Raw genomic sequence first — 144,179 nt, 5'->3', positions numbered from 1 at the left:
GCATGCCTATCCCATTTCCTTATGTTAAACTCCCTTCTTGACCACTGCAATCTGGATTTCGTCCCCATCACTCCACAGAGACAGCTATTGTTAAGGTTACCAATGACCTACTTACAGCAAAATCAAAAGGTCACTTCTCTCTGCTTATCCTCCTTGATCTGTCCGCAGCCTTAGACACTGTTTACCACTCTCTTTTGCTCCAAACCCTCCAATCCTTCGGCATCTGTGACACAGCCCTTTCATGGCTCTCTTCCTACCTGTCAAACCATACCTTTAGTGAAGTCTTCTCTGGGGCCTCCTCTGCCCCATCACCACTTTCTGTCGGAGTACTGCAAGGCTCTGTCATCAGTCCCCTTCTCTTCTCAATCTACACGTCATCACTAGGTTCCCTAATAAAGTCCCACGGTTTCCAATATCATTTGTATGCCGACGACACCCAAATCTACTTCTCTGCACCAGACCTATCTCCTTCCTTGCTAACCCGTGTCACTAACTGTTTTTCTCACATCTCTTCCTGATGTCCTCTCACTACCTCAAGCTAAATCTCTCCAAAACCGAGCGCCTCATTTTCCCCCTTCTTCAAAAATCTCCACCCCCAATCTCTCTATAACTGTCGACAACTCCATCATTACCCCTACCCAGCATGCCCAATGTCTCAGGGTCACATTTGACTCAGATCCTTCTTTCACTCCTCACATTCAGTCCTTGGCTAAAGCCTGCCGCTTCCACTTTAAAAATATCTCTAAAATTAGACACTTCCTTAAACAAGACACAACTAAGATTTTAATCCACTCTCTCATTCTTTCCCACCTCGATTCCTGCAACTCTGTCCTCTCTGGTCTCCCCACTTGCCGCCTAGCTCCTTTACAATCCATAATGAATTACTCTGCCAGACTCATCTTCCTTACACGTCGCTCTTCATCTGCTGCTCCTCTCTGCCAATCCCTTCACTGGCTTCCTCTTGCCTCTAGGATCAAACACAAAATTCTCACTCTGTTTCCGGATACTCTCCCTCCCGTCCCCTTCGCTCTGCTCATGACCTCCTACTCTCCTCCTCTCTGGTTACCTCATCGCACTCCCGTTTACAGGACTTCTCCAGACTGGCTCCCATCTTGTGGAACTCTCTGCCTTGCCCCACAAGACTCTCCCCTAGTTTTGAAAGCTTCAAGCTCTCCCTAAAGACTCTACTGTTCAGGGATGCATACAACCTATGCTAACCTTTCTCTATACCAATTCCACTCCTCCATTGCTATCCCCTGAACCCCCTTAGCATGTATGCCTAAGAGTCCAGCTGTTTGTAGATCACCTTCTTAAGAGTTGACTACAACAGTGCAACTCTTGGCAGGGCCCTCTACCCATTTGATCCACAACCTCTGCCATTGCAAAACTCCTATGCTGCTCTTGCCGAATACACTTGTGATGAGGAGATTGCTGTTTCTGAGCCCTCTGAAGCTGTAACAGGTAATTTAAATCTATTGGCACCTGATTCTCCAGGTAACATAACACAGGAAAGAACTGCAGATGTGTTTTTGAGAAAAAGACTGTTAGTGGGTGACTCTATTTTGAGGAATGTGTATTTAGGTGAAAGTAAAGGAGAAACAAGGGAGGTTAGATGTCTTCCAGGAGCTACTGCTCACAGGGATAAGAATCGTATTTTGAGAATTGTTAAGGCAGCAGGAAAGGGAAGTGAGTTAGATTTGATTGTACATTTAGGAACAAATGATCTGGCTAGTAATCATGTTGCTGCTGTTCAGAAAGAGTTTTGTGACCTAGGTAATCATTTAGAGACTGTGGCATCAACTCTATCATTTTCTGCTATTTTACCTGTGTATGACCAGGAAGCAGGAAAGATGGAGCGGATAACAACATTTAATTCTTGGTTAGATAAGTGGTGCAGGGAACGAGGATTTGGTTTTATTGGCCATTATAGCTCTGTTTGGAAAGATACTAGGTTATTTAGGAGAGATGGCTTGCATTTGGATGCTAAAGGAACAGAGTATCTGGGAGAGGAGTTCAAATACTTTATTAGAAATCATTTAAACTAATAAAGGGGGGTAGCATTAATATATCCACCTGCCCCCCACAGCATGCCAAAACTGTTAGTCCAAGTAACAATTCTAGAAATTCTAGTAGAAAAATTCTTCGTGCCATGAGCACAAATGCTCGCAGCTTAGGAAATAAATTACCTGAACTCATTTCAATAATGACTAGGGACAACTTGGATTTAGTAGCTATAACAGAAACATGGTACAATGATTTGCATGACTGGGACATAGTCATACCTGGATACAGGTTATTTAAAAAGAACAGAGTAGGAAAGAAAGGTGGAGGAGTTGCTTTGTATGTAAATGAAAATATAAAGGTTACTGAAATTGTAGGAACAAATGATGAGGTGGAAAGTATTTGGGTGACTTTGGAAATTGGAGATAAAAATGTTTTTAGAATAGGGGTTGCATATAGGCCTCCATTGCAGGATGAAAAACTGGACAATCTGTTATTAGATGAAATAACCAAAATGACCATGAAGGGTAAGGTTATAGTACTGGGGGACTTTAATTTGCCAGATATAGACTGGAAGATTCCTTCTGCTAGATCGGCTAGAAGCAGGTATATTCTTGAATCTCTGCTAGGGGAATCACTTGAACAATTAGTCAAGGAACCAACTCGTAAGGAAGCTATATTAGATCTAATACTTACAAACAGTGATACAGTTTCAGATGTGTCTGTAGGTGAGAACTTAGGATCCAGTGATCATCAATCTGTTTGGTTTAGTATTCATGTTCAGGAACTGTCCACCCAGACTAAAACGAAAGTTTTAGAATTTAGGACGGCAGATTTTTCATTAATGGGAGAATACCTAAAAAACTATTTAAAGGGTAAAACTCTTATTACAGGAGTTCAAGAACAGTGGGAATTTGTGAAAGGTGCCATTTTAGATGCAACCGCACACTGTATTAGACATGTCTGTAAAAGTAAAAGAAAGCGGAAACCAATTTGGTTTTCCAAAGAAGTAGCACATGCTGTAAAGACAAAAAAGATAGCTTATAAAAATTACAGACACACACAAGCAGATGATGATATGAAAATATGGAGACTCCAACAAAAAAAGACTAAGCAGTTAATTAGGAAGGTTAAAGCTCATGCAGAAGAGAAGATAGCACAGTCAGTAAAACATGGGGACAAAACATTCTTTAGATATATCAGTGAAAGAAGAAAAAATAAGGTAGGAATAGTAAAATTGAAATCAGTTGATGGTAGAATAATAGAAGGAGATAAGCAGATTGCAGACTGTCTCAATGATTACTTCTGTTCTGTTTTCACTAAAGATTGTGAAGATACAATGTCTACATTAAGGGATGCTACGCAAAATAGAAACAAGCTTAACAGTAATCTTTTTACAGAGGATGAGGTTTTGTTAGCATTATCAAAAATAAATGTTACAAAGGCAGTGGGTCCTGATAATATTCATCCAAGGGTTTTAAAAGAACTTCGATCAGTGCTAACTGTCCCATTAACTGATCTGTTTAATCAGTCACTATTAACAGGAGCTGTCCCAGATGATTGGAGAATAGCAAATGTAATACCCCTTCATAAAAAGGGCAGTAGAGAAGAATCTGGCAACTACAGGCCAGTTAGTTTAACTTCAGTAGTAGGGAAATTAATGGAAAGCCTCTTAAAAGAAAGAATTATGACTTACATAAAGACAAACAATTTAGAGGACCAAAATCAGCATGGTTTTACTTCAGGGAGATCATGTCAGACTAATCTAATTGACTTCTTTGATTATGTAACAAAAGTATTAGACAAGGGAGGAGCAGTTGATGTAGCATATCTAGATTTCAGCAAAGCATTTGACACCGTCCCACACAATAAACTTATTCACAAACTATATCTCCTTGGTCTAGATTCAAAAATTGTGAACTGGGTGGAATGCTGGCTTAAGGACAGAAAACAAAGTGTCTTAGTAAATGGAGTTCATTCAGCAGAGGGGGCTGTTACTAGTGGTGTTCCTCAGGGGTCAGTTCTGGGGCCTGTTTTGTTTAACATATTTATCTGCAATATCAGCAAAGGGCTACAGGGGAAAGTATGTCTCTTTGCAGATGATACAAAAATTTGCAACAGAGTGGATGTTCCAGGGGGGGTAGACAAAATGAGAAGTGATATACAAAAATTGGAGGATTGGACAAACGACTGGGATCTAAAGTTTAACACAGCAAAGTGTAAAATAATGCATTTAGGGAAGAAAAATCCAAATGTTAATTACAGACTCAATGACACTTACTGACTGTTACAGACGAGGAACAGGACTTGGGAATTATTATTTCAGATGATTTAAAACTTAGTAAACAATGTAGTAATGCAGCGAGTAAGGCTAGCAGAATGCTTGGATGTATTGGTAGAGGTATTTGCAGCAGAAATAGTAAGGTTCTTATGCCACTTTATAGATCATTAGTTAGGCCTCATCTTGAGTATTGTGTGCAGTTCTGGAGACCATATCTTCAGAAGGATATTAACAAACTTGAATCTGTGCAAAGGAGGGCTACCAAAATGGTACATGGTCTAAAAAATAAAACTTACCAGGATAGGCTCAATGACCTAAATATGTATAGCTTAGAGGAGAGAAGGGAAAGAGGTGATATGATAGCAACTTTCAAGTACATTAAAGGGTTTAGTAAAACTGAGGCTGTGGGTATTTTACATAAAATGGAAAATTCAAGAACAAGGGGTCATGAGCTCAAGCTAAAGGGTAGTAGATTCAGGAGTAATTTGAGGAAGCACTTCTTTACAGAAAGAGTGATTGATTTATGGAATAAACTTCCTCAAGAGGTAGTAGCAACAAACACTGTGGGGGACTTTAAAAATGCATGGGACAAGCATAGGGCTATCCTACGAACTAGATAAGTTTATACTGTTAGGTAAGGTCGGGCAGACTTGCTGGGCCCATGGCTCTTATCTGCCGTCAATATCTATGTTTCTATGTTTCTATGATCCCTATAATTGTTTTGTTGTACTCCCCCTTTGTTTATAGCGCTGCGGAATCTGTTGGCGCTCTACAAATAACCGATAATAATAATAAAAATAATAATACTAGTCATATCTGAAACCTAGTTTGTATATCAGATGCCTGGAAAACAAAAGAATGTTATTTATTTTGAAATAAATTGGACATTTTAAATTGACCATATAGCTACTTACTCATTTCAGAAGATACTTATCTACTATGTTACTGTTAGGCATTTCTCTCAGATCCAAAAATATACATTTATAAAATACTGAGGTACACCATAACTAAAAACGTCTGGGCTTTGTGTATTTGGAACTCAGCATGTGCCAATTTGCACTAAGATAATAGATATTTAAATTGTTGGTCATCCTGAAAAGGTATCTCAAATTGTAGACCTCTCGGCTGCTTATCCACAGGGATTCCTGTGATCTAAGTAATGAATTTCTTAGGCTAAATTAATTTAGAGATTTCAATCTGGAAAGACTATTCAACAATAATTCTTTAGAAATTACCTCTTTTGACACCGTGATTAAAGGCTCTTAATATGTGACATTATCTCTTATAGTTTGGGACAAATGTTTGTTCTTTAGAAGTCCTGTCTAGTGAAACTCTGAACAGCAGGAGGTTTGAGTAAACATACTTTCTTTCATGTGTATTGGGGACATGCCTGGCTTGTACTTTGTCACTGACACAGAAAGGGGGGGTCGACATCGCCCAATTCAGTGTTGTCAACAATGTTGTATAATGCAGCAATAAAATTGATATCAATAGCTTCCTATATGAATGAAATAATTAATATGATATCTGTGCACAATTTCGGATTCACCCTATTTTGCACGTGATAAATCGGTAGTATGTTTCGTGCAGTACAGTGATTATTGTATTGTAAAATGATTTTGAAATGTGAATGGGTAATGCCTTTTTGTAGACATGTGCGGCAGTAAAGTATATGATACGTGTTTCCATCCGACAGGGCTGAAACTAATGCTTATTTAATTAAGACATTGTCAAACTTGGAAAGAGAAGGCATCCACAGACCATAGCACTTTATTTGGAAGAGGAATATCAATTCTAGTGCTTCGGTTCCTATCATGAAAAAACAACTCTAGGAGAGGAGTTATTTTCCTTTCTTAGAAATTGCAAGGAGTAAACTTCTAGCAATAAAGGAATATTGCCATTTGCGGAACGTTTTAGGCGATTACACTTTATTTTCTAAAGTCTTGCTCTGAGGGGAAAAAAATTAAGCTACTTAGAAAGGAGTATTATATCTACTAAAAACCAAGCCACTGACGAAAACCAGGATAGAACCAGGGACCTTGAGATCTTCGGTCTAACGCTCTTCCAACTGAGCTATTTTGGCTCTGTATCAGCAATGGCTGTGCTTTTCGGTTTGCATTCAGCTGTGTATTTGTTGTTGTTTTTTTCCTGACAAGTTACTTTCGTTTGATTTGCTAATGCATTTTGTTTGCTAAAGTCTTACTGCTGATGTCTCACTTTGTCATCAAAATGCTTCTATAGTGAATGCAGTCTTTTTCCTATAAAAACGGGAGCCACTGCCAATACCCGGGATCAAACCAGGGACTTTTAGGTCTTCAGTCTCACGCTCTTCCAACTGATTTATTTTGGCCATCTCATTTGTGCACATGTGCTGATGTAATTTCTTAAAATTGAAGAATGCTTAGCCGGAAGGGCACATACGCAACAAAGGTAATACTTGGTGTTGGCCGGAAATAATAGGCACTCTGCGTTTTCCCTTTTATATATTTTAACTGCGTTCAAATCCACAGCTGTTATCTATCATCCCATCTAAATTCACCCCTTTTGTGCTGAAACCCGGTATTGAACCAGAGACCTTTAGATCTTCAGTCTAATGCTCTCCTACCTCCTGGACAGCATCCATTTTAGATTCATTCGGAAGCTGCATTGTTAGTGAGAGGAGGGACAATGTAGCTGCTGCTGATTTAGTAGGGAAATCTATAGCTAGGCTAGTGTATTCAGTGTCCACTACAGTCCTGAAGGACTCATCTGACCTCTGCTGTAAGGACAGCACCCCAAAAAGCCCTTTTTAGGGCTGCTTTTTTTTTCCCTGTGTAATCTAATTGCAGTTGCCTGCCTGCCAGCGTGTGTGTCAGGCTCACAGCATATACTATGCCCACTTGCCCAGTGCCACCACTCATATCTGGTGTAACAGTAGTGTAAATTTAAAAAAAAAAAAAAATTTTGAGTGTGAAACATCAGTCTGCTTGTGTAATCTAATTGCAGTTGCCTGCCTGCCAGCGTGTGTGTCAGGCTCACAGCATATACTGTGCCCACTTGCCCAGTGCCACCACTCATATCTGGTGTAACAGTAGTGTAAATTTTTAAAAAAAATACTTTTTTGACTGTGAAACATCAGTCTGCTTGTGTAATCTAATTGCAGTTGCCTGCCTGCCAGCGTGTGTGTCAGGCTCACAGCGTATACTGTGCCCACTTGCCCAGTGCCACCACTCATATGTTGTTTAATAGTAGTGTACATTTAAAAAAAAAAAACTTTTTTGACTGTGAAACATCAGTCTGCTTTTTTATGTCAGGCTCACAGCGTATACTGTGCCCACTTGCCCAGTGCCACCACTCATATCTTGTTTAATAGTAGTGTAAGTGTACATTTAAAAAAAAAAAACTATTTTGACTGTGAAACATCAGTCTGCTTTTTTGTGTCAGGCTCACAGGGTATACTGTGCCCACTTGCCCAGTGCCACCACTCATATCTTGTTTAATAGTAGTGTAAGTGTACATTTAAAAAAATAAAAACTTTTTTGACTGTGAAACATCAGTCTGCTTTTTTGTGTCAGGCTCACAGCGTATACTGTGCCCACTTGCCCAGTGCCACCACTCATATCTTGTTTAATAGTAGTGTAAGTGTACATTTAAAAAAATAAAAACTTTTTTGACTGTGAAACATCAGTCTGCTTTTTTGTGTCAGGCTCACAGCGTATACTGTGCCCACTTACCCAGTGCCAGTGGCACCACTCATATCTTGTTTAATAGTAGTGTAAGTGTACATTTAAAAAAAAAAACTTTTTTGACTGTGAAACATCAGTCTGCTTTTTTGTGTCAGGCTCACAGCATATACTGTGCACACTTGCCCAGTGCCACCACTCATACCTTGTTTAATAGTAGTGTAAGTGTACATTTAAAAAAAAAAAACTATTTTGACTGTGAAACATCAGTCTGCTTTTTTGTGTCAGGCTCACAGTGTATACTGTGCCCACTTGCCCAGTGCCACCACTCATATCTTGTTTAATAGTAGTGTAAGTGTACATTTAAAAAAAACTAAAAACTTTTTTGACTGTGAAACATCAGTCTGCTTTTTTGTGTCAGGCTCACAGCGTATACTGTGCCCACTTGCCCAGTGGCACCACTCATATCTTGTTTAATAGTAGTGTAAGTGTACATTTAAAAAAAAGAAAAAACTTTTTTGACTGTGAAACATCAGTCTGCTTTTTTGTGTCAGGCTCACAGCGTATACTGTGCCCACTTGCCCAGTGGCACCACTCATATCTTGTTTAATAGTAGTGTAAGTGTACATTTAAAAAAAAAAAACTTTTTTGACTGTGAAACATCAGTCTGCTTTTTTGTGTCAGGCTGACAGCGTATACTGTGCCCACTTGCCCAGTGCCACCACTCATATCTTGTTTAATAGTAGTGTAAGTGTACATTTAAAAAAAACAAAAAACTTTTTTGACTGTGAAACATCAGTCTGCTTTTTTATGTCAGGCTCACAGCGTATACTGTGCCCACTTGCCCAGTGCCACCACTCATATCTTGTTCAATAGTAGTGTAAGTGTACATTTAAAAAAAAAAAAACTTTTTGACTGTGAAACATCAGTCTGCTTTTTTGTGTCAGGCTCACAGCGTATACTGTGCCCACTTGCCCAGTGGCACCACTCATATCTTGTTTAATAGTAGTGTAAGTGTACATTTAAAAAAAAAAAACTTTTTTGACTGTGAAACATCAGTCTGCTTTTTTGTGTCAGGCTCAATGCGTATACTGTGCCCACTTGCTCAGTGCCACCACTCATATCTTGTTTAATAGTAGTGTAAGTGTACATTTAAAAAAAAATGACAGGCAGAGGCAGGCCACCCCGCAGGTGCCGTCGTGGTCGTGGTGCTGTGATTCCCTTTGGCCCTAGAATAATGCCCAGTGTTCAGAGGCCACGTACCATGAACTCGAAAAGTTCTGAGGACATAGTTGACAGGCTAACACAGGACACCCAATCTTCTACAGCTTCCGCTCAGAACCTTGACGAACCATCTTCCTCCAGCTTAGCTTCGGGCACCTCTCAAGTTACCACTCACCCGCCTGCCGCCACCACCAACACTAGCACCACAGCCGCTTCACTTGATCTGTCAGAGGAGTTATTTACACATCAGTTTGAAGAAATGAGTGATGCGCAACCATCATTGACAGAGGATGTAGATAACAGTGATATGTCTCAGTCAGGCAGCATTACAGACATGGACGTACGGTGTGATGATGATGATGTTGTACCTGCTGCTGCTTCCTTTGTTGAGTTGTCAGATACAAGTGAAGCGGTTGATGATGACAATGCGTCCGTGGACTCCGTGGATGTCACGTGGGTGAACAGGGGGAAAGTTCAGATGGGGAGACAGAGAGGAGGAGACGAGTTGGAAGCAGGGGGAGGTCGTCGCAAGGAGCTAGTGGCACAGTCAGACAGCACGCCAATCAACGCATGCTGTTGCCACCACCAGAATGCCGTCATCCCAGAGCTCAGCAGTGTGGCATTTTTTGTGTGTGTCTGCCTCTGACAACAGCGATGCCATTTGCAACCTGTGCCAAAAGAAACTGAGTAGTGGGAAGTCCAACACCCACCTAGGTACAACTGCTTTGCAAAGGCACATGATCGCACATCACAAACGCCTATGGGATCAACACATGAGTACAAGCAGCACACAAACTCAAAGCCGCCATCCTCCTCCTGGTCCATCATCTTCAGCCACATCAACCACTGCTGTCCTCCTTGCCCCCCCTCAACCATCCGCCACTCCGTCTCTCACCTTGAGCAGTTCCTGCTCATCAGCCCACAGTCAGGTGTCTGTCAAGGACATGTTTGAGCGTAAGAAGCCAATGTCACAAAGTCACCCCCTTGCCCAGCATCTGAAAGCTGGCTTGTCTGAACTCTTAGCCCGCCAGCTTTTACCATACAAGCTGGTGGAGTCTGAGGCGTTCAAAAAATTTGTAGCTATTGGGACACCGCAGTGGAAGGTACCCGGCCGAAATTTCTTTGCACAAAAGGCAATCCCCAACCTGTACTCGATTGTGCAAAAGGAAGTAATGGCATGTCTGGCACACAGTGTTGGGGCAAGGGTCCATCTGACCACTGATACCTGGTCTGCAAAGCATGGTCAGGGCAGGTATATCACTGTAATAAATCACCTACACTGCGCATTGGGTAAACCTGCTGACGGCTGCCAAGCATGGAATGTGTGGCTCTGCAGAGGAGTTGGTGACACCGCCACGACTTGCAGGCAGGCCTGCTGCCACCTCCTCTACTCCTCCTACTCCATCCTCTTCCATAACCTCCTCGGGTGAGTCCTCTTCTGCTGCTGTGTCTTGCTCCACATCAATGGCACCCCCCCAGCTCCCCAGGTACTATTCCACATACCGGATACGGCAGTGTCACGCTGTCTTGGGGTTGACTTGCCTGAAAGCAGAGAGTCACACCGGACCAGCACTCCTGTCCACCCTGAACGCACAGGTGGATCAGTGGCTGACTCCGCACCAACTGGAGATTGGCAAAGTGGTTTCTGACAACGGAAGAAATTTGGTGGCGACATTGAATTTGGGCAAGTTGACACATGTGCCGTGCATGGCACATGTGTGTAATCTGATCGTACAACGCTTTGTGCATAAGTACCCAGGCTTACAGGACATCCTGAAGCAGGCCAGGAAGGTGTGTGGCCATTTCAGGCGTTCCTACACGGCCATGGCACACTTTTCAGATATACAGCGGTGAAAAAACATGCCAGTGAGGCGCTTGATTTGTGACAGCCCGACACGTTGGAATTCAACACTCCTAATGTTCGACCGCCTGCTCCAACAAGAAAAAGCCGTTAACGACTATTTGTATGACCAGGGTGCTAGGACAGCCTCTGCGGAGCTGGGAATTTTTTTGCCACGTTACTGGACGCTCATGCGCAATGCCTGTAGGCTCATGTGTCCTTTTGAGGAGGTGACAAACCTAGTCAGTCGCACCGAAGGCACCATCAGCGACATCATACCATTTGTTTTCTTCCTGGAGTGTGCCCTGTGAAGAGTGCTGGATCAGGCCGTAGATGAGCGTGAAGAGGAAGAGGAAGTGTTGTGGTCACCATCACCACCAGAAACAGCCTTATCAGCATCGCTTGCTCAGGAATATTAAAAGGAATATTGCCATTTGCGGAACGTTTTAGGCAATTACACTTTATTTTCTAAAGTCTTGCTCTGAGGGGAAAAAAATTAAGCTACTTAGAAAGGAGTATTATATCTACTAAAAACCAAGCCACTGACGAAAACCAGGATAGAACCAGGGACCTTGAGATCTTCGGTCTAACGCTCTTCCAACTGAGCTATTTTGGCTCTGTATCAGCAATGGCTGTGCTTTTCGGTTTGCATTCAGCTGTGTATTTGTTGTTGTTTTTTTCCTGACAAGTTACTTTCGTTTGATTTGCTAATGCATTTTGTTTGCTAAAGTCTTACTGCTGATGTCTCACTTTGTCATCAAAATAGTGAATGCAGTCTTTTTCCTATAAAAACGGGAGCCACTGCCAATACCCGGGATCAAACCAGGGACTTTTAGGTCTTCAGTCTCACGCTCTTCCAACTGATTTATTTTGGCCATCTCATTTGTGCACATGTGCTGATGTAATTTCTTAAAATTGAAGAATGCTTAGCCGGAAGGGCACATACGCAACAAAGGTAATACTTGGTGTTGGCCGGAAATAATAGGCACTCTGCGTTTTCCCTTTTATATATTTTAACTGCGTTCAAATCCACAGCTGTTATCTATCATCCCATCTAAATTCACCCCTTTTGTGCTGAAACCTGGTATTGAACCAGAGACCTTTAGATCTTCAGTCTAATGCTCTCCTACCTCCTGGACAGCAACCATTTTAGATTCATTCGGAAGCTGCATTGTTAGTGAGAGGAGGGACAATGTAGCTGCTGCTGATTTAGTAGGGAAATCTATAGCTAGGCTAGTGTATTCAGTGTCCACTACAGTCCTGAAGGACTCATCTGACCTCTGCTGTAAGGACAGCACCCCAAAAAGCCCTTTTTAGGGCTGCTTTTTTTTCCCTGTGTAATCTAATTGCAGTTGCCTGCCTGCCAGCGTGTGTGTCAGGCTCACAGCGTATACTATGCCCACTTGCCCAGTGCCACCACTCATATCTGGTGTAACAGTAGTGTAAATTTAAAAAAAAAATACTTTTTTGACTGTGAAACATCAGTCTGCTTGTGTAATCTAATTGCAGTTGCCTGCCTGCCAGCGTGCGTGTCAGGCTCACAGCGTATACTGTGCCCACTTGCCCAGTGCCACCACTCATATGTTGTTTAATAGTAGTGTACATTTAAAAAAAAAAAAAACTTTTTTGACTGTGAAACATCAGTCTGCTTTTTTATGTCAGGCTCACAGCGTATACTGTGCCCACTTGCTCAGTGCCACCACTCATATCTTGTTTAATAGTAGTGTAAGTGTACATTTAAAAAAAAACAAACTATTTTGACTGTGAAACATCAGTCTGCTTTTTTGTGTCAGGCTCACAGGGTATACTGTGCCCACTTGCCCAGTGCCACCACTCATATCTTGTTTAATAGTAGTGTAAGTGTACATTTAAAAAAAAAAAAACTTTTTTGACTGTGAAACATCAGTCTGCTTTTTTGTGTCAGGCTCACAGCGTATACTGTGCCCACTTGCCCAGTGCCACCACTCATATCTTGTTTGATAGTAGTGTAAGTGTACATTTAAAAAAAACAAAACTTTTTTGACTGTGAAACATCAGTCTGCTTTTTTGTGTCAGGCTCACAGCATATACTGTGCCCACTTGCCCAGTGCCACCACTCATATCTTGTTTAATAGTAGTGTAAGTGTACATTTAAAAAAAAAAAAACTATTTTGACTGTGAAACATCAGTCTGCTTTTTTGTGTCAGGCTCACAGTGTATACTGTGCCCACTTGCCCAGTGCCACCACTCATATCTTGTTTAATAGTAGTGTAAGTGTACATTTAAAAAAAACTAAAAACTTTTTTGACTGTGAAACATCAGTCTGCTTTTTTGTGTCAGACTCACAGCGTATACTGTGCCCACTTGCCCAGTGGCACCACTCATATCTTGTTTAATTGTAGTGTAAGTGTACATTTAAAAAAAAAAAAAACTTTTTTGACTGTGAAACATCAGTCTGCTTTTTTGTGTCAGGCTCACAGCGTATACTGTGCCCACTTGCCCAGTGCCACCACTCATATCTTGTTTAATAGTAGTGTAAGTGTACATTTAAAAAAAACAAAAACTTTTTTGACTGTGAAACATCAGTTTACTTTTTTGTGTCAGGCTCACAACGTATACTGTGCCCACTTGCCCAGTGGCACCACTCATATCTTGTTTAATAGTAGTGTAAGTGTACATTTAAAAAAAAATAACTTTTTGGATTGTGAAACATCAGTCTGCTTTTTTTTGTGTCAGGCTCACAGCGTATACTGTGCCCACTTGCCCAGTGCCACCACTCATATCTTGTTTAATAGTAGTGTAAGTGTACATTTAAAAAAAAAAAAAAACTTTTTTGACTGTGAAACATCAGTCTGCTTTTTTGTGTCAGGCTCACAGCGTATACTGTGCCCACTTGCCCAGTGCCACCACTCATATCTTGTTTAATAGTAGTGTAAGTGTACATTTAAAAAAACAAAACTTTTTTGACTGTGAAACATCAGTCTGCTTTTTTGTGTCAGGCTGACAGCGTATACTGTGCCCACTTGCCCAGTGCCACCACTCATATCTTGTTTAATAGTAGTGTAAGTGTACATTTAAAAAAAAAAGAAAAACTTTTTTGACTGTGAAACATCAGTCTGCTTTTTTGTGTCAGGCTCACAGCGTATACTGTGCCCACTTGCCCAGTGCCACCACTCATATCTTGTTCAATAGTAGTGTAAGTGTACATTTAAAAAAAAAAAAAACTTTTTGACTGTGAAACATCAGTCTGCTTTTTTGTGTCACGTGGGTGAACAGGGGGAAAGTTCAGATGGGGAGACAGAGAGGAGGAGGAGGAGACGAGTTGGAAGCAGGGGGAGGTCATCGCAAGGAGCTAGTGGCACAGTCAGACAGCATGCATCGGCACCCGGGGTCAGCCAGACAGCACGCCAATCAACGCATGCTGTTGCCACCACCAGAATGCCGTCATCGCAGAGCTCAGCAGTGTGGCATTTTTTGTGTGTGTCTGCCTCTGACAACAGCGATGCCATTTGCAACCTGTGCCAAAAGAAACTGAGTAGTGGGAAGTCCAACACCCACCTAGGTACAACTGCTTTGCAAAGGCACATGATCGCACATCACAAACGCCTATGGGATCAACACATGAGTACAAGCAGCACACAAACTCAAAGCCGCCATCCTCCTCCTGGTCCAGCATCTTCAGCCACATCAACCACTGCTGTCCTCCTTGCCCCCCCTCAACCATCCGCCACTCCGTCTCTCACCTTGAGCAGTTCCTGCTCATCAGCCCACAGTCAGGTGTCTGTCAAGGACATGTTTGAGCGTAAGAAGCCAATGTCACAAAGTCACCCCCTTGCCCAGCATCTGACAGCTGGCTTGTCTGAACTCTTAGCCCGCCAGCTTTTACCATACAAGCTGGTGGAGTCTGAGGCGTTCAAAAAATTTGTAGCTATTGGGACACCGCAGTGGAAGGTACCCGGCCGAAATTTCTTTGCACAAAAGGCAATCCCCAACCTGTACTCGATTGTGCAAAAGGAAGTAATGGCATGTCTGGCACACAGTGTTGGGGCAAGGGTCCATCTGACCACTGATACCTGGTCTGCAAAGCATGGTCAGGGCAGGTATATCACCTACACTGCGCATTGGGTAAACCTGCTGACGGCTGCCAAGCATGGAATGTGTGGCTCTGCAGAGGAGTTGGTGACACCGCCACGACTTGCAGGCAGGCCTGCTGCCACCTCCTCTACTCCTCCTACTCCATCCTCTTCCATAACCTCCTCGGGTGAGTCCTCTTCTGCTGCTGCGTCTTGCTCCACATCAACGGCACCCCCCCAGCTCCCCAGGTACTATTCCACATACCGGATACGGCAGTGTCACGCTGTCTTGGGGTTGACTTGCCTGAAAGCAGAGAGTCACACCGGACCAGCACTCCTGTCCGCCCTGAACGCACAGGTGGATCAGTGGCTGACTCCGCACCAACTGGAGATTGGCAAAGTGGTTTCTGACAACGGAAGAAATTTGGTGACGACATTGAATTTGGGCAAGTTGACACATGTGCCGTGCATGGCACATGTGTGTAATCTGATCGTACAACGCTTTGTGCATAAGTACCCAGGCTTACAGGACGTCCTGAAGCAGGCCAGGAAGGTGTGTGGCCATTTCAGGCGTTCCTACACGGCCATGGCACACTTTTCAGATATACAGCGGTGAAAAAACATGCCAGTGAGGCGCTTGATTTGTGACAGCCCGACACGTTGGAATTCAACACTCCTAATGTTCGACCGCCTGCTCCAACAAGAAAAAGCCGTTAACGACTATTTGTATGACCAGGGTGCTAGGACAGCCTCTGCGGAGCTGGGAATTTTTTTGCCACGTTACTGGACGCTCATGCGCAATGCCTGTAGGCTCATGTGTCCTTTTGAGGAGGTGACAAACCTAGTCAGTCGCACCGAAGGCACCATCAGCGACATCATACCATTTGTTTTCTTCCTGGAGTGTGCCCTGTGAAGAGTGCTGGATCAGGCCGTAGATGAGCGTGAAGAGGAAGAGGAAGTGTTGTGGTCACCATCACCACCAGAAACAGCCTTATCAGCATCGCTTGCTGGACCAGCGGCAACACTGGAAGAGGATTGTGAGGAAGAGGAGTCAGAGGAGGAATGTGGCTTTGAGGAGGAGGAGGAGGAGGAGGAGGAGGAAGACCAACCACAACAGGCATCCCAGGGTGCTCGTTGTCACCTATCTGGTACCCGTGGTGTTTTACGTGGCTGGGGGGAAGAAGATACCTTCAGTGAGATCACTGAGGACGAGGAACGGGACATGAGTAGCTCAGCATCCAACCTTGTGCAAATGGGGTCTTTCATGCTGTCGTGCCTTTTGAGGGACCCTCGTATAAAAAAGCTGAAGGAGAATGACCTGTACTGGGTGTCCACGCTACTAGACCCCCGGTATAAGCATAAAGTGCCTGAAATGTTACCGAATTAGCGCAAGTCGGAAAGGATGCAGCAGTTCCAAAAGAAATTAACAAGTATGCTTTACACAGCGTATAAGGGTGATGTCACAGCACAACGGGAATCTAACAGGGGAAGAGGTGAAAGTAATCCTCCTCCTCCCACGACCAGGCCGGCAAGGACAGGACACTTTACAGACGTGTTGTTGATGGAGAATATGCAGAGCTTTTTAAGTCCTATGCATCGCCACAGCCCTTCGGGGTCCACCCTCAGAGAACAACTCGACCGACAGGTAGCAGACTACCTCGCCTTAACTGCAGATCTCGACACTCTGAGGAGCGATGAACCCCTTGACTACAGGGTGTGCAGGCTTGACCTGTGGCCTGAGCTATCCCAATTTGTGATAGAACTTCTGGCCTGCCCCGCTTCAAGTGTCCTGTCAGAAAGGACCTTCAGTGCAGCAGGAGGTATTGTCACTGAGAAGAGAAGTCGCCTAGGTCAAAAAAGTCTAGATTACCTCACTTTTATTAAGATGAATGAGGGATGGATCCCGAAGGGACTGACATTGGGCGATACATTCGACTAAAAAAGGCCTAATGAGATGAGCTGCCTTGGGCTAAATATGGTCCACACGCTGTTGTATTTTATCTCTGAATTCCGGATGACTTGCGTGACTTATCCGCCACCAACTAGGGTTCAAGCCGTAATGTTTTAGGGCACTTTCTGCCTGGGAAACAAACATCAATTTTTCTGGCCGCTGCTACAGCAGCAGCTGCAACAATACCTAATTATTTTTTTCTGGCCTCTGGTGCAGCACTGTGGCTTCCAAAACCAAACCAATAAAAAAAGGCACATAACAGGGATTAAACTGATAGGAATAGTACTACTTAACACACCACTCCTATCTGGTGGCACATTAGATTGCACGCGCAGTGAACCAAATTTGAAATAGGAGGACCAACCGAGCATCTTTTTCCATCTCCCGGTTCCGAAAATCCATGCCATATACACGTCCCCTGATAGGGGACGTAACAGGGATTAAACTGATAAGAATAGTACTAATTAACACACCACTCATATCTGGTGGCACAGTAGATTGCACGCGCAGTGCCCCAAATTTGAAGTAGGAGGACCAACCGAGCATCTTTTTCCATCTCCCGGTTCCGAAAATCCATGCCATATACACGTCCCCTGATAGGGGACGTAACAGGGATTAAACTGATAAGAATAGTACTAATTAACACACCACTCATATCTGGTGGCACAGTAGATTGCACGCGCAGTGCCCCAAATTTGAAGTAGGAGGACCGACCGAGCATCTTTTTCCATCTCCCGGTTCTAAAAATCCATGCCATATACACGTCCCCTGATAGAAGACGTAACAGGGATTAAACTGATAAGAATAGTACTAATTAACACACCACTCATATCTGGTGGCACAGTAGATTGCATGTGCAGTGCCCCAAATTTGAAGTAGGAGGACCGACCCAGCATCTTTTTTCACCTCCCGGTTCCGAAAATCCATGCCATATACACGTCCCCTGATAGGGGACATAACAGGGATTAAACTGATAAGAATAGTACTAATTAACACACCACCCATATCTGGTGGCACAGTAGATTGCACGCGCAGTGCCCCAAATTTGAAGTAGGAGGACCAGCCGAGCATCTTTTTCCATCTCTCGGTTCCTAAAATCCATGCCATATACACGTCCCCTGATAGGGGACGTAACAGGGATTAAACTGATAAGAATAGTACTAATTAACACACCACTCATATCTGGTGGTACAGTAGATTGCACGCGCAGTGCCCCAAATTTGAAGTAGGAGGACCGACTGAGCATCTTTTTCCATCTCCCGGTTCCGAAAATCCATGCCATATACACGTCCCCTGATAGGGGACATAACAGGGATTAAACTGATAAGAATAGTACTAATTAACACACCACTCATATGTGGTTTCACAGTAGATTGCACGCGCAGTGCCCCAAATTTGAAGTAGGAGGACCGACCAAGCATCTTTTTCCATCTCCCGGTTCCGAAAATCCATGCCATATACACGTCCCCTGATAGGGGACGTAACAGGGATTAAACTGATAAGAATAGTACTAATTAACACACCACTCATATCTGGTGGCACAGTAGATTGCACTCGCAGTGCCCCAAATTTGAAGTAGGAGGACCGACCGAGCATCTTTTTCCATCTCCCGGTTCCGAAAATCCATGCCATATACACGTCCCCTGATAGGGGACGTAACAGGGATTAAACTGATAAGAATAGTACTAATTAACACACCACTCATATCTGGTGGCACAGTAGATTGCATGCGCAGTGCCCCAAATATGAAGTAGGAGGACGGACCGAGCATCTTTTTCCATCTCCCGGTTCCGAAAATCCATGCCATATACACGTCCCCTGATAGGGGACGTAACAGGGATTAAACTGATAAGAATAGTACTAATTAACACACCACTCATATCTGGTGCCGATGTAGGCCGCAGCAGCGGACTTTCCTGCAGAGCGCTCTGGTACTCCCAGTCGGCCTAAACTCTCACCGCAAAATATCCCACAAGAAAAGTAAGGGGCAACTCCTGGCGACCCCGCAAATTGTCTGAGGTGGTTTGTGAGCAGTTTCGTTGCTCTTAGTTGATGTAAAAGACCTAAATACACTTTTTTAGGAGCAGAGCTCTGTCTCTGCACGTCTTGTCAGTTCGGCTGCTGGCTCCGCCCCCCTGCAAGATTTTTTTATTCCAAAGTTGGACTCATCTAGTCTCCGCTCCAGGCTCTACTAAGCGGGTCTTGTTTTTCAAAAGTGCTTCGCGGGCACACTTTCTAGTCAACCAGACCAGAGCGGGAGCGAGCTACATTCAGTTCAATGGCGGGATCGGGCGCGCTGTGACTAGATAGCTTTTGAAAAACAAGACCCGCTTAGTAGAGCCTGGAGGGGAGACCAGGTAAATCCAACTTTGGTATAAAAAATCTTGCAATGCTTTTGATTTATAAAGCTGCCACTAAGATAATGTTATATAATTCTGAACTATGTGCAGAATTGTATAACATTGTTTTTTTAAGTTTACTGTCCCTTTAAGCTCTAGAGTATGTGAGTATCACATTGCTATTATTAAAGACACAAATTAGCTGTGCAGTATGATGCTATGAATTGTATCACTTTTCTTTTGAGGACAACAATTTGAAGATTGCTTTGGAACTCTTGCTTTTAAAATCCTTTTTGAATTGGTTTCCTTTTTTGGAGATTGCTTCCTATGATATAAATATTTTAAATTAACAAATGTAAATGTGTTTGTTCACTTTTTTATTTTCACATCAGATAATAAAATTAGTTCTTCTAAAAAAATATATAATATAACCCATAACGGCCAAACACAGGGAAAGCATGTGTAAAGTATTAGTAGGCACAAAAGAACCCATCAGCTGCGTCAAACACAGGTACTATAATTGCGAAGGTGTACGCAAGAAAAAAAATAGCCATGATCCATAAACACTCCCCAAAATATGGAGGGGGTCTGCCTTTCAAAATTGAGTTCAATGAATGGGAGGAGATGCTGTGAAAATCACATACCAGAGAGACACAGGAATAAGACATGGTATAGATACTGATTATCCATCCACCCTCAGAAGAAATGGTGAGTAAAAAAAAAGTTAAAGGGACAGTTTACTCCAAAATTGTTATTGTTTAAAAAAGATAGATAACATATTTACTACCTATTCCCCAGCTTTGCACAACCAACATTTTTATATTCATCTAATTTATAAGATTTTTATTCTTAAAATGTCTGCCTGTTTCTAAGCCACTACATACCTCCTCTTAACTCAACATTTTTGTATCCTTTCACAGCAAGACACTGGTAGTTCAAGTATGCCATATAGATAATACTGTGCACACTTCCATTTTAGTTGTAGAGGAACCAGCGCTAATTGACTAAAATAAAATGCAAATTGTAAATAGCACTGAGATAGGGGACCGTCTGCAAGGCGTTATATACAAGGTAATCACAGAGCTAAAAAGTATATTAATATAACCGTGTTTGATGTGCAAAACTGGGGAATGGGTAATAAAGAGATTATCTAGCTTTTTAAACAATAACAATTTTGGTTGGAGTAAATTGTCCCTTTAAATATATATACCACATATAACATTTTAGACATATAAATACATTACATCAGCCATGCACACAAAACAATACACAAACATAAAAGTATCCCACACACACACACACAATACATGTTAACATTAACATCTATCAAAAACAGTTAAGATGAATGAAAGCCATATGATGTTAACAATAGTATGCAAATGCACAGTACACTAACATCTGTATGCAGGTTCAAGTTTAACAGCCACAATCTACAGTGACAATCTTAGAACCAAAATTGTGTTAGACTAATAGATTACACAACATTAGGCATACATAAGATATCTTACACTTAAAGCTAAAGAAATACAAGGTGTACAGAACACGCAATAAGCAAAATTTCACAATTTACAAAATTCAACTCCATTTCCCCATAAACAAGCGTCATTAAGGAATAGTCTTGTCAAAATTAAACTTTTATGATTCAGATTTTATGCAACTTTGTAATTTACTCCTATTATTACTTTTTCTTCGTTCTCTGGATATCTTTATTTGAAAAAGCAAGAATGTAAGCATAGGAGCCAGCCCATTTTTGGTTCAGAACCTGGGTAGAACTTTCTGATTGGTGTCTAAATGTAGTCACCAATCAGCAAGCGCTACCCAGTTTCTGAACCAAAAAGGGGCTGGCTCCTAAGCTTATACTCATTTAAAGATAGCAAGAGAACTAATATGAATTGATAATAGGAGTAAATTACAAAGTTGCTTAAAATTGCCTGCTCTATCTGAATCATGAAAGTTTAATTTTGACTAGACTTTTCCTTTATTTCCTACTCCCTCTAAATCATCTTCTAAGCAACCTCTCTTCCCACCTCCAATGCCATGACATGAGGCATACAGTATATGTGCAGTCACCAATGAGCAGCTCCAGTTGCTTGACCCAGCTGTATGACTAGTGCAGAAGTTATCTTGGGTTCCAGAATGGTACTTTTCTTATGTGTTAACCACAAAGATTTGCAGGGTCAATATTATTAAAAAATCATTTTGTAACAAATGAGACCATTTCATTTTTTTCTCACCCCCCCCCCCCTCCCACACACTTTTTAGTAATACAGTTCTATTAATTTTATTTGTAATTATAGAGCATCACAAGAAAGTCATGGTATATTATATGTATTATGGATAATTATGGTGAAAAAATAAAATGCAAAAATATCTTTATTGCTTAAATTACAGAAGAAAACTGGGGAAAAAACTCAGTCGTTAAGGCATTACTCAGGATATTGTCCGACTGTGAAATAGAAGGTATCCACAGATAATCAGCTACTTTGAAATATATATATATATATATATATATATATATATATATTTGTTTGTGAATTGCAGTTCCTCCATATGCATTTTGTTTGCTAAAGTCTTAATGCTGATGTCTCACTTTGATAAAATATGCTTCTAGAATGAAAGCAGTCGTTTTCCGACTGTAGTCTAATGCTTGCCCAGCAGAGCTATTTCAGTTGCTACAGTTAGCCAGCATACAGATGTCATCTCTAGAAAAATGAATAATGGTTATCTGTAATCATGCATATGCGAAACAGGCAATATTTAATGTTGAAAAAAAAATTGAAAGGCAATCCACAGTGATACTTTCCTACCTTAAAAACCAAATCAGATAGCTTTCACTTCTGTCTAATTCTCAATTTTATCACAAAGCACAGGAAAAAGTCAATGACCTGTATGATCTTCAATTTAACCCCTTAAGGACCAATGATGTACAGGGTACGTCATACAAAAAAATGGTACTTAAAAACCAACGGCGTACCCTGTATGTCGTCAGTGGATTCAAGCGGTGGAAGCGATCCTGATCGCTTACAACCACTTTCATGTTATTGTAGTGATGCCTCGATATTGAGGCATCCTGCAATAACATTTTTTAGGCATCCTATGCAGAAAGAGCCACTCTGTGGCCCTCTCTGCATCAGCCAACAATGGTGCCGATCGTTGGTGGGTGGGAGCAGCAGCAGGGAGGCAGATGGGCGGCCATCGCTGGCAGGTATCTAGCAGAGGGGGGTGAGATCACGTGCACGGGGCTGCAAGCAGGCATGCGCATGGAGGCAGGAGTGGGTGGGAAGTCACTGGGAACCCTACACTATGGAACGAAGGAGGGAGAGAGGAGGGGGGAAATTGTATATAAGCGATCTGGGAGGAGGTGGGGGTAAGTCATTGAGGGGGGGCAGCTACACTACAGAAAAAAATAATTTTCTTGCTAAAATATATATAAAAAACGAATTATATGGCAAAATGGGTACTGGCAGACAGCTGCCAATACCCAAAATGGCGGACAATAAGGTAGAGGGGGGAGGGTTAGAGAGCTGGTTGGGGCTAAGGGGGATCCTACACAGCAGAATATATCTTTTTTTTTTTTTTTTTTTTTTTTTAAAGCCTTTAATTTTAGTAGTGGCAGACTTTCTGCCAGTACTTAAGATAGTGGGGACAATTGTGGGGTGGGGGAGGGAAGAGAGCTGTTTGGGAGGGATCAGGGGGTGGGATGTGTCAGGTGGGAGGCTGATCTCTACACTAAAGCTAAAATTAACCCTACAAGCTACCTAATTAACCCCTTCACTGCTGGGCATAATACAAGTGTGGTGCACAGCTGCATTTAGCAGCCTTCTAATTACCAAAAAGCAACGCCAAAGCCATATATGTCTGCTATTTCTGAACAAAGAGTATCCCAGAGAAACATTTACAACCATTTGTGCCATAATTGCACAAGCTGTTTATAACTAATTTCAGTGTGAAACCTAAAGTTTGTGAAAAAGTGAACATTTTTTTTTATTTCATAGCATTTGGCAGTCAAATGGTGGCATGAAATATACCAAAATGGGCCTAGATCAATACTTTAGGTTGTCTATTAAAAAAATATACATACATGTGAAAGGTTATTCAGGGATTCCTGACAGATATCACTGTTCCAATGTAAAAAAAAATGTTTGGAGATAGTGCTACTTGTATTTATTGCCCAATAACTTGCAAAATAAGCAAAGAACATGTAAACATTGGGTATTTCTAAACTCAGGACAAAATTTTGAAACTATTTAGCATGGTTGTTTCTTGGTGGTTGTAGATGTGCAACAGATTGTGGGGGTCAAAGTTAGAAAAAGTGTTTTTTTTTTCATTTTTTCATCATATTTTATAATTTTTTTAATAGTAAATTATAAGATATGATGAAAATAATGGTATCTTTAGAAAGTCCATTTAATGGCGAGAAAACTGTATATAATATGTGTGGGTACAGTAAATGAGTAAGAGGAAAAAGACAGCTAAACACAAACACCGCAGAAATGTAAAAATAGCCTTGGTCCCGGTCAGAAAATGGAAAAGTGCTGTGGTCCTTAAGGGGTTAACACACTTAAAACTGAGTTATTTCAGCACCTTAGTGGTGGCTGTGACGGTTGCTGTTCCATTCACATTCATATATTTTGTTTCTTTTCTATAATACTTGAAGACATAGTGTATGTTTCACCCTGTTCCCCCCGTAAGCATTTTGTTTGCTAAAGTTTTAAAGATGATGACTCACTTTGACAAATTATGCTTCTAGCATAAATGCAATCTTTTTCACATCAAAATATAATACGCCTGCCAAAATGCAATATGAAACCAGGGACCTTTGCTTTTTTCTTCATTGAGAAATTATATTTCTTCAAAAAAGAAATATCTAATATACCGATCGGTAGTATGTATCGTGCAAGGTACAGTGATTATTGTATTGTAAAATGATTCTGAAATGTGAAAATCGGTCGCTGCAAACAAGCTGGCCGTTTATGTAATAGAAGGTAATAACTGTAGCAGGAAACTGAAATTAAGGAAACAAAGGTGAGGGAGTATCAAGGAATGTCATTTTTAAAGTTTGAGAACATGAAAGGAGTTAACATATAATTAAAAAATGAGATGCATGCAGCACTTTTTCCAGTCCGAGACTTGTAGTCTCTTCTAATCTGTAATTTAAGAGGGACCAAGAACCCATGTTAATGTCAGATGAATTGTAGCTTAAAATTCTGGATACCGCTAAATTGGTAAAGCCTTTTGCAGATATGTGCGGCAGTAAAGCACAATACATGTTTCCATCCGACAGGGCTGAAACCAATGCTTATTTAATTAAGACATTGTCCAACTTGGAAAGAGAAGGTATCCACAGAACATAGCACTTTATTTGGAAGAGGAATATCAATTCTAGTGTTTAGTTTCCTATCATGAAATGACAACTCTTGGAGAGGAGTTATTTCCCTTTCTTAGAAATGGCAAGGAGTATACTACTAGCAATAAGGGACTATTGCCATTTGCAGAACGTATAACGCGATTACACTTTATTTTCTAAAGTCTTGCTCTGACGGAAAAAGTATGAAGCTACTTTGAAAGGAATATTATGGGCTCCATGTACTAAGCCGTCAATTCATCTGTCATTGTAGACGCGGATAAACTCGCCGTTACTCGCCGCGGGCGAAATGGTGTCCGCTGTCGCTATGTACTAATATTCCCCCAATAAATAGACAAGTCTAGCCCGCCGCGAGCAGTTGCGGATTGTTGATAAATTTGACACCTCGCTCGCCGCGACTAAGCTGATGTACTTAACTTTCAGTTGAATTGTCTGGCCAATTATTAACACGTGACATGCAAGGTGTCATGAACATCATAGTAGTCACGGGAATAGAATTTTGCTCCTATAAAAGTTCAACTTATCTAAACAACTTTATTATTGTTCAAAAATTTTTGAAGAGTGATAACAGAGCGTTATTTTTGTAATATTTATTTACAATTTGGATATGGCTTCATCTGGATCTGATAATATATAAATATTAATATAAAAATAATTATAAAGATTGACAACTATACAATACAAATTTAAAATATAGATTACTCTTTAATTACAGTCGACAAATTGGGCGCAATTTATGTACATGGAAATGAGAGACAAATTAGACGCCAGTTATGCTGTAAGTACAATGCTGATATTACTGCCTTTTATATATGTCTAGACTGGCGTCTAGATTGACTTTCCTATTGTTTTGTACCTTGCCCGCCACCTAAAAGGTGGCGAGGCAAAAATAACGAGGTGGGAGCGGAAATTGTAGCAAGCGGACAAATAGATTTTTTAGTACATTCGTTTTTGGTGAGTTGGTGGTCAAATGTGTCTAATTACAGTGAAAAATGGAGCGGTAGCGAGGTTTGGCGGATAAGTACGCTCGCAATTTTAAAGATGCGAGTTTTAACATAATTGACGGCTTTGTACATATCAGTTTGCGAATTTTGACGCGAGATTTGTTGCGGGTAGCTCGCTGACTGCTTAGTACATGGAGCCCTATATCTACAAAAAATCAAGCCACTGCTGAAAAAAGGGGAATGAACCAGGGACCTTTAGATCTTCAATCTAACCCTCTACCAACTTAGTTATTTTGGCTCTGTAGTGGCTGTTGCATTTCGGTTCACATTCGGTTGCGTCGTCGTTATTGTTTTTTTCATGACAAGTGACTTTTGATTGATTTTCTAATGCATTTTGTTTGCTAAATCTTACTGTGGATGTCTCACTTTGCCAAAGAACCAAAGACCTTTAGTCTAACGCTCTCCCAACTGAGCTATTTCGGCCATACCATTTAAGGCGCATGTGCTTATATCATTTCTTGAAAAAGGAAGAATGCTTAGCTGGAAGGGCAGATACGCAACCAAGGTAATACTTTGTGTTGGCCAGAAATAAAAGGTGCTCTGCGATTTCACTTTCCTATATTTTAACTGCATTCAAATCCCCAGCTGTTAGCAACACGCTACCATCCCATCTATAATTACCCCTTTTGTGCCAAAATCTGGGATCGAACCAAAGACCTTTAGATTTTCAAACTAACGCTCTCCCAACTGAGATATTTCAGCTATGTGTCCTACGTGTTTTAGTCTCCATTAAGAAAGGATATTATTACAAAAAAGGAAATTCTGTATTTACCATCTTTTAAACATGTTATAAATCGGTAGTATGTTTCGTGCAAGGTACAGTGATTATTGTATTGTAAAATAAGTTTGAAATGTGAATGGGTAAAGCCTTTTGTAGACATGTGCAGCAGTAAAGTCCATGATACGTGTTTCCATCAGACAGGGCTAAAAACAAATTCTTATTTAATTAAGACATTGTCCAACTTGGAAAGAAGGTCTTTGGAAACATCCAATGACCAAGCCACTGCCGAAACCTGGGATGGAACCAGGGACCTTTAGCTCTTTAGTCTAACGCTCTCCCAAATGAAAATACAAAACAGGAAATTCTGGATTTGCCCTATTTTGCACATGTGATAAATCGGTAGTATGTTTCGTGCAAAGTACAGTGATTATTGTATTGTAAAATGATTTTGAAATGTGAATGGGTAAAGCCTTTTGTAGACATGACAAGTGTTTCCATCCGACAGGGCTGAAACCAATGCTTATTTAATTAAGACATTGTCCAACTTGGAAAGAGAAAGCATCCACAGACCATAGCACTATATTTGGAAGAGGAATATCAATTCTAGTGCTTCGGTTCCTATCATGAAAAGACAACTCTAGGAGAGGAGTTATTTTCCTTTCTTAGAAATTGAAAGGAGTAAACTACTAGCAGTAATGGAAAATTGCCATTTGCGGAATATATTCGGCGATTACACTTTATTTTCTAAAGTCTTGCTCTGAGGGGAAAAAAATGAAGCTACTTTGAAATGAGTATTAAATCTATTAAATAGCAAGCCACTGCCAAAAACCAGGATCGAACTAGGGACTTTTAGTCTAACGCTCTCCCAACTGAGCTATTTCGGCCATATCTTTTGACAGAGTGTGCCAAGGAATACTTAGCCGGAAGGCAACACTCGCAACCAAGGTAATACTTTGTGTTGGCCGGAAATAAAAGGCACGCTGCTATTTCCCTTTCCTATATTTTAACTGCATTCAAATCCACAGCTGTTAGCAATACGCTATCCTCCCCTCTAAAATCACCCCTTTTGTGCTGAAACCCAGGATCAAACAAGAGACCTTTAGCCTAATGCTCTCCCAACTGAGCTATTTCGGCTACGTGCCCCGTTCGTTTTAGTCTCCATTGAGAGACAATATTTTTACAAAACAGGAAATTCCGGATTCACCCTATTTTGCTGCCATGTAGTTCTCCTGCTAATGTGCAGGGCTAAAAACAAATGCTTATTTAATTAAGACATTGTCCAACTTGGAAAGAGAAGGCATCCACAGACCATAGCACTTTATTTGGAAGAGGAATATCAATTCTAGTGCTTTGGTTCCTATCATGAAAAAACAACTCTAGGAGAGGAGTTATTTTCATTTCTTAGAAATTGCAAGGAGTAAACTACTAGCAGTAATGGAAAATTGCCATTTGCGGAATGTATTCGGCGATTACACTTTATTTTCTAAAGTCTTGCTCTGAGGGGAAAAAAATGAAGCTACTTTGAAAGGAGTATTATATCTACTTGAAACCAAGCCACTGTCGAAACCCAGGGTCAAACCAGGGACCTTTAGATCTTTAGTCTAACGCTCTCCCAACTGAGCTACTTTGGCTATGTGCCCAGTGTATTTTAGTCTCTATTGAGAGGCAATATATTTAAAAAACAGGAAATTCTGGATTCGCCCTATTTTGCACATGTGATAAATCGGCAGTATGTTTGGTGCAAGGTACAGTGATTATTTTATTGTAAAATGATTTTGAAATGTGAATGGGTAAAGCCTTTTGTAGACATGTGCGGCATTAAAGTACATGACAAGTGTTTCCATCCGACAGGGCTGAAACTAATGCTTATTTAATTAAGACATTGTCCAACTTGGAAAGAGAAGGCATTCACAAACCATAGCACTTTATTTGGAAGAGGAATATCAATTCTAGTGCTTCAGTTCCTATCATGAAAAGACAACTCTAGGAGAGGAGTTATTTTCCATTCTTAGAAATTGCAAGGAGAAAAGTACTAGCAGTAATGGAAAATTGCCATTTGCGGAATGTATTCAGCGATTACACTTTATTTTCTAAAGTCTTGCTCTGAGGGGAAAAAATGAAGCGACTTTGAAAGGAGTATTATATCTACTAAAAACCAAACCACTGCCGAAACCCGGGTTCGTACTAGGGACCTTTAGAGCTTCAGACAAACGCTCTCCGAGCTGAGATATTTCGGCCGTATCTTTTGACAGCTTGTACCGATGTAATTTCTTAAAAAATGAGGAATACTTAGCCAGAAGGACACACTCACAACCAAGGTAATACTTTGTGTTGGCCAGAAATAAAAGGAGCTCTGCGATTTCCCTTTCCTATATTTTAACTGCATTCAAATCCACAGCTGTTAGCAATAGGCTACCCTCCAATCTAAAATCACCCCTTTCTTTCATGTAATTGGCAAGAGTCCATGAGCTAGTGACGTATGGGATATACTTCCCCAACAGGAGGTGGCAAAGTCTCCCAAACCTCAAAATGCCTACAAATACACCTCCCACCACACCCACAATTCAGTTTTACAAACTCTGCCTCCTATGGAGGTGGTGAAGTAAGTTTGTGCTTGATTTTTCTTCTATGATATGCGCTTCTCATTATATTAAAGACCAATTAATCTCAGAGTACAGTGTTTGTCAGAGGGATGTGAAGAGAGTATCGCCTTTTGATTTTATGGTTTCTCTTATGGGAAATCTTTTCAAGGGTTCTCTGTTATCGGTCATAGGGATTCATCTCCTACCTCCCTTTTCAGATCGACGATATACTCTTATATACCATTACCTCTGCTGATAGTTTTCAATACTGGTTTGGCTATCTGGTATATGTGGATGGGTGTCTTTCGGTAAGTATGGATCATTGTGTAAGACACTCTCAGCTATGGTTTGGTGCTTCATGTATTAATATAAAGTTTTAAATATATGTATTTTACTTATATTTGCCATGAGTCAGGTCTATGTATATTTTCCTTTGCAGTCTAAACAGTTTCAGTATAGAAATCATGTTTGGGAAGTTTATTTAAACTTTTTTTCTTACCTGGGGTTCAGTCTTTTTCTAATTTGACTTTTTTTAAATTTTTTAATGGGCAAATCTAGGCTCGCGAGGATGCAAAATGCTGTTTTTTATTGCATCATTCTTGGTGCAACATTTTTTTGGCGTGAAGTTGTGCCTTTGATGGCGCAAATTTCTTAATTTCCTGCATCTTTGTTGACGCTAGTTGTTTTAGCACAAAATCGCGTTTGTTATGACGTGAGTTGTGTCATTTCCTGGTGTTGGTTTTGTTGCAAAACATTTTTTAACTTCCTTTTGCGTAATGCGTCATTGTTGGCGCCAACATTTTGTTATTTTACCCCTCTCCCTCTATTGCTCGCTGTTTTCATGAATTTTCAAAGTTATTATGCCTGCTTTTTTATTTTATTTTTTGTTTTAAAAAATGCTATCTTTATTTTTCTATCTACTGAAACTGTTACATTGTGGAAATTGAATGTTTTGCCTAATGTTATTTTTCTTTTTCTGTTACATTTTGCGAGATATCTCATTCTGATCCTGATGTTACTGTAGAAACTATGATGCCCTGAAAGACAATTTTACAAAGCTAAGTGTGTTCTTTTCATTAAAAAGCTGTTGTTATTTTCTTCAGCTCCATTATGTGGCATTTATTTATCATATTTTATGCTAATGTTTCCATATGTACAATGACATTTACTGTTTTTACTTACTCAGTTCATGTACTTGTTTAATCTGCAAACAACACGTTATTGCTTTTATCATAAAAGGTTATGACTGCTATTATGCCTTTAAGTAAACTGACGATGGTCTTTTTAATATTGTTAAAGGACCAATCAACACTGTAGATTTGCATAATCAACAAATGCAATATAACAAGACAATGCAATAGCACTTAGTTTGAACTTCAAATGAGTAGTACATTTTTTTCTGACAATTTTAAAAGTTATGTCTTTTTCCACTCTCCCTGTACCATGTGACAGCCATCAGCCATTCACAAATGCATACACATACCATGTGACAGCAATCAGCCATTCAGAAATGCATACACACGTATTCTTGCACATGCTCAGTAGGAGCTGTTGACTCAAAAAGTTTAAATATAAAAAGACTGTGCATATTTTGTTAATGGAAGTAAATTAGAAAGTTGTTTAAAATTGCATGCTCTATCTGAATAATGGAAGTTTAATTTTGATTGAGTGTCCCTTTAAGATTTAATTAATTTTGTTCTAACTGACAGCATACTTAAGTTTATTCTACTGATGAAGGTTTTCTTTGGCTCAAAGGATCCTGTATCAGAGACAGTTTTGATAAAAATTCTCCTTATTTTTCATTTGAACATTCTTTTTTCTTCGTTAAGGAAACTTTGTTATTTTTAGCTTTTAGGAGCCTAGTCCTCCTATTAACTATCGCCTAGATTTAGAGTTCTGCGGTAGCCGTCAAAACCAGCGTTAGAGGCTCCTAACGCTGGTTTTTACCGCCCGTATTTAGAGTCAGTCATTAAAGGGTCTAACGCTCACTTTAGCCAATCAGATTGAGCTCGCATTCTATTGGTTGTTCCGATCAGCCAATAGAATGTGAGCTCAATCTGATTGGCTGATTCCATCAGCCAATCAGAATTTTCCTACCTTAATTCCGATTGGCTGATAGAATCCTATCAGCCAATCGGAATTCGAGGGACGCCATCTTGGATGACGTCCCTTAAAGGAACCTTCATTTGTCGTCTAGTCGTTGGAAGAAGAGGATGGATCCGCACCGGAGGTCTGGAAGATGGAGCCGCTCGTCATCGGATGGAAGAACATAGAAGATGCCGCCTGGATGAAGATGTTTGCCGGTCCGGATGTCCTCTTCTGCCCGGATAGGATGAAGACTTCTGCCCGAAGATGGACTTCTTCAGCCGCCGCTTGGATCAAGACTTCAGCTGGAGGATGGATGTCTTCAGCCCCCCGCTTGGGCTTGGATCAAGACATCGGAGCCTGGACCGATCGGTGATACCCGGTGTGGTGAAGATAAGGTAGGAAGATCTTCAGGGGCTTAGTGTTAGGTTTATTTAAGGGGGTTTGGGTTAGATTAGGGATATGTGGGTGGTGGGTTGTAATGTTGGGGGGGTATTGTATGTTTTTTTTTCCAGGCAAAAGAGCAGAATTCTTTGGGGCATGCCCCGCAAAAGGCCCTTTTAAGGGCTGGTAAGGTAAAAGAGCTTTTCTATTTTAATTTTAGAATAGGGTAGGGCATTTTTTTATTTTGGGGGGATTTGTTATTTTATTAGGGGGCTTAGAGTAGGTGTAATTAGTTTAAAATTGTTGTAATATTTTTCTAATGTTTGTAAATATTTTTTTATTTTTTGTAACTTAGTTCTTTTTTATTTTTTGTACTTTAGTTAGTTTATTTAATTGTATTTATTTGTAGGTATTGTATTTAATTAATTTATTGATAGTGTAGTGTTAGGTTTAATTGTAGATAATTGTAGGTATTTTATTTAAGTAATTTATTGATAGTGTAGTGTTAGGTTTAATTGTAACTTAGGTTAGGATTTATTTTACAGGTAATTTTGTAATTATTTTAACTAGGTAGCTATTAAATAGTTATTAACTATTTAATAGCTATTGTACCTGGTTAAAATAAATACAAAGTTGCCTGTAAAATAAATATTAATCCTAAAATAGCTACAATATAATTATTCGTTATATTGTAGCTATATTCGGGTTTATTTTACAGGTAAGTATTTAGCTTTAAATAGGAATAATTTATTTAATAAGAATTATTTTATTTCGTTAGAATAAAATTATATTTAACTTAGGGGGGTGTTAGTGTTAGGGTTAGACTTAGCTTTAGGGGTTAATACATTTATTATAGTAGCGGTGAGGTCCGGTCGGCAGATTAGGGGTTAATAATTGAAGTTAGGTGTCGGCGATGTTAGGGAGGGCAGATTAGGGGTTAATACTATTTCTTATAGGGTTATTGAGGCGGGAGTGATGCGGATTAGGGGTTAATAACTTTATTATAGTAGCGGTGAGGTCCGGTCGGCAGATTAGGGGTTAATTATTGTAGGTAGCTGGCAACGACATTGTGGGGGGCAGATTAGGGGTTAATAAATATAATATAGGGGTCGGCAGTGTTAGGGGCAGCAGATTAGGGGTACATAGGTATAATGTAGGTTGCGGCGGTGTACGGAGCGGCAGATTAGGGGTTAAAGAAAATATGCAGGTGTCAGCGATAGCGGGGGCGGCAGATTAGGGGTTAATAAGTGTAAGGTTAGGGGTGTTTAGACTCGGGGTTCATGTTAGGGTGTTAGGTGCAGACTTAGGAAGTGTTTCCCCATAGGAAACAATGGGGCCGCGTTAGGAGCTGAACGCTGCTTTTTTGCAGGTGTTAGGTTTTTTTTCAGCTCAAACGGCCCCATTGTTTCCTATGGGGGAATCGTGCACAAGCACGTTTTGTAAGCTGGCCGCGTCCGTAAGCACCGCTGGTATTTAGAGTTGCAGTGTCGGTAAATTATGCTCTACACTCCTTTTTTGGAGCCTAACGCAGCCATTCTGTGAACTCTAAATACCAGCGGTATTTAAAAGGTGCGGCCAAAAAAAAGCACGCGTAGCTAACGCATCCCTTCTAACGCAAAACTCCAAATCTAGGCCTATGTTATTTTAAAGTCTGGATTTTAAGATTTTAATTTGCTCCTGAGGTGTTTTCCTATTTCAAGATACTATCTGTATTATGCTCTAAAGAATCTTTTATCCTGATTCCCTTTTGGGACTGTACTACTATTTCTATGGAAATTGGTACTTATTTTTAGCATTCTTTAGAGTTTGAATATAACCTTAGTAGAGCATATTCACGTACTGTTTATATTTTTAGCTCAGCATTATCTGTGGCTGACATTACTGTTCTTTCAACCTTTTTGTTGTTGAACAGTTAGCAAAAGTAGTTTTATTTTCTCAGGTATATAACTCTGTTTATTTACTTCTGATGTATTCATTTTATCATGTTTACTATATCTATTATTATCATTTCAAATATTTTTTGTTATCTCTAGCTTGTTAGGATAATAATTTGTTTGATTTCTATTATCTCCACTATTTCTGGAGGTTTAGAGTTTTTTCTGCCCTACTTTTAGTCGGTGAGATAGCTCAGTGTGTGAATGTCCAAACTACAAATGCTTGTTCTAGATCCAAGGGTCATAGATGCATATTCCTGCAGGGTTAATACAGCCCTTCAGCCTTTTGAGGTCAATTTTTTGTGTACCATTTATTTAGGTAATAATAGCAACTGTTTTTATCAGCTGCTAATTTGGTTAACTCCAAGGGGGGTAGTTATCATCGTGTCAACTTTCCTGCCTTCGCCGGCCCAATATGCCCGCCTAAGCTTGCCTACCTTCGCCGCCGCGGACCTGAAAAATAAGTTATCAATAAATCTGTCAAAAAGCCGCGCACCAAGTATCGGGCGATGAGCAGCGGACTGTGATAGTTATCACTCATCCGATCTCGCTGCTCTTCGGCTTTTTGACAGCTTTATTGCTAGCCTGTCACTAAGCACTCACAGTAAACTACACTGTTTTACCCCCTATACCGGCGCCCCCGGAGCCCCCCGCAACTAAATAAAGTTACTAACCCCTAAACCGCCGCTCCTAGACCCCGCCGCAACTATTATAAATGTATTAACCCCTAAACTGCCGCTTCTAGACCCCGCCGCAACTATTATAAATGTATTAACCCCTAAACCGCCGCTCCTAGACCCCGCCGCAAAACACTTATAAATTTATTAACCCCTAAACCGCCGCTCCCGGACACCGCCGCAACCTACATTATACCTAGTAACCCCTATCCTGCCCCCCTATACCGTCGCCCTCTATAATAAAGTTATTAACCCCTATCCTGCTGATCCCGCACCTTGCCGCAACTAAATAAATAGTTTAACCCCTAAATCGCCACTCCCGGACCCTGCCCCAACCTATATTAAATTTATTAACCCCTAATCTGCCCCCCCTACACCGTCGCCACCTATAATACATTTATTAACCCCTATCCTGCCCCCCACTACACCGCCGCCACTGTAATAAATTTATTAACCCCTAAACCTAAGTCTAACACTAACCCTAACACCCCCCTAACTTAAATATTAATTAAATAAATCTAAATAATATTTCTATTATTAACTAAATGAATCCTATTTAAAACTAAATACTTACCTATAAAATAAACCCTAATATAGCTACAATATAAATAATAATTATATTGTAGCTATCTTAGGATTTATTTTTATTTTATAGGTGACTTTCAATTTATTTTAACTAGGTACAATAGCTATTAAATAGTTATTAACTATTTAATAGCTTACCTAGATAAAATATAGAGAAATTTTAACTGTAAAATAAAAACTAACCTAAGTTACAATTACACCTAACACTACACTATACTTTAATACATTTTTCCTATTTAAAACTAAATACTTACCTGTAAAATAAACCCTAAGATAGCTACAATGTAATTAATAATTACATTGTAGCTATTTTAAGATTTATATTTATTTTACAGGTAACTTTGTATTTATTTTAGCTAGTTAGAATAGTTATTAAATAGTTATTAACTATTTAATAACTACCTAGCTAAAAGAAATACAAAATTACCTGTAAAATAAATCCTAACCTAAGTTACAATTAAACCTAACACTACACTATCATTAAATTAATTCAATAAATTAACTACAAATAACTACAATTAAATACAATTACATAAACTAACTAAAGTACAAAAAATAAAAAAAGCTAAGTTACAAAAAATAAAAAACATAAGTTACAAACATTTAAAAAATATTACAACAATTTTAAGCTAATTACACCTAATCTAAGCCCCCTAATAAAATAACAAAGCCCCCCAAAATAGAATAGTTATTAAATAGTTATTAACTATTTAATAACTACCTAGCTAAAAGAAATACAAAATTACCTGTAAAATAAATCCTAACCTAAGTTACAATTAAACCTAACACTACACTATCATTAAATTAATTCAATAAATTAACTACAAATAACTACAATTAAATACAATTACATAAACTAACTATGGTACAAAAAATAAAAAAAGCTAAGTTACAAAAAATAAAAAACATAAGTTACAAACATTTAAAAAATATTACAACAATTTTAAGCTAATTACACCTAATCTAAGCCCCCTAATAAAATAACAAAGCCCCCCAAAATAAAAAAATTCCCTACCCTATTCTACATTAAAAAAGTTCAAAGCTCTTTTACCTTACCAGCCCTTAAAAGGGCCTTTTGTGGGGCATGCCCCAAAGAAAACTGCTCTTTTGCCTGTAAAAGAAAAATACAACCCCCCCCAACATTAAAACCCACCACCCACATACCCCTAATCTAACCCAAACCCCCCTTAAAATAACCTAACACTAATCCCCTGAAGATCATCCTACCTTGAGTCGTCTTCACTCAGCCGAGCCACCGATGGAACTGAAGAGGAGATCCGGAGCGCCAGAAGTGATCCTCCAAGGGGCGCTGAAGAAGTCTTCCATCTGATGAAGTGATCCTCCAAGCGGCGCTGAAGAAGTCTTCCATCCGGGCGATGTCATCTTCCAAGCGGCGCTGAAGATCATCTTCCATCCGGGCGATGTCATCTTCCAAGCGGGGTCTTCAATCTTCTTGCTTCAGGATCCATCTTCATCCCGCCGACGCGGAACATCCTTCTTCCCCGACGGACTAACGATGAATGAAGGCTCCTTTAAGGGACGTCATCCAAGATGGCGTCCCTTCAATTCCGATTGGCTGTTAGGATTCTATCAGCCAATCGGAATTAAGGTAGAAAAATCTGATTGGCTGATTGAATCAGCCAATCAGATTGAGATCGCATTCTATTGGCTGTTCCGATCAGCCAATAGAATGCGATCTCAATCTGATTGGCTGATTCAATCAGCCAATCAGATTTTTCCTACCTTAATTCCGATTGGCTGATAGAATCCTATCAGCCAATCGGAATTGAAGGGACGCCATCTTGGATGACGTCCCTTAAAGGAGCCTTCATTCGTCGTTAGTCCGTCGGGGAAGAAGGATGTTCCGCGTCGGCCGGATGAAGATGGATCCTGAAGCAAGAAGATTGAAGACCCCGCTTGGAAGATGACATCGCCCGGATGGAAGATGATCTTCAGCGCCGCTTGGAAGATGACATCGCCCGGATGGAAGACTTCTTCAGCGCCGCTTGGAGGATCACTTCATCGGATGGAAGACTTCTTCAGCGCCCCTTGGAGGATCACTTCTGGCGCTCCGGATCTCCTCTTCAGTTCCATCGGTGGCTCGGCTGAGTGAAGACGACTCAAGGTAGGATGATCTTCAGGGGATTAGTGTTAGGTTATTTTAAGGGGGGTTTGGGTTAGATTAGGGGTATTTGGGTGGTGGGTTTTAATGTTGGGGGGGTTGTATTTTTCTTTTACAGGCAAAAGAGCAGTTTTCTTTGGGGCATGCCCCACAAAAGGCCTTTTTAAGGGCTGGTAAGGTAAAAGAGCTTTGAACTTTTTTAATGTAGAATAGGGTAGCGATTTTTTTTATTTTGGGGGGTTTTGTTATTTTATTTGGGGGCTTAGATTAGGTGTAATTAGCTTAAAATTGTTGTAATATTTTTTAAATGTTTGTAATTTATGTTTTTTATTTTTTGTAACTTAGCTTTTTTTATTTTTTGTACTTTAGTTAGTTTATGTAATTGTATTTAATTGTAGTTATTTGTAGTTAATTTATTGAATTAATTTAATGATAGTGTAGTGTTAGGTTTAATTGTAACTTAGGTTAGGATTTATTTTACAGGTAATTTTGTATTTCTTTTAGCTAGGTAGTTATTAAATAGTTAATAACTATTTAATAACTATTCTAACTAGCTAAAATAAATACAAAGTTACCTGTAAAATAAATATAAATCCTAAAATAGCTACAATGTAATTATTATTTATATTGTAGCTATATTAGGGTTTATTGTATAGGTAAGTATTTAGTTTTAAATAGGATTAATTTAGTTAATAATAGAAATATTATTTATATTTATTTAATTAATATTTAAGTTAGGGGGGTGTTAGGGTTAGTGTTACACTTAGGTTTAGGGGTTAATAATTTTATTACAGTGGCGGCGGTGTAGGGGGGGCAGGATAGGGGTTAATAAATGTATTATAGGTGGCGACGGTGTAGGGGGGGCAGATTAGGGGTTAATAACTTTATTATAGAGGGCGGCGGTATAGGGGGGGCAGGATAGGGGTTACTAGGTATAATGTAGGTTGCGGCGGTGTCCGGGAGCGGCGGTTTAGGGGTTAATATGTATAGAGTAGCTTGCGGTGGGCTCCGGGAGCGGCGGTTTAGGGGTTAATATGTATAAAGCTTGCGGTGAGCTCCGGGAGCGGCGGTTTAGGGGTTAACATATTTATTATAGTGGCGGTGGGCTCCGGGAGCGGTGGTTTAGGGGGTAATATATTTATTTAGTTGCGGCGGTGTAGGGGGGGCAGATTAGGGGTGTTTAGACTCGGGGAACATGTTAGTGTGTTAGGTGCAGACATTTCCCATAGGAATCAATGGGATGTCTGGCAGCAGCGAACTTGTACTTTCGCTATGGTCAGACTCCCATTGATTCCTATGGGATCCGCCGCCTCCAGGGCGGCAGATTGAAAACCAGGTACGCTGGGCCGGAAAAGTGCCGAGCGTACCTGCTAGTTTTTTGATAACTAGCAAAAGTAGTCAGAGCTTTACCAATTTGTTGCTTTTCCATTTGGTCTAGCGACAGCTTTATAAATCTTTTCAAACGTTCTGGGAGCCCTTCTTTCTGTAATAGGGTATTGTGGTGTTTCCTTATTTGGATGGTATCTTGGTATTAGGTTAATCTTTTCTTTTATTAGAATCTCTCATGAATCAACTAGTTTTGTTTCTTCAAGACATGATTAGAGGATTTAATTTACGTAAGAGTTTTGTGATTCCTCAGACAAGGGTCACCTCTTTTTGGGTTTCTAGATGGATTCTGTGTTCATGACTTTGTCTTTATCAGACAAAAGTCAATTGTAATTGGCGTTAGCCTGTCTAACTTACAGTTTACATCATTCCTTTCAGTAGCTATTTGCATGGAAGTTTTAGGTCTCATAACTGCAGCATCCGACATGGTTCCCTTTGCTCATTTTTCATCTGAGACCTCTTTTGCTTTGCCTACTGAATGAATGGTGCAGGGATTGTTTTCAGATATCACAGTTGATATTCTTAAATCCCAACACTCAACTCTCTCTGATTTGGTGATTAGACTATCATCGTTTTATTCAGGGGGCCTCCTTTTGTTCGTCCTTGACTGTATTCTTAATGGATGTAAGTCCTACAGGTTGGGGAGCTGTCTGAGGGTCTCAGACAGCACAAGGGGTTTAGAAACTTCAAGAGGCGAGGTTTCCAATCGATATTTTAGAACTCCGTGCTATTTTCAGAGCTCTTTCAGGCTTGGCCTTTTTTAGGAGAGAACTTTTCATTTTGCTTTTAGACAGACAATATCACCAATCATATGCCAATCATCAAATAGGGACTCACAGTTCCTTAGCAATTAAGAAGTATCTTGAATACGTTCTTAGGTGGAATTAATCTCCTTTCCATTTTCTACGATTTATATCTCAGGTTTAGACATTTGGAAGGTGGATTATCTCAGCCGTCAGTCTTTACATCTGGGAGAGTGGTATCTCTATACAGATGTGTTTTCTCAATTTCCCAGGTACCTTTTCAGGTCCAGGGATCCTCAAGCAGAAATGGTGGATGCATTAGCAGTATCTTGGTTTTGTAACCTGGCTACATCTTTCTGCCTCTGGTTTTTTCTATCAAGGGTGATCTCTAAAATCGGATTATAACAGTCTCATGTGGTTCATGTGTTTTCCTACCTCCCCATCAAACTACCGCCCTATTTCCCTCCTCCCTCTTGCCTCAAAGCTTCTCGAAAAACTAGCATATGCATGCCTATCCCATTTCCTTATGTTAAACTCCCTTCTTGACCACTGCAATCTGGATTTCGTCCCCATCACTCCACAGAGACAGCTATTGTTAAGGTTACCAATGACCTACTTACAGCAAAATCAAAAGGTCACTTCTCTCTGCTTATCCTCCTTGATCTGTCCGCAGCCTTAGACACTGTTTACCACTCTCTTTTGCTCCAAACCCTCCAATCCTTCGGCATCTGTGACACAGCCCTTTCATGGCTCTCTTCCTACCTGTCAAACCATACCTTTAGTGAAGTCTTCTCTGGGGCCTCCTCTGCCCCATCACCACTTTCTGTCGGAGTACTGCAAGGCTCTGTCATCGGTCCCCTTCTCTTCTCAATCTACACGTCATCACTAGGTTCCCTAATAAAGTCCCACGGTTTCCAATATCATTTGTATGCCGACGACACCCAAATCTACTTCTCTGCACCAGACCTATCTCCTTCCTTGCTAACCCGTGTCACTAACTGTTTTTCTCACATCTCTTCCTGATGTCCTCTCACTACCTCAAGCTAAATCTCTCCAAAACTGAGCGCCTCATTTTCCCCCTTCTTCAAAAATCTCCACCCCCAATCTCTCTATAACTGTCGACAACTCCATCATTACCCCTACCCAGCATGCCCAATGTCTCAGGGTCACATTTGACTCAGATCCTTCTTTCACTCCTCACATTCAGTCCTTGGCTAAAGCCTGCCGCTTCCACTTTAAAAATATCTCTAAAATTAGACACTTCCTTAAACAAGACACAACTAAGATTTTAATCCACTCTCTCATTCTTTCCCACCTCGATTCCTGCAACTCTGTCCTCTCTGGTCTCCCCACTTGCCGCCTAGCTCCTTTACAATCCATAATGAATTACTCTGCCAGACTCATCTTCCTTACACGTCGCTCTTCATCTGCTGCTCCTCTCTGCCAATCCCTTCACTGGCTTCCTCTTGCCTCTAGGATCAAACACAAAATTCTCACTCTGTTTCCGGATACTCTCCCTCCCGTCCCCTTCGCTCTGCTCATGACCTCCTACTCTCCTCCTCTCTGGTTACCTCATCGCACTCCCGTTTACAGGACTTCTTCAGAGTGGCTCCCATCTTGTGGAACTCTCTGCCTTGCCCCACAAGACTCTCCCCTAGTTTTGAAAGCTTCAAGCTCTCCCTAAAGACTCTACTGTTCAGGGATGCATACAACCTATGCTAACCTTTCTTTATACCAATTCCACTCCTCCATTGCTATCCCCTGAACCCCCTTAGCATGTATGCCTAAGAGTCCAGCTGTTTGTAGATCACCTTCTTAAGAGTTGACTACAACAGTGCAACTCTTGGCAGGGCCCTCTACCCATTTGATCCACAACCTCTGCCATTGCAAAACTCCTATGCTGCTCTTGCCGAATACACTTGTGATGAGGAGATTGCTGTTTCTGAGCCCTCTGAAGCTGTAACAGGTAATTTAAATCTATTGGCACCTGATTCTCCAGGTAACATAACACAGGAAAGAACTGCAGATGTGTTTTTGAGAAAAAGACTGTTAGTGGGTGACTCTATTTTGAGGAATGTGTATTTAGGTGAAAGTAAAGGAGAAACAATGGAGGTTAGATGTCTTCCAGGAGCTACTGCTCACAGGGATAAGAATCGTATTTTGAGAATTGTTAAGGCAGCAGGAAAGGGAAGTGAGTTAGATTTGATTGTACATTTAGGAACAAATGATCTGGCTAGTAATCATGTTGCTGCTGTTCAGAAAGAGTTTTGTGACCTAGGTAATCATTTAGAGACTGTGGCATCAACTCTATCATTTTCTGCTATTTTACCTGTGTATGACCAGGAAGCAGGAAAGATGGAGCGGATAACAACATTTAATTCTTGGTTAGATAAGTGGTGCAGGGAACGAGGATTTGGTTTTATTGGCCATTATAGCTCTGTTTGGAAAGATACTAGGTTATTTAGGAGAGATGGCTTGCATTTGGATGCTAAAGGAACAGAGTATCTGGGAGAGGAGTTCAAATACTTTATTAGAAATCATTTAAACTAATAAAGGGGGGTAGCATTAATATATCCACCTGCCCCCCACAGCATGCCAAAACTGTTAGTCCAAGTAACAATTCTAGAAATTCTAGTAGAAAAATTCTTCGTGCCATGAGCACAAATGCTCGCAGCTTAGGAAATAAATTACCTGAACTCATTTCAATAATGACTAGGGACAACTTGGATTTAGTAGCTATAACAGAAACATGGTACAATGATTTGCATGACTGGGACATAGTCATACCTGGATACAGGTTATTTAAAAAGAACAGAGTAGGAAAGAAAGGTGGAGGAGTTGCTTTGTATGTAAATGAAAATATAAAGGTTACTGAAATTGTAGGAACAAATGATGAGGTGGAAAGTATTTGGGTGACTTTGGAAATTGGAGATAAAAATGTTTTTAGAATAGGGGTTGCATATAGGCCTCCATTGCAGGATGAAAAACTGGACAATCTGTTATTAGATGAAATAACCAAAATGACCATGAAGGGTAAGGTTATAGTACTGGGGGACTTTAATTTGCCAGATATAGACTGGAAGATTCCTTCTGCTAGATCGGCTAGAAGCAGGTATATTCTTGAATCTCTGCTAGGGGAATCACTTGAACAATTAGTCAAGGAACCAACTCGTAAGGAAGCTATATTAGATCTAATACTTACAAACAGTGATACAGTTTCAGATGTGTCTGTAGGTGAGAACTTAGGATCCAGTGATCATCAATCTGTTTGGTTTAGTATTCATGTTCAGGAACTGTCCACCCAGACTAAAACGAAAGTTTTAGAATTTAGGACGGCAGATTTTTCATTAATGGGAGAATACCTAAAAAACTATTTAAAGGGTAAAACTCTTATTACAGGAGTTCAAGAACAGTGGGAATTTGTGAAAGGTGCCATTTTAGATGCAACCGCACACTGTATTAGACATGTCTGTAAAAGTAAAAGAAAGCGGAAACCAATTTGGTTTTCCAAAGAAGTAGCACATGCTGTAAAGACAAAAAAGATAGCTTATAAAAATTACAGACACACACAAGCAGATGATGATATGAAAATATGGAGACTCCAACAAAAAAAGACTAAGCAGTTAATTAGGAAGGTTAAAGCTCATGCAGAAGAGAAGATAGCACAGTCAGTAAAACATGGGGACAAAACATTCTTTAGATATATCAGTGAAAGAAGAAAAAATAAGGTAGGAATAGTAAAATTGAAATCAGTTGATGGTAGAATAATAGAAGGAGATAAGCAGATTGCAGACTGTCTCAATGATTACTTCTGTTCTGTTTTCACTAAAGATTGTGAAGATACAATGTCTACATTAAGGGATGCTACGCAAAATAGAAACAAGCTTAACAGTAATCTTTTTACAGAGGATGAGGTTTTGTTAGCATTATCAAAAATAAATGTTACAAAGGCAGTGGGTCCTGATAATATTCATCCAAGGGTTTTAAAAGAACTTCGATCAGTGCTAACTGTCCCATTAACTGATCTGTTTAATCAGTCACTATTAACAGGAGCTGTCCCAGATGATTGGAGAATAGCAAATGTAATACCCCTTCATAAAAAGGGCAGTAGAGAAGAATCTGGCAACTACAGGCCAGTTAGTTTAACTTCAGTAGTAGGGAAATTAATGGAAAGCCTCTTAAAAGAAAGAATTATGACTTACATAAAGACAAACAATTTAGAGGACCAAAATCAGCATGGTTTTACTTCAGGGAGATCATGTCAGACTAATCTAATTGACTTCTTTGATTATGTAACAAAAGTATTAGACAAGGGAGGAGCAGTTGATGTAGCATATCTAGATTTCAGCAAAGCATTTGACACCGTCCCACACAATAAACTTATTCACAAACTATATCTCCTTGGTCTAGATTCAAAAATTGTGAACTGGGTGGAATGCTGGCTTAAGGACAGAAAACAAAGTGTCTTAGTAAATGGAGTTCATTCAGCAGAGGGGGCTGTTACTAGTGGTGTTCCTCAGGGGTCAGTTCTGGGGCCTGTTTTGTTTAACATATTTATCTGCAATATCAGCAAAGGGCTACAGGGGAAAGTATGTCTCTTTGCAGATGATACAAAAATTTGCAACAGAGTGGATGTTCCAGGGGGGGTAGACAAAATGAGAAGTGATATACAAAAATTGGAGGATTGGACAAACGACTGGGATCTAAAGTTTAACACAGCAAAGTGTAAAATAATGCATTTAGGGAAGAAAAATCCAAATGTTAATTACAGACTCAATGACACTTACTGACTGTTACAGACGAGGAACAGGACTTGGGAATTATTATTTCAGATGATTTAAAACTTAGTAAACAATGTAGTAATGCAGCGAGTAAGGCTAGCAGAATGCTTGGATGTATTGGTAGAGGTATTTGCAGCAGAAATAGTAAGGTTCTTATGCCACTTTATAGATCATTAGTTAGGCCTCATCTTGAGTATTGTGTGCAGTTCTGGAGACCATATCTTCAGAAGGATATTAACAAACTTGAATCTGTGCAAAGGAGGGCTACCAAAATGGTACATGGTCTAAAAAATAAAACTTACCAGGATAGGCTCAATGACCTAAATATGTATAGCTTAGAGGAGAGAAGGGAAAGAGGTGATATGATAGCAACTTTCAAGTACATTAAAGGGTTTAGTAAAACTGAGGCTGTGGGTATTTTACATAAAATGGAAAATTCAAGAACAAGGGGTCATGAGCTCAAGCTAAAGGGTAGTAGATTCAGGAGTAATTTGAGGAAGCACTTCTTTACAGAAAGAGTGATTGATTTATGGAATAAACTTCCTCAAGAGGTAGTAGCAACAAACACTGTGGGGGACTTTAAAAATGCATGGGACAAGCATAGGGCTATCCTACGAACTAGATAAGTTTATACTGTTAGGTAAGGTCGGGCAGACTTGCTGGGCCCATGGCTCTTATCTGCCGTCAATATCTATGTTTCTATGTTTCTATGATCCCTATAATTGTTTTGTTGTACTCCCCCTTTGTTTATAGCGCTGCGGAATCTGTTGGCGCTCTACAAATAACCGATAATAATAATAAAAATAATAATACTAGTCATATCTGAAACCTAGTTTGTATATCAGATGCCTGGAAAACAAAAGAATGTTATTTATTTTGAAATAAATTGGACATTTTAAATTGACCATATAGCTACTTACTCATTTCAGAAGATACTTATCTACTATGTTACTGTTAGGCATTTCTCTCAGATCCAAAAATATACATTTATAAAATACTGAGGTACACCATAACTAAAAACGTCTGGGCTTTGTGTATTTGGAACTCAGCATGTGCCAATTTGCACTAAGATAATAGATATTTAAATTGCTGGTCATCCTGAAAAGGTATCTCAAATTGTAGACCTCTCGGCTGCTTATCCACAGGGATTCCTGTGATCTAAGTAATGAATTTCTTAGGCTAAATTAATTTAGAGATTTCAATCTGGAAAGACTATTCAACAATAATTCTTTAGAAATTACCTCTTTTGACACCGTGATTAAAGGCTCTTAATATGTGACATTATCTCTTATAGTTTGGGACAAATGTTTGTTCTTTAGAAGTCCTGTCTAGTGAAACTCTGAACAGCAGGAGGTTTGAGTAAACATACTTTCTTTCATGTGTATTGGGGACATGCCTGGCTTGTACTTTGTCACTGACACAGAAAGGGGGGGTCGACATCGCCCAATTCAGTGTTGTCAACAATGTTGTATAATGCAGCAATAAAATTGATATCAATAGCTTCCTATATGAATGAAATAATTAATATGATATCTGTGCACAATTTCGGATTCACCCTATTTTGCACGTGATAAATCGGTAGTATGTTTCGTGCAGTACAGTGATTATTGTATTGTAAAATGATTTTGAAATGTGAATGGGTAATGCCTTTTTGTAGACATGTGCGGCAGTAAAGTATATGATACGTGTTTCCATCCGACAGGGCTGAAACTAATGCTTATTTAATTAAGACATTGTCAAACTTGGAAAGAGAAGGCATCCACAGACCATAGCACTTTATTTGGAAGAGGAATATCAATTCTAGTGCTTCGGTTCCTATCATGAAAAAACAACTCTAGGAGAGGAGTTATTTTCCTTTCTTAGAAATTGCAAGGAGTAAACTACTAGCAATAAAGGAATATTGCCATTTGCGGAACGTTTTAGGCGATTACACTTTATTTTCTAAAGTCTTGCTCTGAGGGGAAAAAAATTAAGCTACTTAGAAAGGAGTATTATATCTACTAAAAACCAAGCCACTGACGAAAACCAGGATAGAACCAGGGACCTTGAGATCTTCGGTCTAACGCTCTTCCAACTGAGCTATTTTGGCTCTGTATCAGCAATGGCTGTGCTTTTCGGTTTGCATTCAGCTGTGTATTTGTTGTTGTTTTTTTCCTGACAAGTTACTTTCGTTTGATTTGCTAATGCATTTTGTTTGCTAAAGTCTTACTGCTGATGTCTCACTTTGTCATCAAAATGCTTCTATAGTGAATGCAGTCTTTTTCCTATAAAAACGGGAGCCACTGCCAATACCCGGGATCAAACCAGGGACTTTTAGGTCTTCAGTCTCACGCTCTTCCAACTGATTTATTTTGGCCATCTCATTTGTGCACATGTGCTGATGTAATTTCTTAAAATTGAAGAATGCTTAGCCGGAAGGGCACATACGCAACAAAGGTAATACTTGGTGTTGGCCGGAAATAATAGGCACTCTGCGTTTTCCCTTTTATATATTTTAACTGCGTTCAAATCCACAGCTGTTATCTATCATCCCATCTAAATTCACCCCTTTTGTGCTGAAACCCGGTATTGAACCAGAGACCTTTAGATCTTCAGTCTAATGCTCTCCTACCTCCTGGACAGCATCCATTTTAGATTCATTCGGAAGCTGCATTGTTAGTGAGAGGAGGGACAATGTAGCTGCTGCTGATTTAGTAGGGAAATCTATAGCTAGGCTAGTGTATTCAGTGTCCACTACAGTCCTGAAGGACTCATCTGACCTCTGCTGTAAGGACAGCACCCCAAAAAGCCCTTTTTAGGGCTGCTTTTTTTTTCCCTGTGTAATCTAATTGCAGTTGCCTGCCTGCCAGCGTGTGTGTCAGGCTCACAGCGTATACTATGCCCACTTGCCCAGTGCCACCACTCATATCTGGTGTAACAGTAGTGTAAATTTAAAAAAAAAAAAAAATTTTGAGTGTGAAACATCAGTCTGCTTGTGTAATCTAATTGCAGTTGCCTGCCTGCCAGCGTGTGTGTCAGGCTCACAGCATATACTGTGCCCACTTGCCCAGTGCCACCACTCATATCTGGTGTAACAGTAGTGTAAATTTTTAAAAAAAATACTTTTTTGACTGTGAAACATCAGTCTGCTTGTGTAATCTAATTGCAGTTGCCTGCCTGCCAGCGTGTGTGTCAGGCTCACAGCGTATACTGTGCCCACTTGCCCAGTGCCACCACTCATATGTTGTTTAATAGTAGTGTACATTTAAAAAAAAAAAACTTTTTTGACTGTGAAACATCAGTCTGCTTTTTTATGTCAGGCTCACAGCGTATACTGTGCCCACTTGCCCAGTGCCACCACTCATATCTTGTTTAATAGTAGTGTAAGTGTACATTTAAAAAAAAAAAACTATTTTGACTGTGAAACATCAGTCTGCTTTTTTGTGTCAGGCTCACAGGGTATACTGTGCCCACTTGCCCAGTGCCACCACTCATATCTTGTTTAATAGTAGTGTAAGTGTACATTTAAAAAAATAAAAACTTTTTTGACTGTGAAACATCAGTCTGCTTTTTTGTGTCAGGCTCACAGCGTATACTGTGCCCACTTGCCCAGTGCCACCACTCATATCTTGTTTGATAGTAGTGTAAGTGTACATTTAAAAAAAAAAAAACTTTTTTGACTGTGAAACATCAGTCTGCTTTTTTGTGTCAGGCTCACAGCGTATACTGTGCCCACTTACCCAGTGCCAGTGGCACCACTCATATCTTGTTTAATAGTAGTGTAAGTGTACATTTAAAAAAAAAAAAACTTTTTTGACTGTGAAACATCAGTCTGCTTTTTTGTGTCAGGCTCACAGCATATACTGTGCACACTTGCCCAGTGCCACCACTCATACCTTGTTTAATAGTAGTGTAAGTGTACATTTAAAAAAAAAAAACTATTTTGACTGTGAAACATCAGTCTGCTTTTTTGTGTCAGGCTCACAGTGTATACTGTGCCCACTTGCCCAGTGCCACCACTCATATCTTGTTTAATAGTAGTGTAAGTGTACATTTAAAAAAAACTAAAAACTTTTTTGACTGTGAAACATCAGTCTGCTTTTTTGTGTCAGGCTCACAGCGTATACTGTGCCCACTTGCCCAGTGGCACCACTCATATCTTGTTTAATAGTAGTGTAAGTGTACATTTAAAAAAAAGAAAAAACTTTTTTGACTGTGAAACATCAGTCTGCTTTTTTGTGTCAGGCTCACAGCGTATACTGTGCCCACTTGCCCAGTGGCACCACTCATATCTTGTTTAATAGTAGTGTAAGTGTACATTTAAAAAAAAAAAACTTTTTTGACTGTGAAACATCAGTCTGCTTTTTTGTGTCAGGCTGACAGCGTATACTGTGCCCACTTGCCCAGTGCCACCACTCATATCTTGTTTAATAGTAGTGTAAGTGTACATTTAAAAAAAACAAAAAACTTTTTTGACTGTGAAACATCAGTCTGCTTTTTTATGTCAGGCTCACAGCGTATACTGTGCCCACTTGCCCAGTGCCACCACTCATATCTTGTTCAATAGTAGTGTAAGTGTACATTTAAAAAAAACAAAACTTTTTGACTGTGAAACATCAGTCTGCTTTTTTGTGTCAGGCTCACAGCGTATACTGTGCCCACTTGCCCAGTGGCACCACTCATATCTTGTTTAATAGTAGTGTAAGTGTACATTTAAAAAAAAAAAACTTTTTTGACTGTGAAACATCAGTCTGCTTTTTTGTGTCAGGCTCAATGCGTATACTGTGCCCACTTGCTCAGTGCCACCACTCATATCTTGTTTAATAGTAGTGTAAGTGTACATTTAAAAAAAAATGACAGGCAGAGGCAGGCCACCCCGCAGGTGCCGTCGTGGTCGTGGTGCTGTGATTCCCTTTGGCCCTAGAATAATGCCCAGTGTTCAGAGGCCACGTACCATGAACTCGAAAAGTTCTGAGGACATAGTTGACAGGCTAACACAGGACACCCAATCTTCTACAGCTTCCGCTCAGAACCTTGACGAACCATCTTCCTCCAGCTTAGCTTCGGGCACCTCTCAAGTTACCACTCACCCGCCTGCCGCCACCACCAACACTAGCACCACAGCCGCTTCACTTGATCTGTCAGAGGAGTTATTTACACATCAGTTTGAAGAAATGAGTGATGCGCAACCATCATTGACAGAGGATGTAGATAACAGTGATATGTCTCAGTCAGGCAGCATTACAGACATGGACGTACGGTGTGATGATGATGATGTTGTACCTGCTGCTGCTTCCTTTGTTGAGTTGTCAGATACAAGTGAAGCGGTTGATGATGACAATGCGTCCGTGGACTCCGTGGATGTCACGTGGGTGAACAGGGGGAAAGTTCAGATGGGGAGACAGAGAGGAGGAGGAGGAGACGAGTTGGAAGCAGGGGGAGGTCGTCGCAAGGAGCTAGTGGCACAGTCAGACAGCATGCATCGGCACCCGGGGTCAGCCAGACAGCACGCCAATCAACGCATGCTGTTGCCACCACCAGAATGCCGTCATCCCAGAGCTCAGCAGTGTGGCATTTTTTGTGTGTGTCTGCCTCTGACAACAGCGATGCCATTTGCAACCTGTGCCAAAAGAAACTGAGTAGTGGGAAGTCCAACACCCACCTAGGTACAACTGCTTTGCAAAGGCACATGATCGCACATCACAAACGCCTATGGGATCAGCACATGAGTACAAGCAGCACACAAACTCAAAGCCGCCATCCTCCTCCTGGTCCAGCATCTTCAGCCACATCAACCACTGCTGTCCTCCTTGCCCCCCCTCAACCATCCGCCACTCCGTCTCTCACCTTGAGCAGTTCCTGCTCATCAGCCCACAGTCAGGTGTCTGTCAAGGACATGTTTGAGCGTAAGAAGCCAATGTCACAAAGTCACCCCCTTGCCCAGCATCTGAAAGCTGGCTTGTCTGAACTCTTAGCCCGCCAGCTTTTACCATACAAGCTGGTGGAGTCTGAGGCGTTCAAAAAATTTGTAGCTATTGGGACACCGCAGTGGAAGGTACCCGGCCGAAATTTCTTTGCACAAAAGGCAATCCCCAACCTGTACTCGATTGTGCAAAAGGAAGTAATGGCATGTCTGGCACACAGTGTTGGGGCAAGGGTCCATCTGACCACTGATACCTGGTCTGCAAAGCATGGTCAGGGCAGGTATATCACTGTAATAAATCACCTACACTGCGCATTGGGTAAACCTGCTGACGGCTGCCAAGCATGGAATGTGTGGCTCTGCAGAGGAGTTGGTGACACCGCCACGACTTGCAGGCAGGCCTGCTGCCACCTCCTCTACTCCTCCTACTCCATCCTCTTCCATAACCTCCTCGGGTGAGTCCTCTTCTGCTGCTGTGTCTTGCTCCACATCAATGGCACCCCCCCAGCTCCCCAGGTACTATTCCACATACCGGATACGGCAGTGTCACGCTGTCTTGGGGTTGACTTGCCTGAAAGCAGAGAGTCACACCGGACCAGCACTCCTGTCCACCCTGAACGCACAGGTGGATCAGTGGCTGACTCCGCACCAACTGGAGATTGGCAAAGTGGTTTCTGACAACGGAAGAAATTTGGTGGCGACATTGAATTTGGGCAAGTTGACACATGTGCCGTGCATGGCACATGTGTGTAATCTGATCGTACAACGCTTTGTGCATAAGTACCCAGGCTTACAGGACATCCTGAAGCAGGCCAGGAAGGTGTGTGGCCATTTCAGGCGTTCCTACATGGCCATGGCACACTTTTCAGATATACAGCGGTGAAAAAACATGCCAGTGAGGCGCTTGATTTGTGACAGCCCGACACGTTGGAATTCAACACTCCTAATGTTCGACCGCCTGCTCCAACAAGAAAAAGCCGTTAACGACTATTTGTATGACCAGGGTGCTAGGACAGCCTCTGCGGAGCTGGGAATTTTTTTGCCACGTTACTGGACGCTCATGCGCAATGCCTGTAGGCTCATGTGTCCTTTTGAGGAGGTGACAAACCTAGTCAGTCGCACCGAAGGCACCATCAGCGACATCATACCATTTGTTTTCTTCCTGGAGTGTGCCCTGTGAAGAGTGCTGGATCAGGCCGTAGATGAGCGTGAAGAGGAAGAGGAAGTGTTGTGGTCACCATCACCACCAGAAACAGCCTTATCAGCATCGCTTGCTCAGGAATATTAAAAGGAATATTGCCATTTGCGGAACATTTTAGGCAATTACACTTTATTTTCTAAAGTCTTGCTCTGAGGGGAAAAAAATTAAGCTACTTAGAAAGGAGTATTATATCTACTAAAAACCAAGCCACTGACGAAAACCAGGATAGAACCAGGGACCTTGAGATCTTCGGTCTAACGCTCTTCCAACTGAGCTATTTTGGCTCTGTATCAGCAATGGCTGTGCTTTTCGGTTTGCATTCAGCTGTGTATTTGTTGTTGTTTTTTTCCTGACAAGTTACTTTCGTTTGATTTGCTAATGCATTTTGTTTGCTAAAGTCTTACTGCTGATGTCTCACTTTGTCATCAAAATGCTTCTATAGTGAATGCAGTCTTTTTCCTATAAAAACGGGAGCCACTGCCAATACCCGGGATCAAACCAGGGACTTTTAGGTCTTCAGTCTCACGCTCTTCCAACTGATTTATTTTGGCCATCTCATTTGTGCACATGTGCTGATGTAATTTCTTAAAATTGAAGAATGCTTAGCCGGAAGGGCACATACGCAACAAAGGTAATACTTGGTGTTGGCCGGAAATAATAGGCACTCTGCGTTTTCCCTTTTATATATTTTAACTGCGTTCAAATCCACAGCTGTTATCTATCATCCCATCTAAATTCACCCCTTTTGTGCTGAAACCCGGTATTGAACCAGAGACCTTTAGATCTTCAGTCTAATGCTCTCCTACCTCCTGGACAGCAACCATTTTAGATTCATTCGGAAGCTGCATTGTTAGTGAGAGGAGGGACAATGTAGCTGCTGCTGATTTAGTAGGGAAATCTATAGCTAGGCTAGTGTATTCAGTGTCCACTACAGTCCTGAAGGACTCATCTGACCTCTGCTGTAAGGACAGCACCCCAAAAAGCCCTTTTTAGGGCTGCTTTTTTTCCCCTGTGTAATCTAATTGCAGTTGCCTGCCTGCCAGCGTGTGTGTCAGGCTCACAGCGTATACTATGCCCACTTGCCCAGTGCCACCACTCATATCTGGTGTAACAGTAGTGTAAATTTAAAAAAAAAATACTTTTTTGACTGTGAAACATCAGTCTGCTTGTGTAATCTAATTGCAGTTGCCTGCCTGCCAGCGTGTGTGTCAGGCTCACAGCGTATACTGTGCCCACTTGCCCAGTGCCACCACTCATATGTTGTTTAATAGTAGTGTACATTTAAAAAAAAAAAAAACTTTTTTGACTGTGAAACATCAGTCTGCTTTTTTATGTCAGGCTCACAGCGTATACTGTGCCCACTTGCCCAGTGCCACCACTCATATCTTGTTTAATAGTAGTGTAAGTGTACATTTAAAAAAAACAAACTATTTTGACTGTGAAACATCAGTCTGCTTTTTTGTGTCAGGCTCACAGGGTATACTGTGCCCACTTGCCCAGTGCCACCACTCATATCTTGTTTAATAGTAGTGTAAGTGTACATTTAAAAAAAAAAAAACTTTTTTGACTGTGAAACATCAGTCTGCTTTTTTGTGTCAGGCTCACAGCGTATACTGTGCCCACTTGCCCAGTGCCACCACTCATATCTTGTTTGATAGTAGTGTAAGTGTACATTTAAAAAAAAAAAAACTTTTTTGACTGTGAAACATCAGTCTGCTTTTTTGTGTCAGGCTCACAGCATATACTGTGCCCACTTGCCCAGTGCCACCACTCATATCTTGTTTAATAGTAGTGTAAGTGTACATTTAAAAAAAAAAAAACTATTTTGACTGTGAAACATCAGTCTGCTTTTTTGTGTCAGGCTCACAGTGTATACTGTGCCCACTTGCCCAGTGCCACCACTCATATCTTGTTTAATAGTAGTGTAAGTGTACATTTAAAAAAAACTAAAAACTTTTTTGACTGTGAAACATCAGTCTGCTTTTTTGTGTCAGGCTCACAGCGTATACTGTGCCCACTTGCCCAGTGGCACCACTCATATCTTGTTTAATTGTAGTGTAAGTGTACATTTAAAAAAAAAAAAAACTTTTTTGACTGTGAAACATCAGTCTGCTTTTTTGTGTCAGGCTCACAGCGTATACTGTGCCCACTTGCCCAGTGCCACCACTCATATCTTGTTTAATAGTAGTGTAAGTGTACATTTAAAAAAAACAAAAACTTTTTTGACTGTGAAACATCAGTTTACTTTTTTGTGTCAGGCTCACAACGTATACTGTGCCCACTTGCCCAGTGGCACCACTCATATCTTGTTTAATAGTAGTGTAAGTGTACATTTAAAAAAAAATAACTTTTTGGATTGTGAAACATCAGTCTGCTTTTTTTTGTGTCAGGCTCACAGCGTATACTGTGCCCACTTGCCCAGTGCCACCACTCATATCTTGTTTAATAGTAGTGTAAGTGTACATTTAAAAAAACAAAACTTTTTTGACTGTGAAACATCAGTCTGCTTTTTTGTGTTAGGCTCACAGCATATACTGTGCCCACTTGCCCAGTGCCACCACTCATATCTTGTTTAATAGTAGTGTAAGTGTACATTTAAAAAAAACAAAAACTTTTTTGACTGTGAAACATCAGTTTACTTTTTTGCGTCAGGCTCACAACGTATACTGTGCCCACTTGCCCAGTGGCACCACTCATATCTTGTTTAATAGTAGTGTAAGTGTACATTTAAAAAAAAATAACTTTTTGGATTGTGAAACATCAGTCTGCTTTTTTTTGTGTCAGGCTCACAGCGTATACTGTGTCCACTTGCCCAGTGCCACCACTCATATCTTGTTTAATAGTAGTGTAAGTGTACATTTAAAAAAAAAAAAAAAACTTTTTTGACTGTGAAACATCAGTCTGCTTTTTTGTGTCAGGCTCACAGCGTATACTGTGCCCACTTGCCCAGTGCCACCACTCATATCTTGTTTAATAGTAGTGTAAGTGTACATTTAAAAAAACAAAACTTTTTTGACTGTGAAACATCAGTCTGCTTTTTTGTGTCAGGCTGACAGCGTATACTGTGCCCACTTGCCCAGTGCCACCACTCATATCTTGTTTAATAGTAGTGTAAGTGTACATTTAAAAAAAAAAAAAAAACTTTTTTGACTGTGAAACATCAGTCTGCTTTTTTGTGTCAGGCTCACAGCGTATACTGTGCCCACTTGCCCAGTGCCACCACTCATATCTTGTTCAATAGTAGTGTAAGTGTACATTTAAAAAAAAACAAAACTTTTTGACTGTGAAACATCAGTCTGCTTTTTTGTGTCACGTGGGTGAACAGGGGGAAAGTTCAGATGGGGAGACAGAGAGGAGGAGGAGGAGGAGACGAGTTGGAAGCAGGGGGAGGTCGTCGCAAGGAGCTAGTGGCACAGTCAGACAGCATGCATCGGCACCCGGGGTCAGCCAGACAGCACGCCAATCAACGCATGCTGTTGCCACCACCAGAATGCCGTCATCGCAGAGCTCAGCAGTGTGGCATTTTTTGTGTGTGTCTGCCTCTGACAACAGCGATGCCATTTGCAACCTGTGCCAAAAGAAACTGAGTAGTGGGAAGTCCAACACCCACCTAGGTACAACTACTTTGCAAAGGCACATGATCGCACATCACAAACGCCTATGGGATCAACACATGAGTACAAGCAGCACACAAACTCAAAGCCGCCATCCTCCTCCTGGTCCAGCATCTTCAGCCACATCAACCACTGCTGTCCTCCTTGCCCCCCCTCAACCATCCGCCACTCCGTCTCTCACCTTGAGCAGTTCCTGCTCATCAGCCCACAGTCAGGTGTCTGTCAAGGACATGTTTGAGCGTAAGAAGCCAATGTCACAAAGTCACCCCCTTGCCCAGCATCTGACAGCTGGCTTGTCTGAACTCTTAGCCCGCCAGCTTTTACCATACAAGCTGGTGGAGTCTGAGGCGTTCAAAAAATTTGTAGCTATTGGGACACCGCAGTGGAAGGTACCCGGCCGAAATTTCTTTGCACAAAAGGCAATCCCCAACCTGTACTCGATTGTGCAAAAGGAAGTAATGGCATGTCTGGCACACAGTGTTGGGGCAAGGGTCCATCTGACCACTGATACCTGGTCTGCAAAGCATGGTCAGGGCAGGTATATCACCTACACTGCGCATTGGGTAAACCTGCTGACGGCTGCCAAGCATGGAATGTGTGGCTCTGCAGAGGAGTTGGTGACACCGCCACGACTTGCAGGCAGGCCTGCTGCCACCTCCTCTACTCCTCCTACTCCATCCTCTTCCATAACCTCCTCGGGTGAGTCCTCTTCTGCTGCTGCGTCTTGCTCCACATCAACGGCACCCCCCCAGCTCCCCAGGTACTATTCCACATACCGGATACGGCAGTGTCACGCTGTCTTGGGGTTGACTTGCCTGAAAGCAGAGAGTCACACCGGACCAGCACTCCTGTCCGCCCTGAACGCACAGGTGGATCAGTGGCTGACTCCGCACCAACTGGAGATTGGCAAAGTGGTTTCTGACAACGGAAGAAATTTGGTGACGACATTGAATTTGGGCAAGTTGACACATGTGCCGTGCATGGCACATGTGTGTAATCTGATCGTACAACGCTTTGTGCATAAGTACCCAGGCTTACAGGACGTCCTGAAGCAGGCCAGGAAGGTGTGTGGCCATTTCAGGCGTTCCTACACGGCCATGGCACACTTTTCAGATATACAGCGGTGAAAAAACATGCCAGTGAGGCGCTTGATTTGTGACAGCCCGACACGTTGGAATTCAACACTCCTAATGTTCGACCGCCTGCTCCAACAAGAAAAAGCCGTTAACGACTATTTGTATGACCAGGGTGCTAGGACAGCCTCTGCGGAGCTGGGAATTTTTTTGCCACGTTACTGGACGCTCATGCGCAATGCCTGTAGGCTCATGTGTCCTTTTGAGGAGGTGACAAACCTAGTCAGTCGCACCGAAGGCACCATCAGCGACATCATACCATTTGTTTTCTTCCTGGAGTGTGCCCTGTGAAGAGTGCTGGATCAGGCCGTAGATGAGCGTGAAGAGGAAGAGGAAGTGTTGTGGTCACCATCACCACCAGAAACAGCCTTATCAGCATCGCTTGCTGGACCAGCGGCAACACTGGAAGAGGATTGTGAGGAAGAGGAGTCAGAGGAGGAATGTGGCTTTGAGGAGGAGGAGGAGGAGGAGGAGGAGGAGGAAGACCAACCACAACAGGCATCCCAGGGTGCTCGTTGTCACCTATCTGGTACCCGTGGTGTTTTACGTGGCTGGGGGGAAGAAGATACCTTCAGTGAGATCACTGAGGACGAGGAACGGGACATGAGTAGCTCAGCATCCAACCTTGTGCAAATGGGGTCTTTCATGCTGTCGTGCCTTTTGAGGGACCCTCGTATAAAAAAGCTGAAGGAGAATGACCTGTACTGGGTGTCCACGCTACTAGACCCCCGGTATAAGCATAAAGTGCCTGAAATGTTACCGAATTAGCGCAAGTCGGAAAGGATGCAGCAGTTCCAAAAGAAATTAACAAGTATGCTTTACACAGCGTATAAGGGTGATGTCACAGCACAACGGGAATCTAACAGGGGAAGAGGTGAAAGTAATCCTCCTCCTCCCACGACCAGGCCGGCAAGGACAGGACACTTTACAGACGTGTTGTTGATGGAGAATATGCAGAGCTTTTTAAGTCCTATGCATCGCCACAGCCCTTCGGGGTCCACCCTCAGAGAACAACTCGACCGACAGGTAGCAGACTACCTCGCCTTAACTGCAGATCTCGACACTCTGAGGAGCGATGAACCCCTTGACTACAGGGTGTGCAGGCTTGACCTGTGGCCTGAGCTATCCCAATTTGTGATAGAACTTCTGGCCTGCCCCGCTTCAAGTGTCCTGTCAGAAAGGACCTTCAGTGCAGCAGGAGGTATTGTCACTGAGAAGAGAAGTCGCCTAGGTCAAAAAAGTCTAGATTACCTCACTTTTATTAAGATGAATGAGGGATGGATCCCGAAGGGACTGACATTGGGCGATACATTCGACTAAAAAAGGCCTAATGAGATGAGCTGCCTTGGGCTAAATATGGTCCACACGCTGTTGTATTTTATCTCTGAATTCCGGATGACTTGCGTGACTTATCCGCCACCAACTAGGGTTCAAGCCGTAATGTTTTAGGGCACTTTCTGCCTGGGAAACAAACATCAATTTTTCTGGCCGCTGCTACAGCAGCAGCTGCAACAATACCTAATTATTTTTTTCTGGCCTCTGGTGCAGCACTGTGGCTTCCAAAACCAAACCAATAAAAAAAGGCACATAACAGGGATTAAACTGATAGGAATAGTACTACTTAACACACCACTCCTATCTGGTGGCACATTAGATTGCACGCGCAGTGAACCAAATTTGAAATAGGAGGACCAACCGAGCATCTTTTTCCATCTCCCGGTTCCGAAAATCCATGCCATATACACGTCCCCTGATAGGGGACGTAACAGGGATTAAACTGATAAGAATAGTACTAATTAACACACCACTCATATCTGGTGGCACAGTAGATTGCACGCGCAGTGCCCCAAATTTGAAGTAGGAGGACCAACCGAGCATCTTTTTCCATCTCCCGGTTCCGAAAATCCATGCCATATACACGTCCCCTGATAGGGGACGTAACAGGGATTAAACTGATAAGAATAGTACTAATTAACACACCACTCATATCTGGTGGCACAGTAGATTGCACGCACAGTGCCCCAAATTTGAAGTAGGAGGACCGACCGAGCATCTTTTTCCATCTCCCGGTTCTAAAAATCCATGCCATATACACGTCCCCTGATAGAAGACGTAACAGGGATTAAACTGATAAGAATAGTACTAATTAACACACCACTCATATCTGGTGGCACAGTAGATTGCATGTGCAGTGCCCCAAATTTGAAGTAGGAGGACCGACCCAGCATCTTTTTTCACCTCCCGGTTCCGAAAATCCATGCCATATACACGTCCCCTGATAGGGGACATAACAGGGATTAAACTGATAAGAATAGTACTAATTAACACACCACCCATATCTGGTGGCACAGTAGATTGCACGCGCAGTGCCCCAAATTTGAAGTAGGAGGACCAGCCGAGCATCTTTTTCCATCTCTCGGTTCCTAAAATCCATGCCATATACACGTCCCCTGATAGGGGACGTAACAGGGATTAAACTGATAAGAATAGTACTAATTAACACACCACTCATATCTGGTGGTACAGTAGATTGCACGCGCAGTGCCCCAAATTTGAAGTAGGAGGACCGACTGAGCATCTTTTTCCATCTCCCGGTTCCGAAAATCCATGCCATATACACGTCCCCTGATAGGGGACATAACAGGGATTAAACTGATAAGAATAGTACTAATTAACACACCACTCATATGTGGTTTCACAGTAGATTGCACGCGCAGTGCCCCAAATTTGAAGTAGGAGGACCGACCAAGCATCTTTTTCCATCTCCCGGTTCCGAAAATCCATGCCATATACACGTCCCCTGATAGGGGACGTAACAGGGATTAAACTGATAAGAATAGTACTAATTAACACACCACTCATATCTGGTGGCACAGTAGATTGCACTCGCAGTGCCCCAAATTTGAAGTAGGAGGACCGACCGAGCATCTTTTTCCATCTCCCGGTTCCGAAAATCCATGCCATATACACGTCCCCTGATAGGGGACGTAACAGAGATTAAACTGATAAGAATAGTACTAATTAACACACCACTCATATCTGGTGGCACAGTAGATTGCATGCGCAGTGCCCCAAATATGAAGTAGGAGGACCGACCGAGCATCTTTTTCCATCTCCCGGTTCCGAAAATCCATGCCATATACACGTCCCCTGATAGGGGACGTAACAGGGATTAAACTGATAAGAATAGTACTAATTAACACACCACTCATATCTGGTGGCACAGTAGATTGCACGCGCAGTGCCCCAAATATGAAGTAGGAGGACCAACCGAGCATCTTTTTCCATCTCCCGGTTCCGAAAATCCATGCCATATACACGCCCCCTGATAGGGGACATAACAGGGATTAAACTGATAAGAATAGTACTAATTAACACACCACTCATATCTGGTGGCACAGTAGATTGCACGCGCAGTGCCCCAAATTTGAAGTAGGAGGACCGACCGAGCATCTTTTTCCATCTCCCGGTTCCGAAAATCCATGCCATATACACGCCCCCTGATAGGGGACGTAACAGGGATTAAACTGATAAGAATAGTACTAATTAACACACCACTCATATCTGGTGGCACAGTAGATTGCACGCGCAGTGCCCCAAATTTGAAGTAGGAGGACCGACCGAGCATCTTTTTCCATCTCCCTGTTCCGAAAATCCATGCCATATACACGTCCCCTGATAGGGGACGTAACAGAGATTAAACTGATAAGAATAGTACTAATTAACACACCACACATGTCTGGTGGCACAGTAGATTGCACGCGCAGTGCCCCAAATTTGAAGTAGGAGTACCGACCGAGCATCTTTTTCCATCTCCCGGTTCCGAAAATCCATGCCATATACATGTCCCCTGATAGGGGACGTAACAGGGATTAAACTGATAAGAATAGTACTAATTAACACACCACTCATATCTGGTGGCACAGTAGATTGCACGCGCAGTGCCCCAAATTTGAAGTAGGAGGACCGACCGAGCATCTTTTTCTATCTCCTGGTTCCGAAAATCCATGCCATATACACGTCCCCTGATAGGGGACTGTTACAAACTGCTATTTGTAACTGGCCCTTTAAATGGAAAATTGCCCTGCTTCCCTGGATTTTGGAGAAGCCTATTTGCCAGCCTCCTTCCTCATGACTATGGCCCCTGGAAGATTGTGCCCCTGAAAACATATTAACTTTTATTGGGTGTGTATGGCCCTTTAAGAACCGTCTGGGGACATATTGTGACTTTGGTGAACAATGCCCCTTTAAGACTATGTCCCCAGACCTGTAAAATAACTTGTCCCTGGCTTCTCCCACTTGGTTCAGTAAATAGGGCGTACTGAACCCAGTACCACACAGGCAGAGTGTTCCACAGAAAGGGAGCACTATTACAAAAGCATTAGTTTTCATTGTGTGCCATTAAGAGTTAATTTTGTTGAGCTTCAAGAAGCTTTCTAAATGCAAGTTTGCTGGGATCAGCTCTAATTAAGTTTAGTGATAAAACATTCCCATTGTCTAATCAGACTGCTAGTAGTGATAAGGTGGACTGCATTGTTTTATTGTGTGTAAATCGTTATCTGCTGAAGAAATATAATTCTACTATGGCCTGTAAAAGGGCGTTGTCTCTATCTAAATGTATCAAATGTGTGATTGGGGATTTTATGCCTCCCCCTGAGAGTGTCTTGTTTGCATGTAACCTCAATAAAAAGCAGGCTGTGTGTCCCAGCACATCAGACCTATTCTGTCCCTCTAACTTGCAGCTTTGACTCATGTTTGTAGGGGCCAGCTATAATCACTACAGGGATTGCTATGCTCTATATACTCCCTTAGCTACTGAGCTCCTGTAAGAGCTCTTGTTCCTGGGTTCACCTACTGGAGCCTGGTCGTAGGTCCAGGGCGCAGGGCAGACGGCGAGATACCAGCCCAGCAGCGGTGGTTCGTAGAGTCTGCGTTACTTATGGTGGCTACGCAGCAGTTAGAGTGTCTACAGTGCTGCTGATCCTTTGGGGAGCGCTAGGAGCATCCTTTTCTACGGTCCAACCTCCAGCCAGCCTGGAGGCAACCGTAACATTTGGCGGCAGCGGTGGGATAGCGTCCTAGCGCAAGGAGCAGCACCACAACAGCACTGGTATCGTAGGAGAGTAATTGAGGGCAACGCTAGCCACTGCGCAGCGTCCCTACCTACAGCAGCATGGAGCTGACAAGACACTGGTCAGAACCCTGTGAAGAGCACCTCAACCTGATCCGTCGCTATGAGGGCGCTGATTTCGTTCCAGAGGTAAAGAGGCGGCTAGTCCGATATGGTCCATACCCTGCGCAGGAGGTAGTCAGTCAAATCATCCGAAAATTGGCTACTGAGAACGAAGCGGCACGAGCCTTTGAGCGCCAACTGTGGAGTTTGGGGGTATGGACACCTGCTCTCCAGCGAGAAAATGAGTTACAGGGGGCAGAGACAGTTGGTCCTGTCCCCCAGCAGCAGAGGAATATGCAGGGAATTGGGAGCCCAGACTCCATTCCCCAGCGGCAGGCTGAGTTACAGGGGGCAGAGACAGTTGGTCCTGTCCCCCAGCAGCAGAGTGAATTGCAGGGAATTGGGAGCCCAGACTCCATTCCCCAGCGGCAGGCTGAGTTACAGGGGGCAGAGACAGTTGGTCCTGTCCCCCAGCAGCAGAGTGAATTGCAGGGAATTGGGAGCCCAGACTCCATTCCCCAGCGGCAGGCTGAGTTACAGGGGGCAGAGACAGTTGGTCCTGTCCCCCAGCAGCAGAGTGAATTGAAGGGAATTGGGAGCCCAGACTCCATTCCCCAGCGGCAGGCTGAGTTACAGGGGGCAGAGACAGTTGGTCCTGTCCCCCATCAGCAGAGTGAGATGCAGTGGATTGGGAGCCCAGTCTCCATTCTCCAGCTAACTCCTAACTTGGGCCCAGGGTTAACAGTGGAGATGTTAACCCCCACTGACCCCCACGTTCCCTTTGCCACCGGGCAGGACTATGCCCCAATTCCCCCGGCAGAAGAGCTGGCATCAGGACAGAGCACTGCTGGCCTCTGCCCTACAGACCCCCTTGTTACAGGACTGGCCTGCAAACCCCTCACCCCAGCAGAAGCGCTGGCACCAGGGCAGAGTGCCGCTGGCCTCTGCCCCCCAAGTACCATCAGCTATTTGCCCAGCTGCGCCAGGAAGGCCGAGGATGCTACACTTTCATCCTACAACCTGGAACCTACAGGCCAATACTACGTATTGTGGGGGGGCTACTTTGCTGCTAACGTTTATTTGTGGGTGGGTTGCGAGACTAACTTAGGCACTGACCGGCAGAAGGTCAGGTGCCTGGTTAGTCTCCCTCCAAAAGGGGAGATATGTTACAAACTGCTATTTGTAACTGGCCCTTTAAATGGAAAATTGCCCTGCTTCCATGGATTTTGGAGAAGCCTATTTGCCAGCCTCCTTCCTCATGACTATGGCCCCTGGAAGATTGTGCCCCTGAAAACATATTAACTTTTATTGGGTGTGTATGGCCCTTTAAGAACCGTCTGGGGACATATTGTGACTTTGGTGAACAATGCCCCTTTAAGACTATGTCCCCAGACCTGTAAAATAACTTGTCCCTGGCTTCTCCCACTTGGTTCAGTAAATAGGGCTTAATGAACCCAGTACCACACAGGCAGAGTGTTCCACAGAAAGGGAGCACTATTACAAAAGCATTAGTTTTCATTGTGTGCCATTAAGAGTTATTTTTGTTGAGCTTCAAGAAGCTTTCTAAATGCAAGTTTGCTGGGATCAGCTCTAATTAAGTTTAGTGATAAAACATTCCCATTGTCTAATCAGACTGCTAGTAGTGATAAGGTGGACTGCATTGTTTTATTGTGTGTAAATCGTTATCTGCTGAAGAAATGTAATCCTACTATGGCCTGTAAAAGGGCGTTGTCTCTATCTAAATGTATCAAATGTGTGATTGGGGATTTTATGCTTCCCCCTGAGAGTGTCTTGTTTGCATGTAACCTCAATAAAAAGCAGGCTGTGTGTCCCAGCACATCAGACCTATTCTGTCCCTCTAACTTGCAGCTTTGACTCATGTTTGTAGGGGCCAGCTATAATCACTACAGGGATTGCTATGCTCTATATACTCCCTTAGCTACTGAGCTCCTGTAAGAGCTCTTGTTCCTGGGTTCACCTACTGGAGCCTGGTCGTAGGTCCAGGGCGCAGAGCAGACAGCGAGATACCAGCCCAGCAGCGGTGGTTCGTAGAGTCTGCGTTACTTATGGTGGCTACGCAGCAGTTAGAGTGTCTACGGTGCTGCTGATCCTTTGGGGAGCGCTAGGAGCATCCTTTTCTACGGTCCAACTTCCAGCCAGCCTGGAGGCAACCGTAACAGGGACGTAACAGGGATTAAACGGATAAAAATAGTACTAATTAACACACCACTCATATCTGGTGGCACAGTAGATTGCATGCGCAGTGCCCCAAATTTAAAGTAGGAGGACCGACCGAGCATATTTTTCCATCTCCCGGTTCCGAAAATCCATGCCATATACACGTCCCCTGATAGGGGACGTAACAGGGATTAAACTGATAAGAATAGAACTAATTAACACACCACTCATATCTGGTGGCACAGTAGATTGCACGCACAGTGCCCCAAATTTGAAGTAGGAGGACCGACCGAGCATCTTTTCCATCTCCCGGTTCCGAAAATCCATGCCATATACACGTCCCCTGATAGGGGACGTAACAGGGATTAAACTGATAAGAATAGTACTAATTAACACACCACTCATATCTGGTGGCACAGTAGATTGCACGCGCAGTGCCCCAAATTTGAAGTAGGAGGACCGACCGAGCATCTTTTTCCATCTCCCGGTTCCGAAAATCCATGCCATATACACGTCCCCTGATAGGGGACGTAACAGGGATTAAACTGATAAGAATAGTACTAATTAACACCACTCATATCTGGTGGCACAGTAGATTGCACGCGCAGTGCCCCAAATTTGAAGTAGGAGGACCGACCGAGCATCTTTTCCCATCTCCCTGTTCCGAAAATCCATGCCATATACACGTCCCCTGATAGGGGACGTAACAGGGATTAAACTGATAAGAATAGTACTAATTAACACACCACTCATATCTGGTGGCACAGTAGATTGCACGCGCAGTGCCCCAAATTTGAAGTAGGAGGACCGACCGAGCATCTTTTTCCATCTCCCGGTTCCGAAAATCCATGCCATATACACGTCCCCTGATAGGGGACGTAACAGGGATTAAACTGATAAGAATAGTACTAATTAACACACCACACATGTCTGGTGGCACAGTAGAATGCACGTGCAGTGCCCCAAATTTGAAGTAGGAGTACCGACCAAGCATCTTTTTCCATCACCCGGTTCCGAAAATCCATGCCATATACACGTCCCCTGATAGGGGACGTAACAGGGATTAAACTGATAAGAATAGTACTAATTAACACCACTCATATCTGGTGGCACAGTAGATTGCACGCGCAGTGCCCCAAATTTGAAGTAGGAGGACCGACCGAGCATCTTTTTCCATCTCCCTGTTCCGAAAATCCATGCCATATACACGTCCCCTGATAGGGGACGTAACAGGGATTAAACTGATAAGAATAGTACTAATTAAAACACCACTCATATCTGGTGGCACAGTAGACTGCACGCGCAGTGCCCCAAATTTGAAGTAGGAGGACCGACCGAGCATCTTTTTCCATCTCCCGGTTCCGAAAATCCATGCCATATACATGTCCCCTGATAGGGGACGTAACAGGGATTAAACTGATAAGAATAGTACTAATTAACACACCACTCATATCTGGTCGCACAGTAGATTGCACGTGCAGTGCCCCAAATTTGAAGTAGGAGGACCGACCGAGCATCTTTTTCCATCTCCCGGTTCCGAAAAACCATGCCATATACACGTCCCCTGATAGGGGACGTAACAGGGATTAAACTGATAAGAATAGTACTAATTAACACACCACACATGTCTGGTGGCACAGTAGAATGCACGTGCAGTGCCCCAAATTTGAAGTAGGAGTACCGACCAAGCATCTTTTTCCATCTCCCGGTTCCGAAAATCCATGCCATATACACGTCCCCTGATAGGGGACGTAACAGGGATTAAACTGATAAGAATAGTACTAATTAACACACCACTCATATCTGGTGGCACAGTAGATTGCACGCGCAGTGCCCCAAATTTGAAGTAGGAGGACCGACCGAGCATCTTTTTCCATCTCCCGGTTCCGAAAATCCATGCCATATACACGTCCCCTGATAGGGGACGTAACAGGGATTAAACTGATAAGAATAGTACTAATTAACACACCACTCATATCTGGTGGCACAGTAGATTGCACGCGCAGTGCCCCAAATTTGAAGTAGGAGGACCGACCGAGCATCTTTTTCCATCTCCCGGTTCCGAAAATCCATGCCATATACACGTCCCCTGATAGGGGACGTAACAGGGATTAAACTGATAAGAATAGTACTAATTAACACACCACTCATATCTGGTGGCACAGTAGATTGCACGCGCAGTGCCCCAAATTTGAAGTAGGAGGACCGACCAAGCATCTTTTTCCATCTTCCGGTTCCGAAAATCCATGCCATATACACGTCCCCTGATAGGGGACGTAATAGGGATTAAACGGATAAAAATAGTACTAATTAACACACCACTCATATCTGGTGGCACAGTAGATTGCACGCGCAGTGCCCCAAATTTGAAGTAGGAGGACCGACCGAGCATCTTTTTCCATCTCCCGGTTCCGAAAATCCATGCCATATACACGTCCCCTGATAGGGGACGTAACAGGGATTAAACTGATAAGAATAGTACTAATTAACACACCACTCATATCTGGTGGCACAGTAGATTGCACGCGCAGTGCCCCAAATTTGAAGTAGGAGGACCGACCAAGCATCTTTTTCCATCTCCCGGTTCCCAAAAACCATGCCATATACACGTCCCCTGATAGGGGACGTAACAGGGATTAAACTGATAAGAATAGTACTAATTAACACACCACTCATATCTGGTGGCACAGTAGATTGCACGCGCAGTGCCCCAAATTTGAAGTAGGAGGACCGACCGAGCATCTTTTTCCATCTCCCGGTTCCGAAAATCCATGCCATATACACGTCCCCTGATAGGGGACGTAACAGGGATTAAACTGATAAGAATAGTACTAATTAACACACCACTCATATCTGGTGGCACAGTAGATTGCACGCGCAGTGCCCCAAATTTGAAGTAGGAGGACCGACCGAGCATCTTTTTCCATCTCCCGGTTCCGAAAATCCATGCCATATACACGTCCCCTGATAGGGGACGTAACAGGGATTAAACTGATAAGAATAGTACTAATTAACACACCACTCATATCTGGTGGCACAGTAGATTGCACGCGCAGTGCCCCAAATTTGAAGTAGGAGGACCGACCGAGCATCTTTTTCCATCTCCCGGTTCCGAAAATCCATGCCATATACACGTCCCCTGATAGGGGACGTAACAGGGATTAAACTGATAAGAATAGTACTAATTAACACACCACTCATATCTGGTGGCACAGTAGATTGCACGCGCAGTGCCCCAAATTTGAAGTAGGAGGACCGACCGAGCATCTTTTTCCATCTCCCGGTTCCGAAAATCCATGCCATATACACGTCCCCTGATAGGGGACGTAACAGGGATTAAACTGATAAGAATAGTACTAATTAACACACCACTCATATCTGGTGGCACAGTAGATTGCACGCGCAGTGCCCCAAATTTGAAGTAGGAGGACCGACCGAGCATCTTTTTCCATCTCCCGGTTCCGAAAATCCATGCCATATACACGTCCCCTGATAGGGGACGTAACAGGGATTAAACTGATAAGAATAGTACTAATTAACACACCACTCATATCTGGTGGCACAGTAGATTGCACGCGCAGTGCCCCAAATTTGAAGTAGGAGGACCGACCGAGCATCTTTTTCCATCTCCCGGTTCCGAAAATCCATGCCATATACACGTCCCCTGATAGGGGACGTAACAGGGATTAAACTGATAAGAATAGTACTAATTAACACACCACTCATATCTGGTGGCACAGTAGATTGCACGCGCAGTGCCCCAAATTTGAAGTAGGAGGACCGACCGAGCATCTTTTTCCATCTCCCGGTTCCGAAAATCCATGCCATATACACGTCCCCTGATAGGGGACGTAACAGGGATTAAACTGATAAGAATAGTACTAATTAACACACCACTCATATCTGGTGGCACAGTAGATTGCACGCGCAGTGCCCCAAATTTGAAGTAGGAGGACCGACCGAGCATCTTTTTCCATCTCCCGGTTCCGAAAATCCATGCCATATACACGTCCCCTGATAGGGGACGTAACAGGGATTAAACTGATAAGAATAGTACTAATTAACACACCACTCATATCTGGTGGCACAGTAGATTGCACGCGCAGTGCCCCAAATTTGAAGTAGGAGGACCGACCGAGCATCTTTTTCCATCTCCCGGTTCCGAAAATCCATGCCATATACACGTCCCCTGATAGGGGACGTAACAGGGATTAAACTGATAAGAATAGTACTAATTAACACACCACTCATATCTGGTGGCACAGTAGATTGCACGCGCAGTGCCCCAAATTTGAAGTAGGAGGACCGACCGAGCATCTTTTTCCATCTCCCGGTTCCGAAAATCCATGCCATATACACGTCCCCTGATAGGGGACGTAACAGGGATTAAACTGATAAGAATAGTACTAATTAACACACCACTCATATCTGGTGGCACAGTAGATTGCACGCGCAGTGCCCCAAATTTGAAGTAGGAGGACCGACCGAGCATCTTTTTCCATCTCCCGGTTCCGAAAATCCATGCCATATACACGTCCCCTGATAGGGGACGTAACAGGGATTAAACTGATAAGAATAGTACTAATTAACACACCACTCATATCTGGTGGCACAGTAGATTGCACGCGCAGTGCCCCAAATTTGAAGTAGGAGGACCGACCGAGCATCTTTTTCCATCTCCCGGTTCCGAAAATCCATGCCATATACACGTCCCCTGATAGGGGACGTAACAGGGATTAAACTGATAAGAATAGTACTAATTAACACACCACTCATATCTGGTGGCACAGTAGATTGCACGCGCAGTGCCCCAAATTTGAAGTAGGAGGACCGACCGAGCATCTTTTTCCATCTCCCGGTTCCGAAAATCCATGCCATATACACGTCCCCTGATAGGGGACGTAACAGGGATTAAACTGATAAGAATAGTACTAATTAACACACCACTCATATCTGGTGGCACAGTAGATTGCACGCGCAGTGCCCCAAATTTGAAGTAGGAGGACCGACCGAGCATCTTTTTCCATCTCCCGGTTCCGAAAATCCATGCCATATACACGTCCCCTGATAGGGGACGTAACAGGGATTAAACTGATAAGAATAGTACTAATTAACACACCACTCATATCTGGTGGCACAGTAGATTGCACGCGCAGTGCCCCAAATTTGAAGTAGGAGGACCGACCGAGCATCTTTTTCCATCTCCCGGTTCCGAAAATCCATGCCATATACACGTCCCCTGATAGGGGACGTAACAGGGATTAAACTGATAAGAATAGTACTAATTAACACACCTTATAATAACGCAGAGAGAGGCAATGCAGAGAGAGGAGTCTGAAGAAGAGGAGTCAGAGGAGGAAGGTGGCTTTGAGGAGGTGGAAGATCAAACACAGCAGGCGTCCCAGGGGGCTTGTTGTCACCTTTCAGGGACCCTTGGCGTTGTACGTGGCTGGGTGAAGGAAGAAACCTTCAATTACATCAGTGAGGACAAGGAACGGGACATGGCTAGCTTGGTATCCAATCTTGTGCAAATGGGGAGTTTGCGGTTGTGCAAATGGACTGTTTGCCGTTGTTTGCGGTGCGTTAAACGGGGAGTTTTGTGTTGCACTGTGAAGCGGGCGTAACCCTTACACTACCTGATCGATACAACATCATACCTGATTTTTTAAAGCACGTTATTCCAAACAATTTAGGAATGTTAGGTGATTTATGCCCTTTATGGATTAAAACCAGACTCTGCATCAACTATGTAATTTTCCGTGGGAGTTTTGCCATGGATCCCCCTCCGGCATGCCACAGTCCAGGTGTTAGTCCCCTTGAAACAACTTTTCCATCACTATTGTCACCAGAAAGAGTGCCTGTGGGTTTTAAAATTCGCCTACCTATAGAAGTCAATGGCGGTACGTCCGGTTCGCCCGTTCGCAAACTTTTGCAGAAGTTTGTGTAGGCAGTTCGCGAAAGGCAAAATTTTATGTTCGCGACATCACTAAGTTTTATCTATCTTTCAAGAAAAAGGAGTTGGTTGAGAAAGCTGTCAATGGGAAATAACAAAATTGATAATGTTGCATAAATGTTCAAGATATCATCTGATATGGTAAAAATGCTTTCTAATGCCCCTTTTTATTGCAGTATTTCTTTACTACTATTTGAGGGGACAATAAAACAACTGGTAATAGTTCAATGTATTCAAAGCAGCTGTATAAACACCCTTTCAAATCTCTCCCACCTTCCACTGTAAGGTTAGTTTTGCTGCTATCTCTTGTTTACATATAGAAGGAGGATTCAACGGGTAAAATCAGCTATTTCAAAAGACAAAAACTATCCGCTAGATTTAGAGTTTTGCGGCCAAAGGGGTGCGTTAGCTACATGTGTTTTTTTCCCCCCCGCACCTTTTAAACAACGCTGGTATTTAGAGTTCTCTGAAGGGCTGCGTTAGGCTCCAAATAGGGAGTGTAGAGCATAATTTACCGCCACTTCAACTCTCAATACCAGCGTTGCTTATGGACACGGCCAGCTTCAAAAACGTGCTCGTTCACGATATCCCCATAGGAAACAATGGGGCATTTTGAGCTGAATAAAAACCTAACACCTGCAAAAAAGCAGCGTTCAGCTCCTAACGCAGCACCATTGTTTCCTATGGGGAAACACTTCCTAAGTCTGCACCTAACACCCTAACATGTACCCTGAGTCTAAACACCCCTTAACTTACACTTATTAACCCCTAATCTGCCACCCCGCTATCGCTGACCCCTGCATTTTATTATTAACCCCTAATCTGCCGCTCCGTACACCGCCACAACCTACATTATAGCTATGTACCCCTAATCTGCTGCCCCTAACATCGCCGACCCCTATATTATATTTATTAACCCCTAATCTGCCCCCCCCAATGTCGCCGCTACCTTACCTACACTTATTAACCCCTAATCTGCCGACCGCACCTCGCCGCTACTCTAATAAAGTTATTAACCCCTAAAGCTAAGTCTAACCCTAACCCTAACACCCCCCTAAGTTAAATATAATTTAAATCTAACAAAATAAAATAAATCTTATTAAATAAATGAATCCTATTTAAAGCTAAATACTTACCTATAAAATAAACCCTAATATAGCTACAATATAACGAATAATTATATTGTAGCTATTTTAGGATTTATATTTATTTTACAGGCAACTTTGTATTTATTTTAACTAGGTACAATAGCTATTAAATAGTTATTTACTATTTAATAGCTACCTAGTTAAAATAATTACAAAATTACCTGTAAAATAAATCCTAACCTAAGTTACAATTAAACCTAACACTATACTATCAATAAATTAATTAACTAAACTACCTACAATTATCTACAATTAAATCAACTAAACTAAATTACAAAAACAAACAAACACTAAATTACAAAAAAATAACTAATTACACCTACTCTAAGCCCCCTAAAAAAATAACAAAGCCCCCCAAAATAAAAAAATGCCCTACCCTATTCTAAAATAAAAAGTTAACAGCTCTTTTACCTTACCAGCCCTTAAAAGGGTCTTTTGCGGGCCATGCCCCAAAGTCATCAGCTCTTTTGCATTTTAAAAAAACATACAATACCCCCCCAACATTACAACCCACCACCCACATACCCCTAATCTAACCCAAACCCCCCTTAAAAAACCTAACACTAAGCCCCTGAAGATCTCCCTACCTTATCTTCACCACGCCGGGTATCACCGATCCGTCCAGAAGAGGGTCCGCAGTCTTCATCCTTATTAACCCCTAATCCAGCAGATTAGGGGTTAATAAGTTTAGGTAAGGTAGCAGCGACGTTGGGGGGGGGGGCTGATTAGGGGTTAATAAATATTATGTAGGTGTCGGCGAAGTTAGGGGCAGCAGATTAGGGGTACATAGGGATAATGTAGGTTGCGGCGGTGTGCGGTCGGCAGATTAGGGGTTAAAAAATTTAATTATAATTTCAATTTCAATTATAACAGTAACTGATCATAATGTGTTTCTTTTTGTACTATAAAAACATTGGCAAGAATAAAGTCATATTTCTATGAAATCAGAATTTTAGTTACTTTAAAATGTATCTTCTATTCTTATAGATAGCTATTTCATTCATACTTTTTCCTACATAAATTGTAAGTTGGGGTACAGTGAAAATGTATATAATTTTAGCCTATTTTTTTTATTTGTATTTCTTATGTTGGGTTTTACCCCATTTGGATATTTCTGTAACCTAAAATAATTTTCAAAACATGATTGCTGTTCTGAAAAAATAATGCACTCAAATTGATTTTTAAATAAAACAAGTGCAAAAGACTAAATAGCAAAAGTACAAGACACTAATTGCTTAAAGGGACATGAACCACAATCTTTTTTAGTTAAAGCATGTGATTTTAAACAACTTTCCAATTTACTTCTGTTATCAAATTTGTTTTGTTTTCTTGCTATCCTTTGTTAAAATGATACCTAGGTAGGCTCAGGAGCTGCTGACTGGTGGCTGCACATATATGGCTTAAGTTATTGGTTTACCCAATACTTTCAGATAGCTCCTAGTAGTCAATTGCTGTTTCTTCAAAAAAGGATACCATGAAATGAAGCAAATTAGACAATAGAAGCAAGGAAAGTTGTTTAAAATTGTATTCTCTTTCTGAATCATCACAGTAAAAATGTGGGTATTATGTCCCTTTAAGATCAGTGGTATATTATTGCTTAGCAGTAAAATAATTAATGATCCTTATATGTACATGTATAACATCCTGAACAGAAAAAAAAGCAGAGGAAGCAATGCATTAAAATAGAGGACTCATATAGGGCAGAAGCCTTAAGGACCTAGAAATTACACTTTCATTATTCAGATAGAGCATGCCATTTTAAACAACTTTCAAATTTACTACAATTTAAAAAATGTGCACAGTCTTTTAATATTTAAAAATTTAGAGTCAACATCTCCTACTGAGCATGTGCAAGAATAAGTGTGTATGCATTTGTGAATAGCTGATGGCTGTCACATGGTACGTGTATGCATTTGTGATTAGCTGATGGCTGTCACATGGTACAGGGGGAGTGGAAAGAGACATAACTTTTAAAATTGTCTGGAACTAAATATAATACTCATTTGAAGTTCAGAATAAGTGCTATTGCATTGTCTTGTTCACTTGCATTTGTTGATTATGCAAATCATCTTTGTTGACTGGTCCTATCTGGTGTATGGGTACATGAAGAGGTTACAACACTTTTAGTAGGGTTGGCAGGTATAAGACATTGGATAAGTAAGATATATATTCTCCTTAAAATGGTCATTTTTATTAATAAAGTATTCAAACCATTGTCAGTATATGGCAGGGTTATAACACAATATATTTAACAATTATCCTTTAAACTAAACCCAAAATATGCATATACTAAAAACCATAAAATTAATATAAATTCCTGAATTCTTTATTATTAGTTAATATCTATGAACACATTGAAAAATATTTGTAGGAACCAGCATATTAATCAATATTATACACGTTTAAAAACTGTTAAAATATGTTATGCAAAGTTTATACAAGTTTACCTTATTCACAATAGCCTTCCAAATCAAAGTTGCATTTAAAATATCACAATGAGACTAAAATATAAACTACTAAACATTCAGACTGGTACAATTTTAACAGTGCTTAGTTAAACCATAGGACAATATATATATATATATATATATATATATATATATATATATATATATATACTCTAATTGAAACACCAGCAATTATATGTATATATATATTCTATATTTTGCACAGATAAATTACTTAGCCTACAAAAGATAAACTTAACCCTATACAGGACTATGAATATAAGATAAAATACAGACTGCTCTCTTTAATCCATCAGTTGTAATTTAACTGTAGTGACTATGCATATATCTTATTTTAAATTATCACATGTAATTGCAATTTTTTTTCTTTATACTTTACCCAGATAAATAATTGATATCCAGTATTTCTCAACAGGAACAATCTCACCTCAGAATACCAAAATTGGGGATATCTGCATATGGAGAATAAAAGTAGCTGTTTGCTTAAAAATAATTGTAGCAGTTACTCCTTCAGGGTTTAGCGAAACGGTTTTCCAGTCAAAGTTAGCCAGCAGCCAGCCCCTTTCTCTCTCTATGCTAGGGGTTAAATCATCTGATCTCACCCCTCCCTTTTTTTGATCAGTACCCATCATTGGTGAGATTGGAAACGCCCAACGGAAGCTTGTCTCGGATTGGATATCTGGGATATCTTATAGGATTGACCCTGGGAAATTTCATTTTTAACAGCCAAAAGGCCTTCTGGCTGTAATTCTCGCATCACAACACTGGGGGCAGCATGACAACAATACAGCAATACATTTTAATCATTTCTAACATTTAAACATATTTCTTTAAAATGTGTAATAAATGCCATAATTTCCTTACATTAATAAGTTATATGTTCATTTGTACTGGGCTAGGTCACAATATTTCTTCTGATTATTTTAATATGAAATATAGTATGTTTTTAACATTATATCAAAGCAATTATACTGCTAATTATTCCAAAATTAATAGCATTTAAAAATCCTGATATATATATTCATACAAATACAGTATGTTTCACATTCAGTGTACTTCTTCCTGAATATATAAGTTGATGTCCATGACCAATTGTTGTCTGCAACACAAATAAATAATTGTTAGAAATGTTAAACATTCATATATCTATTTGCAATGTTTATCAATCTCAGCAAATATTTATCTAATATGAACGCTATCTGTCACTGCTTCTTAGGTCCACAAATATCTATATTCATATGCTTAAAGACACAGAGGCTAAGACATTTTATGCTTTTTGTCTGAAGTATGTTTTACTGGAATCTAAGTGCAAGTTATTTTAAACAGTGAAATTTGAAATTATAATGCAAGCCATGTGTTTTTGCCGTGTGTTACCTTCCCCCAGCCATATGTCTGCATTACGTATATTCAAGTGTCAGAGATTCAGTGAGCATTGTGTTGTTATCACATGTGTCTGTTAGCATTGTTTCTTTTCAAGTCACAAAGATTTGGGTGAGAGATTTCAGAGGACTTTTGAGCAATATATTTGAGCAATATACAGGTTTCCTGTAACTTAAGTACTATGCTTATCTTTGTTTGGAAAGATAATTTAGTTGTAAAAGAAATCCAGCTATTTCTATGATATTGTGTCCATATGTATCCCTGCATGGGCTTATCTATCTTAATCTGGTTCTCCTATGTCTTGTTTATCAGGAAGGGGAATCATTACGCTTGATCCAAGATTTATAACACACACAGTAAACATGGTAATTTTGAAGCAATTTGCCTTTCCTTTTGAAATAGCTCAAATGTTATCAGGAATATATAGCTATATAGATTGACCCTCTCTCTGATCACCAAATGTTTTAGGGCCATATGAAAAGTTCAATCACCATCTGATGGGGCCTTTAGCTTCACACCCCAGCAAGAAAGTGTTCCTTTTTAAATGATCTCTCCAAAGAAAACCCTGAAAGCAATTTATTTTTAAGTGACTTTGTGACCCATCCTGTGCCATTTGCAGTTTTTAGAAACTAAATTAATTATTTGATGTACACAGCCACAGATCTATTGAATAATAATAAGTATACCTGTGTATATCATCTAATAATCTTTCAAATACCTTGACATAAATCCCCCTTCAAAATTTAAATAGATGTAGGACACATGTATTTAAATTGGCTTAGAGTCAATGGTATTTGGTGAGGGTGTTGACCATACACATCATAGACAGTCTTCTATGTAGAGAGTCCGTCATTTTTGAGCCCTTATCCTCATCAGTTAGGCATCTCTAAACTACAGTATGTCTTTAGTGCATTTGGGGATATGACACTTCATTCTCCCTCTATGACTTGTAGTTGGGACCTAGGATGACATGCTCGCAATTGATTGATATGGACCCATTTATCTATGAAACTTTCATTTTTGGGGATCCTTATTTTATAGGCCACTGGAGTTATTTTGTCAGTAATGACAAAAGGACCTTTCCATGAGGGCAGAGATTTCTTCTCCCTAACCTGATCTCTTCCAAAGTTATAAAGATAAACTTTATCATTTATTTCATATTCCTTTTTGGACATTTTGAGATCATAATAGGTTTTAGTGGCAGTTGCAGCTTTCTCTAAATTCCTTTGAGCAAATGCAAAGGCATATTGCAGGTGCTTTCTTAGGTTCTCCACATATTGATGTGTATTGGCAGCGTTTATCAAGTTTTGGTCTGACGTACGGTACAGTAAATGTTGAGGTAGAACCATTCTTCTACCAGTCATCAGTTCAAAAGATGACATCTTGGTAGGTAGCACTACCTGGAGTTGCTCTTAATGCCATTAAGACTAGAGGTAGTTTTATATCCCAGTCTTTACCCATTTCACTCACAAAGTTTTTGAGGATTTTCACAATGGACTGGTTATAACGCTCTACACCACCACTTGAGGCAGCTCTATAAGCAATATGGAGCTTTCTTTAACCCCTAGTATTTTCCACATTTTGGTCATCACTTCGCTAGTGAAATGGGTTCCCCGATCTGATTCGATTCTTTGGGGCAAACCAAATCTGGAGAATACGTGGTTGATGAGCAATGCTGCACGTTTCAGCACTATTGTTAGGTGCACTGATGCACTCTACGCATTTAGTGAACAGGCATGTCACGGTTAACATGTATTTGTTACCTCTTGATGACCTTGTTACTGGACCAATAAAATCAATTTGTATATCTGACCATGGCATTACCATCCCGCTTTTCTGCAATGGCACTCTATGTGTTGGTGCAGTGGGTTGGAACTGTGGACAGATTAAACACCCTTGACAGTAGGTTTGAACATCTTTCAACATGTGTGGCCAAAAGGCATAATCACGCAATATTTCATATGTGAGTTTGGCACCATGATGACCAGATGTGGGAGCATCATGGGCATGTTGAAGCATTAGACCTCTGAACTTGGTGGGTACTACCCATTGCTGGATGCCAGTTTTTGAGGTTCTAATTAACAAACCATCCTGTAACTTGAATTGTGTTCTGGATTTCATTAAGATTCTAAGATCTTCTTTGCCATTACAGTCATCTTTTGAGATGGGGTTGCTTTCAGGATCTTCTATGTGTTTATAGAAGATGCCTACAATGGGGTCTTCTTTTTGACTAGTGATCAGGTCCTCACTAGTGATGTCCCAAACTGTTCACCCGCGAACGGTTCACGGCGAACTTAGGTTGTTTGCGTTCGCAGCTGCTGGCGAACACATGCGATGTTCGATCCGCCCCCTATGTTTCATCATTGAGGAAACTTTGACCCTGTATGTCACAGCCTTCTGACACATTAGAGCCAATCAGCATCACACACTCCCTCACAGACCCTCCCCTCTTCTTGGCAGCAGCCATTTTAGACTCATAACGACCTTGCTTTGTTAGTGAGAGGACGTTTTGTTTTGCTGCTGCTGACATTATAGGGAAATAGATAGCTAGGCTAGTGTATTTAGTGTCCACTACAGTCCTGAAGGACTAATCTCATCTCTGCTGCAAGGACAGCACCCCAAAAAGCCCTTTTTAGGGCTATAATTCGAGCCTTTTTTTTTTCCGTATTTTTATTAGCATTTGCCTGGCTTTCAGCCTGTGTGTAAGGCTCACAGCATATGCTGTGATTACTGCCACCACTGATATCTGCCTAACAACATTAGTTTAAATTTAACCAACAAAAATTTGAAATTATTTTGCTAGTGTAATTTATTTTCATTTTCTATCAGGCCTGTGTCACACAGTATATACTCTGTTTCATTGCTCTGTGCCAGCCACCAGTGGTCATATACGCTTATAACATTATTTTAAATTTTAAAAAAAACTTTTAAATCATTTTGCTAGTGTAATCTAATTTCATTTTCTATCAGGCCTGTGTCTGTCAGGCTCACACAGCATATACTTCAGTTTTTTTCAGTCTTTTGGTTAATTGCTCTGTGCCAGGCAGCCACCACTCATATCTGCTTCACCTTATTTTAAATTTAAAAAAAAACTTTTACATTTTTTTGTTAGTGTAATCTTATATCATTTTCTATCAGGCCTGTATGTTTTGCTGACTTACAGAGCATACTGTGTTTAATTGCTGCCCTCCCTAGTCTATGAGCCACGACTCATATGTGTTTAACCTTTTTTTTAAAGTGTATCAGACTTACAGAGCCTGCTGTTTTTAATTGCTGCCCTTCCAAGGCTATCATCCACGACTCATATGTGCTTAACCTTTTTCTTTAAATTCCCAAAAAAAATCTTGAAATCATTATGCTAGTGTAATCTAATTTTATTTTCTATCAGGCCTGTGTCTAACTGTCTATCTGACTTACAGAGCATACTGTTGTTAATTGCTGCCCTACGTAGCAGCCAGCCAGTGCCACCACTCATATGTGCACTGCTTAACATTATTTTAATATTAAAATATAAACTTTTAAATTATTTTGCTAGTGTAATCTAACTTAATTTTCTATCAGGCCTGTGTTTTTCTCACTTACACAGCATACTGTGTTAAATTGCTGCCCTACCTACCAGCCACGACTCATATCTGCCAGCCTGTGTGCCAGGCCCAACTAGCCAATTAGTGCCACCAATCATAGTTGTTGTAACAGTATTGAAAACATTGTAAATCATCACTTTTTTACTGTGAATCTGCAGTCTAGTAGTGCCATTGAATTGCAGTTCCCTCCTGCCTGCCAGCCTGTGTGCCAGGCCCAACTAGCCAATTAGTGCCACCAATCATATTTCTTGTAACAGTATAGAATTTTTTTTAAATCATAAGTTTTTTTACTGCAAATCTTCAGTCTCCTAGTGCCATTGAATTGCAGTTTCCTCCTGCTTGCCAGCCTGTGTGCCAGGCCCAACTAGCCAATTAGTGCCACCAATCATAGTTGTTTTAACAGTATAGAAAAAATTGTAAATCATCACTTTTTTGACTGTGAATCTGCAGTCTAGTAGTGCCATTGAAGTGCAGTTCCCTCCTGCCTGCCAGCCTGTGTGCCAGGCCCAACTAGCCAATTAGTGCCACCAATCATAGTTGTTTTAACAGTATTGAAAAAATTGTAAATCATCACATTTTTGACTGTGAATCTGCAGTCTAGTAGTGCCATTGAATTGCAGTTCCCTCCTGCCTGCCAGCCTGTGTGCCAGGCCCAACTAGCCAATTAGTGCCACCAATCATAGTTGTTATAACAGTATAGAAAAAATTGTAAATCATCACTTTTTTTACCGTGAATCTGCAGTCTAGTTGTGCCATTGAATTGCAGTTCCCTCCTGCCTGCCAGCCTGTGTGCCAGGCCGACTTGCCAACTAGTTACACCAATCCTAGTTGTTGTAACAGTATTGTTAATCTTTAAAATTACAAATTGTTTGATTGTGAATCATCAGTTTGCTCGTGCCATTGAATTGCACTTTCCTCCTGCCTGCCAGCCTGTGTGCCAGGCCCGACTAGCCAATTAGTGCCACCAATCATATTTCTTTTAACAGTATTGAAAAAATTGTAAATCATCACTTTTTTGACTGTGAATCTGCAGTCTAGTAGTGCCATTGAAATGCAGTTCCCTCCTGCCTGCCAGCCTGTGTGCCAGGCCCAACTAGCCAATTAGTGCCACCAATCATAGTTGTTTTAAAAGTATTGAAAAAATTGTAAATCATCACTTTTTTGACTGTGAATCTGCAGTCTAGTAGTGCCATTGAATTGCAGTTCCCTCCTGCCTGCCAGCCTGTGTGCCAGGCCCAACTAGCCAATTAGTGCCACCAATCATAGTTGTTATAACAGTATAAAAATTTTTGTAAATCATCACTTTTTTGACTGTGAATCTGCAGTCTAGTAGTGCCATTGAATTGCAGTTCCCTCCTGCCTGCCAGCCTGTGTGCCAGGCCGACTTGCCAACTAGTTACACCAATCCTAGTTGTTGTAACAGTATTGTTAATCTTTAAATTTACAAATTGTTCGATTGTGAATCATCAGTTTGCTCGTGCCATTGAATTGCACTTTGCTCCTGCCTGCCAGCCTGTGTGCCAGGCCCAACTAGCCAATTAGTGCCACCAATCATATTTCTTGTAACAGTATAGAAAAAATTTAAAATCATAAGTTTTTTGACTGCAAATCTTCAGTCTCCTATTGCCATTGAATTGCAGTTTCCTCCTGCCTGCCAGCCTGTGTGCCAGGCCCAACTAGCCAATTAGTGCCACCAATCATAGTTGTTGTAACAGTATTGTTAATATTTAAAATTAAACATTGTTCGATTGTGAATCATCAGTTTGCTTGTGCCATTGAATTGCACTTTCCTCCTGCCTGCCAGCCTGTGTGCCAGGCCCAACTAGCCAATTAGTGCCACCAATCATATTTCTTGTAACAGTATAGAAATGTTTTTAAATCATCACTTTTTTGACTGTGAATCTGCAGTCTAGTAGTGCCATTAAATTGCAGTTCCCTCCTGCCTGCCAGCCTGTGTGCCAGGCCCAACTAGCCAATTAGTGCCACCAATCATAGTTGTTATAACAGTATAGAAAAAATTGTAAATCATCACTTTTTTGACTGTGAATCTGCAGTCTAGTAGTGCCATTGAATTGCAGTTCCCTCCTGCCTGCTAGCCTGTGTGCCAGGCCGACTTGCCAACTAGTTACACCAATCATAGTTGTTGTTACAGTATTGTTAATCTTTAAAATTACAAATTGTTCGCTTGTGAATCATCAGTTTGCTCGTGCCATTGAATTGCACTTTCCTCCTGCCTGCCAGCCTGTGTGCCAGGCCCAACTAGCCAATTAGTGCCACCAATCATATTTCTTGTAACAGTATTGATTTTTTTTAAAATCATAACTGTTTTGACTGTGAATCTTCAGTCTCCTAGTGCCATTGAATTGCAGTTGCCTGCCTGCCAGCGTGTGTGCCAGGCCCACTTGCCGTTTCCAACTAGTGCCACCAATCAATTTTGTTCTAATAGTATTGTCAAATTTTTTTCAAAATAAATTTTTGGACTAAGAAGCATGACTCAGCTAGTTTAATCTAATTGTAGTTGCCTTTCTCCCAGCGTGTGTGCCAGACAGGCCCATTTGCCAACTATTGCCAACAATCATATTTGTTGTCACAGTACTTCTAATATTTAAAAAATTTACAATCTGTGACTTTTAAACATCTGTCTTTTTTTTGTTGTCAGTCTCACAGCGTATACTGTGCCCACTTGCCCAGTGCCACCACTCATAATTTATGTAATAGTATTGTCAGTGTCCATTTTTAAAAAAATGACAGGCAGAGGCAGGCCACCCCGCAGGTTCTGTGGTCGTGGTCGTGATGCTGTGATTCCTTTAGACCCTACAAATATGCACATTGTTCAGACGCCGGGTGCCAGGGGGGGACGCGAAAAGTTCTGAGGAGGACCTAGTTGAATGGCTAACACAGGACACCCAATCTTCTACAGCTTCCGCTCCTAGTCCTCCTAACCTTGACGCACCATCTACGTCCAGCTGTGCTTTGGGCAGGTCTCAAGTGACCAGTGCCACTCGCCCACCTGTCGCCACCACCAACACTAGCACCACAGCCGCTTCACTTGATCTGTCACAGGAGTTATTTACACATCAGTTGGAAGAAATGAGTGATATATGAGTATAGAAAAAAATTAAAATCATAAGTTTTTTGACTGCAAATCTTCAGTCTCCTATTGCCATTGAATTGCAGTTTCCTCCTGCCTGCCAGCCTGTATGCCAGGCCCAACTAGCCAATTAGTGCCACCAATCATAGTTGTTGTAACAGTATTGTTAATATTTAAAATTAAACATTGTTCGATTGTGAATCATCAGTTTGCTTGTGCCATTGAATTGCACTTTCCTCCTGCCTGCCAGCCTGTGTGCCAGGCCCAACTAGCCAATTAGTGCCACCAATCATATTTCTTGTAACAGTATAGAATTTTTTTTAAATCATCACTTTTTTGACTGTGAATCTGCAGTCTAGTAGTGCCATTGAATTGCAGTTCCCTCCTGCCTGCCAGCCTGTGTGCCAGGCCCAACTAGCCAATTAGTGCCACCAATCATAGTTGTTATAACAGTATAGAAAAAATTGTAAATCATCACTTTTTTGACTGTGAATCTGCAGTCTAGTAGTGCCATTGAATTGCAGTTCCCTCCTGCCTGCTAGCCTGTGTGCCAGGCCGACTTGCCAACTAGTTACACCAATCATAGTTGTTGTTACAGTATTGTTAATCTTTAAAATTACAAATTGTTCGCTTGTGAATCATCAGTTTGCTCGTGCCATTGAATTGCACTTTCCTCCTGCCTGCCAGCCTGTGTGCCAGGCCCAACTAGCCAATTAGTGCCACCAATCATATTTCTTGTAACAGTATAGAAAAAATTTAAAATCATAAGTTTTTTTACTGCAAATCTTCATTCTCCTAGTGCCATTAAATTGCAGTTTCCTCCTGCCTGCCAGCCTGTGTTCCAGGCCCAACTAGCCAATTAGTGCCACCAATCTTAGTTGTTATAACAGTATTGAAAAAATTGTAAATCATCAGTTTTTTGACTGTGAATCTGTAGTCTAGTAGTGCCATTGAATTGCAGTTCCCTCCTGCCTGCCAGCCTGTGTGCCAGGCCGACTTGCCAACTAGTTACACCAATCATATTTGTTGTCACAGTATTGTTAATATTTAAAATTAAAAATTGTTTGATTGTTATTCTGAATCATCAGTTTGCTCGTGCTATTGAATTGCACTTTCCTCCTGCCTGCCAGCCTGTGTGCCAGGCCCAACTAGCCAATTAGTGCCACCAATCATATTTCTTGTAACAGTATAGAAAAAATTTAAAATCATAAGTTTTTTTACTGCAAATCTTCATTCTCCTAGTGCCATTAAATTGCAGTTTCCTCCTGCCTGCCAGCCTGTGTTCCAGGCCCAACTAGCCAATTAGTGCCACCAATCTTAGTTGTTATAACAGTATTGAAAAAATTGTAAATCATCAGTTTTTTGACTGTGAATCTGTAGTCTAGTAGTGCCATTGAATTGCAGTTCCCTCCTGCCTGCCAGCCTGTGTGCCAGGCCGACTTGCCAACTAGTTACACCAATCATATTTGTTGTCACAGTATTGTTAATATTTAAAATTAAAAATTGTTTGATTGTTATTCTGAATCATCAGTTTGCTCGTGCTATTGAATTGCACTTTCCTCCTGCCTGCCAGCCTGTGTGCCAGGCCCAACTAGCCAATTAGTGCCACCAATCATATTTCTTTTAACATTATTGAAAAAATTGTAAATCATCACTGTTTTGACTGTGAATCTGCAGTCTACTAGTGCCCTTGAATTGAATTTTCCTCCTGCCTGCCAGCCTGTGTGCCAGGCCGACTTGCCAACTAGTTACACCAATCATATTTGTTGTCACAGTATTGTTAATATTTAAAATTAAAAATTGTTTGATTGTTATTCTGAATCATCAGTTTGTTCGTGCCATTGAATTGCACTTTCCTCCTGCCTGCCAGCCTGTGTGCCAGGCCCAACTAGCCAATTAGTGCCACCCATCATATTTCTTTTAACAGTATTGAAAAAATTGTAAATCATCACTGTTTTGACTGTGAATCTGCAGTCTACTAGTGCCCTTGAATTGCATTTTCCTCCTGCCTGCCAGCCTGTGTGCCAGGCCGACTTGCCAACTAGTTACACCAATCATATTTGTTGTCACAGTATTGTTAATATTTAAAATTAAAAATTGTTTGATTGTTATTCTGAATCATCAGTTTGCTCGTGCCATTGAATTGCACTTTCCTCCTGCCTGCCAGCCTGTGTGCCAGGATCAACTAGCCAATTAGTGCCACCCATCATATTTCTTTTAACAGTATTGAAAAAATTGTAAATCATCACTGTTTTGACTGTGAATCTGCAGTCTACTAGTGCCCTTGAATTGCATTTTCCTCCTGCCTGCCAGCCTGTGTGCCAGGCCGACTTGCCAACTAGTTACACCAATCATATTTGTTGTCACAGTATTGTTAATATTTAAAATTAAAAATTGTTTGATTGTTATTCTGAATCATCAGTTTGCTCGTGCCATTGAATTGCACTTTCCTCCTGCCTGCCAGCCTGTGTGCCAGGATCAACTAGCCAATTAGTGCCACCAATCATAATTCTTGTAACAGTCTTGAAAAAATTGTAAATCATCACTGTTTTGACTGTGAATCTGCAGTCTACTAGTGCCCTTGAATTGCATTTTCCTCCTGCCTGCCAACCTGTGTGCCAGGCCGACTTGCCAACTAGTTACACCAATCATATTTGTTGTCACAGTATTGTTAATATTTAAAATTAAAAATTGTTCGATTGTGATTTTGAATCATCAGTTTGCTCGTGCCATTGAATTGCACTTTCCTCCTGCCTGCCAGCTTGTGTGCCAGGCCCAACTAGCCAATTAGTGCCACCAATCATATTTCTAGTAACAGTATTTAAAAAATTGTAAATCATCACTGTTTTGACTGTGAATCTGCAGTCTACTAGTGTCATTGAATTGCAGTTTCCTCCTGCCTGCCAGCCTGTGTGCCAGGCCCAACTAGCCAATTAGTGCCACCAATCATATTTCTTGTAACAGTATTGAAAAAATTGTAAATCATCACTTTTTTGACTGTGAATCTGCAGTCTAGTAGTGCCATTGAATTGCAGTTCCCTCATCCCTGGCAGCCTGTGTGCCAGGCTGAATTGCCAACTAGTTACACCAATCATATTTGTTGTCACAGTATTGTTAATATTTAAAATTAAAAATTGTTAGATTGTGATTCTGAATCATCAGTTTGCTCGTGCCATTGAATTGCAGTTCCCTCCTGCTTGCCAGCCTGTGTGCCAGGCCCAACTAGCCAATTAGTGCCACCAATCATATTTCTTGTAACAGTATAGAAAAAATTGTAAATCATCACTTTTTGGACTGTGAATCTGCAGTCTACTAGTGCCCTTGAATTGCATTTTCCTCCTGCCTGCCAGCCTGTGTGCCAGGCCCAACTAGCCAATTAGTGCCACCAATCATATTTCTTGTAACAGTATTGATTTTTTTTAAAATCATAACTGTTTTGACTGTGAATCTTCAGTCTCCTAGTGCCATTGAATTGCAGTTGCCTGCCTGCCAGCGTGTGTGCCAGGCCCACTTGCCGTTTCCAACTAGTGCCACCAATCAATTTTGTTCTAATAGTATTGTCAAATTTTTTTCAAAATAAATTTTTGGACTAAGAAGCATGACTCAGCTAGTTTAATCTAATTGTAGTTGCCTTTCTCCCAGCGTGTGTGCCAGACAGGCCCATTTGCCAACTATTGCCAACAATCATATTTGTTGTCACAGTACTTCTAATATTTAAAAAATTTACAATCTGTGACTTTTAAACATCTGTATACTGTGCCCACTTGCCCAGTGCCACCACTCATAATTTATGTAATAGTATTGTCAGTGTCCATTTTTAAAAAAATTACAGGCAGAGGCAGGCCACCCCGCAGGTTCTGTGGTCGTGGTCGTGATGCTGTGATTCCTTTAGACCCTACAAATATGCACATTGTTCAGACGCCGGGTGCCAGGGGGGGACGCGAAAAGTTCTGAGGAGGACCTAGTTGAATGGCTAACACAGGACACCCAATCTTCTACAGCTTCCGCTCCTAGTCCTCCTAACCTTGACGCACCATCTACGTCCAGCTGTGCTTTGGGCAGGTCTCAAGTGACCAGTGCCACTCGCCCACCTGTCGCCACCACCAACACTAGCACCACAGCCGCTTCACTTGATCTGTCACAGGAGTTATTTACACATCAGTTGGAAGAAATGAGTGATGCGCAACCATCATTGACAGAGGATGTAGATAACAGATATGTCTCAGTCAGGCAGCATTACAGACATGGAGGTACGGTGTGATGATGATGATGTTGTACCCGCTGCTGCTTCCTTTCTTGATGTGTCAGATACAAGTGAAGCGGTTGATGATGATGTGTCGGTGGATGTCACATGGGTGCCTGCTAGAAGAGAAGAAGAAGAGGGGGAAAGTTCAGATGGGGAGACAGAGAGGAGGAGGAGGAGACGAGTTGGAAGCAGGGGGAGGTCGTTGCAAGGAGATAGTGGCACAGTCAGACAGCATGTATCGGCACCTGGGGTCAGCCAGACAGCACGCCAACGCCCATCAACGCATGCTGTTGCCACCACCAGAATGCCGTCATCGCAGAGCTCAGCAGTGTGGCATTTTTTTTGTGTGTCTGCCTCTGACAACAGCGATGCCATTTGCAACCTGTGCCAAAAGAAACTGAGTCGTGGGAAGTCCAACAGCCACCTAGGTACAACTGCTTTGCGAAGGCACATGGTCTCCCATCACAAACACCGATGGGAAGAACACATGAGTAGAAGCAGCACACAAACTGAAAGCCGCCCTCCTCCTCCTGCTCCAGCATCTTCAGCCACGTCAACCACTGCTGTCCTCCTTGCCCCCTCTCAACCATCCTCCACTGAGTCTCTCTTACGTAGCAGTTCCTGGTCATCTGCCCACAGTCAGCTGTCTGTCAAGGACATGTTTGAGCGTAAGAAGCCAATTTCTCAAAGTCACCCCCTTGCCTGGCGTCTGACAGCTGGCTTGTCTGAACTCTTAGCCCGCCAGCTTTTACCATACAAGCTGGTGGAGTCTGATGCTTTCAAAAAATTTGTATCTATTAGGACACCACAGTGGAAGGTACCTGGCAGAAATTTCTTTTCAAAAAAGGCAATCCCAAACCTGTACTCTGTTGTTCGAAAGGAAGTTATGGCATGTCTGGTACACAGTGTTGGGGCAAGGGTCCATATGACCACGGATAGCTGGTCTGCAAAGCATGGTCAGGGCAGGTATATCACCTACACTGCGCATTGGGTAAACCTGCTGACATCTGACAAGCATGGAATGCGTGGCTCTGCAGAAGAGTTGGTGACACCGCCATGACTTGCAGGCAGGCCTGCTGCTACCTCCTCTACTCCTCCTACTCCATCCTCTTCCATAACCTCTTCCATAACCTCTTCCTCGGCTGAGTCCTCTTCTCCTTCTGCGTCTTGCTCCACATCTATGGCACCCCCCCAGCTCCCCAGGTACTATGCTACATCCCGGGTAGGGCAGTGTCACGCCGTCTTGGAGTTGACTTGCCTGAAAGCGGAGATTCACACCGCACCAGCACTCCTGACCGCCCTGAACGCACAGGTGGATCAGTGGCTGACTCTGCACCAACTGGAGATTGGCAAGGTTGTTTCTGACAATGGAAGTAATTTGGTGGCGGCATTGAAATTGGGCAAGTTGACACATGTGCCGTGCATGGCACATGTGTGTAATCTGATTGTACAATGATTTGTCCATAAGTACCCAGGCTTACAGGACGTCCTGAAGCAGGCCAGGAAGGTTTGTGGCCATGGCGCACTTGTCCGATATCCAGCATCGAAACAACCTGCCAGTGAGGCGCTTGATTTGCGACAGCCCGACACGGTGGAATTCAACACTCCTAATGTTTGACCACCTGCTCCAACAAGAAAAAGCTGTTAATGAGTATTTGTATGACCGGGGTGCTAGGACAGCCTCTGGGGAGCTGGGATTTTTTTTGCCAAATTACTGGACGCTCATGCGCAATGCCTGTAGGCTCATGCGTCCTTTTGAGGAGGTGACAAACCTTGTCAGTTGCACCGAAGGCACCATCAGCGACATCATACCATTTGTTTTCTTCCTGGAGCGTGCCCTGCGAAGAGTGCTGGATCAGGCCGTAGATGAGCGTGAAGAGGAAGAAGAAGAGTTGTGGTGTCCATCACCCCCACAAACAGCCTTATCAGCATCGCTTGCTGGACCTGCGGCAACGCAGGAAGAGGATTGTGAGGAAGAGGAGTCAGAGGAGGAATGTGGCTTTGAGGAGGAGGAGGAGGAAGACTGAGCACAACAGGCATCCCAGGGTGCTCGTTGTTGTCACCTCTCTGGTACCCGTGGTGTTGTACGTGGCTGGGGGGAAGAAGATACCCTCAGTGAGATCAGTGAGGACGAGGAATGGGAAATGATTAGCTCGGCATCCAACCTTGTTCAAATGGGTTCTTTCATGCTGTCGTGCCTGTTGAGGAACCCTCATATAAAAAAGCTGAAGGAGAACGACCTGTACTGGGTGTCCACGCTCCTCGACCCCCGGTATAAGCATAAAGTGCCTGAAATGTTACCAAATTTCCGCAAGTCGGAAAGGATAGAGCATTTTAAAAATAAATTAAAAAATACGCTTTACACAGCGTATAAGGGTGATGTCACAGCACAACGGGAATGTAACAGGGGAAGAGATGAAAGTAATCCTCCTCCTCCTCCCACGACCACAGCGGCAAGGACAGGACGCTTTCCTGACGTCTTGTTGATGGAGGACATGCGTACCTTTTTAACTCCCATGCATCCCCAGAGCCTTTCGGGATCCAGCCTCAGAGAAAGACTCAACCGACAGGTAGCAGACTACCTAGCATTAACTGCAGATCTCGACACTCTTAGGAGCGATGGACCCCTTGACTACTGGGTGTGCAGGCTTGACTTGTGGCCTGAGCTATCCCAATTTGCAATGGAACTTCTGGCCTGCCCCGCTTCAAGTGTCCTGTCCGAAAGGACCTTCAGTGCAGCAGGAGGTTTTGTCACTGAGAAGAGAAGTCGTCTAGGTCAAAAAAGCCTTGACTATATCACTTTTATTAAAATGAATGAGGGATGGATCCCAAAGGGACTGACATTGGGCGATACATTTGAGTAAAAAACGCCTTATGATGAGATGAACTGGCTTGGGCTACAACTGGTACACACGCTGGCTTTTTTTTTCTTATAATGCAGGATGACTTGCTTGACTTATCCGCCAACAACTAGTGTTCAAGCCACAAGCTTTTAGGGCACTTTCTAAATGTTTTACAAACATCAATTTTTCTGGCCGCTGCTACAGCAGTGGCTACAACAATACCCAATTTTTCGGTCATTTGTACATGCCTAATTTTTCTGGCCTCTGCTGCTGCTCTGTGGGTACAAAAATCAAATAAAAAAATAAGGCACATAACAGTGATTAAACTGTTAAGAATAGTACAACTTAACACACCACTCATATCTGGTGGACCATTAAATTGCACGTGCAGTGCCCCAAATGTGAAGGTGGAGGACCGACCAAGCATCTTTATCCATCTCTTGGTTGCTCTAAATTATCTCCGGGTTCCATCTATGCCATACCTGTACTCTATTGTGCAAAAGGGTATCATATGTGGTGTTTCATGCTGTTGTGCCTGTTGCGGTTCGTGGCCCATGGTATAAAAAGGCTGAAGGAGAACGACCTGTAATGGGTGTCCAAGCACATTTTTTAAAAAATGTTCCCGGTTCCTCTCAATTATCTCCGGGTTCCTAAAATCAATGGCATACCTGTACTCGATTGTGCAAAAGGATGGCATATGTGGTGTTTCCTGCAGTTGTTTCTGTTGAGGGTGCTGGACCCTCTTATAAAAAGGCTGAATGAGAACGGCCTGTACTGGGTGTCCAAGCATGTTTTTTTGGCCAATTTCACGTTTCCAAAAAATTATCTCGGGGTTTCTAAAATCAATGCCCTACCTGTACTCTATTGTTCAAAAGGATGCCATATGTCCTCTTTCCTGCTGTTGTTTCATATGAGGGTCCTGGACCCTCTTATAAAAAGGCTGAAGGAGAAAGAAGTGTACTGGCTGTCTAATCAATGTTTTTTTCTATTTCCCGCTTCATAAAAATTATCTCCGGGTTTCTAAAATCAATGCTGTACCTGTACTCTATTGTTCAAAAGGATGACATATGTCCTCTTTCCTGCTGTTGTTTCATATGAGGGTCCTGGAGCCTCTTATAAAAAGGCTGAAGTAGAAAGAATTGTACTGGGTGTCCAATAATTTTTTTGGTTCAATTTCACGGTTGCAACAAATTATCTCAGGGTTTCTAAAATCAATGCCTTCCCTGTAATCTATTATTCAAAAGTATGCCATATGTCCTCTTTCCTGCTGTTGTTTCTTTTGAGGGTCCGGGACCGGGACCCTCTTATAAAAAGGCTGAAGTAGAAAGAAGTGTACTGGGTGTCCAATCATGTTTTTTGGTTAAATTTCCCGGTTGCAACAAATTATCTCCGGGTTTCTAAAATCAATGCTGTACCTGTACTCTCTTGTTCAAAAGGATGCCATCTGTCCTCTTTCATGCTGTTGTTTCTGTTGAGGGTCCTGGACCCTCTTATAAAAAGGCCGAAGGAGAAAGAAGTGTACTGGGTGTCCTGTCCAATCAATGTTTTTTTCTATTTCACGTTTCCTAACAATTATCTCCGGGTTTCGAAAATCAATGCCTTACCTGTAATCTATTGTTCAAAGGGATGCCATATGTCCTCTTTCATGCTGTTGTTTCGGTTAAGGGTCCTGGACCCTCTTATAAAAAGGCCTAAGGATAAAGAAGTGTGCTGGGTGTCCAATCAATGTTTTTTTCTATTTCCCTGTTCATAAAAATTATCTCAGGGATTCGATAATCAATGCTTTACCTGTAATCTATTGTTCAAAAGGATGCCATATGTTCTCTTTCCTGCTGTTGTTTCGTATGAGGGTCCTGGACCCTCTTATAAAAAGGCCTAAGGATAAAGAAGTGTACTGGGTGTCCAATCAATGTTTTTTTCTATTTCCCTGTTCATAAAAATTATCTCAGGGTTTCTAAAATCAATGCCTTACCTGTAATCTATTGTTCAAAAGGATGGCATATGTCCTCTTTCCTGCTGTTGTTTTGTTTGAGGGTCCTGGACCCTCTTATAAAAAGGCCTAAGGATAAAGAAGTGTACTGGGTGTCCAATCAATGTTTTTTTCTATTTCCCTGTTCATAAAAATTATCTCAGGGATTCGATAATCAATGCCTTACCTGTAATCTATTGTTCCAAAGGATGCCATATGTCCTCTTTCCTGCTGTTGTTTTGTTTGAGGGTCCTGGACCCTCTTATAAAAAGGCCTAAGGATAAAGAAGTGTACTGGGTGTCCAATCAATGTTTTTTTCTATTTCCCTGTTCATAAAAATATCTCAGGGATTCGATAATCAATGCCTTACCTGTAATCTATTATTCAAAAGGATGCCATATGTCCTCTTTCCTGCTGTTGTTTGGTTTGAGGGTCCTGGACCCTCTTATAAAAAGGCCTAAGGATAAAGAAGTGTACTGGGTGTCCAATCAATGTTTTTTTCTATTTCCCTGTTGCAAAAAATTATCTCAGGGTTTCTAAAATCAATGCCTTACCTGTAATCTATTGTTCAAAAGGATAGCATATGTCCTCTTTCCTGCTGTTGTTTTGTTTGAGGGTCCTGGACCCTCTTATAAAAAGGCCTAAGGATAAAGAAGTGTACTGGGTGTCCAATCAATATTTTTTTCTATTTCCCAGTTGCCAAAAATTATCTTAGGGTTTCTAAAATCAATGCCTTACCTGTAATCTATTGTTCAAAAGGATGCCATATGTCCTCTTTCCTGCTGGTGTTTCGGTTGAGGGTCCTGGACCCTCTTATAAAAAGCCCTAAGGATAAAGAAGTGTACTGGGTGTCCAATCAATGTTTTTTTCTATTTCCCAGTTGCAAAAAATTATCTCTGGGTTTCTAAAATCAATGCCTTACCTGTAATCTATTGTTCAAAAGGATGCCATATGTCCTCTTTCCTGCTGTTTTTTTGTTTTGTTTTTTATCAGTATTTTTGTTTATTTTAGAACATTTAAAGTTATAATGCACTTATAGGTTCACTAAGATTATGACTTGGCACACTGCCATTTTTTATGCAGCCTTTTGACATGTCGTGTGATATTAATACAATAATGGTAGGTTTTGAATCTTCTGAGCCTAAAAAAAAAAAAAAAAAAAAAAAAGATATAATTTAACTTGAGTTACTAACTGAAGCATTATTTACAATAGGGGTTAGATCTATAAGCAGAAGCATAAAAAAACATAAAATCTGCTTCACACAGTGGTTAGGCTTAGAAGTGAAGGGGTTAAACACTGATAAAGTATTCCTTTAGGGGCGCAAAGAGATGGCTAATGACCGGAACACTCCAGGAACTTCCCAAGATTCGCTGTCTTGTGTTTCGGGTGATGTTGGAGACATCTGTGTCTCCAACATCACCAGGGAAACCAAAAATCCTCTCCATCTCTGTGCAACACAGGACGTCCTCCTTGTCATCCATAAGCACAGGAAACTGCTGGCATTTCCCTTGCTTCAAGGAGTTCAGTTGCGTGGTGATAGTACAGACTTTACTAAACTTTGCTTTCCTACCATACTCTAGACAATCTTGTATTTCCAGCTTATGATTTGCTGTGGGAAACAGTGGCCTGTCCATACCAGGAAGATTTACCCAGAAGTAACAAGCTCTGCTTGCAGGTGACACATGTTTAGCGTCAATCATCACAGGGCTTGCATGCAGAATATGGCAGATGGCCCTCTTCACATGTTTGTCCATAGCCACAACATTTTCAAACAGTCAGAAGAAAGGTCGGTTCTCACCAGCCTTAAGTCACGCTTCATGTACCAAATGCTGAAAGTAAAAAAATAGACAACCAGTGCCTTCAAAAAGACCTTTGCGATATGGATTCACCAGAGCAAGGTCATTGCAAGGACTTCCCCCGATAACCAAATCAAAATGCCCCAACTCCTCAATCTTCCCCTTCACATTATTATTGTCCAACTCCCTTGTACTCCTATGCTCAGCTCCCTGCTGTTGTTTTTGTTGAGGCTACGGGACCCTCTTATAAAAAGGCTGAAGTAGAAAGAAGTGTACTGGGTGACCAATCATTTTTTGGTTCAATTTCCCGGTTGCAACAATTTATCTCAGGGTTTCTAAAATCAATGCCTTACCTGTAATCTATTGTTCAAAAGAATGCCATATGTCCTCTTTCCTGCTGTTGTTTTGTTTGAGGGTCCTGGACCCTCTTATAAAAAGGCCTAAGGATAAAGAAGTGTACTGGGTGTCCAATCAATGTTTTTTTCTATTTCCCAGTTGCAAAAAATTATCTCTGGGTTTATAAAATCAATGCCTTACCTGTAATATATTGTTCAAAAGGATGCCATATGTCCTCTTTCCTGCTGCTGTTTCTGTTGAGGGTCCTGGACCCTCTTATAAAAACGCAGAAGGATAAAGAAGTGTACTGGTTGTCCAATCAATGTTTTTTTCTATTTCCCAGTTGCAAACATTTTTCTCTGGGTTTCTAAAATCAATGCCTTACCTGTAATCTATTGTTCAAAAGGATGCCATATGTCCTCTTTCCTGCTGTTGTTTCGGTTGAGGGTCCTGGACCCTCTTATAAAAAGGCCTAAGGATAAAGAAGTGTACTGGGTGTCCAATCAATGTTTTTTTTCTATTTCCCGGTTGCAACAAATTATCTCTGGGTTTATAAAATCAATGCCTTAACTGTAATCAATTGTTCCAAAGGATGCCATATGTCCTCTTTCCTGCTGTTGTTTTGTTTGAGGGTCCTGGACCCTCTTATAAAATGGCCTAAGGATAAAGAAGTGTACTGGGTGTCCAATCAATGTTTTTTTCTATTTCCCAGTTGCAAAAAATGATCTCTGGGTTTATAAAATCAATGCCTTACCTGTAATCTATTGTTCAAAAGGATGCCATATGTCCTCTTTTCTGCTGCTGTTTCTGTTGAGGGTCCTGGACCCTCTTATAAAAAGGCCTAAGGATAAAGAAGTGTACTGGGTGTCCAATCAATGTTTTTTCTATTTCCCGGTTGCAACAAATTATCTCTGGGTTTATAAAATCAATGCCTTACCTGTAATCTATTGTTCCAAAGGATGCCATATGTCCTCTTTCCTGCTGTTGTTTTGTTTGAGGGTCCTGGACCCTCTTATAAAAAGGCCTAAGGATAAAGAAGTGTACTGGGTGTCCAATCAATGTTTTTTTCTATTTCCCAGTTGCAAAAAATTATCTCTGGGTTTATAAAATCAATGCCTTAACTGTAATCTATTGTTCAAAAGGATGCCATATGTCCTCTTTCCTGCTGCTGTTTCTGTTGAGGGTCCTGGACCCTCTTAGAAAAAGGCCGAAGGATAAAGAAGTGTACTGGGTGTCCAGTCCAATCAATGTTTTTGTCTATTACCCGTTTCCTAAAAATTATCTCTGGGTTTCTAAAATCAATGCTGTACCTGTACTCTATTGTTCAAAAGGATGCCATATGTCCTCTTTCCTGCTGTTGTTTTTGTTGAGGGTCCGGGACCCTCTTCTAAAAAGGCCGAAGGAGAATGACCTGTACTGTACTGGGTGTACAAGCATGTTTTTTTTTTTCAATTTCAAGGTTCCTAAAAAATATCTCCGTGTAACTAAAATCAATGCCATACCTGTACTCTATTGTTCAAAAGGATGGCATATGTGGTGTTTCATTCTGTTGTGGCTGTTGAGGGTCGTGGGCCATCGTATAAAACGGCTGAAGGAGAACGACCTGTACTGCCTTGCTGCTCCTTTTAGGCAGGCCAGCTCTTTGCATACATGCCCACAGACTCTGTAACGCATGCCTCTTTTAGGGAGAGGTGCAGCCATAATGCAGGGTCAGAACCTCTGCCTGCAACTGTTATACTCGATTTTGCGAAAGGAAGTAACCTTACCATGGTTCCCTGACCGCACGTCTTGTTGTTATATTTTGGTGAGGGTAATCATGATGGCCATGTAGACCACCCCCGAGAGGCCTGGAAGTAACAGGGATGAAAGTGCTAAGAATAGTACAACTTGAAACAACCGAGTTAGCCATGGGTGTTAGTCCAAGACCGCTTGGCTTTTTTTTGGTTTGCGTGCGGCTAATCATGCAGGCCATATAGAGCTGCCACCATTCTGTGTTGTATCAGGTATTAAACTAATAAGAACAGTACTACCAAAATACAGCCAATTAAGGGCCTATCAAGACTGAGCCAAGGTTGGATTGTCGTATTTTGTTAGGCTAATCATGATGGCCATGTAGACCACCCCTGAGAGGCCTGGAAGTAACAGGGATGAGATGAAAGTGCTAAGAATAGTACAACTTGAAACAACCGAGTTAGCCATGGGCGTTAGTCCAAGACCGCTTGGCTTTTTTTTGGTTTGGGTGCGGCTAATCATGCAGGCCATATAGACCTGCCACCATTCGGTGTTGTATCAGGTATTAAACTAATAAGAACAGTACTACCAAAATACAGCCAATTAAGGGCCTATCGAGACTGAGCCAAGGTTGGATTGTAGTATTTTGTTAGGCTAATCATGATATCATGATGGCCATGTAGACCACCCCCTGAGAGGCCTGGAAGTAACAGGGATGAGATGAAAGTGCTAAGAATAGTACAACTTGAAACAACCAAGATAGCCATGGGTGTTAGTCCAAGACCGCTTGGCTTTTTTTTGGTTTAGGTGCGGCTAATCATGCAGGCCATATAGACCTGCCACCATTCGGTGTTGTATCAGGTCTTAAACTAATAAGAACAGTACTACCAAAATACAGCCAATTAAGGGCCTATCGAGACTGAGCCAAGGTTGGATTGTAGTATTTTGCTAGGCTAATCATGATGGCCATGTAGACCACCCCGAGAGGCCTGGAAGTAACAGGGATGAGATGAAAGTGCTAAGAATAGTACAACTTGAAACAACCGAGTTAGCCATGGGTGTTAGTCCAAGACCGCTTGACTTTTTTTTGGTTTGGGTGCGGCTAATCATGCAGGCTATATAGACCTGCCACCATTCGGTGTTGTATCAGGTATTAAACTAATAAGAACAGTACTACCAAAATACAGCCAATTAAGGGCCTATCAAGACTGAGCCAAGGTTGGATTGTAGTATTTTGTTAGGCTAATCATAATGGCCATGTAGACCACCCCCTTAGAGGCCTGGAAGTAACAGGGATGAGATGAAAGTGCTAAGAATAGTACAACTTGAAACAACCAAGTTAGCCATTGGTGTTAGTCCAAGACCGCTTGGCTTTTTTTTGGTTTGGGTGCGGCTAATCATGCAGGCCATATAGACCTGCCACCATTCGGTGTTGTATCAGGTATTAAACTAATAAGAACAGTACTACCAAAATACAGCCAATTAAGGGCCTATCAAGACTGAGCCAAGGTTGGATTGTCGTATTTTGTTAGGCTAATCATGATGGCCATGTAGACCACCCCCGAGAGGCCTGGAAGTAACAGGGATGAGATGAAAGTGCTAAGAATAGTACAACTTGAAACAACCGAGTTAGCCATGGGTGTTAGTCCAAGACCGCTTGGCTTTTTTTTGGTTTGGGTGCAGCTAATCATGCAGGCCATATAGACCTGCCACCATTCGGTGTTGTATCAGGTATTAAACTAATAAGAACAGTACTACCAAAATACAGCCAATTAAGGGCCTATCAAGACTGAGCCAAGGTTGGATTGTCGTATTTTGTTAGGCTAATCATGATGGCCATGTAGACCACCCCCGAGAGGCCTGGAAGTAACAGGGATGAGATGAAAGTGCTAAGAATAGTACAACTTGAAACAACCGAGTTAGCCATGGGTGTTAGTCCAAGACCGCTTGGCTTTTTTTTGGTTTGGGTGCAGCTAATCATGCAGGCCATATAGACCTGCCACCATTCGGTGTTGTTTCAGGTATTAAACTAATAAGAACAGTACTACCAAAATACAGCCAATTAACGGCCTATCAAGACTGAGCCAAGGTTGGATTGTAGGATTTTGTTAGGCTAATCATGATGGCCATGTAGACCACCCCCGAGAGGCCTGGAAGTAACAGGGATGAAAGTGCTAAGAATAGTACTACTTGAAACAACCGAGTTAGCCATGGGTGTTAGTCCAAGACCGCTTGGCTTTTTTTTTGGGTTTGGGTGCGGCTAATCATGAAGGCCATGTAGACCTGCCATCATTCGGTGTTGTAACAGGTATTAAACTGCTAAGAACAGTACTACTTAACACAACCTAGTTACCATGGGTCCCAGAGCATATGTTTTATTATTATATTTTGTAAGGGTAATCATGCAGGCCCTATAGACCTCCCCCAATAGGGTGAGTAACAGGTATTGAAATACTAAGAACAGTACTACTTAACACAAACTTACCATGGGTCCCAGAGCATATGTCTTATTATTATATTTTGTTTGGTTAATCATGCAGTACATATAGACCTCCCCCAATAGGGTGAGTAACAGGTATTAAAATGCTAAGAAGAGTACTACTTAACACAACCTAGTTACCATGGGTCCCAGACCGCATGTCTTGTTATTATATTTTGTAAGGGTAATCATTCAGGCCATATAGACCTCCACCGATAGGGTGAGTAACAGGTATTAAAATGCTAAGGACATTACTACTTAACACAACATAGTTACCATGGGTCCCAGAACGCATGTGTTGTTATTATATTTTGTTAGGGTAATCATGCAGGCCATATAGACCTCCCCCGACAGGGTGAGTAACAGGTATTAAAATGCTAAGAACAGTACTACTTAACACAACCTAGTTACCATGGGTCCCAGACCCAGAGCAGATGTCTTATTATTATATTTTGTATGGGTAATCATGCAGGCCGTATAGACCTCCCCAGATAGGGGGAGTTACAGAGATTAAAGTGCTAAGAATAGTACTACTTAAAACACAACCTAGTTAACATGGGTCCCAGACCGCATGTCTTATTATTATATTTTGTCAGGGTAATCAGGCAGGCCATATAGACCTCCTCCAATAGGGGGGGGGGGGTAACTGGGATTAAAGTGCTAAGAAAAGTAATAATTAACACAAGCTAGTTACCATGGGTCCAACACCGTGTGTCTTGTTGTTATACTTTGTCAGGGTAATCATGCAGGCCATATAGACCTCCCTTGATAGGGGGAGTAACAGGTTCTAAGATTACAGTTCTAAGAATAGTACTACTTAACACAACCTAGTTACCATGGGTCCCAGACCAGATGTTTTCTTGTTATACTTTGTCAGGCTAATCATGCAGGCCATATAGAACTCCACCAAAAGGGGGGGTAAGAGGGATTAAAGTGCTAAGAAAAGTTTTACTTAACACAACCGAATTACCATGGGTCCCAGACCACGTGTCTTGTTGTTATACTTTGTCAGGGTAATCATACACGCCATATAGACCTCCACCAATAGGGGGAGTTACAGGGCTGAAAGTGCTAAGAATAGTACTACTTAACACAACCTAGTTACCATGGGTCCAAGACCGCATGTTTATTTATTATACTTTGTCAGGGAAATTATATATCTAACAAATCTATCTATTTCATTTCTATCAATTCTATCTAACTATCAATCTATGTATATCTATCTATCCTATCTATTATCTATCTATCTATCTATCTATCTATCTATCTATCTATCTTCTGTCCGGACTGTTTTGAGACAGACACTTGTGTTTTTGACAAATTTGAAGTAGGAGGACAGACCAATCATCTTCTTCCATCTCCCGGTTCCAAAAATGAAGGCCATATAGACCTCCCCCGATAGGGGGAGTAACAGGTTGTAGTAAACTGCTAAGAATAGTACTACTTAACACACTACGGGTCACAGACCGCATGTCTTATTGTTATACTCTGTCAGGGAAATTATATATATTTCAAATCTATTTATTTATCTATCAATTCGATCGAACTATCAAACGTATCTATCAAATGTAGATTGCATCTGTTGATCGATGTAATTCGTATCTATAAAATGTATATTAGATATTTTGGTTGATGTAATTCGTATCTATAAAATGTATATTGCATCTTTGATTCGACAACATTTGTATCTATCAAATGTATATTGCATCTATTGATCGATGTAATTCGTATCTATCAAATGTATATTGCATCTATTGATCTATGTAAATTGTATCGATCATATGTATATTGCATCGATTGAGATATGTAATCTATGTATCTATCTATCAAATCTATCTATCTCGTGGTTGTGCAAATGGACTGTTTGCGGTTGATTGCGGTGCGTTACACTTGGAGTTTGCTCTGTCACTGTGAAGCGGCCGTAACCCTTACACTACCTGATAGATACGACATAATAACAGATGTTTTAAACCACGTTATTGCAAACAATTTGGGAATGTTAGGTGATTTAGGCCCTTTATGGGTTAAAAGCAGACTGCATAAACTAGGTACTTTTCCATGGGAGTTTTGCCAGGGATCCCCCTCCAGCATTGGTGTGTTGGGTTAATAAACTATGCGCTGTGGGGGTAAAAGCTAGGGAGTCTCGAAGAAGTAATCTCACAAACTTCAAAGTGGGGGTAAAATCTGGATTGGATGAGACTCTTAAGCGCTTGTGCTTAATTACCCAATAAGGAAAGATAGTCTTACTATGTAGTTGGATTCAATGAGATCTATTTATTTTTAGAATTATAAATACATACAATAAAATTTAAAACAATAGAAATTGATTCTTAAAACAAATCTAACTGGTTGGCCAACCATACAGTGTGAATAAAATGTTATAATATGTTTTCCAATCCCTGTTACTTAGTGTGTTATACAAACATATCTGTATATTTGAATTTTTGAATTTTGGTTTAATTGCAGATATTTTTTATGGATTTGATATAGTGGACTTGTGAAGAAGTATGGTATCCACAAAGAATATTCGCAATATTAATTCTTAATTACCATATTTACCATATTCGTTTGTTTAAAGCTGAACATACATAATTAAAATAGCGTCAATGGTATCAACAATATAATTAAAATAGCGTCAATGGTATCAACAATAGTAACAAATAATAAAAGTGAAACAAAAATAAAGTGATACAGTAAAAATCGTATAAGTTATGAAAGATAAAGTCTTTCTGCCGTGATCGTTAGAGTAATTGTTAATTGCTTTTTGTTAAAAGCGCTGTTGTTAAGTCCTCCGTGGGGATAGTATGTGCGGGCGTGCTGCAACACGTTTTTATCTAATTGCTATATATATTGCGATTATAAGTCACTGTTAAGTAGTTTTGGTTATCTGTCCTTCACATTAACTTCCTTAGTTGGTGTAGGTATAATAAATCTTACCCGTTGTTTCTTTTGGGATACTTTGTTTCTGGTCTAGTTTCTTTTTGTACCCAATTCAATCTTTACTGTGATGAATGTGGATCGGAAGCCGGGATAGCCGCTGCCGGTGTTGTAGTGGTTTCAGTATGTCGAGTTGGTTTGTCTCTGCGATTACACACACTTGAAGAAGTAGATGCTGGGGTATTGTGGTAGTGTGCTTTAACCGTTAATCCTTTTGTCAGATGGCTGGGCTTTTTGCCTGGTTCAGGTTTTCAAAACCTCTTGAATTGTTGCGAATGTGTTCTGTTTAGATCCGTACTCTATTTGTTTCAGAGTATCCGATCTGCAGGTGTCCACAGGTTTCTTTAGGCCCAATTATTAGGTAAGGTATTTCAGTTGTTCTTGGCGGTCCTTTGAAAGGAGGACTAGGTGCTTTGAAGGTTGTTCTTGAACGCTTCAGAATATCTTTCAAGCGTATTTGTTGGTCCGTGGTTTGATGTAGTCTTGGCGGTCCACTTCGAAAGTGGACTATGAAAATGTTCAGTGTAGCAAGGAGTAGGCAACGCGTTTCAGCTGATTAATACAGCCTTTATCAAGCATATCCTTGCAGTTGTAAACAGTGGGTTTTTGTATTCTGTGATTTGATTCTATTGGATCCCCTAGGTAGTTGTATCTTTACAATCTGGTGATCCTATTGGTTGTTGTGTCGGTGCTTTTGATTGGTCATTCCTTAGCATGTGACCTATTAATGGTTCAGTTTATCACGGTGATGGGGGAATTTTCACTTATTTGTATCAGATGACCAAGTAAATGCATAAAACGTTATGAAAACTTGTTCCAGTAGTAAACACAAATACGAATGTATTGTTATAATAAAAACATAAATAACTTTTTGTACGTCAGAGAATCTGTCCTTACAGGGTTTGTGAGTCAGTATAAGGTTTTTGGTATATGCCAATTTGAATATTTATTATGTTCTATTTAGTCCTTTAGTGCAAGAATTCATATTTTATTGTTGGTTCAATTCTAGGGTTGGTAAATTAGAGGTTTAGTCATTTGTTTTGATGATGCAATTTAATATAACAGTGGAATGGGAAATTTCAATTTTGCGTGTTCTTGTTTGATCTTTAGTAATCGTTTGTTAAAAAGCAGTTTTTTTATTAATAATCGTTATTTCCATTATTATTGCTTTGGTGCAAGTATATGAAACATGCATTATTGGTTCTGGAATTTTTATTCCTATTTTTGTAATTTATTTATTTTTAGTGTTCGTTCTTTTATAATCTTTTGTTGAAGAGCAGGTTAATCTTTTGGTATTCATCATTTCAATTGTATTGGTTCAAGGATATAAAACATCCATTATTAATAGTTGTGTATCAATCTGTTGGGTTTCTCTTCCGAATTTGGAGTGTTTGTTCTCTTTTAGCCTTTGTTGAAAGAGGGTATCATAAAACGATTTCTTAAAATTTGGTGAAATTTTGAATTGTTTATGAAGTGTTGTTATCAGATGCATTATTATTGGTTCTGGAATTTTTATTCCTATTTTTGTAATTTATTTATTTTTAGTGTTCGTTCTTTTATAATCTTTTGTTGAAGAGCAGGTTAATCTTTTGGTATTCATCATTTCAATTGTGTTGGTTCAAGGATATAGAACATCCATTATTATTAGTTGTGTATCAACCTGTTGGGTTTCTCTTCCGAATTTGGAGTGTTTGTTCTTTTTTAGCCTTTGTTGAAGGAGTGTGTCATAAAACGATTTTTTAAAATTTTTGGTGAAATTTTGAATTGTTTATGAAGTATTGTTATCAGATTGGGTTTTTGGTAAAACATGCATTATTATTGGTTCTGGAATTTTTATTCCTATTTTTGTAATTTATTTATTTTTAGTGTTTGTTCTTTTATAATCTTTTGTTGAAGAGCAGGTTAATCTTTTGGTATTCATCATTACAATTGTATTGGTTCAAGGATATAGAACATCCATTATTATTAGTTGTGTATCAACCTGTTGGGTTTCTCTTCCGAATTTGGAGTGGTTGTTCTCTTTTAGCCTTTGTTGAAGGATTGTATTATAAAACGATTTTTTTAAATTTTTGGTGAAATTTTGAATTGTTTATGAAGTGTTGTTATCAGATTGGGTTTTTGGTGTTGGCATGCAGGATTTTTTGTGGTTCAAGTATTCAAGAAACAGTTTAGACTGAAGTCTATATTCAGACCTTTTGGTCTTAAGGTTTGCATTTCGAAGATCCATTTTGCTTCTTTTTTAAGTAGGTTGTTTGCCTGGTTACCACCTCTTATATTTTGTTTAATTTTTTGTATAGCTGTGTAGTTGAAATATTTTAGATTGCTGTTATTGCAAGTTCTGAAGTGTTTGGGAACTGGCAGGTCTTTATTTCTTTCTAGTTCCGATTTTTCTATTGATAATATGTGTTCCCTTATTCGTTCTTTTATCATCCTTTCCGTTTCACCTATATATTGTTTGTCACATTTTGTGCATGTTATAAGATATATTATGTTTGTGTCTGTACATCTTATAGTCTCTTTTATTTTATATTCCTTGTTTGTGATGCTGGATTTGAATGATTTAGCTTTTTTTGCATGTCTGCATGCTTTGCAGAAACCGCAGGGATAAAATCCCTGTAATGTTTCACCTTGAACTCCTTTTTGGATTTTCGGTTTGTTATGTTTTATGGTTGGAGCTAGTGAACTTTTTAGGTTTTTGGCCTTTTTGTAAATGAATTTTGGGTTTTGTGGTAATTTCTCTCCTAAGTGTGGATCTTGTTGTAGTATTTTCCAGTGTGATTTGATAATTTTTTCTATTTCACCTCTATCCTCACTGTACTCTGTGATGAAAGGGATGAACCATTCTTTAGATTCTTCTATAGTGTTAGTTTTATCTTTGGGTTTATATTTGAGTATGTCCTTTCTGTTGGTTTTTTGTACTTGAAGTCTTTCCACTTCTATTTCTTCCTCTGTGTATCCTCTTTCTATGAATTTCTCTTTAAGTCTCTTTGATTGGATTTCAAAATCTGTGTCTTTTTTACAGTTTCTTTTGAGTCTAAGGAACTGACCCTTTGGTATATTTTGTTTCCACCGCTTGAGGTGACCACTTGTTTCGTGTATGAAGTTGTTTGCATCGACCTCTTTGAAATAGGTTTTTGTGAGAAGCTCGTTATTTTCTATGCTAATTTCTAGGTCTAGATAATGTATTTTCTCTGTACTGTAGTCTGCAGTGAATTTTAGATTAAGTTGATTGTTGTTCATATGTTCTAAGCAGGTATTTAAATCTTGTGTTGTGCCTTTCCAGACAAAGAAGAGATCATCAATAAATCTTTTATACATGATGAAATTATTTTTGAAGGGGCTCTCTTGTAGGAATTGTGTTTCCCATATTCCCATGAACAGATTTGCGTAACTAGGGGCAAATTTAGTGCCCATAGCTGTTCCGCAAATCTGTTCATAGTATGTGTTTTCGTACATAAAAAAGTTATGGGTTAGAATAAATTCTATACAATCTATTATGAATTCTCGTTGTTCTTTTAACATAGTTGGGTCATTTCTTAAATATTTATTGATGGCATGGAGGCCATCTTCGTGTCTAATGGAGGTATACAGTGCCTGAACATCGCATGTCACTAGTATATATTCATCAGTCCATTTGAAATTATCTAACATTATTAATAGGTTTGTTGAGTCTCTTAAATATGAGTCTAAGTTTATGACGTATTTTTGAAGATATTTGTCGATATAGGCTGATAAATTTGACGTTAGTGAGTCAATCCCTGAAATAATTGGTCTGCCTGGTGGGTTAGTAAGTGATTTGTGGATTTTTGGAAGGACGTATATGACTGGAATAATAGGGTGGTTAGGGAGAAGGTAGTTGTGTTCTTTCTCATTAAGAATACCTATATTAGATGCTTTATCCAGAAGGTGTTTTAGAAATACTTTGTAAATGATGGTTGGATTACACCGTAATTTTTTGTAGGTGTTCACATCTTGTATAAGTGAATGTACCATTTCTTTGTATTTGCTTGTATCTAAGATGACTATCCCTCCTCCCTTATCCGCTGGCTTTATTGTGATTTCGTTGTTTTCTTCTAGTTCTTTTATAAGGTTTTTTTGTTTTAGTGTGATGTTATGTTTTATTTTCTTTTGTGCGATGTTGCTTATATCTTCTAAAATCAGTTTCTCAAAGGTTTCTATTTGTATGTAATTTCACCAAAAATTTTAAAAAATCGTTTTATGACACACTCCTTCAACAAAGGCTAAAAAAGAACAAACACTCCAAATTCGGAAGAGAAACCCAACAGGTTGATACACAACTAATAATAATGGATGTTCTATATCCTTGAACCAACACAATTGAAATGATGAATACCAAAAGATTAACCTGCTCTTCAACAAAAGATTATAAAAGAACGAACACTAAAAATAAATAAATTACAAAAATAGGAATAAAAATTCCAGAACCAATAATAATGCATCTGATAACAACACTTCATAAACAATTCAAAATTTCACCAAATTTTAAGAAATCGTTTTATGATACCCTCTTTCAACAAAGGCTAAAAGAGAACAAACACTCCAAATTCGGAAGAGAAACCCAACAGATTGATACACAACTATTAATAATGGATGTTTTATATCCTTGAACCAATACAATTGAAATGATGAATACCAAAAGATTAACCTGCTCTTCAACAAAAGATTATAAAAGAACGAACACTAAAAATAAATAAATTACAAAAATAGGAATAAAAATTCCAGAACCAATAATGCATGTTTCATATACTTGCACCAAAGCAATAATAATGGAAATAACGATTATTAATAAAAAAACTGCTTTTTAACAAACGATTACTAAAGATCAAACAAGAACACGCAAAATTGAAATTTCCCATTCCACTGTTATATTAAATTGCATCATCAAAACAAATGACTAAACCTCTAATTTACCAACCCTAGAATTGAACCAACAATAAAATATGAATTCTTGCACTAAAGGACTAAATAGAACATAATAAATATTCAAATTGGCATATACCAAAAACCTTATACTGACTCACAAACCCTGTAAGGACAGATTCTCTGACGTACAAAAAGTTATTTATGTTTTTATTATAACAATACATTCGTATTTGTGTTTACTACTGGAACAAGTTTTCATAACGTTTTATGCATTTACTTGGTCATCTGATACAAATAAGTGAAAATTCCCCCATCACCGTGATAAACTGAACCATTAATAGGTCACATGCTAAGGAATGACCAATCAAAAGCACCGACACAACAACCAATAGGATCACCAGATTGTAAAGATACAACTACCTAGGGGATCCAATAGAATCAAATCACAGAATACAAAAACCCACTGTTTACAACTGCAAGGATATGCTTGATAAAGGCTGTATTAATCAGCTGAAACGCGTTGCCTACTCCTTGCTACACTGAACATTTTCATAGTCCACTTTCGAAGTGGACCGCCAAGACTACATCAAACCACGGACCAACAAATACGCTTGAAAGATATTCTGAAGCGTTCAAGAACAACCTTCAAAGCACCTAGTCCTCCTTTCAAAGGACCGCCAAGAACAACTGAAATACCTTACCTAATAATTGGGCCTAAAGAAACCTGTGGACACCTGCAGATCGGATACTCTGAAACAAATAGAGTACGGATCTAAACAGAACACATTCGCAACAATTCAAGAGGTTTTGAAAACCTGAACCAGGCAAAAAGCCCAGCCATCTGACAAAAGGATTAACGGTTAAAGCACACTACCACAATACCCCAGCATCTACTTCTTCAAGTGTGTGTAATCGCAGAGACAAACCAACTCGACATACTGAAACCACTACAACACCGGCAGCGGCTATCCCGGCTTCCGATCCACATTCATCACAGTAAAGATTGAATTGGGTACAAAAAGAAACTAGACCAGAAACAAAGTATCCCAAAAGAAACAACGGGTAAGATTTATTATACCTACACCAACTAAGGAAGTTAATGTGAAGGACAGATAACCAAAACTACTTAACAGTGACTTATAATCGCAATATATATAGCAATTAGATAAAAACGTGTTGCAGCACGCCCGCACATACTATCCCCACGGAGGACTTAACAACAGCGCTTTTAACAAAAAGCAATTAACAATTACTCTAACGATCACGGCAGAAAGACTTTATCTTTCATAACTTATACGATTTTTACTGTATCACTTTATTTTTGTTTCACTTTTATTATTTGTTACTATTGTTGATACCATTGACGCTATTTTAATTATATTGTTGATACCATTGACGCTATTTTAATTATGTATGTTCAGCTTTAAACAAACGAATATGGTAAATATGGTAATTAAGAATTAATATTGCGAATATTCTTTGTGGATACCATACTTCTTCACAAGTCCACTATATCAAATCCATAAAAAATATCTGCAATTAAACCAAAATTCAAAAATTCAAATATACAGATATGTTTGTATAACACACTAAGTAACAGGGATTGGAAAACATATTATAACATTTTATTCACACTGTATGGTTGGCCAACCAGTTAGATTTGTTTTAAGAATCAATTTCTATTGTTTTAAATTTTATTGTATGTATTTATAATTCTAAAAATAAATAGATCTCATTGAATCCAACTACATAGTAAGACTATCTTTCCTTATTGGGTAATTAAGCACAAGCGCTTAAGAGTCTCCCCCTCCAGCATGCCACAGTCCCGGTGTTAGTCCCCTTGAAACAACTTTTCCATCACTATTGTGGTCGGAAAGAGTCCTTGTAGGTTTTAAAGTTCGCCTGCCTATTAAAGTCAATGGCGGTTTGCGCGGTTCGCCGGTTCGCAAACAATACCGGAAGTTCGAGTCCGCCGTTCGCGAACCGAAATTTTTAGGTTCGCGACATCACTAGTCCTCACTAGGAGAATCTTGACTCCAATGTACCAAGTTAGGCTCACTCTGTTGTTTTGCCTGGTTTCTGGTAATGGCTTCTACCTGAATTGCACCCATTAAGTGGTCAATATTAAGGAGTTCTCCCGTTATGGCTCCTTGTTTGGCTAATGAATCCGCAAGATCAATGCCTTCCTTATCAGGACCTTGAATTCTAGAATGACCCTTGGTCTTTTTCCAGTGTATTGTGAAATCATTGGATACCACCAGATTATCAATCTCGCAGAACAACTTGCCATGCTTGACTGGTTTGTTATTGCTTTTCTACATGCCATTTCTTTTCCAAGTTGGCAGGTATTCAACAAAACTGTAACGCACATAATTTGAGTCAGTTATGATCACAAATTCATGAATACCATGTTCAATAGCCATTTCAATGGTTTTTAGTACAGCAGTTAGTTCTGCAACTTTACTGGATCTTGGTCCAATGTTGAAACCTATAGATATATTTGGGAATCCATTTGCCCAAGTTATACCAATGCCAGCGACTAATCTGCACTCATTATCAATAGTGGCATGGTAAGAACAACCATCAACATATACCCAAGGTAATGTTTGACAATTGTCCTCATTGTACATTTTATATGGGGAAAGCAATTGTTCCTCCAGAAAATCATCTTCTGATAATTCTTCCCTGGGATCCTTAGCAGTACAGTCATGGAGCTCAGCCCCTGTGCGACTGGATTCTTTTTATTCTGCTTGTAGTGAATTTCTAAAGGTCAGCCTTGTAAGGAAAGAGTCCACGCTGTTATGCGGCTATTTGAAAAATTCCCATCTCTAATTCTCTCACTTTGCAAATATAGCAAAGGCTGGTGGGCCGTTTCTACAATAATTTTCTCGCCCTGTACATAGCTGTGGAAATTTTGTAGAGCCCATACAGTAGATAAGAGGGCTTTTTCGCAATCGCTAAATTTTATTTCTACTGGGGATGGAGTTTTGCTCGCATAAGCAATGGCTTTGCTTAAATTATCATGCTTTTGGTATAAAACAGCACTCATGCTTATATCTGTGTAACCTGTTTCTAAGAAGAAAGGTTTACCACCTTCAGGGTATGCTAAGCAAGGTGCTTGTGTGAGTTTTCTCTTCAGCTCTTTGATGGCTGTCTCTTGAGACTCACTCCAGTGCCATTTCACATCCTTCTTTAGAAGAAGTAGTAGTGGTTTAGCTAACTCTGCATAATTATCAATGAATTTGCGAGAATAATTCGTCATACCCAGGAATGATCTCAATTCCTTTAAGTTAGTTGGGTTTTTAGAATTTACTATAGCTTCCACCTTTTTCTTCTGAGGATTTAGCCCTTCAGAAGTAACTTCATGTCCCAAAAAGTTTACACAAGTGCGGCACCATTGAGCTTTTTGTAGGGATAATTTGACACCTGCCCTTTTAAGTTGGCTGAGGAGGTGTTTAAGCTCTGCGATGTGTTTTCCAAAGTCTGTGCTTTTGATTAAAATATCATCAACATAACATAAGGTCCCCCTTTCCAATGCATCAGGCATAGCCTTATGCATGAATACAGCAAATTCATGTACAGAATTTATGTATCCAAAGTGAGTCTCTGAATTGCATACTGGACCTTTTGGAATGAGAATGCCAGCTTATACTGGTCCTCCTCGTGTACTTTTATGGTCCAAAATCCCTGTGCACAATCAATGGCAGTGAATATTTTGGATCCATGCATCTGTGCTAGGCATTGGTCAATGTATGGTACAGGCCAGCCAGACATGTACACTCGTTTGTTTAGCTGTCTTAAATCAGCCATTTTCCATTGGGCTTAATAACACCTAGAATAGGATTGTTGTAAGAGCTGTGCACCTGTCTGATAATAACTCTTTCTTCCAAGTTCCTTATGATTTCTGCAAGAGAATCATATGCGGCTAAAGGAAGTCTGTATTGTTTAACAAAGACAGGTGGTGCATTGGGATCTGTTTGTATTCTTGCAATGTGCAAGTCTGTAGTACCACAGTCATAAGAATCCCTAGCAAAAATATCCTTGTACTCCATCAGGAGTTCTCGCAGCAGTTGGCATTCATCATCGCTGGAACAGCCATTAGCTAAGGATATTTCGACTATTTGCTGAAATCCTGGAAAGATTTCAGGCTGTCCTATTTCATAGGTTTCTTCCAACCTAAAGGTGAGATCCCATTGATTATAATTTACATTTCCCCCATGACTCTGGGTATTGGGGTAATCTTGCTGTTTGATCGGCTGATCAAATACTAGAGAGGCTTCTTCAATTTTACAGATGCCTTCCTCTGAGCTGAAGGGATAAATAGACTGAATAGTAAATAGACCATCTGGCATAGATGCAAAGGATTGTTCTATTAATTGTTCTTCAGTTAATTATCCTTCAGGTATTAGCCCAATTACATTATTCTGGAATCCAAAAGTGTAATAACTTGATTCCAGTGCATATCCTATGGTAGTTCCCTTGGATAAGGTTATATATTGTGGGGTCATGTTATGTACAATAACATGTATAGGAATAGTTCCAATATTTACCATAGGAGAATAGGCCATTGTTATACCCAGATTTTGTATTCTATGGGATAGGCAAATTAGTGTTTCAGAAGTTTTTAATTTCTGACCTCTTTTTACCTGTAAGAGTAAAAGAAATTTATCAGCCCCAGCAGGAATTATAACATCCTTAGACACCTGCATATTTACAGCATATGGTAATTGCTGGTTTGATTTCAGGGCTGCACTATCATCCTGAAATACTTCAGGGTCCCCCTTTAACCTGCTCCAGAGGCAAAAGTTAATCAAATCTATTTGTATGGCATATCTATGTAAGATATCATTGCCAACGTATATTTGATTATGGGGCGTATTTAAAACTAAAAACAGGTGCTTCACTCACTTATTACCTATAGAGATAGATAATGAGCACTTAGCTGTGATGTTATAGCTTTCAAACCTGTTATCCAGGCCGTGGACAAAGTGGTCTGGGGGAGAAAGATATTTAATCACGTTAGGTTCAGCTATCTATGCTAACAAGCCTTCGCTTATATAGCTAGCTTCCTGCTTTAAGTTCAATTTGGCATATTTTGTTGTACCAAGGTCATGCACTTGTATAGGGATAAACAGATCCTCTTTAACTCTCTCAATTCCTGCGAGGTATTGAGCGTGGCCCCCCCCTAGGGATTTTATGATCCCCCTTGTGGAGAGATATGATTAATACATCGCCATCTAAGGAAATATTCACTATCTTTCCGGGTGAAATTTTAAAAGTATTACCATCAGAGCCACTTAAAGGAGTCTGATCATCTATTTGTAGGATAGTGATTTCAGGTACAGAGTTATTCCTGAAATGAATCTCCACAGCATCTGGCTTCTCTTCCACCACGTGACAGTTATGTTGGGGGCGAGATATATCAGATTTCTCATAAGTAATAGGCCTTTTAACTTGTGACCAAATTACATTATTTATGCAATCAATTATGGTGCTTAATCACTTCAGGAGATCACTACCAATAATTAAACGATCAGTTGGCAGATCCACTATAATGACAGGGTGTCTTATGACCCTGTTCCCCATTTTAAATGTTAACCATACCGTGGACTTTTAGAGAGTCACCCCCAACACCTATTAGAGAACCATCAAATTATTTTATTTTAGGTTTGTGGGGTGTTAGCTCGTTTAGCTGTGTGTAGTACCTGTGGGATAAGATAGTTGCCTGAGACCCAGTATCAATTAATCCCATGATAGGGTTGGAGATTAAATCTTGTAGCTCAGCTAATACATAATACCTCCCTGCAGTTTCTACCATTTCACACATAAAATTGGCATTATCATACATCTGTGGGCTTCGCCGCGTGTTACCTGAATCCGCCGTGTTGCCCGATGCAGAGGAAACGTCATACCTACCGGTCTCCTCTATGACAGGGTCCTTGTGTACTGCATCTGTGGAAACAAGGTTAAGAGAACACTGCAAAGGAAGGTATGTGTTAATGCTTTCTGGCCGAGGTTGCTCGTCATCACAGATAAATCGTCCGTTTCCGGTCTGTGGGGAGAGAGTATGATTAGTATCATTATTGACATTTATCATTGCATTTTGTATATCTCTCCCCTCCCTTTCAGGTGGTACTGCAGTATTTATGACTGTGCCTGTGGCCCACCACTGGCCACTGGCTTTACCCCTAAAAAAGGTTGGTTAGGTTGCTGAGCCATAAGTGTTTGACTTATATTAGCGACTTGTTCACTCAACCGAATTAGCTGGGTACTAAGCTGATCTACTTGATCGTGCAAGTTACCTCTACCCCTGGGCTCTTGATGCCCCATAGTAGTGATTCCTGGACCGTTGGGTTCCTTCAGAATCAGGGCCGCTATTTCTATCCTGGCGTGGTTGCCCCTGGGGTTCAGCTTGTTCAGCATTAGTATTTTGGGGAGCATTATTTACTTGGGGTGTCTGGTTATCCTGAGAATATCTTCGCCATCTATTGTATCTACCCTTGCGTGGATACCAACTATTTTGTGGGTATTCTCTTTGGGAGTAATTATTTACCTGAGTATGTCCCCCACTTTGGTTATAGTCTCTCTGCGCCTCAGCCCATGTTGGGGGAGGGGTAGAGTTAAACCTCTGTGGAGATGGCCGTTTCCACGGGCTACCTCCGCATAGGTTTTCTTTTTAGACTCCAAATTGAGGGGGCTAGGTGACACCCTAGTTTCGGACACTATTTTAGGATTGGGCTTTCTCTCCCTTTTATCCCCCTGTTCACTGGATTGCTGAAAAGAGTATAACTTTGTACTCTCTTTGATCAGCCATTCTAATGAGCAGTTCTCATCAAAATCTCTAGCTAAGTTAATTTTGATGGGTGCGGGCAGTGCTTCAAAAAAATAGATTCACAAACTCTGAGTATTCAAATATGGGATTATCTTCAGCCATACTGTACGCACTTTTCAGTATAGAAAGGAACTCAATGGAGCTTTGAGTTGCACTACATTTTAAACCATATACAGCTATTCTCGCTGCAGTTTTAGTGCGATATTGCCCAAATTATTTTTTGCACTGTTGTTTTGTTTCACACCAGGAATGAATGTTCATATCCTTTAGTGAAGCAAAGAATTTGTGATATTTACCTTCAAATACCCAGGGTAGAAATTCAATTTTTAACTGCTCACTTGTAACATTCATTATAGATAAAGCATTTTCAAAGGCCTCTAAGTGGTCAATTATTGAAGTGGCCCCCCCTTTGGAAAATGGGCGTACTGCATTCTTTAGGAATTTAATTATTGTGGGGGTGTCATACACTTTATTTAGTACATTACTGTATTTCATTTGGGAACTTATTGTTTGAGTTAGGGTGCCTTTCATCTGTCGTATCTTTACTGTGCTGAAATCTTACCCGTGTATTTTTATATGGGCTGTCTGAGAAACTAGCCCTCCTTTCTGACCCATTATAGTAACTGCCCTCTTCATCTGAGGCGTAATAATCTTCTTGTCCTCCAGAGTTAGGTAATTGCCTAGGGGAAAAAGTTACCTCTGGGCCTGAATTAGGGCTATAATTTGGGTACTTTTGTCTATCCTCCTGTCTGGTATCTTGAAACTCATTTCTGCCCCAGTCCTTAATTGAGTTAAACATTTCAGCATTAGTGTTATTACTTAAAGGTTCCTTATTACTGCTGATTTGTCTCTTTAATTTATTTATTTCCTGTTCATATCCTTTTTCAGCCTCACAATATCTATCTTTTAAAGTTTTATTTTCATCTTGGCATTTTTCATATTCTTCTTCGAAAGATTTAAATTCAGCCACTAATTTCTGATTATATTTATTTAAGTCAGAAACCCTTTTATTAGCTTCTAGAACCTCTACCTTTCCTTGAATAAAGGCTTCTTCAAATTCTCGTAATGAATCATTTTCAACCCTTAGCCGTCCTAATTGCCTGTCCTGTCCTGCCATTTGGCTAGACATCTCACAGCTCAAATACATTAGGATCCGACAAGTTTTGAAAATAAATTCATCATGCCCTCTAAATTCCGTGCATTCATTAAGTTGAAGTAACATTTGGTATAATTCCCCATCTTCAAACCACATATCTCTAACTAAATCTTTGGCCTTAGCTTTACACCCCTTAATATACATGGAAACATCGTCCCCAATATCAAGTCTAGTCATGAGGTGGTTCATGGCTTCTAATTTGAGAGTTTTTACCTGAACCATTTCATGGACAGAGGATCTTGGGAAGGGCACAATTTCATCATGTACAGAAACACTAGCATTACTTTTTGCTGAAGACATTGTTACTTTAGTGTTGTACTTAATAAGATAAAAATGCTAAGAGGGGAAAAAAAATTATATTTTCAAAAATATCAATATTAATTTTGAAATATGAAAAATTAATATTTTTTTATTAATTTTGAAATATGAAAAATTAATTTTTATTAATTTTGAAATATGAAAAATTTATATTTTTATTAATTTTGAAACATGAAAAATTATTTTTTATTAATTTTGAAATATGAAAAATTAATATTTTTATATATTTTTCAAAAATTAATTTTTAATAATATTTCTAAATATTAATATCAATCTTGAAATATGAAAATCAATATTTAAATTTTTCAAAAAAAATTATACCTTCAAAAATATTAATTTCGAAATATGAAATTCCTTTCCCTCTTTTATAATAATTTCTATTTATTACAAATATATTATATCAATATGATAAATATTTATAATATCTCATGCAATGCCTCGAAATAATATGTCAGTATATGGCAGGGTTATAACACAATATATTTAATAATTATCCTTTAAACTAAACCCAAAATATGCATATACTAAAAACCATAAAATTAAAATAAATTCCTGAATTCTTTATTATTAGTTAATATCTATGAACACATTGAAATATATTTGTAGGAACCAGAATATGAATCAATATTATACACGTTTAAAAACTGTTAAAATATGTTATGCAAAGTTCATACAAGTTTACCTTATTCACAATAGCCTCCCAAATCAAAGTTGCATTTAAAATATCACAATGAGACTAAAATATAAACTACTAAACATTCAGACTGGTACAATTTTAACAGTGCTTAGTTAAACCATAGGACAATATATATATACTCTAATTGAAACACCAGAAATTATATGTATATATATATAGTCTATATTTTGCACAGATAAATTACTTAGCATACAAAAGATAAACTTAACCCTATCAAGGACTATGAATATAAGCTAAAATACAGACTGCTCTCTTTAATCCAGCAGTTGTAATTTAACTGTAGTGACTATGCATATATCTTATTTTAAATTATCACATGTAATTGCAATTTTTTTTCTTTATACTTTACCCAGATAAATAATCGATATCCAGTATTTCTCAATAGGAACAATCTCACCTCAGAATACCAAAATTGGGGATATCTGCATATGGAGAATAAAAGTAGCTGTTTGCTTAATAATAACTGTAGCAGTTACTCCTTCAGGGTTTAGCAAAATGGTTTTCCAGTCAAAGTTAGCCAGCAGCCAGCCCCTTTCTCTCTCTATGCTCTGGGTTAAATCATCTGATCTCACCCCTCCCTTTTTTTGATCAGTACCCATCATTGGTGAGATTGGAAACGCCCAACGGAAACTTGTCTCGGATTGGATATCTGGGATATCTTATCGGATTGGCCCTGGGAAATTTCATTTTTAACAGCCAAAAAGCCTTCTGGCTGTAATTCTCGCATCACAACACCGGGGGGCAGCATGACAACAATACAGCAATATATTTCAATCATTTCTAACATTTAAACATATTTCTTTAAAATGTGTAATAAATGCCATAATTTCCTTACATTAATAAGTTATATGTTCATTTGTACTGGGCTAGGTCACAATATTTCTTCTGATTATTTTAATATGAAATATAGTATGTTTTTAACATTATATTATATCAAAGCAATTGTACTGCTAATTATTCCAAAATTAATAGCATTTAAAAATCCTGATATATATATTCATACAAATACAGTATGTTTCACATTCAGTGTACTTCTTCCTGAATATATAAATTGATGTCCATGACCAATTGTTGTCTGCAACACAAAGAAATAATTGTTAGAAATGTTAAACATTCATATATCTATTTGCAATGTTTATCAATCTCAGCAAATATTTATCTAATATGAACGCTATCTGTCACTGCTTCTTAGGTCCACAAATATCTATATTCATATGCTTAAAGACACAGAGGCTAAGACATTTTATGCTTTTTGTCTGAAGTATGTTTTACTGGAATCTAAGTGCAAGTTATTTTAAACAGTGAAATTTGAAATTATAATGCAAGCCATGTGTTTTTGCCGTGTGTTACCTTCCCCCAGCCGTATGTCTGCATTACGCATATTCAAGTGTCAGAGATTCAGTGAGCCATTGTGTTGTTATCACATGTGTCTGTTAGCATTGTTTCTTTTCAAGTCACAAAGATTTGGGTGAGAGATTTCAGAGGACTTCTGAGCAATATCCTCCCCCACAGTACAGACCATTGACTCTACCAACCACAGGTTTCCTGTAACATAAGTACTATGCTTATCTTTGTTTGGAAAGATAATTTAGTTGTAAAAGAAATCCAGCTATTTCTCTGATATTGTGTCCATATGTATCCCTGCATGGGCTTATCTATCTTAATCTGGTTCTCCTATGTCTTATCAGGAAGGTGAATCATTACGCTTGATCCAAGATTTATAACACACACAGTAAACATGGTCATTTTGAAGCAAATTGCCTTTCCTTTTGAAATAGCTCAAATGTTATCTTATGTCTGATCTAAGACCAGGAATATATAGCTATATAGATTGGCCCTCTCTCTGATCACCAAATGTTTTAGGGCCATAAGAAAAGTGACTTTGTGAACCATCCTGTGACATTTGCAGTTTTTAGAAACTAAATGAATTATTTGATGTACACAGCCACAGATCTATTGAATAATAATAAGTATACCTGTGTATATCATCTAATAATATTTCAAATACCTTGACACCATGGTTTACCCTATCCTTGATTATTTTTTGTACTTTATATGAGGGATACATTTTTAAGAGATAACTTCAGATTTCTCATTACACTTATCTGGAGTAGCCAATATATGTTTACTAAAACGTAAGACCTCCTAGTAAAAGCTATTAATAGCATATGTTGTATTTCACTAACATTTTCAATTTATTCAGTCTCTAACATACACCTAGATTACAATTTTGAGCTAAACAGGGTGCGAAACTAACGTAAAAAAAGTTGCGTTATTTCACTCTCCATAGCGCTGCAATTATGAGTTACTGAAAAGCCTCCTTGTGAGTGTGATATTGTGGCGTTAAGCTCCATACTGCACACAATCCAAGGGCTGATTTGACGTGCTCATGCATGCTTTCCCCCATAGACATCAATAGGGAGAGAGTGTTAGAAAAAAAACCTAATACCTGAAGAGCGGAATGAAAAATCTTCGTAACGCAACCCCATTGATGTCTATGGGGGAAAAAAGTTAAATTTACACCTAACACCCTAACATAAACCTCAAGCCGCCGGGATGAAGATAGAAGACGCCCTGGAGATGGATGAAGGTGTCGCCGCCAGGATGAAGATGGATGTCCGGACTTCAGGAACTGTGAGTAGATATTCTGGCGGGGTTTTTTTTTCATTTTTTGGGAGTTTTTTTTTTTTAGATTAGGGCTATGGGCTTTTGTAAAAGAGCTGTTTAACTTAGGGCAATCCCCTACAAAAGGCCCTTTTAAGGGCTATTGGTAGTTTATTGTAGGTTAGGGGGTGTTTTTATTTTGGGGGTGCTTTTTATTTTTTCAAATTTAGTGTTTATTTTTTTGTAATTTTAGATTATTATTTTTTTTGTAGTGTTAGGTTTTTTTTAATTTGTAATTTAGGTTTTTAATTGGTTGTATATTTTTATTTTATTAGAATCGTTATGTTAGGTTAATTTATAGTTTAATGTTAGGTTTATTTTTATTTCACAGGTAAGTTTTTATTTATTTAAATATAGTTATATTGTAATTTTAATTTAAAGTTAGGGGGGTGTTAGGTTTAGGGATTAATAGTTTAATTTAGTGTATTGCGATGTGGGGGGGCAGTGGTCTGGGGGTTAATAGGTTTATTTAGGTGTCGGCAATGTTGGGGAGCAGCGGATTAGGGGTTAATAACTTTTATTAGTGTCGGCAATGTCGGGGAGCGGCGGTTTAGGGGTTAATATATTTAAATAGTGTTGGCGATGTGGGTGGGTGGCAGAATAGGGGTTAATAACTTTATTTAATAGTCGCAATGTGGATGGGCGGCAGATTAGTGGTTAATTGGTTTAATATAGTGTTTGTGATGCGGGAGGGTGGCGGTTTAAGGGTTAATAGGCAGTTTATGGGTGTTAGTGTACTCTGTAACAGTTTAGTTATGAGTTTTGTGAAACATTTTTGTTTCGCAAAATCCATAACTACTGCTCTCAGCTGGCGGTATGGATCGTGTTGGTATAGTCTGTAACACAAGCTTTTTAGCCGGACCGTACAACCTGTAATACCGGCGCTATGAAAATCCCACACAAAAATATCATTTTTGTGAGTGCGGAATGGACGTTGTGTTACAGGTTAAAATGCTTGCGGTATAGCTACGTATATCGACACAACTCGTAATATGCGTTCCTGGCCATTACGCTGGAATTGCAATTTTTTCAGTGTTAAAAGATTTACCGCAACACTTGTAATCTAGCTGATAGTTTCTATATGAATTTCCCCCATGGTTGGTAGCCCTTCTGTGTGACTCCATTTTATTAAGAATAAATCCGCCTAAATTATAATTTGGAAATGTGTTACCTGTTCACCAGCTTGTAGTTGTTTTTTTTTTTTTGGTTTTTTTTTCAAAGAAGCTTTATTGAAGTGTAATTATACATATGTAGTAAAACCATTCGACATACAAAGAATATGCAAATAAGAATCTCTTCACAAAAATGATATAGTAAGTCATAGACTTTCATTTTGATATATACTCACGCTCCCAAACATGTATTGAGAGCGGAAGTTTACAAGCTTAAACTTTTGAACAGTTTTGAGATATTTATAAAATAATATAATGCTTAGAGTGAATGAGGGAAAGGGTAGAGAGGAATCTAAAGGATTGATAGGTAGGGAGTAGCCTGTAGTTGTTTTTTTATATTCATCATAACTAGTTGAAATTGAACCATACAGATTGAAAACATCCATGTCCTGGCTTTGCAATATTTTAAAGCAAATAAGTTGACATACCAAATAGATATTTGAACATAATGAAAATAATTACTAGTGTGTAAATATCTGGAAATTATTGGCATCACATTGACCTTGTAAATCCTTGATGTCCTTGCTGCAAAAAAAACAAACTATTCTTACAGTTGAAGTGTTTCATAATGCCACATGCCTGTCGTACTGACTTCCCCTTGGAGTGTCTTCTCTTAATAATCCTCTTGATATCAGAGAATAATTTCTTATCATTGATATTTATTGAAAACATCATCTTGGTTGACATTTTCTTTCTTATCTGCAATCACAGCACCTTCTTCCTTAAATGTAGTATCAAATATGACATATGTTTAATCAGCATATGATAGTTTTGTAGATCCTCATTCTATTGATGGGTTCACTGTATGCTGTAACTATTTTTTGTGGCCACAGCAAAAATAACAATGGAAGAATAACAAAATCAAACCTCAGAGGAGACAGAGAATGTAAGAATCAGCAGTCTAATGACCTCTGTTTCTTACATTGCGAGAAGCAGGATCACATGTCCAAACCTGTTCTGCAAGGGCGCCGGGGCAGCTTATACTGCTTAGTACATGGAGCCCTCAATCATTACACATAGGCCTAGATTTGGAGTTTGGCGGTAGATGGGCTGTTAACGCTCCGCGGGCTTTTTTCTGGCCGCACCATAAAATTAACTCTGGTATCGAGAGTTCAAAAAAATGCTGCGTTAGGCTCCAAAAAAGGAGCGTAGAGCATTTTTACCGCAAATGCAACTCTCGATACCAGAGTTGCTTACGGACGCGGCCAGCCTCAAAAACGTGCTCGTGCACGATTCTCCCATAGGAAACAATGGGGCTGTTTGAGCTGAAAAAAACCTAACACCTGCAAAAAAGCAGCGTTCAGCTCCTAACGCAGCCCCATTGTTTCCTATGGGGAAACACTTCCTACGTCTGCACCTAACACCCTAACATGTACCCCGAGTCTAAACACCCCTAACCTTACACTTATTAACCCCTAATCTGCTGCCCCCGCTATCGCTGACACCTGCATTATATTATTAACCCCTAATCTGCCGCTCCGTAAACCGCCGCAATTTACATTATCCCTATGTACCCCTAATCTGCTGCCCCTAACACCGCCGACCCCTATATTATATTTATTAACCCCTAATCTGCCCCCCTCAACGTCGCCGACACCTGCCTACACTTATTAACCCCTAATCTGCCGAGCGGACCGCACCGCTACTATAATAAATGTATTAACCCCTAACCCGCCTCACTAACCCTATCATAAATAGTATTAACCCCTAATCTGCCCTCCCTAACATCGCCGACACCTAACTTCAATTATTAACCCCTAATCTGACGACCGGAGCTCATCGCTACTATAATAAATGGATTAACCCCTAAAGCTAAGTCTAACCCTAACACTAACACCCCCCTAACTTAAATATAATTTAAATCTAACGAAATTAATTAACTCTTATTAAATAAATTATTCCTATTTAAAGCTAAATGCTTACCTGTAAAATAAATCCTAATATAGCTACAATATAAATTATAATTATATTATAGCTATTTTAGGATTAATATTTATTTTACAGGTAACTTTGTAATTATTTTAACCAGGTACAATAGCTATTAAATAGTTAAGAACTATTTAATAGTTACCTAGTTAAAATAATAACAAATTTACCTGTAAAATAAATCCTAACCTAAGTTATAATTAAACCTAACACTACCCTATCAATAAATTAATTAAATAAACTACCTACAATTACCTACAATTAACCTAACACTACACTATCAATAAATAAATTAAATACAATTGCTACAAATAACTACAATTACATAAACTAACTAAAGTACAAAAAATAAAAAAGAACTAAGTTACAAAAAATAAAAAAATATTTACCAACATTAGAAAAATATTACAACAATTTTAAACTAATTACACCTACTCTAAGCCCCCTAATAAAATAACAAAGACTCCCAAAATAAAAAATTCCCTACCCTATTCTAAATTAATAAATGTAAAAGCTCTTTTACCTTACCAGCCCTGAACAGGGCCCTTTGCGGGGCATGCCCCAAGAAAATCAGCTCTTTTGCCTGTAAAAAAAAACATACAATACCCCCCCCAACATTACAACCCACCACCCACATACCCCTAATCTAACCCAAACCCCCCTTAAATAAACCTAACACTAAGCCCCTGAAGATCTTCCTACCTTGTCTTCACCATCCAGGTATCACCGATCCGTCCTGGCATCCGGTGCTGAAGAGGTCCAGAAGAGGCTCCAAAGTCTTGCTCCTATCCGGCAAGAAGAGGACATCCGGACCGGCAAACATCTTCTCCAAGCGGCATCTTCGATCTTCTTCCATCCGGTGCGGAGCGGGTCCATCTTGAAGCAGCCGACGCGGATCCATCCTCTTCTTCCGTTGTCTCCCGACGAATGACGGTTCCTTTAAGGGACGTCATCCAAGATGGCGTCCCTCGAATTCCGATTGGCTGATAGGATTCTATCAGCCAATCGGAATTAAGGTAGGAATATTCTGATTGGCTGATGGAATCAGCCAATCAGAATCAAGTTCAATCCGATTGGCTGATCCAATCAGCCAATCAGATTGAGCTCGCATTCTATTGGCTGATTGGAACAGCCAATAGAATGCGAGCTCAATCTGATTGGCTGATTGGATCAGCCAATCGGATTGAACTTGATTCTGATTGGCTGATTCCATCAGCCAATCAGAATATTCCTACCTTAATTCCGATTGGCTGATAGAATCCTATCAGCCAATCGGAATTCGAGGGACGCCATCTTGGATGACGTCCCTTAAAGGAACCGTCATTCGTCGGGAGACAACGGAAGAAGAGGATGGATCCGCGTCGGCTGCTTCAAGATGGACCCGCTCCGCACCGGATGGAAGAAGATCGAAGATGCCGCTTGGAGAAGATGTTTGCCGGTCCGGATGTCCTCTTCTTGCCGGATAGGAGGAAGACTTTGGAGCCTCTTCTGGACCTCTTCAGCACCGGATGCCAGGACGGATCGGTGATACCTGGATGGTGAAGACAAGGTAGGAAGATCTTCAGGGGCTTAGTGTTAGGTTTATTTAAGGGGGGTTTGGGTTAGATTAGGGGTATGTGGGTGGTGGGTTGTAATGTTGGGGGGGGTATTGTATGTTTTTTTTTACAGGCAAAAGAGCTGATTTTCTTGGGGCATGCCCCGCAAAGGGCCCTGTTCAGGGCTGGTAAGGTAAAAGAGCTTTTACATTTATTAATTTAGAATAGGGTAGGGAATTTTTTATTTTGGGGGTCTTTGTTATTTTATTAGGGGGCTTAGAGTAGGTGTAATTAGTTTAAAATTGTTATAATATTTTTCTAATGTTGGTAAATATTTTTTTATTTTTTGTAACTTAGTTCTTTTTTATTTTTTGTACTTTAGTTAGTTTATGTAATTGTAGTTATTTGTAGCAATTGTATTTAATTTATTTATTGATAGTGTAGTGTTAGGTTAATTGTAGGTAATTGTAGGTAGTTTATTTAATTAATTTATTGATAGGGTAGTGTTAGGTTTAATTATAACTTAGGTTAGGATTTATTTTACAGGTAAATTTGTTATTATTTTAACTAGGTAACTATTAAATAGTTCTTAACTATTTAATAGCTATTGTACCTGGTTAAAATAATTACAAAGTTACCTGTAAAATAAATATTAATCCTAAAATAGCTATAATATAATTATAATTTATATTGTAGCTATATTAGGATTTATTTTACAGGTAAGTATTTAGCTTTAAATAGGAATAATTTATTTAATAAGAGTTAATTAATTTCGTTAGATTTAAATTATATTTAAGTTAGGGGGGTGTTAGTGTTAGGGTTAGACTTAGCTTTAGGGGTTAATCCATTTATTATAGTAGCGATGAGCTCCGGTCGTCAGATTAGGGGTTAATAATTGAAGGTAGGTGTCGGCGATGTTAGGGAGGGCAGATTAGGGGTTAATACTATTTATGATAGGGTTAGTGAGGCGGATTAGGGGTTAATTACTTTATTATAGTAGCGCTCAGGTCCGCTCGGCAGATTAGGGGTTAATAAGTGTAGGCAGGTGTCGGCGACGTTGAGGGGGCAGATTAGGGGTTAATAAATATAATATAGGGGTCGGCGGTGTTAGGGGCAGCAGATTAGGGGTACATAAGGATAACGTAGGTGGCGGCGCTTTGCGGTCTGCAGATTAGGGGTTAATTATTGTAAGTAGCTGGCGGCGACGTTGTGGGGGGCAGGTTAGGGGTTAATAAATATAATACAGGGGTCGGCGGGGTTAGGGGCAGCAGATTAGGGGTACATAAGTATAACGTAGTTGGCGGTCGGCAGATTAGGGGTTAAAAAAATTTAATCGAGTGGCGGCGATGTGGGGGGACCTCGGTTTAGGGGTACATAGGTAGTTTATGGGTGTTAGTGTACTTTAGGGTACAGTAGTTAAGAGCTTTATGAACCGGCGTTAGCCCAGAAAGCTCTTAACTCCTGCTATTTTCCGGCGGCTGGAGTTTTGTCGTTAGAGCTCTAACGCTCACTTCAGAAACGACTCTAAATACCAGCGTTAGAAAGATCCCATTGAAAAGATAGGATACGCAATTGACGTAAGGGGATCTGCGGTATGGAAAAGTCGCGGCTGAAAAGTGAGCGTTAGACCCTTTAATCACTGACTCCAAATACCGGCGGTAGCCTAAAACCAGCGTTAGGAGCCTCTAACGCTGGTTTTCACGGCTACCGCCGAACTCTAAATCTAGGCCATTGTGTTTTATATATAATACTATTATACTTATTACATGATTATCAAATAAAACTATTGTGTTATCAGGGAATTGCTACATTTAAACTATTTTTAAAGAAACAGAGAAAATGTTTGATTCACAGCTTATTTTTTTAATGGCAAAAAGGATTTGCTTGATTAATGAAGAGTATTCATTTTTCAACAACATAAAACACATTCTATAATTGACATGAATAATGATCTAAAATATGGACCAACAAAGGGTTAGACTACAAGGAGCGCACTAATATTAGCATGCTCAATATAGAAATATTGTGCCCGTATTAACTTACACTCATATTACAAGTTGAAAGTAAACGCGACTGCACATATAAGCATTACTTAAGACCTTGCATAAAGGGTTAGGGCCTATATATATATATATATATATAATAGATACCAGGCTGCCAAGGCTACCCCCCCCCCCCACTACCTGGCTCACTACTTATTACACCAGTTTTGGCCCTTTCATGGCTTAAGGTATCTCCCAAACTCTTCCTTTTTACTGTTTGTACCTCCTCATGGAAGAGCTGATCTCTTATCACATGACACCTCTCCGGCAGGCCGGGCTCCTGGAACTACTGGCCGGACGGACTACCCCAGACACCTGCTAACCTTTACCCCAGGTCGCTCCAGCAGTCCCAGCTTGTCCCAGAGCTCCGCTCTTTTGGGGATTGGTACCCCCTAGGGAGGGCCAGAGGTGGGGTGCTCCCTTGGGAACTTGAGGTTTTGGACCCCCTACAACCCCTACTCCACTAGCCGCTTACCCGGTGTACCTTTGATCCACTGCCGCTCCGGCCCCCAGAGATGGATCATAACGCTTTTTGGACTGGAACACCTTGGGGCCTGGAGCTCTCCATTGGTACCTGGGAATAGCCGCAGCTCCCTCAGGATCACCTTGAAACCACCACCTCTGTATTACAGGGACTGCGTGGAACTAAGGCTGCTATGGGGGGCGCTAGTCTGTCTGGAGGGGCTGGAATTGCAGGAGATCTGGGGGTCAGATAAGACCCTTATCATGATGATCTGTGGGTATATAAGTGCGTGTGTTTGACAATAAAATCTGTTCGTGTTTCTCCTGAATACTGGTTTTGTCTGGTTATTTGGGTGGGCTCTGGCTATAATCACTTCTCTCTGCTCTTTAGCTACAAGTTCTAGGTATAGGAAGGACCCTCTTGGGGAGCTACCCAGTCGGTTTCCATCACAATATATATCTATATATATATATATATATATATATATATATATATATATATATATATATATACTGTATATATATATATATATATATATATATATATATACTGTATATATATATATATATATATATATATATATATAAATTGTATATACACACATATACATACATATCATTGTATAAATATAAAATAAGATACACATATAAACAAATATATACACATGAATATATATATATATATATATATATATATACACACACATTTGAGCCCTTTCCACTTAAACACCTCAAAACAATAAGAATCATTTTTTAATCAAAATGAATATTTAATAATGTGTTTTAGTGTGTTTTTTTAACATTTTTTACATTCCAATGTTCTTCACATAGAAATGTTCTATGTATTTTTAAATAGATATTCCTATATAGAGTATGTATATATGTATATATATATATATATATATATATATATATATATATATATAATCTAAATTTATTAAAATTATGGTGGAGATAAAAGTCTGAGATTAAAATCTCAAAAGTAAATCAATATAAATGGTTGCATAGGAAATTAGCATAGCATACCTAAGCAAGTATCCCTGCTTGCTTTTACCCAGTAACACTCCATATACACTGTTACCAATGCACAAGAGGATTCTGGGTAAAATATGCAAATTAGATATCCAACATCTCAGATTTTTTTGCTTTATACTGTGTTAACACACAGTGATTCCCTAATAGGGAGAATGCAGCAATACATTAATCACCACTAGACAGCCTATTCCATTCTTGTTAGAACCCTTCAGTAGCAGATAGGTTTCTGATTGCTGCTTAAGTAAAGCTCATTTCAGGGTTAAAATCCATTAAACTTATTGTGGACATAAAAGTCTGAAATTAAAATCCTCCATGTCTCATAAGTTAATCAATATTAATTGTGGCATAGGAAATTGGTACATCTAGTCAAGTATCCCTGCTTGCTTTTACCCAGTAACACTCCATATACACTGTTACCAATGCACAAGAGGATTCTGGGTAAGATATGCAAATTAGATATCCCACATAAAATCTGAGATGTTGGATATCTAATTTGCATATCTTACCCAGAACCCTCTTGTGCATGGTAACAGTGTATATGGAGTGCTACTGGGTAAAAGCAAGTGGGGATACTTGCCTAGATATGCTAATTTCTGAGAGAGAGAGAGAGAGAGAGAGAGAGAGAGAGAGAGAGAGAGAGAAAGAGAAAGAGAGAAAGAGAAAGAGAAAGAGAGAGAGAGGGGGGAGAGATAGAGAGAGAGGAGGGGAGAGAGGAGAGGGGGGGAGAGAGAGGAGAGGGGGAGAGAGAGAGAGGAGAGGGGGGGAGAGAGGAGAGGGGGGAGAGAGGAGATACCTATCTATATATAGGTAGAGATATATATAGGTATAGATATATTTTACAAATCATATATATTAAAATATATATTTAAAAATAAATAGAACATTTTCATGGGCTGGTGGGAGTTGACGCACCTATAGGCTGACCAAAATCCGTTCCTTACCTCTATCACCAGCTATAAACGCTATATAGATGTTCTCCTTTTTGTGTGGTCTGGCTCTCAGGAAGATAGTGAAGCCTTTACCTTAACAACAATAAGGTGGGCCTAAGTTTCACCACAAGTTTTGATAAAATTCAAACACCTTACCTTGATTTTATTCTGTTAGGACTGCCCAATGAGAACCGGGTCAGTACATCACTATATGTCAAGCCGATAGCATCTAAAACCTTTCTGCACGCAAGAAGCTGCCATCCCAAGCATACCAGTTATGGGATAGCCAAGGCTCAGTTCCTTAGGTTACGACGGAATTGTTCCAAGGATGACAACTTCTTACGAGAGAGTGAAATTCTCACAAATAAATTTCTAGAGCGTGGATATAGTAAAAATATTATATCCAGAGCTCTTAATGATGTATTTCAGAAGAATAGATCAACCTTGCTAGAGGATGTACATAAGCAAAAGACAGTGAGAAATAAGCCCAATTTTGTGACAACATTTAGTTCACAATATTACTCTGTGTGTAAAATATTACGGAAAAATCTGCCAATTTTATTGGCCGATGACAATTTGAAGGAGGAAATCAGGGAAGGCTGTTTTTGTGTTCCCAAGCATAATGTAACAATTGGGAACCAAGTATCCCCCTCATTGCTTAGGAAACCTAAACCCAAGAGTAGTTGACTGTCAGAGAAAGGGCACTTCAAATGTGGCAACAGTACTTGTAAGGCCTGCGGACATGTCACTGTGAGTAAGACCTTTCAATCAACGGCCACCCAGAGAGTATATTCACACCTTCTATGTACAAATTGCAGGTCTACATTCATTATCTACTTGATCACATGTCTAAAATGTTACAAACAGTATGTGGGGTGTACATCTCGAGAAGCTAGAGAGAGGATACAAGCTCATCTCAATGATATTGAGCGTGGCCATTTAGCCACAGGGTTAGCCAATCATTTTGTTGAAGTACATTATGGGGATGTGAAAGATTTTTCCTGTATGGTCATTGATCAAATTTCGAAGAAGCCACAAGGAGGTGATAGATCCAGAGATCTCCTTAAAAAGGAGGTCTTTTGGATCTTCACCCTAGGGACAAGACAACCATCTGGATTAAACATAGAGACTGACTTGATCAACCATTGGTAAACTGAGTTGCTCTAGCTGTCTCTATGACAGAAGCAAAGCTTATTAGAAATGCCAAACAAGATATATATATATATATATATATATATATTGAAAGAGGAAGAAAAGAGGTTTATGATATAACCTCTTGATAGACTGGGGATTCAGCACTCTTTTAATAAAATAATTAAGGCAACACAATTTGCAGTTTAGAAAGAAGGTGTTTAATTCACGCACCTCGCGGGGTGCTGATTCAGCAAAAAATTAACAGCTTGATATATAGTAACAACCTGTACCTGTAATGTTTAAGTATGAACTAGTACCCTTGTTCATGCAGGACCACTCAGTCTCACACCTTACCTCGGGTTCACTAAGATCTAACTTGTGTGAACCCTGTTATGCTCATAGATCTGAGGGTCACTACTGTAGGATACAGAGTGAAGATGGTATACCAAAAGGAGTTGGATATGAGCTAAACAGTAATATAGTATGGTAATGTAGGATAACTCAGAATCCAAAGTTTATGGAGAAGCTTATTCACATCCAAATTAGTTGTAGACTCGCATCACACACATATAAAATATTTACATAACTTGCACAGGCACACACACACACTTTAGATAGAGTTGTGCAGGGTAGCTTCGTTGGTTATTTACAACCAGATAAGAGATATGCAGTTTGAGAGTAGTTGTTGGGTTAAAGTCAGTTTAAGCACATAAAGTTCATCAGAGGTTAATGCAAATGGAGCAGTGCTATTTAGGCAAATGATAGATACGGCAAAAGTCACTGTGCAAGTCAATATAGTGAATCACAAGCGGAATAGTTCATGTAACAGCAAGTGCATGAGATAAACTGGTTAATAGCTTAGTATGGCAGGTAAACTTGATTACTTGATTATTTGAGGCAAGCAGTAGCAAATGACATGAAAGGCAAGATATCCTTATTTGTAAATTGGTAATACAGACCGGTAATCCTGATGATAATACATACAAACCGACTTCCCAAATAGTATCCTCAGAGTGGAGCAGAAGCGGAGTTACCGGAGAAGAAATGCACACAGCGTGTGCCGAGATTCAGTGAGAGTGTGTGGCGGCTGCGGTTTCACCTAGTGACGTCACACGCCAACGGACCAGCATGCGAGTAAGCAGGAAGCAAGCAGCGAGAGAGACAGGAACAAAGTTGTGGAGCTGCAAAACCACAAGACTTGAGTAACAGGAACTAGCATCAGTAGCAGGAAATCCCAACTTAGACAGGAGGGAATAGCTGGGTGCGAAGTGTTCAGGAACAGTGGGTGACTGAACAAATTACCAAGCAACGTTCAACAGTAGGTGGAGCCTTAAATAGCAGTATGATAATTAGTAGTTAAAGGTACAGAATGGTAAAATCCTGACAGAACTCCCCCCTCAAGGAGCCGCTCCGCGGATCAAGGACCAGGACGTTCAGGATTTCTCCGGTGGTACAAAGAGAGGAGTTGGGGGGCAGAGAAGTTTGAGGATGGCTCCCACGAATCCTCCTCAGGAGCATAACCCTTCCATCTTACCAAATACTGTAGTTGATCATGAAGGTATCTGGAGTCCAAGATAGATTCGATTTCATATTCAACATCATCACTGACTTGAGGAACAACAGAAGAACTCTGTAAGTTACCCCTGATCAAGGAGTAGGGTTTTAACAAGGACACATGGAACGTTGGATGTATCTTCAGAGTAGATGGTAATTGTAGAGTCACGGCATTAGGATTGATTACTTTAATAATCTCATACGGACCTAAATACAATGCACCTAATTTTTTACTAGGAATCTTTAAACGTAGGTTTTTTGTACTAAGCCAGACCTTGTCGCCAACAGCATAATCCGGAGGTTTAGATCTGCGTAAATCATAATGATGCTTCTGGGTAGTTTGTGCCACTTCTAATACTGTTTTTAAAGAAGCAAAACCATTAGCAATAGAATTGACTGTATCATTTACCATTGGAAGTGTAGAATCAGACGTACAGGTAGGATGATACGATGGATGAAACCCATAGTTGATGAAAAATGGTGTGGTTTTCATTGAGGAGTGTAGTGAGTTGTTATGAGCAAATTCGGCAGTGGCCAACAGTGAATGCCAATTATCTTGTTCTAAAGTACAATAGCAGCGGAGATATTGCTCAAGTGACTGATTAGTTCTTTCCGTTTGCCCATTTGTCTGGGGATGATAGGCTGAGCTAAGTCTTCTACAGATGTTGAGGGTACGACATAGCTGGGTCCAGAACCTGGATGTGAATTGTGACCCCCTATCCGTAGTGACAGATTTAGGCAATCCATGAAGTTTCACTATGTTGTTTAAGAATAGAGAGGCAGTTTCTGAAGCTGTTGGAAGACCCCTGTGGGGGATGAAATGAGCCATTTTAGAAAACAAATCAACCACCACTAATATGGTGTTGAAATTTGATGAAGATGGTAAGTCCACTATGTAATCCATGGCGATGTCTGTCCAAGGTCTGTCTGGGATTGGAAGCGAAAGAAGGTAACCATAAGGGCGGTTATGTGGGTGTTTTTTAGTGGTACATGTGGGACAACTTTGTACATATCGAGTGACTGTGTCATTCATTTTGGGCCACCAATAATCTCTCTTTAATAAATGCAATGTTTTATGAACTCCAGGATGACCTGCTAATAGTGAGTCATGAGCATAACCAACAATCTCATCCCTAAGAGCTTCAGGTATATAAAGTAGATTGTCATGGTAGTACAAACCGTCCTGATGTTTGTTTAATCCAAGTTGCTGCAAAGATGAGTCCTGAGAGAGATGCTGTTTTAGGGTGGTTTTAAAGCTGGTAGTTAAACAGATTATTCTGTCTGGAGGTATGATAGATTCAGGTGTTTCTATATGTGAAGGTTTCGGATCCTTCCGAGAAAGAGAGTCTGCCTTGAGATTTTTGGAGCCGGGCCTATAAGTTATGATATAATCAAATCGTGAAAAGAAAAGACTCCACCTGACTTGACGTGAAGTCAGGGTTTTGTTAGATTTCAGAAATTCAAGATTCCGATGGTCAGTATATATCAGAATAGGGTGTTGTGTTCCTTCCAGAAGATGTCTCCAGAACTCCAGGGCGGATTTGATAGCAAGAAGCTCCTTATCTCCAATACCATAATTCATTTCTGCAGAGGTCATTACTCTGGAGTAGTAAGATATTGGGTGAAGAGGTTCTGTTGGAGACTTTCTTTGAGAAAGGATTGCCCCAAGGGCATACTCGGAAGCATCAACCTCCAGGGTGTATTGACAACTGGGATCTGGGAACTGTAGAATCGGAGCTGTAATAAATTTCTGTTTCAGACTAATGAAAGAATCTTCTGCTGACTGATTCCAAACAAATTTTATATGTTTACGTGTTAAGTAAGTCAAGGGTTGAACAATATGTGAAAACCCTTTAATGAATTTGCGATAAAAGTTCGCGAACCCTAAGAATCTCTGGATTTCTTTCTTATTACGGGGAGCAGGCCAATTGGTTATAGCATCCACCTTGTTAGATTCCATGGAGATACCTAGAGGGGATATGTTGTATCCTAAAAAGGAAATTGTATCTGTATTGAATATACACTTTTCCAGCTTAGCAAAAAGACGATGAGCTCTTAATCGTAGTAAAACCTGCTTTACATGTGACACATGTTTTTCGTATGATTCCGAGAATATAAGAATGTCGTCCAGATAGATGACAATACATACATCTAAGAGATCATGAAACACATCATTTATGAAACACTGAAACGTCGCCGGTGCGTTGCATAAACCAAACGGCATTACAGTGTATTCATAAAGGCCGTAACGTGTACGGAAGGCTGTTAACCACTCATCCCCTGCTCTCATCCTAATCAAATTGTAGGCACCTCTAAGATCCAATTTTGTATAAATTACAGCACCACGTAACCGTTCAATTAGTTCAGGAATGAGAGGCAGGGGGTATCTGTTTTTCTTTGTACATTTGTTAAGTTGCCTATAGTCAATGATTGGACGGAGACTACCATCCTTATTCTTAACAAAAAACATAGAAGCTCCAACTGAGGATGTGGAGGGTCTAATGAAGCCTTTTTTTAAGTTATCATCCAAATAATTTTTTAAATGAGCTAATTCTGGCTCTGAAAGAGGATATATATGTCCTATAGGTATGGTACTGTTTGGTATGAGATCAATAGGACAATCATACGTCCTGTGTGGTGGTAGTGTGTCTGCCTCAACCTTATCAAAAACGTCACTAAATTCTTTGTAACATTCAGGTAGGTCATTGACAGATAAATGGTATAAAGAGTGTTTGGTAAAACATGAATGTTTACAAAATGCTGAATCAAAGATCACAGACCCCTCACACCATGAAATAGTGGGGTTGTGTCTTATTAACCAGTTCAAACCAAGTATCATGGGATATACTGAAGTGGGAAGTACATCGAAAGACAATTGCTCAATATGACCAGACTTAGTTATTACAGTAATAGGAATGGTGTGATGTGTTATTGGACCTGAACTGAATAGTGAGCCATCAACCAAACGTATAGCAAGTGAAACACTCTTTTTTATTAGTGGGATCTTATTTTTAACAACAAAAGAAATATCTACAAAATTCCCAGATGCGCCAGAGTCAACTACGGCCTGTACGTCTATCTTCCGGTGATGCCACTGTAGGGAGAGAGGAAGGGACAAATGAGAAGTGAAATCATGTACCATATTGATTATATGATAACTAGGAGGTGTCTTACCCTTCTTTTGGCGAAGAAGTATTGGACAATCCTTAACAGTGTGATCTTTATCAGCACAGTATAAACAAAGGTTCAATAATTTGCGCCTAGCTTTTTCTTCTGGTTTTAGAGGACCACGAATCACTGCTACATCCATAGGTTCATCAAGGGACCTTGCTGGCAAGGTTGAAGGCGTAGCATGATAAGTGGGTAGTTTTCTGTAACTTGCATCACTGAAGGATCTTTCAGATTTTCTTTCCCTTAATCTTCGGTCTATACCAATGCTAAGTGTCATGAGGGCTTCTAAATCATCAGGAATGATACCACGTGCAAGCTCATCTTTTATTGCTTCACTGAGACCTAATCGGTATTGATTCCTTAAGGCTGGAGTGTTCCACTGAGTGTCCGGTGCCCAATGTTTGAAATCTGTGATATATTCTTCCACGACTCTCTTCCCTTGACGTAAGGACCTAATAGCTGTTTCTGCTGTGTTCTGTTTATTGTGATCCTCATAAAGCAGAGACATGGCAGAAAAAAATGCATCAAGAGAATTTAAGATGGGATCATCCTTTTCATAATAGGTATTAGCCCAAGACCTGGCCTCACCACGTAAGAATGAGATAACAGTTAATACCCTGACCCTATCTGTTGGATATGATTTAGGTTTCAGAGTAAACATCAGTGTACAAGAGTTCTTAAAATCCCTGAAAAAAGCTCTCTCCCCAGAGAATTTTTCAGGAGGGCTAATTAAAGGTTCAGCTGAATTTTCAGCTACAGGAGGTTTACTGGCAAGCTGCTCATTTATAAATTTTCTGATGTTTTGGTTCTCCAATTGTATCTCCCTTAGTCCCTGTATCATGTGATCCATACTTTGAGCTAGGGAGCCAACCCTATTGTAAAGCTCTGTTATATCCATTAAACAAAGTACTAGTTATCTTTATAGGCTTGGTAATATGTAATGTTTAAGTATGAACTAGTACCCTTGTTCATGCAGGACCACTCAGTCTCACACCTTACCTCGGGTTCACTAAGATCTAACTTGTGTGAACCCTGTTATGCTCATAGATCTGAGGGTCACTACTGTAGGATACAGAGTGAAGATGGTATACCAAAAGGAGTTGGATATGAGCTAAACAGTAATATAGTATGGTAATGTAGGATAACTCAGAATCCAAAGTTTAGGGAGAAGCTTATTCACATCCAAATTAGTTGTAGACTCGCATCACACACATATAAAATATTTACATAACTTGCACAGGCACACACACACACTTTAGATAGAGTTGTGCAGGGTAGCTTCGTTGGTTATTTACAACCAGATAAGAGATATGCAGTTTGAGAGTAGTTGTTGGGTTAAAGTCAGTTTAAGCACATAAAGTTCATCAGAGGTTAATGCAAATGGAGCAGTGCTATTTAGGCAAATGATAGATACGGCAAAAGTCACTGTGCAAGTCAATATAGTGAATCACAAGCGGAATAGTTCATGTAACAGCAAGTGCATGAGATAAACTGGTTAATAGCTTAGTATGGCAGGTAAACTTGATTACTTGATTATTTGAGGCAAGCAGTAGCAAATGACATGAAAGGCAAGATATCCTTATTTGTAAATTGGTAATACAGACCGGTAATCCTGATGATAATACATACAAACCGACTTCCCAAATAGTATCCTCAGAGTGGAGCAGAAGCGGAGTTACCGGAGAAGAAATGCACACAGCGTGTGCCGAGATTCAGTGAGAGTGTGTGGCGGCTGCGGTTTCACCTAGTGACGTCACACGCCAACGGACCAGCATGCGAGTAAGCAGGAAGCAAGCAGCGAGAGAGACAGGAACAAAGTTGTGGAGCTGCAAAACCACAAGACTTGAGTAACAGGAACTAGCATCAGTAGCAGGAAATCCCAACTTAGACAGGAGGGAATAGCTGGGTGCGAAGTGTTCAGGAACAGTGGGTGACTGAACAAATTACCAAGCAACGTTCAACAGTAGGTGGAGCCTTAAATAGCAGTATGATAATTAGTAGTTAAAGGTACAGAATGGTAAAATCCTGACAGTACCTAAGAAGGTTTTAAAAAAGTACATACATGTACTGCACTAAAATTGGACCGGTCCATGTGACTAAGCTACGCCTGTGATGAAGGAACCAACATTAGTACATATAGCATATACTACAATGAACATGTGAAGCCCATACTAATATGTATATGGAATATATGAAAGAACCAGCGGATAAATAACACAGACATTAGTTTTAGTAAACTGTGTTATCCGAGTATTCTCATATATGCAATATAAAACATATGTACACAGTGTAATGCAATTCACAACATTCGTTACTTGTCAACATAAATAGCTTAGGCGTAAATAGCTATAGTGGGTAGCCACTTATGACAATAAAGTGAATTGAAAGTCCCAAAGTTGCTGACAATACTATTCCAAGCAGTGTGCATTAACTGTCCAGTCTCGTGCAATGTGGCAAATTCTGTTGAAAGCTATAGGAAATTGGCTGTAGAAAGTTAAGTGGTTAAATCATTGAGTGAGCCAATGCATGAAATGATGAGCAAGAGTCAAGCGGCACAAAAAGAGACATGCAATGCAGCAAACTGAAGCGAATAAGCAAGCAGGCAGGCTGGACAAACAAGTGGGTATGCAGGAGGATTTTAAAAGCATACACAAATCCCTCTGTCAACTGCAACCACTTGAACATATAACAGCATGATCTAGGACCAGGATGATAAAAGTGTTAGGCACAAACAGAGATGTAGGAGAACGCCGGGTATAGACATCCGGGTCCCTCTGTCAACTACACCTGTGAGCGCCCTTCTCTTCTTAGCCTCTTCCAAAGTCGCTTTGAATTTCCATATCCGTGTAGATCAGTTTGCAGCATGAACTCCATATATATATATATATATATATATGTAGGCAAAGCTCTAAATATTCTCCAATAGCCTAGCTAGAATAGACTAATAGCTTTTAACTTAAGGGATATGAATATTTAAATATACATGCAGACCAACTTAGAAGTGCACAGTAGCAGTCCTAAAAACAGTAGTTAACAGTACATATATAGTGGTTAGCTATACTGTAACAGAGACTATATACATATAAGGTAATATACCAATTTAGAATATGTTCATTTAAGTATGCCACATGATGGCACTGTCACTTTAAAGTCAAATTCAAATTCAAATCAGTCAATCGGATGCGAGCTACTTTAATTCTATTGGCTGATTTGAATAGCCAATAGAATAAGAGCTACTGTAATTCTATTGGCTATTCAAATCAGCCAATAGGAATTCAAGGGACGCCATTTTTAATCGCGTACCTTGAATTCCTATTCAGTGTACGGCGGGGATCGTATGAAGAGGATCCTCCACGCTCTGGTCTTTAGTTCCAGCATCGCCGGTCTTCAGTTCCAGATGGACAGTCTTCAGCTCCGCGGTCATCGGTCTTCAACTCCTCCGCTCCGCGCCGGCTGGATCCTGGAAGAAGAAGAGGTCGCCGCCTGGAAGAAGACTTCTCCGCCTGGAACAGGACCTTCTCTGCCGGTCTTCAGGACAGGTAAGGAGCACTTGGGGGTTAGACTTAGGTTTTTTTAAGGGGGGATTGGGTGGGTTAGAGTAGGGGTATGTGGGTGGTGGGTTGTAATGGGGGGGTTGTTATTTTTTTTTTTTTACAGGTAAAAGAGCTGATTACTTTGGGGCAATGCCCCACAAAAGGCCCATTTAAGGGCTGGTAATCCACAAAAGGCCCTTTTAAGGGCTGGTAATAGAGCTGATTACTTTTTGTAATTTAGATTAGGGTAGGGAAATTTTATTTTGGGGGGCTTTGTTATTTTATTAGGGGGCTTAGATTAGGTGTAATTAGCTTAGAATTCTTGCAATCTTTTTTCTATTTTTTGTAATTTAATTTAGTGTATTTAATTGTATTTTAGTTTAGATATTTGTAGTTTATTTAATTAATTTATTGATAGTGTAGGTGTATTTGTAACTTAGGTTAGGATTTATTTTACAGGTAATTTGGTAATTATTTTAACTAGGTAGCTATTAAATAGTTATTAACTATTTAATAGCTATTGTACCTAGTTAAAATAAATACCAAGTTACCTGTAAAATAAATATAAACCCTAAAATAGCTACAATGTAATTATTAGTTATATTGTAGCTATCTTAGGGTTTATTTTATAGGTAAGTATTTAGATTTAAATAGGAATAATTTAGTTAATATTATTAATATTATTTAGATTTATTTTAATAATAATTAAGTTAGGGGTGTTAGAGTTAGATAGGGTTAATATAGTTAATATATAATATAATAACTATATTAATTATTAACTATATTAATAATATATATAATATAATAACTATATTAACCCTAATATAATTAGGGTTAATATAGTTAAAATAGGTGGCGGCAGGGTAGGGGGGTCAGATTAGGGGTTAATATATTTAATAGAGGTGGCGGCGGTGTAGGGAGATTAGATTAGGGGGTAATACATTTATTATAGGTGGCGGTGGTGTAGGGGGATTAGATTACAGGTAAAAGAGCTGATTACTTTGTGACAATGCCCCGCAAAAGGCCCTTTTAAGGGCTAGTAAAAGAGCTGATTACTTTGGGGCAATGCCCCGCAAAAGGCCCTTTTAAGGGCTGGTAATAGAGCTGGTTACTTTGGGGCAATGCCACGCAAAAGGCCCTTTTCAGGGCTATTTGTAGGGTTAGACTTAGGTTTAGTGGTAGGGAAATTTTAGTATTTTAGGGGTTAATAAATTTAATATAGGTGGCGGCGGTATAGGGGGATTAGATTAGGGGTTAATAATTTTAATATAGGTGGCGGCGGTGTAAGGGGGTCAGATTAGGGGGTAGTACATATGATATAGGTGGCGGCGGTGTAGGGGGCTCCATCAGGGGTTAATATAGTTTAAATAGGTGGCGGCGGTGTAGGCGGCTCACATTAGGGGGTAATATAGTTTAAATAGGTGGCGGCGGTGTAGGGGGCTCACATTAGGGGGTAATATAGTTTAAATAGGTGGCAGCGGTGTAGGGGGATCATATTAGGGGGTAATATAGTTTAAATAGGTGGCGGCGGTGTAGGTAAAAGAGCTGATTACTTTGTGAAAATGCCCCGCAAAAGGCCCTTTTAAGGGGTGGTAAAAGAGCTGATTACTTTGGGGCAATGCCCCGCAAAAGGCTCTTTTAAGGGCTGGTAATAGAGCTGGTTACTTTGGGGCAATGCCATGCAAAAAGCCCTTTTCAGGGCTATTTGAAATTTAGTTTAGGGTAGGGACATTTTAGTATTTTAGGGGGTAATACATTTGTTATAGGTGGCGGCAGTGTAGGGGGATTAGATTGGGGGTAATATAGTTAAAATAGGTGGCAGCGGTGTAGGGGGCTCACATTAGGGGGTAATAATTTTAATATAGATGACGGTGGTGTAGGGGGATCACATTAGGGGGTTAGACATTAAATGTAGGTGGTGGCGGGGTCTGGGAGTGGCGGTTTAGGGGTTAAACACTTTATTAGGGATGGGGTGGGGGATCGCAGTTGACAGGTAGATAGACATTGCACATGCGTTAGGTGTTAGGTTTTAATTTGCAGCCAGTTTAGGGAGTTACGGGGCTCCAATACACAGTGTAAGGCTTACTACGCCTGCATTTTGTGGTGAGGTGAAAATGGAGTTTCTCCATTTTCGCCACGTAAGTCCTTATGCTGTATATTGGATACCAAACTGCGCTGCTTTGGTATACCTGTCTATGGACCAAAAAACTAGGTTACGCCGTATATAGGATGTGACAGACCCTTCTGTCAGGACTGAAGGAGTTAACTGTGTTTAGCTTTAAGAATCTAATTTCTAAAGACAGGTTTTCTGGCCTCAGCTATTGTGTGCTATAATTACATTTAAGTAATAAACAGGTCATTGTTTAATCACCCTCAGAGAGCAGACGCTAGGTGATAAGACAAGCCAAATGTGTTTAAGTTGTTATCTGCCTAAGTAAAGTATTTAAGTAATGTAATTCTACTGTTTCATAAAAGGGCGTCTTCCCCTTTTTATCTAAATGTACAAGAGTCTTTCAACCCCCCCATCTGGGGTCAAACCTGTATAAATACTAGGCATCTAGCCTTTAATAAATGACATTCTGTTTTAAACCTGAAAACTGGCTGGGTTGCGAATTGCTGATTCCCTATGCAGGACATTGTTCATCTGATATTAACCTTGGTACACTGTTGGTACCGTAACAATTGGTGGCAAGCGACGGAATGAACCTTATCGCCCAGAAGAGCAACTACACAAGCCAGTAACCTCAGGAAGAGGGGGATTATTACAATACTGACTAAGATGGAAAGAGTACCAGGGACAGAAGGAACCAATGGGCCCAGCATAGCAGACAGAACCCCCGCAGAAGCAAGCTTTGATCGGGCGGTTAAAATAAGACTGGCACATTATGGCCCCAACCCATCTGCGGAAATTATCGACCGGGTCATAGCAGCTGTGGAGGCCAACCTACTTCGCCAAAGCGGCGCTGCAGCAAACCCAGTGGAAAAGAGAAAAGTAAATTTTGCAGCTTTTAAAAACTTCCTGGAAACACAAGGAGAGATTGATGGGTACCTTGCGGATTTTGAGAGGCAATGTGCACTACACAAGGTACCCGCAGAGGACTGGGTCATGATATTATCCGGAAAATTATCCGGCCGGGCCAGTGAGGCTTTTCGGGCCATTCCAGATGAGGAAGTCGGGGATTATAATACTGTAAAAGAGGCTCTTCTCTCCAGGTATGCGGTTACACCGGAGGCATACCGGAGACGGTTCAGAGACACTGTTAAATTAGCTGGAGATTCCTACCTTGAGTGGGCATGTAAGGTGCACCGCACAGCAGCTCACTGGATAGCGGGGTGCCAAGCCATATCTGGGGAGGAGGTGCTGCAGCTATTCCTGTTGGAACATTGCTTCGACAAGTTACCCGCAGGAGTTCGAGAGTGGGTTCGGGACCGTAAACCCTCCACCCTGCATGAAGCGGCTCGCTTGGCAGATGAGTATACGGATGCCCGCAAACTGGACACTGCTACCACTAAGCCCCCTGCTAGAGTGGAGTACAGACCCCCAGTCACCCGAGCAGCTGCCAGTTACCAACCCCCGGTGCACCGCTATACCACACGGCCTCTGGCCACGAACTACCCTCAGAGAGCCCGGTTCAATTTGCGGGGCTACTCACAACCGATTCGATGCTTTGGATGTAAGCAACTAGGGCACAAAAGACCAGAGTGTCCCCTAAATGCAGCAAACCAAGCACAGTCCTGGAGAAGACCTGCCGGCGGAATCACACGTAACCCTCAGCCTGCGGCCCGCTACATAGAGGCGCAAGAATGCTGGGGCATCCTACATGAGGCAGACCTTGTGCAAGCTGCCCACCGGAATAACCGGCAACTGGTTAAAGTGAATGGGAAGGAGGTCAGTGGTTTACGGGATACTGGTGCTACCATGACCTTGCTTCGAAAGAACTTGGTGTCTGAGAAACAGCACACTGGAGACACTGTGGCTGTGAGGGTAGCAGGGGGCACTGTGTTCCGCCTACCTGTTGCCAGGGTACATTTGGATTGGGGAGTGGGCGCTAGACCTGTGAATGTGGGGGTCATGAAGGATTTACCAGCTGATGTTCTCCTTGGAAATACCTTGGCCCCCCTTGTTTCTGCCTACGCTCCTATGGGTCCCGCTGATGTTAACCCTGTGACTACCCGTGCCCAGATCCGTGCAGCTGAGACTGACCCCCCTGCTGCTAAGCCCCAGGACGCTGAGCTCAGTAAATCTCTGTCCGCTATTGATACGTGGAAGTCCCGTTACAATGCACTGATGAAGGAGAAGAGGAGCGCAGAGGAAAAAGCACGTTTAGAACAGGAATCTCTGCTAGACAGGCTGCACCGACAGACTGCAGAAAACACCAGCTTGAGAGTGGAACATGAAACATTAAAGACAAACTTAGTGACACTTGAGGAGAAGCTGACGCTGGCTCATAGTGAGGTGCAGCAACTCAAGGGCACCCTATGTCAGTATGAAGGGATTGTGGATACCTATAAAGAGCAGGTACAGAAAACTCGTAAAGAAGCTGATGGGATTTTGAAGGACTGTTTAGCCCTAGTCTGGGCACTGAGGAAGTTGAACCCTTGTTTGTATGGACAGGAATTCTCTCTCATAACGGAAATACAGATGGATTGTCCTGACAAACTGACATGCCTACCACCCCTTAGTCCGGTCATCCCCAGGTTGACCCGCAAAAGGGAGTGTTCCACAAGGGGGGAGCTATGTGACAGACCCTTCTGTCAGGACTGAAGGAGTTAACTGTGTTTAGCTTTAAGAATCTAATTTCTAAAGACAGGTTTTCTGGCCTCAGCTATTGTGTGCTATAATTACATTTAAGTAATAAACAGGCCATTGTTTAATCACCCTCAGAGAGCAGACGCTAGGTGATAAGACAAGCCAAATGTGTTTAAGTTGTTATCTGCCTAAGTAAAGTATTTAAGTAATGTAATTCTACTGTTTCATAAAAGGGCTTCTTCCCCTTTTTATCTAAATGTACAAGAGTCTTTCAACCCCCCCATCTGGGGTCAAACCTGTATAAATACTAGGCATCTAGCCTTTAATAAATGACATTCTGTTTTAAACCTGAAAACTGGCTGGGTTGTGAATTGCTGATTCCCTATGCAGGACATTGTTCATCTGATATTAACCTTGGTACACTGTTGGTACCGTAACATAGGATACCAAACCAGCGAAAAATTTGGCGTCGCCGGCTTTTGCGGGCGATGCTGCATATCGGATCAGGCCCACAGTCGGGTTATCGCATGAGCAATAGTTTGTTTTTTATTTGCGCCCTCTATTGAAATCTATGGGGAGAAGTTAGAGCGATCACAATATCCGAAGTACAACTGTTTTTAATTTGTAATAATAAAAGTTTACTTCTGACGGTGTTTGTGGGTAAGCTAAAGCGCTTAATATCACATTACTTGTAATCTGTACCAAAATAAGTAAATACAAATCTATAGTGAACAAGTTCCATAATTTCAGTTCCATTGCATCATATTAATTTATTCATATGGGAGCAAACACCCCCAAAGACCAATACTGTTATTGCATAAATACACAAGCAAAATCATAATAGAGTGTGCATGCTGCACGAAAAGTAAATTAATCATCTAATTCTTACATGGGAGCTATACTTCATAAATTTGCTTAGCCTGAGTAAAGTAGTCTGAACTGGATTCAAGTTACTTTTTTTTTTCTTTGTTAATTTTGTTTTGTTTTACCTTTGTGCAACAGATATACAGATAACAATATAAAATGCAGGTAAGATTCAGTTCTTTGAAAATGGTATACGTTAAGGTTTTTTTATTATCAGTTTATATTTTTTTTTTTATAAATATAATTTCAAATGTATGAGCCTAAAATATATTACAATAACAAAGCAAAAAAAAATGCTCACTTTAGACTTCACTTGTGAAATAGTCTCCAAATTAAACTCACCATACACATCTAATTTAAATGTGACACAGCAAATTCAAATTTGATCATACTGCAGTTGACAATGATGAATTAAACACAATAATAATTTTAATGTATTTTACATCTGAAAACAACAGTGTGTAACAAAATAACATTGCTTCATCATCTTTTTTTAAATAATATTTTTCTAAACATGCTATAGAAGTCAGAGAAGAGAAAGAAAACATAAAATTATTGTACTGTAATTTATTGGTTCTTCTAAAAGAGCTTTAAGATGGCAATAAATTACACTAGCCATTCTTTCTGTGCTAAATAATTACCCTTGCCCCGGCGAGATGTAGTATGCTCATTCAAGACTGATTAGGAGATTTTGGGCGGGTCTGTTAAAAAGGACGCTAAACCCAAAAATTTTCTTTCATGATTCAGATAGAGAATACAATTGTTAACAACATTCAAATTTACTTCTATTATCTAATTTGCTTCATTCTTTACATATCCTTTGTTAAAGAAATAGCAATGCACATGGGTGAGGCAATCACACGAGGCATCTATGTGCGGCCACCAATTAGCAGCTACTGAGCCTATCTAGATATGATTTTCAGCAAAGGATATCAAGAGAATTAAGCAAATTATATAATAGAAGCAAATTAGTTGAAGCAAGTTGGTTAAAATTGCTTGCTGTTTTAGAATGATGAAAGAAAGAATTTGGGTTTCATGTCCCTTTAACATTTACAAAAATAATTTATCAACTCAGAATTAAGTACAATAAACTGAAATCCTTTTTCACTAATCACTTTTCACCACCAATAAAATAAAATAGTGCATTTTTAATGTGACATATATTATTAGTGCATGATAGCATGTATATTTTTAATAGCATATATGAGTTAGCTTTCTCAAAAAGGTGGTTTAAAGGGATAGTAAAGTCCAAATTAAACTTTCATGATTTAGATAAGGCATGTCATTTCAAACAACTTTCTAATTTACTTTTATCATAACATTTGCTTTGTTCTCTTGTTATTCTTAGTTGAAAGCTAAACAGGTAGGCTCATATGCTAATTTCTAAACCCTTGAAGAATGCCTCTTAAATGCATTTGACAGTTTTTCACAGCTAGAGGGTGTTAGTTCATGTGTTTCATATAGATAACACTGCTCATGCACGTGCAGTTATTTAAGAGTCAGCACTAATTGCCTGAAATGCAAGTCTGTCAAAAGATCTGAGATAAGGAGGCAGTATGCAGAAGCTTAGATACAAGGTAATTACAGAGCTAAACAGTATATTTCTATAACAGTGTTGGTTATGCAAAATGGGAGAATGATAAATAAAGGGATTATCTATCTTTTTAAACAATAACATTTTTGGTGTTTGCTATCTCTTTAAGTAACCTAATTAATGGTAAAAGAACCAGACACTAGGATTTCATACTGTTAAATAACAAGGCTCTATTGGGCTAGTATGATAAAATCTTGTAAAGTTTATATGAATAGAGAGCAAAAGAGAGAGAGCGCCTGATAGTGTAATATCGTCAAGGTCAAGCAAGGTACAGGTATAAAAAAATCTCTGCCAAATGGATACTCACAAAGAGCTTGGCACTCGCAAGTAGTGCATGTAGGCGGGCTGACCTTTATACAGTAGTCAGTACACTGAATCTATGGTGGTCGTATCAGAGATCTGTAGTGATAGAAACAGAAAACACAGAAGACCAATAGTGCAATATCGTCTGGAACCGAAATGGACACAGCATAGGATACAGGGTCAGCAAGGTGTATACTCACAATGGAGTTGGCACTCCCAAGTAGTGCATTAAGGCAGGCTGACCTTCATACAGCAGTCAGCACGCTGATGGTTAATAGCTGTAGTTGGTGGCTGTAGCTGTTATCGGTCTCGGCTTGTCCTCTGCTCACCGGTGTGTGTGTTGAATATTCAGCTATAGCTGGGCTGTTTAGCTGTAGAAAGTGGGTCTTTAAGGTATGCTGTGAACACACCAAAATATGCACCTGCGGCACGTCACAGGCCTCAGGAGACACAGTGCATATAAAATAATAAGCCACTAGAAATGAGTGACTGAAAAGTATTTATAAAAGAAAATATATTTGAAATAAGGAAGTCAGCGGACAAACTGTTAAATAAAAATAATAAAAAGGGTTTTTATTTAAGAGCTATAACAACGCGTTTCTCGGCCGATAAAAGCTCACTGGCCGTTTCATCAGGTAAGTGTATAGGTATAGCGGGAAAACCACATTTAAAAATACATAGGAAGGTCACGATTGGTTAAAACATCCACCAATAGCTGACCCAACATATCGTTACATTTAAAATACAATATTTCGCTGACTTCCTAACAAAATAATTTCGTTACATATAATAAGAAAAAGAAAAATTGTGTATGCATGGAAACAATGTTGAAAAATGTGATTTAAAAACCACGAACAAAAAACATTTTGTTCTATAGCTGAATGATGAGCTACTCGTTACTATCCTGTCTTAGAGATGGTCAAAAAATTGTAGGGACAAATGAGGCCACATAAACCATAGAAAAATAACATCCAATTTGTAATTCTACTGCTTTGGTAGTATATTAAAATACTACCGGTTTTAATAGAGTCTTAAAAGTCATGTACTGATGTAAGTCGTTGTATTAAGAATGACCATAATGAGTGTGTTATGTGAGATAGAGTTCTTGTACCTTTCATACATGGTACAATATAACTGATTCTATGTGTTATTGATAATAAAAAATGGTATATATTTATTGTGTTTAATTTGAAAACATCACATTGCGAAGAAAAATATAATATATTATGCCTGTGTAGAATATGCAGATGATAGTGTAAGTAATTTAATAAAATTATGTTTATTAGTTAAATGCTGCCAAATCCAAGTTAGAATTAAGCCCTGAAGGCCACAGAGTATTCAACTTGTGAATCCAAAAGGTTTCACGTTGTCTTAATTTAATAATTCTGTTGTAATCTGTTGAAGGGGGTATATAGTCTATGGGATAAAATTTGAAAATTTCAGGATTGCCCTGATGTTTGTTCAGGCAATGTTCTGGTATACTATGTTTGATTTTTTTCTTTTTGCAATTTTTGCAATTGCGTAGATGTTCCCCCCACCTGGTTCTTGCTTTTCTTGAGGTGCGACCCACGTACTGGGCCCCACATATACATTCCAGGACATAAATTACAAAGATGGAATTGCAATTAAAGAATTTTTTGATAGGAAAAATTTCCCCAGTTATTTTTGAGGTAAAATTTTTCATACCAGATGGTATGTATTTGCAAGTATTACAGCCTCTTTTTCCACATTTGTAGACTCCTATATGACTAAGGAAATTTGTGTTATTATTGGAATTTTTGTTGCAAAAAATGTGTTTCACTTTTTTACTGGGAGCTAGCTTACTCCTCAGAGTAGGAGCCCTAGTATATACGATTTTTGGATAACTATCTACTAAATTTTTTAAAATGGGGTCTCTGAGTATTATTGGCCAATGTTTGTTAAGAATATGTCTTATCTGTTTATAATTGTTATTGTATTGGGTGATAAACAATGGTTTTGCTGAAAAATTATCATTCTCTCTTTTTTTATTATGAGTCTTATTTTTGTTAAGTAAGGTATCCCTATCTAGAGATCTAGCCTTGTCTCTACAGGTTGTCAAAAGGTCATTAGGATAACCTTTGTCAAGGAACCTTTGATAGATGATTTCACTCTGAAGATCAAAGGATTCTAGCGATGAGCAATTACGTCAAATTCTTTCGAATTGACTGTAGGGGATGTTTGATAGCCAGTTTATATGATGATTACTTTTGAAATTTAAATAACTATTGCTATCTACTTTCTTGAAAAATGTTTTTGAACAAAGATTTCCTAACTGGTCCCAACTCAGTGTCAAATCTAAAAAGTCTATTGTCTGCTTATTTATATCAGCAGTGAATGACAAACCAAAATCATTTTGGTTAAGGGAAGCAGCAAACAGTGTTGCTGAGGGAAGGTCTCCTCGCCATAGGAAAATCAGGTCGTCTATGTAGCGACCATAGAACACCAGACTCGCCCCAGCTGAGGAATTATAGATGTAAATATCCTCAAAAATGCCCATAAAGATGTTGGCAAAGCTAGGGGCGAATCTGGTGCCCATGGCCGTACCCTTGGTTTGTAGGTAAAATAAATCCTGAAACATAAAATAATTATGTTGTAAAATGAATCTAATACATTCAATGATATATTCTTTTTGAAAGTAAGGCATATAGTGATCTTCATTTAGTTTTAGCATGATTGTCTGTAAGCCTAATTCATGAGATATATTGGAATAGAGAGAGCTAA

At 40.3% G+C, this 144,179-nt stretch overlaps 2 non-coding genes across 2 annotated transcripts; both read right to left on the bottom strand.

The window, feature by feature from the left end:
- Positions 1-26,348: 26,348 nt before the first annotated feature.
- Positions 26,349-26,421, bottom strand: TRNAF-GAA (transfer RNA phenylalanine (anticodon GAA)). Its single transcript has one exon. It is a non-coding gene; the product is annotated as a tRNA-Phe (tRNA).
- Positions 26,422-27,998: 1,577 nt separating this feature from the next.
- TRNAF-AAA (transfer RNA phenylalanine (anticodon AAA)) lies at positions 27,999-28,071 on the bottom strand. Its single transcript has one exon. It is a non-coding gene; the product is annotated as a tRNA-Phe (tRNA).
- Between the last annotated feature and the right edge of the window lie 116,108 nt (positions 28,072-144,179).

Source organism: Bombina bombina, chromosome 8, assembly GCF_027579735.1.
Source record: "Bombina bombina isolate aBomBom1 chromosome 8, aBomBom1.pri, whole genome shotgun sequence".
Lineage (NCBI taxonomy): Eukaryota > Metazoa > Chordata > Amphibia > Anura > Bombinatoridae > Bombina > Bombina bombina.
Note: the sequence above shows the minus strand (reverse complement) of the source record. Positions and strands in the feature narration are given on the sequence as shown.